Consider the following 121,203-nt stretch of genomic DNA (forward strand, 5'->3'; position numbering starts at 1 on the left):
GACGGATACATACATAGAGGTGTAGACGGGTGGATGGAAGGACAGACAGATGCATACATAGAGGTGTAGACAGGTGGATGGACAGACAGATACATACATAGAGGTGTAGACAGGTGGATGGATGGATGGATGGATGCCCATAAGAACAGAAAGACTGAAGAAGAGAAAGGGGAAGCTGTGTGATGTCAGCAGATTTCTGAAAGGTGGCAGGCGCATGGAGGAAAGCGGATTGCTTTAGCACAGTGGTGGAAGCTGCACCTGGAAGAGGAAGGGACTGTGAGGAAAGCGCTGCCCTTGGAAGCCTGAGCCCCTGCAGGGTGGTGGGCTGAGCTGCAGAGCTGGAGGAAGGCGTCGGGGTGAAGTCCACACACAGTGTGCTGAGATCCCTGGCTCCCACCTGTGCCTCAAGTGGCCCAGTGACTGTAGACACCATCCATGGGAGTCAGACAAAGGGCATTTTTAAGAAGGCAAAATGAAAAAGAAAGTCAAGTCGCTCGGTCGTGTCTGACTCTTTGTGACCCCATGGACTGCAGCCCACCAGGCTCCTCCATCCATGGAATTACCCAGGCCAGAATACTGGAGTGGGTTGCCATTTCCTTCTCCAGGGGATCTTCCCGACCCAGGGATTGAACCCAGGTCTCCTGAATTGCAGGCAGATTCTTTACCATCTGAGCCACCAGGGACGAGAATAAGAAAACAACAGGTGGGGAAGGTCATAAAATTAAAACATCAGTTCTACGTTTTGACTAACAGGAAGTCCGAAAAGAAAAAAGACAGAAATGGAGGAGAGCAAAATTTTCAAAGAAAACAAAAAAGAATACTTTTCAGAGCTGAAGGACAGGGATTCTTTGAGAGCAAAGCTGTTGAGTGTACACCCTTTGAGTAAAAAAGAAAAACAAAACAGCCACATGAAGGCTATAGTGTGACTTCCGGAACTTCATGGGGAAAACATCCTAAAATGTTCCAACACAGCACAGCAGGCTACACTCAGAGCTTGAGTAATCACACAGGTGTCACAATAGCAGTGCTGACAGAGAGAAGCTAGTGGAGGGAAGCTTGGAAAGTATTGATGGAAAAAGCGATCACAGTCTAGACTTCTGTACCCAGACGGTTAGTTAAAGGTGAAGAGAGACACTTGTAGGAATGCAGGGATGCAAGTAACTTCCAGGTCACTGTTTCCTAGGGAGCCACCAGAGGGTGCGCTCCAGCAAAATGAGGGGGAAACCCAGAAGGAGCAGACATCCTCCCTAGACAGCGTGGAGGGAGAACCCAGGCCAGAGAAGCAGCCACGCCAGTTGGAGCAAGGGCACAGAACAGTCTGGAAATGAGGCCTCCAAATGGGGAAGAAATAGAACTGATAGCTTATGGTGAACGATGTCGGATTCGTGGTCTCCGAAGAAGATTTACCTTTGGGGCCAGGAACCAGGCGTGATCACTCAAGAGCTTTTGTGTAGCAGTCTTATTATAAAAGTAAGAAAAGGGACAGAAGGAAGCTTCTAACATAAACATCAGAAGGGGGACAGAGAGTGCTCCCCTCGCTAGTGTTGGCAAGGGAGCTATATACATTTTTAGTTAGTTACTACAGTGAATCGAGAGAATGTCTCAAGGTTGTGAAAATTTTACCACACCCACTCCCACAATTTACATTTTAGGAGAACAGGATTAGAACTTAACAATAGAAAGATCTTACCAGACCCACCTCTTTCAGAATCTTCCCGTTTATGGTGATCCACACAGTAAAAGGCTTTGGCATAGTCAATAAAGCAGAAATAGATGTTTTTCTGGAACTCTCTTGCTTTTTCCATGATCCAGTGAATGTTGGCAATTTGACCTCTGGCTCCTCTGCCTTTTCTAAAACCAGCTTGAACTTCTGGAAGTTCACAGTTCATGCATTGCTGAAGCCTGGCTTGGAGAATTTTGAGGATTACTTTACTAGCGTGTGAGATGAGTGCAATTGTGCGGTAGTTTGAGCATTCTTTGGCATTGCCTTTCTTTGGGATTGGAATGAAAACTGACCTTTTCCAGTCCTGTGGAAAATTCTGAAAGAGATGGGAATACCAGACCACCTGACCTGCCTCTTGAGAAACCTATATGCAGCTCAGGAAGCAACAGTTAGAACTGGACATGGAACAACAGACTGGTTCCAAATAGGAAAAGGAGTACATCAAGGCTGTATATTGTCACCCTGCTTATTTAACTCATATGCAGAGTACATCATGAGAAATGCTGGGCCGGAAGAAGCACAAGCTGGAATCAAGATTGCTGGGAGAAATATCAATAACCTCAGATATGCAGATGACACCACCCTTATGGCAGAAAGTGAAGAGGAACTTAAAAGCCTCTTGATGAGAGTGAAAAAGTTGGCCTAAAGCTCAACATTCAGAAAACGAAGATCATGGCATCTGGTCCCATCACTTCATGGCAAATAGATGGGGAAACAGTGGAAACAGTGTCAGACTTTACTTTTTTGGGCTCCAAAATCACTGCAGATGGTAATTGCAGCCATGAAATTAAAAGACACTTACTCCTTGGAAGAAAAGTTATGACCAACCTAGATAGCATATTGAAAAGCAGAGACATTACTTTGCCAACAAAGGTCCATCTAGTCAAGGCTATGGTTTTTCCAGTAGTCATGTACAGATGTGAGAGTTGGACTGTGAAGAAGGCTGAGCGCTGAAGAATTGATGCTTTTGAGCTATGGTGTTGGAGAAGACTCTTGAGAGTCCCTTGGAGTGCAAGGGGATCCAACCAGTCCATCCTAAAGATCAGCCCTGGGTGTTCATTGGAAGGACTGACGCTGAAGCTGAAACTCCAATACTTTGGCCACCTCATGTGAAGAGTTGACTCATTGGAAAAGACCCTGATGCTGGGAGGGATTGGGGGCAGGAGGAGAAGGGGACGACAGAGGATGAGATGGCTGGATGGCATCACTGACTCAATGGACATGAGTTTGAGTGAACTCCAGGAGTTGGTGATGGACAGGGAGGCCTGGCGTGCTGCTGAGTGACTGAACTGAGTGACTGGCTGACCGAACCCATTCTCATAATATACATTCTAAGATATCAGGATTAGTCAGAAGGTTTTCAGGAAGGAGAAACTGCCCTCAAGCACAATACATTGTTGTTATATAATCCTTGGTACAGAGTTTAAACTGAGTTGTTTGTGTAATCATGAGTTCCAGACTTAAAGAAAAAACGTTTTATGTGACTAAGGAATGTAGAGGAAAAAAAAAGATGTTTGTCCTTTCCTCCTCCTTGAGAATTTTAGACCCCTTTCTCCTCCTCAGAAACCCCAGACCCCTCTCTCCTTCTTGGGGACCCCGGACTTTATCAACCTGCCTAGGAATTGATTCTCTCAGTTCAGTTCAGTTCAGTCGCTCAGTCGTGTCCAGCTCTTTGCAACCCCATGGACTGCAGCATGTCAGGCCTCCCTGAACTAACATATTAATACTTAGGCACATGGGATATTTACTGATGGGTAGGAGGAAGAGCGGAGAAGGCAATGGCACCCCACTCCAGTCCTCTTGCCTGGAAAATCCCATGGATGGAGGAGCCTGGTGGGCTGCCGTCCATGGGGTCACCAAGAGTCGGACACGACTGAGCGACTTCACTTTCACTTTTCACTTCCATGCATTGGAGACGGAAATGGCAACCCACTCCAGTGTTCTTGCCTGGAGAATCCCAGGGACGGGGGAGCCTGATGGGCTGCTGTCTGTGGGGTCACACAGAGTCGGACATGACTGAAGCGACTTCACAGCAGCAGTGACATAGACTTGATTTAATTACATGATCTCCATTGGGGGCACCAGGAAAGAGAAAGTAAGACACGTGAACGGGAACGCTACGCCTCCATGTCGCATGGTAGGAAATCAAAAGATGCCTGAAGTTGATACGTAAGGAAATCGTATATAAACATGCCTTGCCAATTAGCGTTGGGCGTTAGTGCTTTGGCAGCAGTTTACAAAAGCCTCTCGAGCGCTGTTGCTTCGCGTGTCCTCTCTGGGAATGGAGGGAAAGGACCCCCCACCCCAAGGCTGCCAGGAGACCAGCCCAGAGGTCCTTTCAGACATGGAAACTGAATTCCCTTCTTCATCTCCAGTCACGAGTCAGGAACTAAGTGTCGTCTTTTAAGCTGCTTTTGTCCCAGATCCTTCTAGAACGGAAACAAGGAGAAAAAGAGAGGTGAGCCATGATACCAGCAAAGAAAATCACTGGACCAGGGCGTTACCTCCTAATATTCCCTGCTGCAGGGGCTTTTGGAAAGGATCAAAAGACACAAGTGTTTGTTAGTAAACACGACGTCGTGTTGTCCTGGTTTTGGAGGGTGGGGGAAGGTTGTGTTGGATGTCTGTTTCTTTAGTGGATTCGCGGCCCCCGGAGGCATCCTCGGGAGCAAAGGAAAAAGAGCCGTAAATAAAAATGGATCCCTTTTGTACGAAGAACCACAGGAGGTGCGCCATTTTTTTTTAACACTCCAGGTGTGATCGGAGATGCCGCATCCACACAGGAGAGCGGAGAGTTAATTAAAATTGTTGCTCCTGTTCCCAGAAATGTCTTTCCGTTTGATCAGCGGGCTGGCTTTGGAGTGCTGCGTGAGCGGCCCTCCTCACTGGAGTGTCATGGAAAAGCAGATCAGAGAGCGCCTTCCATCCGACGCCCGCCCGACCCCCTTTCCGAGTGAACGGACTTGAAAGCCGCTTCCCCCGACTGCATGGGGCTCCTGTCGTTTTTAGAAATGTCATCTTCTGACTATTGATAATATGCACACCGGCTTTGGTACAGGTGCCTGTGGAAAACCGCCTGAACCGTTAATTACATCAAGGCCGCCCAGAGGGTTGGGCGTGGCAGGGTCTGGCAGGGTGAGCCCCCTCCCCTCCCCACCCCCACCCCCTTCCCACCCCCAGCCCGTCTGTACTTTCCTTTTCCACCTGAGCCGTGACAGCTGGCTGGCAGCACCTAGGACTGAAGCCTGGGCTGTCTCAGGCAGGCCATGTTCCGCTGTGTTTTCTGTTTGTTTTCCTTTTGGTCTTTATGGTTCTGGACCCTCTGGCTGGCATCCCCCACCTTGAGGGGGAAGGCTGCTGGGTAGGAATCCTGCTGTCTTCCTCTTGAAGATGGTGGAGGAGGAGAAGAGCACAGAGCTAAGCCCGGCTCGGGAGCCCGGTCTGGGCAGGCGGGCCAGGCTGCCCCCCGGGGTGCCCATTGTCCCGCGCGCTGGGCACGGAGGAGAGAACCCGGCCGGCCCGGATGCCGATGAAAGGGCTCCATCCTGCCGCTCGGCTTTGTGAGCACCGCTGGTCCTGGTTGCCATGGCGACTGTCTGATTGTGGCGGGCCTGTCATGGCGCTTGATAAAGTGGGAAGGCTATTCTTGATAGACCCGAGTTATCACAACCTCGCAAAGCCCGAGTGTGGATTTAACATTGTCTCCCTTCTCCTTAAATCCAGAATGCACGGATGGGGGCCCAGGTTCTCAGGGTAAAGCGGCCACAGCAGGCGGGGAGGGCCCTGCCCAGAGCCCGGGATGTACTGGCCAGGCGGGCCTGCCAGGGAGGGCTCCATGTGCCAGGAGTGGAGCAGAAACAGGGTGGGGCCTGCGTGAGGGCTCCAGGGTCCCGGCCAGAATGGGCCCCTCCCGTCCCCCTCCGCGCTTGGTTTTTGCACCTGCCTCCCTCCCTTCCGCCCAGTCCAGCTGCCCCCCCACCATGTCAGTGCAGGGCTGAGCCTTTCAGAGCCCCCTGACCTCTCCGCCCCTCGTGGAGAATGAGGGGAGGGCTCAGCTTCGAGCTAACAGCAGATAGATGCTGGTCACAAAACTGCAGACTCTTTTCTGTCATCAGAAGAAACCTAATCGATTCTCTAGGCAGTCTTTTTCAGACTAAGTTGCATCTCAACTATTAGAAGTGTTCTTTAAAAAACCTCCTGGGTGTGTTTCCCAAGGATATGAAAATGCTAATTAGAAAAGATAGGTGTATCTCAGTGTCCATAGAAGCATGAGTCACAATTGCTAAAGTACAGAAGAAACCCAAGTCAGTAGACATGTGGATTAGAAAGCGTGGTGTATTTGTGTGTGTACACACACACACAGGGCACACTGTGTATATATACACACACAGTGGAATATTACTCAGCCATAGAAAAGGATGAAATGATGCCATTTGCAGCAACACAGATCCTAGGAGGTATTATGCTGATCAGTGAAATAAGTCCGAGGAAGAGAGATACTTTAGGTTTCCATTTATATGTGAAGTGAAAAAAAATAAAATGAATGAACATAGCAAAACAGAAACAGCCTCACAGACGGAGAGGACAAACGAGTGCTTACCAGTGGAGAGAATGAAGGGGATTCAGAGGCACAGCCTATCATGTCTAGAAAAAGACACAGAAATGCAGTGCGCAGCACAGCGGGGAGTGTGTGGTTTATGAGCACTTTATATGGAGTTTCCCTGGTGACTCAGCGGTAAGGAATCTGCCTGCCAATGCAAGAGACAGGTTTGATCCCTGGGTTGGGAAGCTCCCCTGGAGAAGGAAATGGCACCCCAGTCCAGTATTCTTGCTGGGAAATCCCTTGGACAGAGGAGCCTGGCAGGCTGCAGTCAGCGGGTGGCAGAGAGTCAGACACGACTGTGCACCCGTGGCTTATGTGGAGTATAATCTATCAAGCTACTGGATTGCTACGGTGTGCACCTGAGAACAATGGAATATTGCAAGTCGACAGCACTTCAGTGGCTCTCTTCGGCCACACCAGCATGCGGCATCTGAGGTTTCAGCTCCCTGACCAGGGATAGGTGCAGGCTCTGAACCAATAGACTGCCAGGCATGTCCTGGTCCCGTGCAGCATTTCAATTAAGAAAAGAAGAAAAAAAACAGCCCCCTGGGCCCCACCATTTCTAAAAGGAGTTTCTGATTGTGCAGGTCTAGGTGGGTCCCGAGACTCTGTTTGCAACAAGTTCCAGGGTGAGGCTGCTCACGGGCCCGCACGTGGAGAGCCGCTGCCACAGGCCACGACTTCCTGTGTGCAGTGGAGGCTCCCAGGGGACGTGGCTGTGCAGTGGCCACGTCGGGACAGGTGCCCGCGATGGGAGCTCTGGGAGACCCGGGGAAGCAGGCCGGCCTGCCCCTCTTCTGTCTTCCGCCCCCGGTTCTATCCTCAGAAACCCCCTAGCCACGAGCCAGCCCTCTGCCCGGCGCCCGCCCGCTCGCTGTGCGGCTCGTGCTAGGGTCCCCCCGGGAAGGTCCTCCCCTCTCCACCTACCACGGCCCCCAGCCCCTGAGCCCCCAGAAGCCCGCCCTCACCCCGATGGCCCCGGCCCCTTTGTGCTGACCAGCCCTTTGTCCTGGCCCTCCAGGGCCGTCTTGTGTTTGGGGTGCGCACATGTGTGTGTGTGTCTGCATACTCGTGCACCCTGGTGTCTGCGGGACGGGAACCCAGCGGCAGGGCTGAGCCGTCCCTCCCGTCTGCCCCTCCGCGGGCCTGCGGTTGTCCCGGCCACAAGGACTCTGGATGCCTGTCAGGGGGTGCAGGGCCCGGTGGGGTTGCCGTCGGAAGTCACCTGCCTCTCGAGAAAGCAGGGTACGGGCCGGGGGTGGGGGGCCCAGGCAGGGGCCTCACGGTGGGTCCTCTCCCTGTCCATCCACTCCGCGCGTGTGTGCGTGTGTGTGTGTGTGCGTGTGTGTGTCTAGTGTGTTTTCTGTGTGTGTGTGTGGTGTGTTTGTGTGTGTGTGTGTGCGCATGGCTGCTCTGGTTGGATGCAGTGACTTGATTTTTGCTCAGATGTAGTTTAACTCCCACAAGACGCTCTGAAACCCCCTGAGCAGCCATGGTCACAGGCCCTGGGTCTGTCCTGGAGGCAAAGTGACTGTGCTTCTTCTTGAGTGACGCTCACGGAGGCGATTTGTCCAGAAAAGAGTGAAACAAAACAAACACTCAAACCCCTTGCCAATGGCACAGACCCGGGTTGGCGGGGAGACCCCACGATGGCACAGACCTGAATGGGGGAGACCCCACGACGGCACAGACCTGGGCAGGGGTTGGGGAGTTGGGCCCCAGGCTCTTGCAGCATCTTCGGAGCCGGAGTGTGGCCCCCTTCTGCTTTGTTGGGTTGGTGACCTGGTGCTCCCTCCTGGTCCCTGAGACGAGGCGGCCCCAGCCCTGACGACCTTTCTCCCCAGGGTGTGGAGGTGCAGACGGACTACGTGCCCCTGCTGAACTCGCTGGCCGCCTATGGCTGGCAGCTCACCTGTGTGCTGCCGACTCCCGTCGTCAGGACAACCAGGTACCAATAACCAGCTTACCTTACCGAAGCTTGCACTGTCCCGACCAGCTCTTCGTGTGCGTGACTTGTGGAATCCTGTTGGCATCAGCTCTCCACCCGAGGAACAGCAGGCCCAGGATCTCAGAATCTTGACCACCTCTTCCCCAAGCACCCCCTCCCCACATGGGCAGCTCAGCCAGTGACTTGCCGCCCAGCCTGTCACCGGGGCGGAGGGGGCCCAGGTCTCTCATTTGCAAAAGAAACTCAGCATCTAGTGTGTGCCCCAGGCCAGGCAGCCACGTTGTGTACAGTCTCATCTAGTCCTCAGAGCATTCCGCGGGAGGCGGGATTTTTTGTTGTTTGGGGCATTTATTCCAGTCTTACCAACCCTGAAAGGCCTTCTGTCTGTTTTCTGGGCTTGCTGTCAAACTAGTCCTCCTAATTACCTGAGAGGTGGTAAGCATAAATATCATGCTCATTTTATAGATGAAACTGAAGCTCAGGGAGGCTCCGTCACAAACCCGAGGACACACAGCCAGCTGGAGCCTCAGCCTGGGCCCAGGTCCTCACTGGCCACCCATCCCAGGCCAACCAGCACCGCCCCCCCAGCCTCATCCCCAAGACATACTTGGAAGAGCCCCCCACCCCTGGTCCGGTGTTCACCGAGGCCACTTTGTCGTCATTTGGCCAAGATGCCAGCTGTCATTTCACACCACGGGAAGGGGGGTTTTCAGACACGAAGCTGCCTTTCAGGGGTGCCCGCTTCTGTTGGGCCTGTGAGACAGCCCCCCAGAAGCAAAGGTGCGTGCTGTGGGGGGCTTTGTGACCTCTGACCTCTCCATCTTGGGCAGCCCCCTTCCTTCCCTGGGCAGCTGGCCTGGATGCAGTTGGAGGTGGCGGCCTCTGTGGGAGGTCTGACCACCTCCCGCCCGTGTAAGAGGACTCACCCCCACCCCCGCGTGTGTTGCAGGGAGGGGACCGTGTCCACCAAGCAGGTCGTTTTTCTCCAGAGGCCGTGTCTACCTCAGAAGGTCAAGAAGAAGGAATCGAAGGTGAGCAACCTTGCCGCCCTCCTGGGCCTAGCTCCACGGAGCCCAGGGGACCCCTGAGCCCCCCTCGGCAAAATCAGCCACGTCACCTGCAGGTGGGGGCGCTGGGGGCCGTGTGGCCGGCCGCCTCCTGCGAGGATGCTTGGGCGGGCAGGGTTCGCGTTCCCAAGGCTGAAGTGGGGGGCGCGGGGAGGTGGCTGCAGCCGGGGCGGGCGGGGTCGGGGGGTGGTGCCCCCACCCCGCTCCTCTGCGTCTTCATCTCCGTGCGAGCTGGCCGGAGCCCCATCCCTGGAGCCGTAGGAGGTTTGGAGATCCTGGCAGAGAGAACCTGCCAGAACGCCTTCCCCGAAGGGCCCGCCCCTCACGGCTGAGTGGCCGCTGCTGGTGTGGACGCAGGGCAGCGCCCCTGCGGAGCGAGTCCGCAGGCCAGGCCGTGTCCCACCCTCCTGGGATGTCACCCGAACCCTCCTGGAAGCAGTGTACCCCGTGTTTCCCTGAGGCGGAGCCCAGGCCCTCCTCAGTGGCCGCACACCCCCAGGCTTTGCCCAAGAGGGTGCTCCTCCCAGGGGACCCGCAGGGCCAGGTGGCCGTGCCCTGAGGCCAGCTCGCTGTCCCTGTGACGGGCACGGCCAGGCCGTGGGGCAGAGCCCGCTGGACGCGCCCACCCTTCCCCTGGCACCGCCCCCCGGGGCTCCTCGCGTGCTGGGGATGGGGGCAGTGAACAGGTTGGGGCCGCCCCTCCGCAGCCAGCACGGCGGGGGGCGGTGCGCGCTGGTAGGAGGGACCCGAGGGGCCGCCGGGGTTCTGGGGCGCGCTGTGCCGTCACCGAGGGAAGCGCCGGTGGAAACCTGGGCGACGGGGTTCAGCATGGGGCGCAGGGCCGCTGTACGAAGGTCCAGCAGGGAGGGTCCGGAGGGCGGCGGCCGGCTCTGCCCGGTGCCCGGCCGGGAGGACCGCCCGACGCGGCCGGCTGCGCGCCCTCAGGCAGCCCGCGCCCTCCCGGTGGCTCGCTCAGCCCTGCGCCTCGCGGGCTCGGCTGGCAGTGGGCGCTGCCCTCGCTGTGACTTGGGGCGGCCCCCGGAGGGCGGCCTGTACCGGCGCCGGCCCCCGGCCCCGCTCCGAAGCCTGCGGTTCGCCGTCCGGCTCCCGGGAGACCCCGGGCGTCCTCAGCTCGCGGCCCGCTGACACCGGCCGCACCCTCCAGCCCGGGAAGCGCCCTGTTCTCTCTCTGCCCCACCGCGCCCGCCTGGTTTCCCACCCGCTGCCACATTTGGAGCCCTGTGTCTCCCCACTTCCTCTTGCGTAGAGAATCTCCTGCTCCCCGAGACCTAGACGGCCCCCTCCCTACCCCTGAGTCATCTCCGCGCCCTGTGGCTGCTGGTGACCCCGCACCCTTCCGCACCGGGAGGGCCGGCCCTTCCGCCGCCCAGGCTCCCTCCCGCTGGAGCTCACCTGGGGCCTCCATCTCCTCCCCCCACCGCCAGTCTGTCCTGAAGGCATGGCTAGCTTTAGGTCTTGACCCTCTGGAACCCCCTCGCCCATAGTCACCTGCCTGGACTACCCTCATCTACCGATGACAGGCCTCCCTTTCAAGTGTGTTCTCCACTCGGAACCAAAGTGATCGTCTACAAAGAGCTAATGGAGTCGTGCCACCCAGCTGCTTATGCTTCTAAAGCTTTGTGTTTTTCAAGATAAAGGTGGGAGCCTTTCCTGGGGTCCACATGGCTCTGTGGGGTCTTCCCCCTAACCCCCCCCACCCCCGCCCATCTGATGCATCCCAGCCACCCTGGCCTGCACGCTCCCTTGGGTTCCTCGCTGCCACAGGGCCTTTGCTTGGGCTCTTCCTGCACCTGGGATGCTTTCTTCCTTTGTATTTTCTCAGGACAGTGTTCTCTCCCATCAGACCAAGTCAGGCTCTTCTGTGATTCACCAGGAAGAACCACGTTCCTTTCCTCTCTAATAATTTGTGATCAGTAGCTTATCCTCCAGACAAGGCGGTGGCACCCCACTCCAGTACTCTTGCCTGGAAAATCCCATGGACGGAGGAGCCTGCTAGGCTGCAGTCCATGGGGTCGCTAAGGGTCGGACACGACTGAGCGACTTCACTTTCTCTTTTCACCTTCATGCATTGGAGAAGGAAATGGCAACCCACTCCAGTATTCTTGCCTGGGGAATCCCAGGGATGGGGGAGCCTGGTGGGCTGCTGTCTATGGGGTTGCACAGAGTTGGACACGACTGAACTGACTTAGCAGCAGCAGCAGCTTATCCTCCCCAGTAGAATCAAACAGGAACTCTCTGAGATCACACCCTTTCTGTCCGCGCTGCTGTATGCCCAGACCCTGGCTTTCAGTTCAGTTCAGTCGCTCAGTTGTGTCCGGCTCTTTGCGACCCCATGAATCACAGCACTCCAGGCCTCCCTGTCCATCACCAGCTCCCAGAGTTCACTCAAAGTCATGTCCATCAAGTCAGTGATGTCATCCAGCCATCTCATCCTCTGTCGTCCTCTTCTCCTCCTGCCCCCAACCCCTCCCAGCATCAGGGTCTTTTCCAATGAGTCAACTCTTCACATGAGGTGGCCAAAGTACTGGAGTTTCAGCTTTAGCATCATTCCTTCCAGAGAACACTCAGGACTAATCTTTAGAATGGACTGGTTGGATCTCCTTGCAGTCCAAGGGACTCTCAAGAGTCTTCTCCAACACCACAGTTCAAAACCATCAATTCTTCGGTGCTCAGCCTTCTTCACAGTGCAACTCTGACGTCCACACATGACCACTGGAAAAACCATAGCCTGACTAGGTGGACCTTTGTTGGCAGAGTAACACCTCTACTTTTCAATATGCTGTCTAGGTTGGTCATAACTTTCCTTCCAAGGAGTAAGCGTCTTTTAATTTCATGGCTGCAATCACCATCTGCAATGATTTTGGAGCCCCAAAAAATAAAGTCTGACACTGTTTCCACAGTTTCCCCATCTGTTTCCCATTAAGTGATGGGACCGGATGCCATGATCTTAGTTTTCTGAATGTTGAGCTTTAAGCCAACTTTTTCACTCTTCTCTTTCACTTTCATCAAGAGGCTTTTAGTTATTCCTCACTTTCTGCCATAAGGGTAGTGTCATCTGCATATCTGAGTGAGTGAGTGAAGTTGCTCAGTCGTGTCCGACTCTTTGCGACCCCATGAACTGTAGCCTATCAGGCTCCTCCGTCCATGGGATTTTCCAGGCAAGAGTGCTGGAGTAGATTGCCATATCCTTCTCCAGGGGATCTTCCCGACACAGGAATCGAACCTGGGTCTCCTGCATTGCAGGCAGACACTTTACTGTATTGATATTTCTCCCAGCAATCTTGATTCCAGCTTGTGCTTCTTCCAGCCCAGTGTTTCTCCTGATGTACTCTGCATATAAGTTAAATAAGCAGGCTTTTAGTTAGTACTCAGCAAACAGTTGTTGAACCAGCGAATGAACAATCAAACTGCCCGGCCCAGGACATGCGTGGTGTGTCTCACACTGACGTTCAAGGAAAGAGTGCAGAATTCAGATGTCAGGGATGCAGCGTATTTAGTCCTCGTTTAATCAGTCAAGGGGACAAAATTCTCCAAACAGGACTTTCAGCATTTGAAAAAAACCTCTTTGTTCATCTGTGAGTGTGGCTTTCAGAGCAAATATTAACTTCCTTTGAAGGTAAGAGGTGCTTTCTGCGACCCAGGAGACATCTGTCTTCAGCTAAGCTGCCGAAGTGGAGGCAGATACAGACGGGTTTTAAAATGTGTGAATTCAATCCACGAGCCCCGCGGATGTGGAACTCTGGACATGCACGCACTGCTGTAAAGAGGACTCTCCCTTCTCTGCACTTTTTTCTGGCACGGACGGCTAGTCGGGGTTTTCTCGGTTTCCGCGCTGGCTGCACACCCTCACCTCATTCGTGCTCTGGCCTGGGAAGGCCCGTCCGCCCCGCTGCACCTGCAGCGGCTGCTCTCTCATGTTGAGAGACTCGCCTTGGAACCACTCAGGACGTGCCGCGTCCTCCAGCCTGGCGGCCTGCCTCTGGGTATGGATGCCACCGACCTCTGTTCAGAGCCACCCCGCCACAAGCTCTCCCGTCTCGGGGTCGGAAATACACACCACCCACCCTTGGACAGCGCGGGGGTTAATCCGAGTGTAATTCAGAGTGAGCCTCCCGTATCCGAGGTTCCCTGAACCCAAGGGTGGAAGCAACCACTGACCTCGCAGCGCTGTAGTTCTTACTGCTGCGAGCCACCTGCGTTTAAGGGGACCCACGTGGTCCAGGGGCCAATCATCCTTTTGTTGTTCCTTCAAGACTGTGACTGTCCCGAGCACAGCAGTAAGGGGACCTGCGGGTGAGGCTGGTGGTAGAGAAGGCCCTCCCACGGATGCCGGGCTGGGGTTGATGGGGGGCGTGGAGGGTTTGGGGGGAGGCTGTTTCCCGCAGTGAACTGGTGGTGGTCTCAGCTGTGCGTTCTCACACTGTAGCCCGTGAACCTGCAGAATTGGCGTCACCAGGGAGCTTGTGTGAAGTGCCAGCCTCTGTCCCCTCCCCAAGCCCCCTGATCAGAAACCCCGGGATAGGGTGGGGGCCCTGTGTCTGAAGTCGTCCCCCAAGTGATCCTGAACGCCCGCCAAGTCTGAGAGCCAGTGTCTCAGCTGAATAGTTTAGGGCCCCTTTCCAGGCTCACCATGTGGATCTCCATTCAAATTTTATCATTATTGATTTTTTAAAAATAGGCCTGTCAGGGTATGTTCAATATAGATTTTCTTTTTTTTAATCAGACACACCAAATCATCTTTCACGGCAGTTAAATCTGTACTTCCATTAGCTGACCACTTGGTTTCATGCATCAAGCCTTGATCTAGCAGATTCTGTCCTGAGGTCATGAAGTCTGAAAGCTGAGGCACACACAAGCGGGCCAAGCTATTCCAAAGACGCATGGCGTCTCCCCTGGCTTCCAGGATTCCCTTTCTTCCAGAATGTGAGTCTGAAACCTTTTACCCACCAAGAAGGTGCAGACAGAAGATTAGTGTAGAGTCAGAGAAACCTGTGTTTGAACTTCAGCTCTGCTGTTTTCTAGCTGTGTGACCTTGGGAGAGTTACTTCACATCTCTGAACCAGTACATGCTCATCATAAAATGGTGCCAACAGTTCCTAGTGAGAGCGCTGCTTTGGGGATTCAGGGGAAGGGAAACCTTGTCACAGTGTGGGACACTCAGAACATTTAGCTTTTAGATTCTAGAGACCCTGAGTTTCAGCCACAGCTACTTCCCTGCTTCCTGAGAGTGCTCCCTGCAAAGGAGCAGGGGGAAGGGGAAGATTCCAGGCACAGCCTCCAGGTGACCCGGCTGCGGCCCCCAGCTGTGGTGGGCTGGGGACCCCCAGGAGCTTGGGGAGTCGGTGACATTACCATCCTCCATCTAAGGACAGAGAGAATGGTGCCGTCCTCGAAGGCGTTTGGCTTGGCAGAGTTTTCCAAAGGACAGAAAAACGGGTTGGAGTCATTCCCATCCAGCTTGCCGTGGACAGTCCCAAATCCCCCTCTGCCCAGCAGCCTAGGTGGGGCCTGGAGAGAGGGGAGCGGAGCGCCCCCCCACAGGCCTGGCCCGGCTGTGTCCTCAGTTGTGTTGTATCAGGAGGGTGGTGCAGCGTGATCCTCTGCAGGAATCCAGACCCGGCCAGGTGTACAGGGAACCACACGTCTGCTGTTCATTTAGCAAGAGCAGCCTCTGCAAGGACATGGGGTTCACATTAGAGACTCGCCAGGGTCTGCCGCAGCTAAGAGATCCTGCGTGCCGCGGCAGAGACCCGGCACAGCCAGATAAATGCATGAATAATTTAAGACAAAAAGAAAAGAGCCAGGGTCTGGGGTGGACTCTGGCCCAGGGGGACGGGCACGGTCAGGTGCACCAGCCACCTGTGGGGGACACTGGGAGTGGGCCAGCGGGCCCCCCGCAGCCCACTGCAGGTGAGTGGGTCCCCAGCTCACCACTGCAGGGTGAGTGGGTCCCCAACCCACCACCCACTGGGGGCTGAGTGGGTCCCCGGGGGTGACTCACCCCTCTGCGGGGTCGCCAGGGCTGTGCACCCAGCCCCAGGGCGAGGGCAGCTCTTCTGGAGATTACTCCCTTGCCTAAGGACAGACAGCTACCAAATGCCAGAACCGGGGTCTGAACCAGGGTCTTAGCCAGCACGCTACCTGTGGGGCTGTGTTGTCTTATTTGGGGCCTTTCAGCCTAAGCAGTCTCACCAGTTTTGTTTTGACAAAAGCACAACTTCCTCCAACATCTCTTGGAGCTGACTGGCTCTCAGCTTGCTGTATAGGCCAGCTTAACTGGCCTTTTTGGAAAACCACGCAGAATGAGGAGAGTCTTATTTGGAGACACCCATTAAAAAAAAAACTCTTCCGTGTGGGCTGGAAGTAAAACGCAGCCGCACTCGAGGCAGCTGTGGTGAACGAGGACCGCCTGGTACCCAGGAGCCGTGCAGGGTCAGTCCGTGCTGAGGTCAGAGGTCCTGGTCCCGCATGGTGGTCCTGGGGCCCCAAGATGCCTGCTGCAGTCTCAGCTGAAGTGGGCACCTTCAGGGTGGGATCTGGGGGACCACTCCAGCTGCAGAGGGGGTCCATTGTTGAAAGCTCGTGGCTTGGGTGGGAGGAACTCAAAACTACCCCCCAACCTGAGGCCAGTCTGTCAGTCACTGTACGAGAGAAACCCCCAAAAGGAGTGTCTGGGGGAACCCCAGCCAATATTGTCAGTGAACTCGGTTGGGATTTGCAGGGCTGGCAGGTGGGGAGGACCAGATAAATGTTAAATCCTAACCTCAGATCTTGGTGGCTCAGATGGTAAAGAATTTGCCTGCAATGCAGGAGACCCAGGTTCGATCCCTGGGTTGAGAAGATCCCCTGGCAAAGCGAATGGCAACCTGCTCCAGTCTTCTTGCCTGGAGAATCCCATGGACCAAGGAGCCTGGCGGGCTACAGTCCGTGGAGTTGCAGAGTTGGACACGACTGAGCGCCTAACACACACAACCTCAGCATACACACTTCACTGCTTTTCCTCTCCGTTGATGGAATATCCAGATTTGCTGGTCTTGTTCAAAAGGGGGTCAGCGCACTCACCCCAGGATGTGTTCCGTCTCAGAGCCCTGAGTGCCTCCAGGCAGATGTCTTATTTGGGTAGGAAGACCTCTCCTGCTGAGAACGCCACAGAGGTGTTATACGCAGCACATTTTTGCTTCTTTCTGGCAAAGCACCCAGATATATCTGCAACGTGGTAGAGCCTTAGGAAATGGTTTTCCCTGGATGGTACAGCTGCCGGCGTGTTGCCTCACCAGAAGTCACTCAGACGGAAGGCTGCCTTCTCTTTCAGTCGCAGAAGGGCTTAGCTCCAAGTCCATATTTGGTGACACCAGTGTCTGCGCCCCCTGGTTCCCTTCCACGGAAAACCCGGGTCTCCAGCGGGGCCTCCGGGGCTGGCCCGTCCCCAGGACCCTGTGGCTGCGGCGCCCGCGGGCAGAGCCTGCGGAGAGGACACTGCCCCCACACCCTGCTGGCGGAGCTCTGGGGCGCGGGGAAGGCCGCAGTCCCTGCTAAGCCGTTTGCAGAGCGCGTGCCTCTCTTATGAACACAGGGACCCACGTCTCCGCCTTCTTTTTTTCGCTGCCTCTCACGCCTCTGTGTCTGCCCCAGCGCCTGCGCCCGGATGTATCCCGAGTGCACAGGTTCCCAAACCACCTCCTTCCATAGCGGCTCCTGTTGTCAGCAGCTCAGCAGGACTTGGACGTTTTCCTCCTCTTTTCTCCCCAGATTAATCTCTTTCTGGAGCTTGGCCAGACCTGATGTGGGGATGCGCCCGCGCCTCCTCGCTAAGCCCAGGGTGTTTTGACTCTTAAAATTAGAGGACCGGCTTCCCCCGACCCGCAGGGCAGCCAGCTTGGCCGGCGCTGCGTCCTCCCATTCAGCCGTCTCCCAAAAGGGCGCTGAGCATCCTCTCTGCGCCAGGCTCCCTGCTGTATCCCGGGGATGCCGGAGCCAAGGACCGGTGGCGGCCCTGACGCTCTGAACGGACATCCAGCGTCAGTCGCGGTGAGCACACTGGTACATCACGTGCTGGACGCAGCGCTAAGCCTGTCACGTGGATTATCGCACCATCGAATGGGCGTGCACACCTTCTATGGCAGCGCTTGGCTCACTGCGGCTCGGGCCAAAAGGGGCCGGCACACTGCCTGACTTTGCAGATAAAGTTTTATTGGAACACGGTGACGCCCGTTTATATATTATTACCTGGACTGCTTTTGCGCTACAATAGCAGAGTCAAGCGGAGAAGGCAATGGCACCCCACTCCAGTACTCTTGCCTGGAGAACCGATGGACGGAGGAGCCTGGTGGGCTGCAGTCCATGGGGTCGGGAAGAGTCGGACACGGCTGAGCGACTTCACTTTCGCTTTTCGCTTTCATGCATTGGAGAAGGAAATGGCAACCCACTCCAGTGTTCTTGCCTGGAGAATCCCAGGGACAGGGGAGCCTGGGGGGCTGCCGTCTATGGGGTCGCACAGAGTCGGACACGACTGAAGTGACTTAGCAGCAGCAGTGTCGAGAGGCCGCAACAGAGAGCACGTGGCCAGAAGAACCTAAAGTCGTTCTCTGACGCTGCACAGATAGAGTTGCCACCCCGATTTAAGTTAGAGAAGCTCCTCCCATTGCAGAGATCAGAACGCTGGCCGAGCTGGGTGGACTCTGCATGGGGCGGCGCCCCTCCGCGGCGTCCCTGTGAGCCCGTCCTTGTCCCGCTCTGACACTGACTGTGCCCTTGGTCCTGTCCGCTCCGTGGACTCCCTTGCCCACAGGGGAGCGCAGCCTGGGGCTCCCTGGGAAGCGGCAGCTGGGATGGGTTTGGATGAGGTTTCAGGGAGAGTGCCATGGGAACGCCGGTGAGGGAGGGGGCATGGATGAGGGACGTGCTGGGCTCCGACTCGGCGACAGCAGTGGCCTCACCAGTGCTGGGGGGACCAGGAGAATGGGCTGTTGTCCCCACAAGGCCTGGCCAGTCCCAGAAGGGAGTGAAGGCTTTGGGGGGGCTCTCTAGCAGAGCGGGGCATGGCTGGCGGGGCCTGCCAGTCCTGCAGTGGGACCTGAGTGCCCGGGTTCTGACCCGGGTGATACCCTCAGGAAGAGCAGGCCCGTATGCGCTCACCCCTCGTGGTTCTCCAGATGACAGGATTTCAGCACCTCCCCTCCCAGGCCTTTGGTGTGGGGCCCTCTACCCAGAAATTCACCCCAGAGTGCACGCTGTGGCAGGAACTGCAGGCCCCAGGGGGCGCGAGGTTTGGGCTGTGGTTGTGAACGCAGAGCACGTGTCCAGGGACGCTCCAGGTCACGGAAGCTGCGTGTATTTATCTCCCGTCTCCCCCGATCTCCAGTTTCAGTGGCGACTCTCCCGAGACGAGATGCGTAACAGGGCGACGAGGAAATCCAGAGGGAAACTCCGTGCCAGGAGCAAGCGGCAAGCCGAAGAAAGCGAGAAGAACCCAGAAGACCAGCTTCCCAGAGCGGGAGACGCAGAGGGCCGTGTGCCCGGGCAGGAGGACTGGGCCTCCGCCGAGGGCGCGGTCCCCAGCCAGGGGGAGGGCCCTGCAGAGAAGCCGCTTCCGGACGGCCGGCCGTGTGTGGAGGGCGAGGCTGTGCAGAATGGCCCCTCGGGCCCCAGCCCGGCCCCGGCGGGGGGCAGCGCGGGGCTCCCCGACCCCGAGCCTGGAGAGGATGTGGGTGCAGGGGCTTCCGCCGGGGTGGCTCCGGGGCCCGCGGCAGCTGAGCGCCCTTGAGCCTCACTGCGCGGGCGGGCTGGGGGCTTGTGCGCCCTGGCGTGGCGCGTTGCCTTTGGCTTGGCTTGACCCCTCCTGGTGAGCTTAATGAGTCCTCCAAGGAGGGCCAGTCCCCGGCAGTGTTGGTTTCTGCACACCTTTTTGAATTGTGTTCTGGGCCCCAGTGCTAAAACCCACGAGGGCGGGTCGCTCCTAGACCTCGGGGCTGGGAGTCCAGCACCGACCCTACCGCTCCTGGGAGGGGCTGAGCCACCCAGGGCCTGTGCCCACCCAGGGCCTCCAGGGGGCCCTCAGGCTAAACCCCAGGGCAAGCCTGGCTGCCAGTCAAGGCGGACGTGGTCGTCGCCCCCACCCCCGCCCCAGACGCGGAGGCCTAGCCCCTGCTGTCGCTGCAGCTGCTGGGTGTGTGTAACATGCCCTCGAGCCCGCCCCCTGCTTTTCTCTAGCCCCTGGACCCTGCTGCTGTGGCGAAAAACACATCGGGAGGGGAGGTGCCCCACCTCCTGGCTTTTCTCCAAGTGTTCCCATAGATACTGGGGACCTGGAAACGCAGAGGGAATTCTGTGCGTGCACCCACTTCCGCAGAATGTCCGAGAAAGTAGTCTGTGTCAGTATTACTGCCAAAAAAAAAAACCATTTAAGGTTTTGTATTCAGCACATCCTAGGAACACCTTCTTTCTGTTATTTCAGGGCCAACTGACTGGTGGGGAGCCTCTGTTGTGTGTTACTTTAATCAGTGTGTCCTTGGCCAAGTCGCTTCCCACGTGTGTTATGACGTGTTTATGTCGTCCAGAAAATACTGTGGAGGCTTTAAGTAGATGCAGCTGCAAAGCCTGGAGAGAGTGCCGGCCGCCGTGACCAGCAGCCTGTCTCTCCTCTTTCTTGTTTAGTTACTTAAAGCAATAAATCGCTTACGAGTTCAGTGTATCGCGAGCAGGAGTCTTTCTTCACGTCACACTGAAGAGTCACCGCCTGGGGTCTGGGCACCCCGACCCTGGTCCCGTTCCTGTTTCTTGAGTCCCTTTAACACCTGGCACCAGCAGGAGGAGCCAGCTGAGCTCGCTCTGCTTTCCTGTCATTTGTACAAAGAAGATGAAAGCGGAATTCAGGTGCCACCAGGTAGGTCGGGCCACTCCCATCGCCCCAGGGTGGGGGAGACAGTACCTTTTTAAAACGAAAAGCCCCGCCCACATCGATTACTAAGCATGCCTCCAGTCTTTTTAAGTAAAGTATTCAGTGTGCAAATAATTTATCTGTGTGCAGATAAATTTTTGTTTTTATGTATCTTTTCATCTGTGTGCAAATTTACTAAAAACACATTTTAAACATATTTTAATAGGACAGAATTAAAAACCCTAACACAGTCACATGGCAAATTTTCCTTTTATGAGCAAACTTCCCAGCCTAAGCCCCAGAGCTCATGAGAAGGGATGAAGACTGTTCAAAGAGAAGATAGTCTTTTTTGCAGTTATACACACACACACACACACACACACACACACACACGCGCGCGCACATAATCAGATTCTTTTCTTTTATAGGTTATTACAAAGTACTGAGGAGAGCTCCCTGTGCTATACAGCAGATCCTTGTTGGTTATCTGTTTTGTATATAGTGGAGTGTATACGTTAATCCCAAACTCCTAATTTATACTGTTTCATAGGAAAGTTCATTTGTATCATTTTTTTAAGATTCCACATATAAGCGGTATCATATGATACTTGTTTTCCTCTGACTTACTTAACTTACTATGCCAGTCTCTAGGTCCCATCCATGTTGCTGTGAATGGCATTATTTCATTCTTTTTTATGGCTGAGTAATATTCCATTGTATATATGTACCACATCTTCTTTATCCATTTATCTGTCAGTGGACATTTAGGTTGCTTCCATCTTGGCTATTATAAATAGTGCTGGAGTGAACACTTGGGTGAGTGAGTGAGTGAAGTTGCTCAGGCGTGTCCGACTCTTTGCGACCCCGTGGACTGTAGCCCACCAGGCTCCTCCCTCCATGGGATTCTCCAGGCAAGAGTACTGGAGTGGGGTGCCATTTCCTTCTCCAGGGGTTCTTCCCGACCCAGGGATCGAACCCAGGTCTCCCGCATTGCAGGCAGACGCTTTAATCTCTGAGCCCACCGGGGCACGTATCATTCTGAATTTGGCTTTCTCTGGATATGTGCCCAGGAGTGGAACTGCAGGATTGTACGGTAGCTCTGTTTTTAGCTTTTTAAGGGACCGCCATACTGTTCTCTACTGCGGTTACACCAGTTTACATTCCCACCAACGGTGTAGACTGGTTCTGTTTTCTCCACACCATTTCTGGCATTTATTATTTGTATACTTTTCATGATGGCCACTCTGACAAGTTGAGGTGATACCTCATTGTAGTTTTGATTTGCATTTCTCTAATAATCAGCAATGTTGAGCATTTTTTCATGTGCCTCTTGACCATCTTTATGTCTTTTTTGGAGAATTATCTATTTAGGGCTTCAAGCTTTTTTTTTTTTTTAAACTGGACTGTTTGGGTTTTTTTTTTTTTTTTTTTAATTTAGCTGTGTGTATATTTGGAAATCAACCTCTTATTGGTAGCATCATTTGCAAGTATCTTCTCCCATTCTGGAGGTTTTCTTTTTGTTTTACTTATAGTTTCCTTTGCTGTGCAAAGCTTTTACATTAGGTCTCATTTCTTTATTTTTATCTGTCTCTGACTAGGAGATAGACCCCAAAAGGTCTTGCTGTGATTTCTGTCAGTGTCCAGCCTATTTTCCTCTAGTTTTATATTAGTATCTAGCTTTACAGTTAGGTCTTTAATCCGTTTTGAGTTTGCTTCTGTGTATGGTGTTAGAGAATGTTCTAATTTTCATTCTTTTAAACATAGCTGCCCGATTTTCCCAGCACCACTTGTTGACGAGCTTGTCTTTTCTACACTGTATATTCTTGCCTCCTTCCACACAGATTAATTGACCGAGGTGTGTGGATTTATTTCTGTCCCATCCCATTGATACTGCTTTTGTGCCAGTACCACACTGTTTTGATGGCTGTAGCTTTGCAGTATAGTCTGAGGTCAGAGAGCCCGGTCTGCTCTTCTCTCTCAAGATCGCTTTGACTGTACAGAGTGAAAGAATACGTGTAGAAGCTTCCATACAAATTTTAAAATGTTTTCTTCTAGTACTGTGAAAAATGCCATAGGTAATTTGACAGGAATTGCACCGAATCTGGAGACTGCCTTGGGTAGTGTGGTCATTTGGACAGTTTTCATCCTTCCAATCCAAGAGCACATTTTTCACCTGTTGCATCTTCAGTTTCTTTCATCGGCACCTTATCGTTTTCCACGTACAGGTCTTTTGCCTCCTTATGTAGGTTTATTTCTAGGTATTTTATTAAGATCATTCTTAAAAGATAGTTTTAAAGAAGATTTTTTTTAAGTTATTTTCAAATGACATTTTCCACACTGATACTCATAAATACCTACACAGTATTTTGATTTAGTAAGAATATTACCTCTCTTAGCTCGTATCTTAGAGGATCACAACTCTTGAAAAATAAGCTCCCAAAGTAGCAGGCTGGGGCAAAAGCCACACACGTTCTTACAGCTCTGAGAGGCACAGGATACCGGCTGCATCCTTAGGTGGGTGCCTTGCATCACAGAGCGGGGTATGTTTTCGATGATTAAGTTATATCTGTGTGGGCAGAATTTGTTGTGGAAAGACAGTAACAGGTGAATGCAGCTAGTCTGAATTCCTCGGGCATGCAGCCCCAGCACAGGGAGCGAGGAGGGCTTGTTTGGCGGGCTGCTGCGCACTCCCACCGCCTTCTGGTCTACCTCGGGCGGGGCCCGGACTGGCTGCACCTCGGTCACTGGGGGAGCTTAAAAAACTCAGGATGTCCCTGGAGGTCCGGTGGTTGACTCTGTGATCCTGATGCAGGGGGCGTGGGTTCAGCCCCTGATTGGGGAACTGAGATCCCACAAGTTGTACAGCCAAAAAAAAAAGATCTCTGACACCTGGGTCCCACCCCACAGACTGGGGGGTTGCCCCTGGGGAGTGGCCAGGGCTTGGGATTTGCAAACCGCCCCCCACCCCACCCCTGCAAATTCTCTGGTGCAGCTGAGGGTGAGACATGTGGCCACAGGGTGGCCGGGAGCTGACTCCCAGCTTGTTCCTTGTGAAATGAGACATTTATGATGAAAGGCGAATAAACCCCTAAACCCCACTCCCTCCCTCCTGTACATGCCTGGTAAATATGGGGATTTCTGGAGGGAATTTTACATTGCCAAGGTTGCCAGTGAGGGACAAGGCCATCTTTGGCATTGCCAAGGCCCCGGGACCAGTGAAAGTTGCAGGATTTGGCGAGAGGCTTGTGTGCGTGGAGATCAGCCTCTAGGGCTGCAGCTGTCAGCAGGCCTGGAAGGAGCGGGGTGTTTCACTGGCTGCAGCTGTCAGCAGGCCTGGAAGGAGCGGGGTGTTTCACTGGCTGCAGCTGTCAGCAGGCCTGGAAGGAGCGGGGTGTTTCGAGGTGACCGAGTGATGGAGGTGGGGAACCAAGTGTCACGGGTCCTGTCGTCTCCACTGTGCGGCCTGGCGGGCTGTTCCTGACACAGAGCCATCTCACCCCAACAGAAGCTCTGTGACGACGCTGATAGTCTTGAGTATTTGTTGCTGACTAGTCACTCAGTTCAGAGAAGGCAATGGCACCCCACTCCAGTTCTCTTGCCTGGAAAATCTCATGGACGGAGGAGCCTGGAAGGCTGTAGTCCATGGGGTTGCTGAGGGGTCAGACACGACTGAGCGACTTCACTTCCACTTTTCACTTTCATGCATTGGAGAAGGAAATGGCAGCCCACTCCAGTGTTCTTGCCTGGAGAATCCCAGGGATGGGAGAGCCTGGTGGGCTGCCATCTATGGGGTTGCACAGAGTCGGACATGACTGAAGTGACTAAGCAGTAGCAGCAGTCACTCAGTTGTGTCCAACTCGGTGACCTCATGAATGTAGCCCGCCAGGCTCCTCTGTCCATGGGGTTTCCCAGGCAAGAACACTGGCGTGGGCTGCCATTTCCTCCTCCAGTGTATTTGTTAGTGGTCTGTAAGTAACCAGACAGTGACCATCAGCCCAGTCGTTGAGTTTTTTCAAACCTCTAAATGGATTATACTTAAGAAGTCACGCTCGAGGGGACTGCCTTTGAGAGGACATCAGGAGGAGACATTCTAATTCATTTCTTGTGAAGCATGTTTGATCAGTAATCTAAACATATTAATCACAGCCCCGCTAAACCACAAATCATCCTAGTTGAGGATGAGCTCTCAAAGGGAACAGTGGGACGTTACTGGCAGGAACATGTTGTTGCGAAGCTCACCGCCCACACCCAGCGCAGGGCGGTCGTGCTGGGCTCACCCGAGCAGGCTGAGAGCCGCAGTCAGGGTTAAAGTTGACCTTGTGAGAGGGCTGGGGAGGGGTCGAGGAGGGGGCTGGGGTCACAGGCGGCCTGGAAGCACCCCCACGGAGAGGCTGGCACCGCGTGGGGAGTCTGGGTTTCCCGTACCTGCTTCCAGAGTGATGGCATCCCGTCAGATCAATGACAGGACCCGCCAAGCTGTAGACCGGCTTCTGCGGTGGTGTCCTCACAGGTTTCTGTTGCTAAACATCACGTCTGCAGCCAGACCACAGCGAACGGTCCCTGAGCTGCGGGCCCGGCGCCCGGCGGGTGCTGGCTGTCCCCAGCCCTGCATGACCAGCCCCTGTGCGTTCACCCGGGCCTGAGGGCTCAGACCACTCACTTTTCTGGACTTAAGGCTTTAACTCCTGTGTTGGGTGCTGGGGGGACAGAGCCAACCCCTGCTCCCCTGGACCTCACGGCACACCCCGAATGGCTGCACAGGGGTGGTAACTGCTAACGTGGGCCGCAGAGCTTGGTAGGCGTGAAGGCGAGCGCTGGACAGGGCTGTGGAAAAGGTGAGCCCTGAGGCCGGGTGAGTGGTCCAGAGGGAGGCAGTGTGCCTGGTGGTCCAGACGAGGGGCACAGATGCTGGGGCTGCGTTGCTGGATAGAAGCCTGACAGCCCCTTCCCAGGCGTGGGGTCTGGGTAATGCAGGTATATGCCAGCTGTGAGGATGAAATGGATACATGCAGAGCTCTTGAAGAATGGCTGGCACACAGCAGGTGCTGCATAAACCTCAGCGAGGAGGAGGAAGCTGGGAGCGGGCTCTGGAGATTTCGCAGCTGCCCGGAGAATGAATAGGCGCTGAGACTACCCGTCACACCACAAACAAGAATACTGTCTCTTTTTCATTTTTTTTTAAAAATGTGGACCATTTTTAAAGTCTTTATTGAACTCGTTACAAGTTACTTCTGTTCTCTGTTTTGACTGTTCTGGCTGCAAGGCACGTGGGAGCCCGGATCCCCCAAGGATCAATGCACCCCGGCGTCGGGAGGGCAAGTTTTACCCAGTGGAGCACCAGGAAGCAGCACGAACACTGTCCTACTCAGACATGTCCTCAGAGGAGTCAGTACTGCCCTCGTCGAGGACTTCCCTAGAACCTCTCTCGCGGGTTCGTTTCCAGGATTTGAACCACTCGTTCAGCATTATTCCACAAAGTCACTAAAATGCAAGTCTCGATCCTTTCCTTAAGACCCAGGGAATATGGCTTTTTAACTTCTGGGGAGAGAGTCAGGATGTTTCAGCGAGTCAGAGAGGCAGTTGGCGGGAAAGGTGAGGCATGTGTTTGTACGACTGTTTACCCTGGGTCAGGGGGCAGAGCCTACATTCTGCCCCTAAATGATTCAACAGGGATGCTGGCAATTACAGCCACGCTGGCCACTGCGTCTCAGAAATGGGGCAAAGGGATTCGTTCAATCCAGAGACAGTTTAAAACACAGACCCCATGTTGGCTGACTGGTGGAAGATGCTTCTCATCCCACAACTAATGCAGTAAAACCTACGCTGCCGCTGCTGCCGCTGCGTCGCTTCAGTCGTGTCCGACCCTGTGCGACCCCACAGACGGCAGCCCACCAGGCTCCCCCGTCCCTGGGAGTCTCCAGGCAAGAACGCTGGAGTGGGCTGCCATTTCCTTCTCCAGTGCAGGAAAGTGAAAAGTGAAAGTGAAGTCGCTCAGTCGTGTCCGACTCTTCCCGACCCCATGGACTGCAGCCCACCAGGCTCCTCCACCCATGGGATTTTCCAGGCCAGAGTACTGGAGTGGGGTGCCTTTGCCTTCTCCAAAAAACCTACACATCTGTAGTTAAACGTGCTGCTCACTAGTCATTAAACCCAATATGGCTTTGGATTTTTCTGCTGTCTCTAAACAATATAAAAGTCTCAGTGATGGTAAGGAACAGCCTTCACTTATCAGGGTGAATATTAAAACACTCCTTGTAATGGAGCCCTGGGTCTGAGACTCTTCAGTCCTGTACCTCCCCTGTCATGGATTCTTCAGCAAAAACAAGGAAATCATCCTGGAAGGAAGGACAACCAGCAAGCTTGCCAGTTCCTGGATCCAGAAATTGCCCAATTTTGCTGTCTACACCCTCCCTTCCTTGAAGCTGGGGAACTATCGATTCAGCCCTGTCTCTGTGCAGCCCAAAGCTGGGGAACTATCGATTCAGCCCTGTCTCCGTGCAGCCCCCCTGAAGCCCCAGCAGGCAAATGCCTGTCAGTCTTCTCTCTTATTAATGGGGATTCCACCGTTTCTCTTGAGCCCCAACTCCAGAATTTAATCAGTGGCAGAGTACAAGAGTCCTCTACATCAAACCAAACTTCTCCCTTGCTTCAGTCCAAGGCGATTCCGTCTTAGGCTGGAGATGCAAACCACAGTCACAGTGACAATCAGTCAAATGCCTGAGGACAGTTAAGACAGCCTTTGGTCATCACTCATCAGAATGGCCAACCGCAGCTCCCCGGGGTCCCCAAGGCCCGCTTTCCGTCATGAAACCGAGGGACGGTAAAGCGGAAAGGGATTTCAGTTGACAGTCCTACCTGCTTGACGGATGACGGCAGGTCCAGAGATGGGCGCGCCGTGCAGGTCTCCGGACGCCTGGCACCGCGGTCCTGCCACCAGACCATGCTCTCTCTGTGCTCCTGCTCTCTAGGCCCCTGACAACAGAGACGCTAGTGGGATTTAGAAACCTCGCCCAGCTGAGTGCTCTGCGATGGGGTATTCAGGTTAGTTGAGTCTCTCTCGGAAGGCAGGGAAGAGCGGGCTTCCCTGGTGGCCCAGCGCTTAGGGCTCCAGGCTTCAAACGCAGGGGCGAGTGCTCCACCCCTGATCGGGGAACTAGGATCCCGCAGGCCGCCGAAACTCGAAACAACCAGAAGCGAAGAAGACGGAGGAGAGCCCACCCTGTGGTGGTGGGAGAGGTTTGGGAACAAGGCCAGGGTGGAGTCTGTGCAGAGGAAAGTCCTCCTCGGACAGGAGGGGAAGAAGGCAGAGTCCCAGACGCCTGGCCTTGTTGCTCCAACCGGGTGGACCCAGGCAGGACCTGTAACTACCGACCATCACCTGCCTCAGAGGGAAAACGGGCCACTTCCTTCACACGGCCTGTTGCACGGAAACATTGTCATTTAATGAGACAAACGCCTAGCACTCGTCAAACGCCAAGTACTTCTGTGAAAGTCGCTCGGTCGTGTCCAACTCTTTGCAACCCCATGGACTAAACAGTGCATGCAGTTCTCAGGCCAGAACACTGGAGTGGGAGCCTTTCCCTCTGCAGGGGGTCTGCCCAACCCAGGGATCGAACCCAGGGCTCCCACACTGCAGGCAGATTCTTTACCTGCTGAGCCACCAGGGATGCCCATCTCCAGTGGATCTTCCTGACCCAGGGATTGAACTGGGGTCTTCTGCAAGGCAGGCGAATTCTTTACCAGTTGAGCCACAAACTCCCACCAAAACCCAGACCACCAGAGAATTCAGGGTATCCCCAGAGTTACTATTCCTGAAGAAGATGAAACAGATGCGGTAAGAAGGCAGAATAAAGCTAGAGTAATGAAAACAGTGTGGTTTCAAAGCAGCAAGAAATCAGCAGACTTGGGAATCAGAGCAGGGAGGGGATTTAAGTATGTGATAAAGGAGGAATTTCAAAGCGGGGGGAAAGCGTGGAATATCTGATGAATGGTGTCGAGCAACTGGAGCGCTATATGGAAAAAGTCAGACAAAATCAATTCCCAGTGGATTAAAAACCTGCAGAAGTATCAGAAGAAAGTATATCCATGAAAACCAAGGGAGGGGTTCCCAGGTGGCTCAACAGCAAAGAATCCGCCTGCCTTGCAGGAGACCCGGGCTTGATCCCTAGACCGGGAAGATGGCACATGCCGCAGAGCAGCTACGCCTGTGGACCACACCTTGAGCCTGTGCTCTGGAGCCTGGGAGCCAGACCCACTGAAGCCCAGTCACCCAGAGCTCATGTCTCACAAGAGAAGTCACTGCGTGAAAAGCCTGCACGCTGTGAGTAAAGAGCCCCTGCTCGCCACAACTAGGAAAAAGCCCACGCAGCAAGGAAGGCCCAGCAGGCCCAAGCATAAATAAATAATAAACTTGAAAGAAAAAAAAGGGGGCAAGACTGACATACTTTATTACAGATACATTTAAAATTCTGGTATACATTATAAAAAACGGAATTCAGAGACAAGCAGTAGACTGGGAAAAGATATTTCCAATATATATAAGAAAGGATTAGCACTCATTCTATTTTATAAGGAGTTACAAATCAGATATCAAGATGTATAGAAAATGTGAACACACCATTCTCCAAAGAAAAGAAGAGAAATGGCTAAAACACTTAAAGGAGTAAAAACGTTAGAGAGCAATCAGAAAATAAGTTTTTTTTGTTAAAGGCAACTTTCACCCAACTGACTAGGAAAAACCTTATAAAGAATTAGAATATCTAGTATTAGCCAGAGGTAGGGAGATGGGTACTTTCATACTCCATCACTATAAATCGACTAGGCATTTTACAAAGCAGTTTGACAATACCAGTCAGTTTTTGATTTAGAAATGACAATCCTAGCGGTTGTAGTTTGTGCACAAAAATTATATGAAAAAGTGTATACACTGCAAACTGTTTGTAATAGCCCCAGACTGGGAACAATCTAGATGTAGGTCATAAGGACGTGGTAAAGTACATTCTGATACATTCGGATATATTTTGGAGTGTGTTAATGACATCTACAAGCCCAGATATTCATGTGTACTCCATGTTATTATACCATCAACTCTCTAGAAGGGTACCCAGCAAGGTTTTTACACAGAAGTTCATTCCGGGTGAGTAGCATGGGGTGGGGAATGACTTCAGCTTTTCACTTTACATACCTTCGTATTATTAGATATTTTCTAATCATACTGATGAGGTAATTATAAAGAACAAAGAAATGGACAGAATCTTGGTACACTCAAGCACAGCAAAAGGGGACACAGGGGTGGGATGGAAGAGACCAGCTCAGGCTAAATGGGCCCCACAGTGTATGGAAGAGCTTGGACAGACTGTATCAAGACTGCTGCTCAACATCCAGGATGGTTCTCAGTTCCTAAGCGCAAAGCATTTGAAAATCCATGCTTTGATCTGACGGTGGTCAGGAGATACCTTTAAAGGTCATCACTATGCTTGCGTCATATGTGCATATTAAGAAGGAGTAAGATTAAAAGACAAGACAGCTCACTGTTTCTCTCAAATGAGAGCAGTATACTTCTTTGGCTTTCATTGAAAATAAAGTGAAACAGTAGCTCTCAGGTTGAATTATCTGGATAGGATCATCTGCAATACCCAGGAATGAAGGAAATTGCTGTTTTCCATTCAGAAAGTTAAAAAAAAAAATCAGGCGAAGGCTGGATGCTGTTTGAAAATCACCATGTGAGTTCACACACTGGTACCTGCACGTGTACCTGCCTGCTTGCAGCTCTGCGTCCCATGGGAACAGTTCTCCTGAGCATGTCGCCAGAGTGGGCCAAACCTTCCCCACTGCCCCTTCCCACTGCCCCATCACCACAATCCACAGCTTCCCTCAATCAGATACGAGTTGCCAAAAAAGAAATTTCCCCCAAAGCATTTCTGCTTTAAATCATAAAAAAAAAAGTTTCCCAAAGTATTTAACTTGTTCCTCAAGATAATTCTATCTTACATTTTCCTATCTTAAATTTCTAGCACAGTGACAGCACACAGTAGACGCTCAGAAAACAACAGCTAAGTTATCACCCTCTAGAAAAAGGCCAACTGGAGGCCCGCTAAGTGGTTCTTTCAGAGGTTTTCATAGATTAGGCTGTTACCTCCCTCATCTTAAAAAAAACAAAACAAAACCCAACTGTGGTTTGGTTAAAAGCATTGTACCAATTTAACTGTGCTATTGGTCCTTAGTTTTGATAAGTAGACCATGGTTGTAAACATGCTGCCACTCAGGGAAGCTGGGTAAAGGGTATATAGGAACCCTGTACTATCTTTGTAACTCTTCTATAAATCTAAAATTATTTCAAATAAAGTTAAAAAAACAAATATTAAGAAATGAGTAAAATCACATGCTCTTGGGTTGGAAGAAATAATATTGTTAAAAACACTATACTATCCAAAGCAATAAATAGCTTTGATGCGATTCCTACCAAATCGCCCATAGCATTTTTTACAGAACTTGGACAAGTCATCCTAAAATTTACATGGAACCATAAAAGACCCAAAACTGCCAAAGCAACACTGAAGAAAATGAACAAAGCTGAAGGCATAACCCCCTCGGACTCCAGACAATACTACAAAGCAACAGTAATCAAAATGACGTGATATCGGCACAGAAACAGAACGAAGACCAGAAACAAACACACATACCTGTGCTCCGTGAATCTTGGATAAAGGAGGCGAGAATAGACAATGGGAAAAAGTCTCCTCAGCAAGTGCAAATCAACAGTTAGAGCACACACCCTCACACCATATTCAGAAATAAACTCAAATAAACTCAGAATAAATAAAATGCTTAAAGAATTAAATATAAAACATGACACTGTAAAACTCCTACAAGAACACAGGCAAGACCTTCTCTGACATAAATCGTACCACTGTTTTCTTAGGTCCGTCCCAAGGCAACAGAAATAAAGGCACAAATAAACAAATGGGACCCAAAAACTTATAAGCTTTTGCACAGCAAAGGAAACCAGAAACAAAACGAAAAGATAATCTGTGGAATGAGAGAAAATATCTGCAAATGATGCGGCCAACAAGGGCTTAATTTCCAAAATATACAAACAGCTCAGACCAAATGACCAAACGACAATCAGAAAATGAGCAGAAGACTCAGACATTTCTCCAGAAAAATACAGGCCAACAAGCACACGGAAAGACGCGCATTGTCGCTAATTATCAGAGAAAGGCAAGTCAAAACAACAGTGAGGGGCTGTCTCACGCTGGTCAAAATGGCTGAAGTCTGCAGATAATAAATGCTGGAGGTGTGGAGAAAACGGAGCCCTCCTACACTGTTGGTGGGAATGTAAACCAGTGCAGCCGCTGTGGAGAACAGTACAGAGGTTTCTCAAAAAACTAAGACTAGATCTACCACATGACCCAGCAAGCCCACTCCTGGGCATAGACCCAGAGAAAAGCATAATTCAGAAAGACACACGCATCCCAGTGCTCACTGCAGCACTGTTTACAATAGTCAAGACAGGGAAACAGCCTGAGTGTCCATCAACAGATGAATGGATACAGAAGGTGCCGTGTATATAGACAGAATGGAATATTACTCATTCATTAAAAAAAGTAAGTCAGAAAGAGAAAGACAAATACCACATATCACTTACATGTGGAATATAAAATACTACACACACAAACATACCTGTGAACAGAGACAGACTCATAAAGATCAAACTTGCAGTTCCAGGCGGGTGGGGCAGGGCGGGGGACAGACGGGGAGTTTGGGGTGAGCAGGTACAAACTCATGTATAGGATGGATAAACAACAAGGTCCTACTGGACAGCACAGGGAATTGTACTCAATATCCCATGATAACCCATAATGGAAAAGAGGGTGAAAGAATGTGCAGATGTGCAGCCAAATCACTTTGCTGTACAGCAAAAATAAAGACATCGTAAATCGGCCGTCAGTTCAGTTCAGTCGCTCAGTCGGGTCCGACTCTTTGCAACCCCATGGGCAATCACTACACTCCAAAAAACTTTTGTGAGTAAAATAAAATAAAATAAAAAAGGAGCTCTTTTGACCCTATTTCCTTTTCCAGCTACCATCCTATCTTTTTCCTTCCCTTAACAGTAAAATTCTTTGCAATTACAATCACACTCACTCACTATAATTTGTATTTCCCTCTTAACATCCCTCTTATCACAACCACTGGTGACCTTCCAGTTGCTGCGTCAATCGCTGCTCATTGGAACCTCGCTCTCCTGTTACTTCAAGCACAATACAGCTGACCGGCCCGTCCTGCCTGAAGCCCTTTCCTCATGGGGGGCTCTGACACCACTCTCTTCTCGTCTATTCAAGCACTTTCTGCAGCTCTAGAAGTGCCAAACCTCATCCACCCTCCACAGCTTACTGAGGGCAACTCAGCCCAGGCAGCCCCAGACAAGCTGAACACTCAAAATCTGAGCACAGTGGATGCAAACAGTCAAATATACAAAAAGCCAAGAGTTCACAGGGAGACACAGGAAACCTCGTCACTTCGGAGGCTGCTTGGACACCAACTCATAGTAGGTTAGCTGGTAAACAAAGGGAAAGAATCAAGCGCTGATCCTGCCCTTCCAATCCAGACTCGTTCCAGGGCAGAGTCAATGAGAGAAAGTTTTCCTTAGAAGAATCACGGGCGATAAATGCAGGCAAGATGATAGAAATGGGCAATCAGTCCTTATTGAAATAGCGCACAGTGATCAGCAGCTACTAAGATAATCTGGGTGAAAGGCTGATAGAGAACTTTATATTGGGGGAAATCGGGTGACAAAAGCTGAACCCGCTGACCAATCTTAAAAACACCGAAAGCGGGACAGACGTTAGGTGCCACCTCAGGGTGCAACAGAAATGCGAACCACCACTTACGATGTAGTCTTCCAAAAGAAAAATCTCGAGTCTGACTCTAAATAAGCTCCAGATCTACTTACCAGTTTATGCGACGTACAGAGCATAGAGGGGCCATATGCAACCACACCGAGGGCACCGCGGGCGGGTTCACAACGTGGGAGAGGCCGCAGGACGACCCGGCTTCTTCAACAAGGTGTCTGGGTACATGTGTGGGGAGGGCGCAGGGGGCTGTGGATTGAAGCACACTCACAAGAGGTACCAACAGAACTGCGAGCTGTGGACTTCGCGTGATGCGGGGAGAACGACGTGGGGACGTCACAGATGACGGTAAGGGGTCGTTACTTGTGCTGCATGAGGAAAGCTGAGTGGTCATGGTGAGGCGATATGGCTGTTACAGAATTACAGGTATCATTTCTAGGGTTTGCTTCAAAATACCCCTGAAACATCAAAACCCAAGAAGTGGAGGACAGACAAAAAGAGATAGCAGCATGCGGTAATCAATGACGTTGGCGATGGACGTGTAAGAGTGAATTCCTGTCTTCTCTACTTTCCTGTATCTGCCATGTCCTTCTCCAGGGCATCTTTGCAACCCAGGGATCAAGCTCACCTCTCCTGCATGGGGGGCGGGACGGCGGATTCTTTACCACGGAGGCACTAGGGAAGCCCAGCGAAGGGCGGGTGATGCCAGTGTGTGCGTGGTAGTCGCTCGGCTGTGGCCCCAGGGACGGCAGCTCGCCAGGCTCTGCTGCCTGTGGGATTCTCCAGGCAAGAATAGCGAAGCGGGTGGCCACTGCCTTCTCCAGGTGTAGCTAATAAATATTAAAAAAACAAAAACAAAAACAAAGGCCAGTTCATCAGCTCTGGGAAGGCCCTTTCACCCATGGACGAAGTATCTGCTAAGTGCCTATCGCCCGCTCAGGACAGCGCTGTCCGAGGCAGAGCCCTCCTCACGGCAGGCTCCAGGCTCCAGGCTCCAGGCTCCAGGCCGGCAGACGAACCCGGGCGGCCGGCCTCACACATCCCGAGCAGGAAAGGGGAACGCGGAGCCACGCCGCCCTCCCGCTCCCGCCCTGCCCTGCCCTGCCCTGCCCTGCCCAGCCCTCCCCGGGCACCTTCACCCTCGGCCCGTGAACCGCCCCGCGCGGGAGGTGGCGCTCTTCTGTCTCACATGCGGGCGCAAGTCTGTGCCCAGACGTGGGTAATTACGAACCAGGGCATCGCGCAGGTCACCCGCCAGCGCGGGGCGAGGCTGAGCCATGAACCCAAGCGGTCGGCTCAGGGCTCCCCAGCTGCCGTTCTCAGCCGCCACACCAGCAGTCCCAAGGCGCCCAGGCTGGGCTTCCCCGAGACAGCTAGGAGATCCCAGAGGGATCCTGACCGGCCTGGCGGGCAAGGGCAAATGGATATCCTTGAGCAGCGGACCAGAAGCACCGTTCCCTGATCATCGCCAGAAAGGACAGAGCTGGAAGGAGCCGCCGTCCAGGCAAAGGTCACAACGTGGCCCCTCCGGGGTTTACAGGCGGTGAGCGAGCAGCTGGTGAGTGAACTCAGGCCGGGAGGCAGGGAGGCCGGGAGGCCGGGAGTCCGGGAGTCCGGGAGTCCGGGCCCTTCCGGGAGGAGGCGAACGTTCCCGCCCATGCTTTCCTTAAGCCGCGTGCAGCGCTGGATCTTGCGTGAGAACTGGGCTTTCTTGAGCTAAGGACCATACGGCACAAGGTCTTACTCATGGAAATGCTTTTCTTAGGCTCTATGTTAACGACTGTAATTGTAACGAATCTTGCCGGGGACGTGTTTCTCAAGACTTGTCCCCCTGATGACACAGCAAGTCTGCCTCCCCCCGAGAGGTTGCCCAGAACCCGTTCTCCCTGTCTGGTCTCTGGCCGGTTATCTCACGATGTCTGCCTTGAGGGAGGGTCTGGGGGAGCTCTTAGGACCTCGAGGTATTCTTTTTTTCTATTCTCAGCCTTCAGCTGAGAAGTATCCAATGCTCTGCCTAAAACAGTGGGGGTGGGTACTCTTTCTGCCCCCGTCTGATGTCCAGGTCGGAAGCTTTATCTGTCACTTTCACTTCCAATGAACACCTACCCAAGGCTGTCATGAATGAGATGGCCTTTGGTCCCAGAGGTGAGTCCTCTCTGGAGACCACAGATTCGGCGCCGTGGCTCCCTGTAAGCTGTCGCGGACAGCGTGCCGGGCAGAGTTGGGTGCCCCCGGGCGGGAGGCCCTTGTTCTCTGACAGCACAGAGCCTGCCCCAGGCCGCGATGACAGAAAGGCCCGGGGCGCCCCCTGCACAAGCATCTCCTCTGGAGGGCCGCCTAGGCCTGGGGCCGAGCACGCAGCCCCCATCCCCACCCCTCCCCTCACCCGCTCCTCGGCCTCCTGAGTGCGCGGCCCCCAGGCCCAGCCCTCGCCTGGATACCCCGGGGCCTCCAGACGCAGGGCTCGAAGGAGCCAGAGCCCCCCGTGCGCCCGTCACCTCTCAGCAGTGCCGACCGCTGCCCTGAACGGACTCCGATGTCCCCATCAGGTCACGGGGCCCCCTTTGCTCCTCAGTTCAGCTCAGTCGCTCAGTCATGTCCGACTTTTCGACCCCATGAACTGCAGCACGGCAGGCCTCCCTGTCCATCACCAACTCCTGGAGCTTGGCTCAAACTCATGTCCATTGAGTTGGTGATGCCATCCAACCATCTCATCCTCTGTTGTCCCCTTCTCCTGCCTTCAATCCCTCCCAGCATCAGGGTTTTTTCAAATGAGTCAGCTCTTTGCATCAGGTGGCCAAAGTATTGGAGCTTCAGCTTCAGCATCAGTCCTTCCAATGAATATTCAGGGCTGATCTCCTTTAGAATGGACTGGTTGGACCTCCTTACAGTCCAAGGGACTCTCAAGAGTCTTCTCCAACACCACAGTTCAAAAGCATCAATTCTTCGGCGCTCAGCTTTCTTTATAGTCCAACTCTCACATCCATACATGACTACTGGAAAAATCATAGCTTTGACTACAAGGACCTTTGTTAGCAAAGTAATATGTCTGCTTTTTAATATGCTGTCTAGGTTAGTCATAACTTTTCTTCCAAGGAGTGTCTTTTTATTTCATGGCTGCAGTTGCCATCTACAGTGATTTTGGAGCCCCCTCAAAATAAAGTCTCTCACTGTTTCCACTGTTTCTCCTCCTATTTGCCATGAAGCAATGGGACTGGATGCCATGATCTTAGTTCTCTGAATGTTGAGCTTTAAGCCAACTTTTTCACTCTCCTCTTTCACTTTCATCAAGAGGCTCTTCAGTTCTCTGCTCCTAGTGAAGTCAAATCTGGGATTGAAATAGCTGACCAATGATCTCTGCTTAAAACATAACAAAATTCAAAATGTCCTAGTCGAGGCTAGCGCGGTGATGCCAGCCGTCACGGGGCCCCACAGATGGAAGATGCATTTACGCCCTGGAGCCCCCGAGACCTGCCCCGGAGAGGAGAAAGGGCCCCTGCCCTCTCCTCCGCTGCGGACTGAACTCTCCATGGTCCCTGCAACTCCACGCTGGTCTGCCTCTCTTGCCAGACCCCACGCACATCATGAGGTTCTCTAAGAAGCCAGCCGCGGTCCCTGTCACAGAAAGGAGGGCCTGGCCTAAGCCTGGGGACATTTCTCAGGCTTTAAAATCTGCACAAGTTAAAGAGTCCAGTCTTCTTCCCAGCTGTTCCACCAGAGGGGCCTCGGACAAGGCTCTCAACTCTCCCCACCCGCTCTGGGGACCGCCTCCTGACCCCAGGCTTAGCAGGCGCTTAAATGGTAGCTGCTCTCTTTCAGCCACTCAACAGCTGTGGTGCCAGGAACAACCCTGGCCAAAGAATGAAATACGAGGCAGAGCAGCAGGTCTTGGAATCAGCTCTGCACCCCCTGATCAATCCTGAGCACACTTCTACAGCCCATCAAGCTCAGCCACTGAGGGCAGAATCACAGAGAGCGCAGCACTCATTGTCACCTTGGTCCTGAAAGAGAAGCCGCCTCCCACGTGGAGCGCGGAGACAGACAGCCAAGACAGGGGCCTCAGAAAAGGTTTCATCTGAGAAGAAACTCACAGTCAGGATACATACTTAGGATATTCATTAACAGAAACAAATAAGCTGGATGTTCAATACCCTAAAGCAGTTTTCCTAACAGCTTTCTATTTCCAAACCCAACTTTTAACGGTCTGAAGAAACGAGGCTGCAGGCCACAAGAAGGAAAACTAAGACATTAAACAGAAACCATTTCAAATGAAATTACATTTACGTTTATTCAACAAAAGATACATAGGTGGCTGTCAAATAATTTAAGAGCCTGCATTTCATACACAAAACCGTGGTTTCATATGGTTGAAGGATGTGTCTTTTTTCCCTTAAAAGGAGAGAAAATATGTATTGATCAATTCAAGGTACACCATGAGATAATCAGTTATTTATAAGAGAAAGTCAACGCAGTAAAAATAAGTTTAATAAATGAAGTTTTTGCAACAAGCTTATCATTTAACTGTCAGCTGATTTTACTTGTTTCTCCAACTGGGCAGAGTCCACAGCCTTAAAAAGAGAGTGGGCAGAGGAAAATCACGGGCCGCACCACGGAGCATCCTGTGTGCCAGCCTTGCAGACCTCGTGTGCCTCCTTGTCCCGGCCCCACCTGCCCCTACCACCACTTCTCAAAGCAGATGTGTTCTCTGGGGACACGGCTGCTCTCCAGCTCCTTGGAGAAGAAGTCTGTCATGGGAGGTGGACCACAAATGTAGAACAAGGTCTCTTTCGAAATGTGATCTCTTATCTCCTTCTGCGTTATTCTTCCTTCTGCCGAAAACACAGAATAAACACCAAGTTGAGCCAGATGTGTTTGAACTGAAAAGAGGAAGCACTGCCCACAACTTGGCAACAGTTGTTTTCAATAACTGGGCCCAGAGGTTGCGCCCCGAGTCATCCACGCACTGGCTCCTGCGGGTGTCCAGGTCGGACCCCAGCCGAGAGCGTGTCTCCAGGCTTCCTGAAGCCACAGTGAGCAACGCGGGCAGCCGGTCACCACGCACTCTCCAGACAGGGCCGGGCAGCGTGCTGGTCTTTGGGACAGATTCAAAACTGCCTTCAGCAAAGTAACTAAACTGCTTTCTGAGAAATCCTTCCAGGAGGGGAAACCACGAGAAATTTAAATGACTATTAATGGCAAATGGAACTGATTCAGTCAAAGCCGGAGGATAAATTCTCTGTATGCATATTACAGCAATGACGCAAAGGTCCCCTAAAAAAATGCAGAAAATAAAATTTTAATATAGGCAGCAGGAGATCTGTATATAATAAGTGAACCCAACTAATCTCTCCTTATGTTTCCATGATGAATCATCTCTTAATCCCCCAGGTAGTGACATTCCCAGCCAGCAAATCCCAACAATAAAGCATTTACACTCAACCAACTGGTACATCTACATGGTAGCGGCATGGAGGCAGTCAAAATACCTTTTAGGAGACTCACCCGTGATGTATGGTCTGAGGTCTGCAGTGATTTGTGTAGCCTGTTTTGTAACATGCAAACTGCAGGCAATCTTCTCAGGAAATTCATTTACTAGATCGAGGATATTCTTCTGGAATGTCAAACGTATTTGGTCACACAACAATTTTAAAAAATCAAAACAGATGTGCACCCCCCCCTCCCGCTCCGCCCAGACGCCAAAGCTCCACTGCCAATTCTGCACACGTCCGCGCTCGGCTCTCCACTTAGAGAGGCATTGTTTGCAGCCGGGCAGGCCAGAGCAATCTGAGTGCTGGGGGGAGGGGGGGGGTTATTTGCCTTTAATTGAAATCTGAATATGCTAACAAGCATATTACTAACTCTCCAGGAGTTTTTGCTTTTTTCTTCTCTCTCAGGCATGGGCAATTAAGCAGCAGTTTCCCTGACCACAGTCGTGTCTTTTAGCTATTTCTCTTCTTTTGTCCATCCTTGCAGCTGCAAAGCTCCCAGAGCGACGGCCTTCTGTCAGATGGACTTAGCTCCTGCAGACGCAGCCGATGGGGATTTCACATACGAGCTGGGTCACACCTACTCCTTGGGCACCCACACCCACTCGCAGGCCTCTTGACTCTCTGGGGAGCCCCAGAGGCAGGCTGAATTTTCTGCTCACCCACCTCCAGACTCAAGCCCACCAGACCTGCCCTCTTCTGTCACTGCACTGGGAGCCTCCTTAGCACTAGCTTTTTTAATAGTTCTGGGCAGGACAGGATGTGTTGGTTAATTCTCACTTGAATACGGCTCAGCCTTTCCAGCCTCTGGTTTGAACTGTTGGAGAAAAGACCGAATGGAAAGAAGAAAGGCCCGTGTACAAGCCTGCTCACACCCAGCTAAACAAGATGCACTCTGCTCCCTACCTTGAAGAGGAGCTCACTGGTGTCTTTCGCGCTGTAGAGCAGTCTGACTGCCCCCATCTCATACCCCCGTCCCTTGCTTGCCCGCTCTCTGAGGAGGTCGGCCGCGTGCCGCAGGATGGAAAGCAGGGGGTTAATCCCGACGCCTCCCGCGATCAACACGAGGTTTCTGGAGGCGTCCGCGGGCTGCGGGTCAAAGAAGAACTCCCCCCCGACTCTCACAGCCACCTCGGAGTCCAGGGTGCACTGTGGGGGACAGAGAAGAGCCTTCAGTCCTCTGTGGCAAAGGCCTTATACCAAATACTGACCCGTAGTAAGGCCCTGGCGCGCCTATCAGTTTCTAGGCCCATCTTCACTCACACAGTGGCTGCAGGGCTGTGAACTGATCCCACTCGCCCATCACCCAGGCTGTTGCGCGTCCGCCTTCATGACGCAGGCGGCACAGCCACGCCGGATGGAGACAAGGAGGCCTACCTCAGGGACTCAGCCACGTGCTGACTTTCTGGGTGATGAACTAGCTGGCTTGTGCAGAGAGGCCCTGGGCCCAGGGGACAGCCTGGAAGCAGGAGGTGAGGACCATTCCCACCGCTGCAGGCAAAGGGGCTACTCCCGGGTGAGGACATTTACACCAGGGTGACCATCAGAGCTGCATGCGCTGGCTCTCCAGGGGGGCCACACTGCCCCAAGGGGGACATTCTGGAGGGTGTAACCGTGATCTGAGGGACCTAGCTGGCATTTAGAGGGCGGGGCCCGAGATGCCGGATGTGAACTCAGGGGGGTCCCAAAGCTGCTCCTACTAAGCAGACAGCTAAACCTGCAGGAGTTCCGTGGGCCAGTTTCTGCGGGTAGTTTGATGCCAGCCATCTGGGGGGCATTTACACCACAGGAATCAGCAGATACAACAAAGGAGGACTTTTTAAAGTCAGAGAGCCGGTCTGACAGCACACTGATCTGCAACGCACATAGGCTGCCCTGCATGAAGTCTTTCTGAACGACCCACGGGACGTTCATGGAGGTGAAACCAGTTCGCAAGGATCTGAGACTAGACCCTAACTCATTTTATAAAAAAAATGAAAGGAGTATTTGCATGGATCTAATGTCACCTGAATTTTCCAGAATGTTACAACCATGTAGACTGTGTGGTGTTGCGTCCAGAACTTTACCAAGCATGTTCACTGTTCTAGAAAACCAGATCCGAGAGAGCAGCACGCATGGGTGGTCCTGTCGCCAGGCGACAGCGGGGCTCCATCTGCATTTGCAGACGGGCATTCACACGCAGAGATCCTATGCCCCAGGAGCAGAAGCCTGACCGACTGCCTCAGGCTACCTTCTAGTTTCCTGGGCTTCCCTGGTGGCTCAGCTGCTGAAGAATCCCCCTGCAATGCAGGAGACCTGGGTTCAATCCCTGGGCTGGGAAGATCCCCTGGAGAAGGGAAAGGCTGCCCACTCCAGTGTTCTGGCCTGGAGAGTCCCATGGAGTGTATAGTCCATGGGGTCGCAAAGAGTCAGACAGGACTGAGCAACTTTCACGGCACTCACCCTTTCTATGCTGAAGCACAGTCTGACTATGGATCACTTTCCTTTGCTTCTCCTTTGTATTATACTTTGTACTATAGACAGCATATTAAAAAGCAGAGACATTACTTTGCCAACAAAGGTCCGTCTAGTTAAGGCTATGGTTTTTCCAGTGGTCATGTATGGATGTGAGAGCTGGACTGTGAAGAAAGCTGAGCACCGAAGAATTGATGCTTTTGAGCTGTGGTGTTGGAGAAGACTCTTGAGAGTCCCTTGGACTGCAAGGAAAGCCAAGCAGTCCATCCTAAAGGAGGTCAGTCCTGGATGTTCTTTGGAAGGACCGATGTTGAAGCTGAAACTCCAGTATTTTGGCCACCTCATGTGAGGAGCTGACTCATTGGAAAAGACCCTGATGCTGGGAGGGATTGGGGGCAGGAGGAGAAGGGAACGACAGAGGATGAGATGGCTGGATGGCATCACTGACTCGATGGATGTGAGTCTGAGTGAACTCCGGGAGTTGGTGATGGACAGGGAGGCCTGGTGTGCTGCGATTCATGGGGTCACAAAGAGACACGACTGAGCGACTGAACTGAACTATTTTAAATATAGAGGAGATTTTTACATGAAGGATGGTAAGTGAGTTTTCATTTTTGACAGAAGAAAATAGCTGCAAGGGCACATTCCATTCAGTTCAGTTCAGTCGCTCGGTCGTGTCCGACTCTTTGCAACCCCACGAATCGCAGCACGCCAGGCCTCCCTGTCCATCACCAACCTCCGGAGTTCACTCAGACTCACGTCCATCGAGTCAGTGATGGCATAACTAAAACCTAGGAACTGCGACACTGGCTACCACGTGCTTTTAAAATGCTCCTTCCTTACAAGTCTCAAAAACAGAAATCTGCAGAGGCTCGACCTGATGCCGACAGGGGAGTCAATCCCTGTCTAACCCCCTCCCCTTCTTGCTTTGCCTATTTATTTCTCTATCTGTCAGAATCGAGGAGTAAAAGAGGCTAAGAAACAGGAGAAGACACTTTACCCAACGGTCACCTGCAGCGTGCTTAGTGATGACAACAAGCAAAGCCTTTAGGTTATCGTTTTTAGAAACCAGAGTATTTTCAACCCTAAAGTTGGCAAGAAAATGTGCCCCAGGGAAAGATAATCCTCAAGAAGCCTGTCGTTTCTTTAGTGACAAGCTGATCTTCAGGAGATCCATCTCCTAATTTGCAGCATCTGGAAAGAATCAAAAGCCATCTTTGTCTTTTGTTGATCGATAAAAACCGCCAGGGTAGCAGGAACATGAGATTTAAAAGCACTGTAGAGTATAAAACACAAGCACGTAAAGGGACATTACCTTCAATTACATGGCAATGTATCTAATTTGGGTATAGATTTTCTACTTGTGAAATAAACAACTTTTTCACAGCAACTGGAGCCCAGCACACAATAGCTGTCTAGAACCCTTTACCCTGCCAGGAGCTTGAGCCAAAGTAGATAGAATAAAGGAAGACGTTCACGGCACTTTATTCCACGTCCCGGCAGAGCAGCTTGCTGCCACCCAGACATTCACGTGCCTCTACTGTCCACTCTAATAGCTTAATAAGACAAATCCTCAGGAGGAAAACAGCCACGTGAGAACGGTTCCAAGAAAAACCTGACTTCATAAAGGCTGCCTGCAACTCCCACTGGGCAGAGCGGAGCAGGCTCCACAATTAGGATGTGCATTCAAGCAATGCCACGTGGAGATTCTCTACAGCCTCTTAGAGTAAGTTCCTTCATTGAAACGTCAATGAGCCATGAAACCAAGCAGGGAGCTATGGACCAGGACCAGGTTCAGGTCACGTGGGTGGCTGGAGGCGGCGCATGGCACTACGGGCCCGGGTGGCTGAGCTCCTTTTAACAGAGCTCGGGGCCCAGGGCGCCCCTGCCGCTCCCGCCCCCAGGGTGTGTGTTATCAGCTCAGGATACATTCTGGAGATAGCAATAGGGGAAAATCCACAGAGAATCTAAAAAGCAATGAGGTGGCCAAGGCCACACCAAATGAAGGACACAGAAGGTTGCAGGGAAAAAATGTGACAAGATACAGTTACAATGGAAACACTAAGGCAAGCAGCTGGAGATGTGTCTAAATGACACACTGTGCCGTGTAAAACCTAAGAATATATTTTTTATGCTGCTGTAGGTTTAGAAATCTTTTAGATTTTAAAATTATCTTCCAGTAACAGTTTCGCTTTTCTTTTTGTTACACAGTTTGATGGATTTTAACACAAACATAGAGAAGTGCAACCACCACCAAAACCAAGACACTGAACAGTCCCGTTAGCACCCCCAAACTCCACTTTGCTATCCCTTTCTGCTCCCACCCTTCCCCGCTCTACCCACCGAGCACTGATCCGTTTTATTGCTGTATTTCTGTTTTCCAGACTGTAGCATAAATGAGACTGGCTTCTTTCACGCAACACAGCGCCCCTGAGAGTCACCTACGTTGCTGTGTGCATCAACAGCTGATCTGTTTTTACTGCTGAATAACAAAGACAGGCAGACCTGGGAAATACTGCAGACATGGTTCCAGACCACTGCCATGAAGTACTGAAACCAAGAGTGCTTGCTTGAGCATGTTCAGCCATGTCGGACTCTTTGTGACCTCATGGACTGTAGCCCGCCAGGCTCCCCTGTCCATGGAATTTTCCCAGCAAGAATACTGGAGTGGGTTACCATTCCCTTCTCCAGGGGATCCTCCCGACTCAGGGGTCAAACCTGCGTCTCCTGCACTGGCAGCCAGGTTCCTTATCGCTAGGCCATGTGGTAGATCACAGCTACTGTGCCGTTTCCCAGTGAGTATAAAAGTTATGCTTATACTATACTTTAGTCTTTTAAGTGTGCCATAGCATTATTTCTTAAAAAAAAGTACATAGGTTAATTTAAAAATATTTTATACTATTAATACTAAGCTATAGCAATCAAAATAGGTTTGTACTGGCATAGACAGAGCAAAGGAAAAGGTCAGTAAGCCCAGAAATAAATCCACACTTATGGCCAATTAATCGATGACAAAGGAAGCAAAAATACACAGTGGAGAAAAGACAGACTCTTGACTGAAGTGGTACTGGGAAAACTGGACAGCTGTATGTAAAAGGATGAAATAAGAACATTCTCTAACACCATACAGAAAAATAAAACCTCAAAATGGATTAAATACCTAAATGCTAAGACCAGATACTGTAAAACTAGAGGAAAATATAGACTACTCTTTGACAGAAATCACAGCAATATTTCTTGGATCTATCTCCTAGAGTAATGGAAATAAAAAACGAAAATAAAAAAATAGGACCTAATTAAGCTTAAGAGCTTTCCTTTGCATAGCAAAGGAAAACATAAAAAGACTACAGGAAAACATTTGCAAATACTGCTACCAACAAGGGTTTAATTTCCAAAATATACAAACAGCTCATACAGCTTAATATAAAAAAGGAAAAAAAAAATTAAAACATGGGCAGAAGACCTAAACAGACATTTCTCCAAAGAAGACAGACAGATGGCCTACAGGCACAGGAAAAGACGCTCCATAGCACGGATTACTGGAGAAATGCGAATCAAAAAACAATGAGGAACCACCTCACCTCACTCCCATCAGAATGACCATCATCAAAAAGTCTACAAATAAGAAATACTAAAGAGGGTGTTGGTGGGAATATAAACTGATACAGCCACTATGGAGAATAGTATGGAAGGCCCTTAAAAAACTAAGACCAGCGCTCCCATAACCCTGCAACCCCAGTCCTGGGCACATTTAGAGAAAAACTCTAATTTGGAAAGATACAGGCGCTGATGTTCACAGCAGCAGTATTCACAGTCGCCAAGACACAGGAACAACCAAACTGTCCCTCAACAGATGAAGGGATAAAGACGAGGCGCTACACGAATGCGACCGAGTACCAGTCAGCCTCAAGAGAGAATGAAACGTGCCGGGTGCAGCTTTAGGGGTGGACTTGGAGAGCGTCACAGTAAGCGAGGTGAGCCAGAGAGAGAGAGACAAATATCACGTACCACATACGAAGTCCAAAAGAGGAGGCAAGAAATGTATTTACGAAACAGAAACAGACTCTCAGACATAAGAACAAACGTAACCCAAGGGGCAAGCAGGGGAGAGAGAAATGGGGAGTCTGGGATTAGCATCCATGCGCTACTATGACCAAGAGAGTGAACACCAGGGACCTACGACACGGCGCAGGGACCTACGTTCAGCACCTGGTAATAGCCGACGATGGAAAGGAGTCTGAGAAAGAATGCACACGCACTCAGGAATAGCTGAGTCACTGCCGCACATCTGAAACCCATACAATGTTGTAGATCACATTCATAAAAAAGTTTCTTCATAGAAAACCTTATAAAACCTAAAAAAATGCTAACAACCATCTAACAGCGTGGGGTTGCCACAGACATTCAATTATCAGTGCAGTTCAGTCGCTCAGTCGTGTCCGACTCTTAGCGACCCCGTGAACCGCAGCACGCCAGGCCTCCCTGCCCATCACCAACTCCTGGAGTTCACTCAAACCCGTGTCCATCAAGTCAGTGATGCCATCCAGCCGCCTCATCCTCTGGCATCCCCAAGAACACAATCATCCGTAAAGTGTAGTGAAGTGGAACGCAGCACGGCGCGGTCTGCCTGTGCGCCGTATGAATGCTTCGCAGCTCCTGACCCACTCGCCTGCTGAGGGGCCTTCGCATTGTTTCCAGGTTTCGAGGACTATGAATAGAACCGCTATAAGCACTCATGTTCAGATTTCTGTGTGAACAATTCTTTTGTTTCTCTAGAATGAACACCCAGGAGTCACACTGCCAGGTGTTACGGTCAAGTGTGTCCTGGTTCCACACGAACCTGCAGAGACGTTCCCCAGGACGGCTGCAGCCCCTGCGGTCCTGCTGGCACTATAAGCAACATGAAGGTTCCAGCTGCTCCACGTCCCTGGCACCACTTGCCATGGTAGACACTTTAAACCGTAGGCGTTCTAACAGGCCTGCAGACGTAGCCCACCAGGTGTGGTTTTAACCTGCGTTTCCCTAATGATGAATGATGTGGACTGTCATTTCACTGCTTATCTGTCATCCTTATATCCTTTTAGGAAAGTGTTCAATCCTTTGTCCATTTAAAAATCAGGTTTGTTTTCTTTTTGCTGCCTTTTGAGTTCTTTATACATTTTGGATGCAAGTCCTTTGTTGGATATCTAATTTGCAACCACTTTCTCCTAGGCTGTGGCTTATTTTTAAATTTCTGTTAATAGTGTATTTTGCAGAAAAAAAATTTTTAGTTTTGATTAAATTCTATATATAAATCTTTCCTTTTGTGGATCTTGCTTTCTGTGTCATGTCTAAGAACTATCTGCCTGCCCTGCTGTTCAGAGTATTTCCTATGTCTTCTAAACCTTATAGTTTTACATTTTGGACCTTAGACCTACAACATATTTTAATTTTGAATATAAAGTGTGAGATCTAGGTCAGGGTTCTCTGTTTTATTTTTGCATATGGACAGACAACTACTCAGCACCGTTTGTTGAAAAGGTCCCTGCTTCTCTGTTGAGTTTCTTTAGCACCTTTGTCAAAGTTCAAAAGGATGTACGTGTCAGTCTGTTTCTGAATGCTTTAATTTGTCCCTTTGATCTCTATGCCTACTCCTTCACCAATACCACACTGCATTGATTATTGTAGCCTTATTTTAATCTTAAATTTGAGCAATATGATTCCTCACACTTTAGGCTTCTTTTTCAAAACTGCTTTTGCCATCCTAGTTTCTTTTCTCTTCCATATAAATTTCAAAATCAGTTTGTCTGTATCTACAATATTTACAATACAGCACACTCTGTTTTGTGTCCCCAGGTGGCTTAGTGGTAAAGAATTCGCCTGCTAATGCAGGATATCCGGGTTCAGTCCCTGGGTCAGGAACATCCCCTGGAGGAGGAAATGGCAACCTACTCCAGTACTCTAGCCTAGAAAATCCCAGGACAGGGGAGCCTGGTGGGTGGGCTACACCCCATGGGGTCGCATAGAGTCAGACAAGATTTAAGGACTGAGCAGGCACACACCCATTCTCCTTTCTAGTAAAGAGGAGAAGAAAGTGCCTGGGATGGGCTGGAGATTGTTGGTAAGTGAAGAAGGCACACCCTAGAAATGAAGGGGATGGCAGTAAAAAAAAAAAGACAAGGATCAAAAATCAAGAAGACAAATCCTTCCTGAGCTCACTCTTTGTTATCAGAATTCTAGCAGGTAGTGAGGAGCATCAGAGGGCTGTGCTGAGTCCCACGGTGAACCACGAGTTATTAGCAAAAAACGTGGACTCCATCTCAGACTCATGAGTGAAGAGCTTTCCAGAGACTGAAATAGAGAGGCGACCGCACCACGGGGTTAGCAGAGTTCAGGTCTGGGCAGGACAAGTGTGTAATCAGAGATTGTTTCCCCCCCAAATAATGAGAGAACGGGAGCTTAATTCCCTTCACTTAGGACAGTGAGGACAAAATAATCTGATTAATAGAATCACCACTGACAAGACACCCAGAGAGCCCATTTTCAACAACTTACATATACAGTAAAATGCCTTAATTCTGTAGAAGGATCCCACTGAATACTGCCTGGTGACCCAGAAGGAGTTTCCCGACCCCAGGGTGTCTCTGCATCACCCTTCAGTGCACCAACGTGACCCTGCTTCTTGGGGACCTCCTTGGGGGCCCCGGGTTAAGACCCCACCCTCCACTGCGTCGGGTGCAGGTTCTGTCCCTGGTTGGGGAGCTGGGACCCCACACGCCATGTGGCACGGCCAAAAAGTAAAAAATAAACAAATATGCTGCTCCTGTACCCCTTCTGGAATCTGAGTTCTGGACGGAAGGGAGCTCTCTGAGCGTGTACCCTTTGCACCCAAGCCTAGGTTCCTTAGGTGGATTAAGTGAGCTGAATTTTGCGAGAGGCAGAGAGCCCAGATCTCCAAGTTTAACCAGAGGTTTGCTCACCTGATTGTGGATCCAGAGAGCAGGAGGGTGGTTTGTCTGTTTCACTGCCAGCTCTATCATTCTCTCTTGCTCCAGCAGCCTAGGGCTGGAGCATATTGAGAACCCACCAACCACAGAGACTCCTGGGATAAAAAAATCAACCCTAAAAGGAAAGGCAGATAAATTGACTATCATTAATGCAATTTTTAAAGTGCAAGGTAAACACAACCAACAAAATTTTAGCTAGAATGACTAAGAAAAAAGGAGAAAAATATAATTACTAAAATCAAGAATGAAAGATGGGACATTATCACCAAGTTCACCAAAAAAAAAATTATAAAGGAATTCTATGAATAACTGTAAGACAAAAAAAAAAGGCTAACTCAGATGAAATAGATGCATTCCTAGAAAAACACAAACTACCAAACTGGACTCTAGAAGAAACAGAAAATCTGAACAGATCCATAATAAATGGACTGAATTAGTATAATTTAAAAATTTCCCATAAGGGTAAGTCCAGATGGCAGCAGAGGTGAACTCTGTTAAACATTTGAAGAAGAATTAATGCTTATCTTTCACAAATACTTCCCCCCAAAACAGAAAAAAACACTTTCCACTTCACTCTACCATGTCAGTATTATTCTAATACTTAAAGCCAGACAAAGATATCACTAAACTACAGATCAACATCCCTTATGAATACAGATGCAAAATTCTCAGGAATATTGGTTCAACATATGAAAATCATCAATGACTTAAACCACTGAACACAATGAAGGACAAAATCCATGTGATCATCTCAACAGATGCAAAACCGGCATTCGACAAAATTCAATACCCTTACATAATAAATACACTCAACAAACCAGGAATAAATGGTAATTTCCTCAGCCTGATAAAGATAACTACAAAATATCTAATCATATTTAACCCTGAAAGGCTGAAAATTCCCCACCTGAGAAGAGAAACAAGACAAAGATGTCTGCTCTGACCAATTCTACTCAACACTGTACCAGACATTCTAGCCAAGGCAATTAAGCAAGAAAATGAAATAAGAAGCATCCAGATTAAAGAGTAAGAAGTTGCAGATGACATAACACTATATCTAGAAAATCCTAATGAATTTACTATAAATATATGAGAACTAATAAACAACTTCAAATAAAGTTGCAGAATATAAAATAAATAATAAAAACCAACTGTATTTCTACTCATTAGCAATGAACAATCTAAATGTAAAGTTAAGAAAAAGTCCTATTTATAGTAAAGTAATAAAATAATTGGGAATAAACTTCGCAAAAGAAGTGTAAGACTTATACACTAAAAACTACATTATTGAAAAAAATCAAAGAGACCTAAATAAACAGAAAGAAGATCTAACTAAGCAGAAAGGCTTCTTATATTCATGGACTGGAAGACTTAATATTATTAAGATGGCAATAGTTCCCAAATTGATCTACAGATTTAATACAATGCCTATCAAACCCTAGCTGGTTTTTTTGATAAATTGATAATAAAACTGATACGAAATTCAAGGAGCCTAGAATCATCAAAATAATCTTTAAAAAGAAGAATAAATTTGGAGGATTCACACCTTCTGGTTTGAAAATTGTTTTAAGTCACAGCAATGACGACACTGTGGTACTGGTGTTAGGACAGGCAGGTATCGAAGGCAAAAGACCGAACCAAAAAATAAACTTAGTTTTATGGTCAACTGATTTTCAACAAGGCTACCAACACAATTTAATGCAAAAGAAGAGTCTTTTCAGTAAGTGGTGATGCTTTTATAATAATCTATAAAGGAAAAAGAATCTGAAAAAGAATAAACACACACACACACACATAACTGAATCACTGTGCTGTCCACCAGAAACTAATACAACACTGAAAATCAACTATACTTCAGTTAAAAAAATAAAGTGCTAGGACAAGTGAATAGTAACTGGAAAAGAATATAGTTGGACTTCTACCTTATACCATATACAAACATTAACTCTGATTAGATCACAGACCTAAATATAAACATTAAAATTATAAACCCAGACTTACACAGGAGTGACTCTTCACGGCCAGTTACTTAGAAATGACACTAAAACACAAAAGTCAAAGAGAAACTGGAGAAACTCGACTGCATAAAATGAAAACTTCTGTGCCGCACAGAAGTACACACCATCAGGACAGTTAAAAGATGACCCTTGGAATGGGAGAAAATATTTCTGCATCATGTATCTAACAAGTAATTTATATACAGAATATAGTAATAAAAAGAAGATTCAAAACATGGGTAAAGGGGGCTTCCCTGGTGGCTTGGTGGAAAAGGACCTGCCTTGCCAGTGCAGGAGACGCTGGTCTGGGAAGACCCCACAGGCCAAGGAGCAACTAAGCCTGCGTGTCTCGACTTCGGGCCCGCGCTCCGGGGCCTGGGAGCCAAGCTCCTGAGCCACACGCCTGGAGCCTGCGCTCCACAAGCAGAGAAGCCTCAGCAATGAGAACCACACGCACCACACCTGGGAGCACCTGCTCCCCAGAACGAGCGAGCAGGCCACACAGCAACAGAGACCCAGCACAGACACATAAACAATAAAACCACATTTCAAAAGTGGGCCAAGGACTTTACAGACATTTCTCCAAAGACACATAAATGGGTAGTAAGTACATGAAAAATCGCTCAACCTCAGTTGTCATTAGTTAGTTAGTTAAGTCGCTCATCCGTGTCCGACTCTGCGACCCCGTGGACTGCAGCCTGCCAGGCTCCGGTGCCCATGGGATTTTCCAGGCAAGAGTACTGGAGTGGGGCACCCTTGCCTTCTCCAGGAGATCTTCCCGACCCAGGGATTGAATCCGGGTCTCCCGCACTATAGACAGAGGCTTTACCGTCTGAGGCACCAGGGAAGTCAGAGAACTGACCGAAGTGAAGGAAGCCGGTCACAAAAAAAGACCACACACTACGTCATTCCACTGACACAGAATGTCCCGACCAGGAAGATCCATGAAAGACAGAAACCAGAAGAGCGGGTGCCTACGGGTGAGGGTGGGGAGTGAATGATATTCAGGGCCGAGTTTCTTTCTGGGATCATGAGAATGTGCTGAAAGCTGACTGGCTGATCACCACACAATTCTACAATATACTATGAATTCAATTCTGTGAATATACTGGAAATCACTGCACTGTATCTTTTAAATGGGTGGATTTTATGATACGTTTATCTTGATAAAAGAGTTTCCTAAATGTGAAAAAGAAATCAACAAAACTCTCTTGCTGGCATTGAACAGGCTGATGCAGCCTCCTAAATTCTGACAGTCTCACGTTGCCTTCTTCGCTTCTAAGCACTCTCCTGGAGTGGAGAACTCTTGTGAGTTTCAAGCCATCAATAATTGCACGCCACAAACTTTTTTGGGGTGAGGGTTCTAGGAAATGCAATACATCTAGTCACATACCAAGGAAAGAGAAATTTACTACCAACTGAGACCACAGAAAATTCCCATCCCCACGTCCAGGAAACTCATGTATCCATTAGAGCTGCTCCTCAGCCATTGAAGGACAGACAGTATAATTTAAAATAGGCAACAGTCTCATCCCCTGCGCTCGGGAGAGAAAAGCACTTGATGTCCTCTCCTGATCTGATCTATGGCCTTAGAAGCTGTTCTCTTCTCAACTCTGGCCTTAGGTACCTGGTCATTTTTTAGTCTTAGAAAACAAGTTCTGGGCAGGAAGTGCTCCAGAAAAGGTCCCCAGGTTTTTTTCTGCCTGTATTTACTTCCTTCTTTCCCATGAATAATTCCCCTTCCATTTCAGACAAGATACAAATTTTAAAAGACGACAGTTAGCACTAACACCATTGCTGTATGCTTTCAGAGAAGAGGGGAATGGCATTTCCAGCGTCCGTGTTTAAAAAAACTAATCTCTGAGCTACTTTTGCTGCTTTATTTCCTAAACTATAGCACCCTCTGCTGCTTGATGCTGATAGAGACCTTTTTCTCCAGCACCTGAGGGGGAATCCCTCTTCTCTAGCAACTCTGGAAACCCTCCACCTTTAGGGAAAAGGACTCCTTCATGAAATGCTACAGAAGAACCGCATCTGAATAGGCTTAAGAAAATATCACAATACATATTTAGTAAAACATCTTTCCAAGAAAGAGTAAGTTTTAGAGACACACACACACACACTCACGCACACACCGTTAAAAATGCTGTCCTTCACAGTGAGTACATGAAGAGCAGAGGGAAAGGGCCTCGTCGCAGCGAAGCACGCGTGTCCGCGTCTACCGTGGCACAGGCAGCCCCGTCCCGCCCCAGGGCCCAGCACACAGCGGGCACACGGGCCGCAGCCGAGGGACCCTGCGTCACCCTGAGATCACCACTCTCAGCCGCCCGACTCGGCACACGACAGACAGCCCGTCTGCCAGCCATGTACAGGCACGGAGGCTGGTGCTGGCAGTAAAGACACAAGTCTGTCTTGGTTCCTGCCCCACAAACCTCCCTCATGGGAGGAAGATTAACTGATGGCTCAGCAGGCAAAGAATCTGCCTGAAATAAAGGGGACACAGAAGACCCCTTGGGTCTGACCCAATCCCTGGGTCAGGGAGATCCCCTGGAGGAGGAAATGGCAACCCACTCCAGTATTCTTGCCCGGAGAATGCCATGGACAGGGGAGCCGGGTACGGCACAGTTCAGAGAGTCGCAGAGTCAGACATAACTGGCCACTAGCATGAAAGAATCCGCTTGGGAGAGAGAAGGCAGCGTCACCTGAGATGCGGAATCCGCTTGGGAGAGAGAAGGCAGCGTCACCTGAGATGCGTCTGGAAGCGCTCGTGCGTAGCGCAGACACCTGCGTAGCTCCAACATGTGACCCTGATGTTATCAGGGAAACAGAAAGCTACCACATTTATTTTTTAAAAATTCTGCTGGGGGTGGGTGGGACATGCGGAGGGGAGGAGAGGGGAGGAAAAAGAAAGAAGTTAATTCCACCAGGGATGGAGGCATCAGGAAAGACTTCACAGAGGAGTCCCGAAAGGCAGTGCTCATCAGACAGGCTGTGGAGGAGGACACCATCTGCAGAGACTCCCAGGAGCGCGGCACCGCCCCACGTGGGCCTGAGTCGGGGCTGTGGCGCCGCCGTGCTCACGTCTGCAGTGCAGCTGGCAGGCGGCGGAGAGCCCTAGCTCTCTAACTTGGCTCCTCTCACCTCCTTACCCCGAGCACTTTCAAGCGTGAAGTCCTGTTCTCTCATATGAAGTCAGAGACACAGCTTGCCCCACTCAGAAACGCGTCGCCTGCTCCCCGGTGCATTCTGCACACAGCCCGGGCGTGCAGCGGGCACCGGCGGCGTGCGCCTGCCCACTCCTCACAGGCCGGCTGCTCTTCCCGCAGCAGCCTCGGTGCACAGGAGGCTGGCGAGGAGCTCAGCCTGTCCCCGGGACCCCACGGACACGCCTCACAGAGGACCTCACCAGCACGCATGCTCTCTGACGGCCTGAGCAAAGCACTGGCTACAACAGACACCCAAAACAAACGCATAAACACCAGGCACTGTGCCAAATGCCTCCCATATCCTCCAACACCGAAGTGTTACTCTTTTCTCTTCAAGAACATGGAAACCGAAGCCCAGAGCAAAAAGGAAGCCACCCACCTTGCAGAGCAGAAGGTGGGAAGGCAGAGCGGCAGGTGGAAGGCAGAGCGGCAGGTGGAAGGCAGAGCGGCAGGTGGAAGGCAGAGCGGCAGGTGGGAAGGCAGAGCGGCAGGTAGAAGGGCAGGGTGGCAGGTGGAAGGCAGAGCGGCAGGTGGGAAGGCAGAGCGGCAGGTGGGAAGGCAGAGCGGCAGGTAGAAGGGCAGGGTGGCAGGTGGAAGGGCAGAGCAGCAAACTGGGACGCGTGACACAGACCCCGGGATGGACCCGCCCATAGCACCAGCACCCAGGGGCACTGAACTTGGCAGCCCCGGGCACTCACGGGCAAGGGGAGACTGTTGGGGCCATGCCCAGCTCCATCCTTGCCCTCTAAGTCAGGGGAGCTCCAATCAAGGTCCAGAGCAGGACTCCCCAGGGAGCTGTGTGCTAAGCCGTGAGCTCCTGGTGGGAGAAGCCCGGAAGGTTCAGCCCTGCTCGTGCGGGCAACTGGTCTGAAGGAGTTCTCCCTTTCTCTCTGGACAGGACGGCGTGAGATCTGAGAGCTGTCTCCCAGTACAGGAACCCCAGCAGCCAACAGCCCCGGAGGACCACCACTGGTCTAGGCTGGGAGTGTCCACCCGCGGGTCAGGGCCCAAGGCCGCAGAGCGTGCACTCGCGCGCTCAGAGGCGGCTCCGCACCTCCCCCCGGAGCCTGGCAGAAGGCGGGCCCACCGGCCCAGAGTCCCGGGACGAGGGGTCACGGCTCCAGCGGCTCTCTCTCCGACCACCCCAACCCCGCGAGCGCACGGCAGCTCCCTCCTCTCTCCCCCCGAGTGCCACGTGCGGTGACAGGCGAGCCAACCATCTAAGAGAGACTGCGAGCAAGCCACCCACCTCGGTAACCACCAAGTCACACGGCTGAAGAGCTCACAGCGTCCAGAGCCTGTTAAGGCAGCAGCCTTCTCAAGAAGACGGTCGACGCCAGGGACGAGGGACCGACTCGCCTGGCAGGGAAACACGGGCCAGCGGGAGCCGACCCCGCCCCACCGCCCTCTGTCCGGCATGCACTGAGCCAGCGTCGCGCGGACAGGGCTACCAGAGCCATCCAGTGACGCGGTGTCCACGGCGCCACCCTGGGGAGTCTTCCGCTGAGGCTCAGGGGGAGACCCTATTTCTGTGCATATCGCTAGGAAATGACGACGTTTTCTTACCATCCTCGCACACACACCGCGGGGGCAGCAGGATAACCAAGGCACAGCTTTCTCTAATCGGGACACCGGGGTCAGAGTAGGCACCATTCCAAGCAGAAGGCACACAAATACGAACGCCTCCCCGAGGGAAAGTGGAAAGGCAGATCCTTATAACTGAAGTTTGCACTTTTCAACGCAATAACTGCTAAACTAGTTTTGAAGGGTAAAAACGTTGCCAACCCCCCTCGAAACAGCCCAAATGCACTTAATATGTATCACTGAACATGTGCAAAGATTGCAGTAAATTGCTTCACAAGCGCAAATTATTGCAATCAGCATCTTGTTTTCTGGTTCTAAATTCAAAGCAAACTATTAACACAAGCCTGCTAACTCTTGCTATTATCACACATCCTCCTCCTAACAAAACCACATTTCCAGATGGACTGCCAAAATTAGTCAAGTGGTTCCTAAGAAAGACGACCAAGATTGACATGCCAGAAACTCATTTAGAAATGAAAGCTGGATTTAAATAAAGGAAACAGACACCCAAACACACCTTTCCTAAGGAAACACGGGTTGTGTTCTTTACTACCCAACTTCCACAGCCGCTCAGTGAGGCCCCTCGGAGGAACACTGGGACAGCTGGGCTGCTCCCCTGTCAGCATACTGACCAGCCCTCGGCCATGAGCACGATGCAGGCTGGGTCTAATGCAGGGGGAGGGTCCTGCTAACAAATTCAGCAAAAGCTATTTCAACTCCACCCAGACAAGGCGTGAAGACTGCAGAATTCAGGAGAGAGGGTGGGCACCTCTGTGACAAGCCTGGTTACCATAGTCAGTTTCAGACTTCTGCGTTTACTAGGCGTTTGACATGAAGGCTGATATTTTAGAAACGTATCCACCCCCAGCAACACACAGGTGAAGCAGAGGGGCGACTGCAGTGCACTCTATCGGCAGCCAGGCCTGCGGGGCAGAACTAACTGTCAGAGTTGTCAGGCCCAGACTGCGACTCGCAGCTCTGTCTCCCTCTGGACACTCAAGGCAGCAACGTTCATCTACGGCTGAGAGGCTCCGGGGCTCAGAACCAAGGTGGGCCCTGAGGCTAGGAAAGGAATTAGGTTCTCCATGCCAGGAAAAGGCTCAGACTGAAGGGAGACACCCTAGAATTCCTCTTCCCCGGTATCAACAGAAGTCACAGAAGTCCTTCCGAGAAGGAAAAAGAAGCTCTGGTGTCTGATGGCACCTTGACCACACATGCTAAAAAAACAGAAGAGCCACTTACCACTGGCCGGCCTTAAAAGAAAAGTCTTTATCAGCAACGAGCAGGCGGAGCCTCTTCACCGACGGTGACTCGCTGGCTACTCCACACACCCTGGCTGCCGAAACAACCTGGAACCAAAAGATGATGCTGCCTGAGGTTCCGTTCAGTTCAGTTCAGTTACAGTCGTGTCCGACTCTTTGCGACCCCATGAATCGCAGCACGCCAGGCCTCCCTGTCCATCACCAACTCCCAGAGTTCACTCAGACTCGCATCCATAGGGGTGCTCAACTCAGAAACAAACTGGCTTTCTAGTAACTCCATTTTTTTTTTTTAACTCTATAAAGATGTGGTTTTCAAAAATTGTAAAACAAGGTAAAGCATACTTTGCTTCAGAATTCTGCCTACCACCAGATGAACAAACTTCAATTATTTGGGGAGACTTGCTATCATACTCACTGAATTTTATTCTGCGTATAAAAACTGTCTCTTGAGGGGACTGTTTAACAAGCGTGTATTTGCTGAGTGTGCAGCGCGTGCCAGCACCGGGCTGGGCGCTCTGGAAACAGCGGTCCCCACCACCCCTGTCCCCGCCAGCCCCGTGAGGCCCTGCCTGCAGCCTGACTGCTCTGGAGCAAACACGCTAATGAGAGCCACGGTCAGCCGCAAGCCTGTGTTTGTCCTGAGCCTGCCCAAGTCCAAGTCACGCTGACTTCAGAAATGAAAAGCAAACACTTAGAAACTTTGTGTTCAGCAATTTCGAAGAGTAAACTGTCTCTGTTGGCTCTGACAACAGACAACAAACTGGGCGTGTGCTCCCTGTGTCTCTGTTTCCTTCATTTATCTCTTCCAGTTCATTTTTATTGTATTTTACAAGATACAAACAGTTCACAACCTTCAAACAGCAACGAAAACAGCCTTTTGCTACAGGTCGCTAGAGAAGCACTGATTTAAATGACGTGTCTGATTTTCAGAAAATTCTAAAAAGGCCTGAGTCAGGCCCTCTTCAGTTCAGTGTCATCCACGCCCCACATTCCTCAAGCTCCACATGGTTCTACTTCCGACATTCCTTGTTTCTTCCTCCTCCCAGAGCTGGGACTTCTTCACAACAGGAGAGAGAAGACAGTAAGACTCCCCACCTCCTACTGCTCTGGACTCCACTTCTGGCAGCAAATCCCACCAGCAGCAGGCGTTCAAATACAGCCTTTCTGCCTGTGTTACCTTCTCAGCTCCACCAGGGGGCGCCCCGGGGCTCAGTCAAGGTCAGGGGGCCTCCCTTCCTAATGGGAGTTTCAGTTCAGTCGCTCCATCGTGTTCGACTCTTTGCAACCCCATGGACCGCAGCACGCCAGCCCTCCCTGTCCATCACCAACTCCCAGAGTCCACCCAAACTCATGTCCGTCCAGTTGGTGATGCCATCCAACCATCTCATCCTGTCGTCCTCTTCTCTTCCCGTCTTCAATCTTTCCCAGCATCAGGGTCTTTTCCAATGAGTCTGCTCTTCGCATCAGGTGGCCAAAGTATTGGAGTTTCAGCTTCAACATGAGTCCTTCCAACGAATGTGACCTCATCCAGCCCCTTTTCTCCAGTAGGACCAAGTCTAGTCAAATGAGCAGTGGGAGACAACTCCTAAAATTCCACAGGAAAGTTCTCCAGATGCTGGTGGTCTCCCCGACCGCAAAGCACCTCTGAAAAGGTGCTGGCTTTCTCGTGCTCCTGTAAAACCCCCGCCACTGAGGACCTTTCTCAGCGTTCTCACCAGCCCTCTCTCCTGTCCCTGAGAGCAAGTCAGGTTGGCTCTGCCCGCGCCTCTGTGATCCCAGCCCCACCCACCCTGCCTGGAAGGCCACCTCACTCAGCTCCCACCAGCCTTCCCCCACGTCCAGCCTGCGCCTCAGACCCTCCAACTGATCAGACACGATGCCCGATGCTAGCGGCCCCTCCTCAACAACTCAGCCGACAAGAGGAAGCAGCAGAGGATGGCTGTTTGCAGCCAGGGCCCCACAGCCACAGTGCAGCTGCCGCAGCCTGGCTCCACCATGGGCCAGCCGTGTGAGCCTGGGCACACGTGTGAACCCGGCCCCTCAGCTCGGTGACAAGAACAGCGTTCGCCCCTCACAGAGCTGGCGGGAGGGGCGCCTCATGCAAAGCCTGTGTGAGCAGCACTGCTGCCCCTGAGGAAGTGCTCAGCAAGCGTCGCCTGTAGCTTCCTACATTAATGAATGGTAACGAGGCCACCAGTGTGCATCAGCCATTACCAGGCAATCCTACACTCGATCCGTGCACCACCGCACAGGTCACACCATCACAGCCGCCACAGGGCCTGAAGGCCGAGCACCCAAACCCAGGGGGCGGTTCTCACGGGCAGCCCGGTGGCCTTGGAACCACAGTCTCCACGTTATTTTGCTTAGAACCAACTTAAAAGCCATACTGTCTTTATTTTGGAAATCCAGCCTTTAACCCCAGAATCTACTAATACTCTTCTCTCCAACAAAACCTTCCCTGCCCCCATGACGCCCTCGGTGCCCATGGTCACCTGGCTGCTGCCCTCCTGTGACTTCCCCCAGGGCTGGGGGGCATCTTCTCCAACAACCAAACTCAACGCCCCGCCTCAGTTCTCAGTCTCCCTGATCTCTCTGAATCGGACGCTTCCGACTTCCTCTGCACGTCCCGAGGCCTCCCCCTTGCCTGGGACATGGGACCCGGAACTCCCCCGCCCCCCCTGCCTCCCTGACCTGGTCCCCCTGCCCCTTCTCTGCTCCTCCTCCCATTCCTCAGCAGGAGCCTCAGCCCTGCTCGCTCTCCGCCTCCAGGCCAAGGCCCTCAAGCACTCCCAAAGCTACTGTCCCTTCACCCCGACGCGGCACTCCTTTTCTGCCAACTACCAGCTCACAGCTACAATCTCCGTGACGACAGCCAGCACCTGAGGGGCACCCAGCGCAGGAGCACTCTGGGTTCCGAGGCAGACGCTTAATGCACATTAATTCACGCAGCTAATACGGACAACCACATTCCACCCCAAGAGACAGGACTATTACCCTCCATTCTGCAGAAGAGCAAACAGAAAGGGTCGGTGATGTGCTCGGGCATGGCTGAGCCCAGAGTCACACCCAGGTCTGCCTGGCCCTTGGCCGCCTGAGAGCTCTGTCCCGAAGGCAAAGTCACTGACACGCACGACTAAACCCACCACGCTCCTTCCTTCCACAACCCTTCTGGAGCCTGGAGCCTGGCCCCAGCGGGGCTGAGGTGGAGAAGGCTGTGCCTCACTCAGGGGCCCTGCCAAAGCAGCTGCCTCCCGCAGCTGGGGCTTCCGTTCTGGGTCCACCCGGGACTCAGCATGTCAAACCCACATTGGGCACAGGCACACAGCCTGGCTCGTCCTGGAGCCAGCTCCGTGAGCTCCCCCCGCGCCTTCTCCCCCGGCTCACCCACCACCACCCTGAGCCAGGAATCCCACTCTTCTCGCCTAAACTTCTGTCGTTTCTGCCTGTCTATCCTTCTTAGCATGTTTTATGTAAATGGAAATATTCATGAATGTATCTTTTCCACACACAGACCACAAGCCTCCTGCAGGTAGGAGGAGACAGAACCGACATCTAGACCAACTCCCAACCTTAAGCACAGGGCTAAATGCACAGTTCAGAGTCAGTAAATATTTGCAGAATGGATCAAAACTCTAACTCAAAGTGATCTAAAGCTGGTTTCTAAAACAAAGGTTAGTAGAAATTCTGGAGCTTTTTATGGTCAAAACAGAAAGAAGGAAGGAGGTGGGCGACCATTAAAGAAAGCCTGGCCTAGTTCATATTCAAAACATAGAAGAGGACGGGGAAGACGGGGATTTTTTCAGTGGGACAGGACTCTTCGTTTGCCACACGCTCTAAACATCTTTTTACAGAGACAAGTAACAACGATCATCAGAGGACTCTCCATTACATTACTAATCTCAATTTTTTTTTAGGTTTACAAAAAAGAAACATTTGTCTTCATTATTTTCTTTCACTATAATAATCTGTGAAAACACAGCCAAGAGCTCGATTATTTCACCTGTAACAGTTTAATGGGCTTCTGTCAGATTCATTAAAATCTAGGTAAGTGCAGGCTTTAAACACATCCCAAAGAGTCACCTGGTGGCAGGGAAGTGACATTCATGTCATGGGCCGAGAGGGGTGGGGGGTGGTGGCGTGGAGGCGCAGAGAACCTGAGCTGAAACACAAGCTTGCTAGGTCAGCAAACGCCAGACCATGTAAAATACCATCAACAACAGTTTGCCAAAGTCCAAATAAAGAATTCAATGAAGAAGGGAAAGAAGTTACACCTCCTATTGGAAAGGTCCACTTTTCATTTGGATAGCCTTCATGAAAATGTCCCCAGATGCTTTTTGCCTACTTATATTACTATAAAAGGCAACATTCCTGTGGCGATTAGTCTAAATAATCTGGGCAAAAATGCAAACTACCTTGCACAATCCCTGATAAACACGTCTCCCTCTTAACATTTTATTTTCTCAATACAAATACTGTTCACTATAAACAGATTCCTGGTGACGTAGAGTGAAAAACACTAGCAAAATATTTTTGAAGGCCACATCACTTTTATTCTGAAAACGATTTCATGTAATTAAGATCTGTAATCATGGCTCTGGTTATATGCTATTCTTTCTCTACTTTTAGTGAAAAGGGAAAATGTGATGGAGAAACTATATATTTTAACATTTGTACTTGTTCTCATACTCAATGAACCAGAAGATTACGCAACTGAAACCTCCACCAGCCACGGCCTAAGTTAAAACACGTGGCAGGAAATGAAGTTTCCCATGAAATAACTCTTCTACTGTTCAGCAAAAGAACGATACAGTTGCTAGCTCTCAGTAGCACACAGTTTTCATGCTTTGACGGAGTCAGCACCTGCAAGGAAATGCCATCCTACTGACTGAAAGGTTCTGTGGATGGTATTTTGAGGTTCCTGCTGCTACATAAGTCTCTGCAGGAAACGGGCCTTTCTCTGGGAAACCCGGCTGCCTTCCCCCGTCCACGCCCATTCATTCTTTTGCTGTCTTAAAAAGTGAGACCCAGCTAGGCCTGGAGACAACCTGAGACAAAAACAATCGGGGCACAGAGCGTTTCAGGGCTTAAGGAACATTCAGTCCTTGTCAAGGATAGCGTGTCATCTTACACATAAGGGCACCAAGGCCCAGAGACGTGATTTCAACTGAGGCCGGGGCCTCATGAGTAGGAATCTGAGGATAAGAGGCGGGTTTTGCGGAAGTTAATCACTGGCAAGCGAAGAGCGCCCACTCTGCCACCTGCAGGACCTCTTCAGTGCTGAGCCGCCAGCGCCGCGGCCTGCTGTGAGCACGCACTCGCCTGCTCCTCGCGAAGACTCGGCCGCCCACCCGGACCGAGTCTGCTCTCCCCCGCAAGCCTCCCCTCTCAGGCAGCACCCTCTTCTCCCTCGTCTCCATGACAACACACGCGCACAGGAGGAGACCGCCAGCAAACGCCCACACTCAGAGCTCACCAGGCACTGCATGCACAGCGATTGACTCAACTGTCACAACAGCCCCAAGGAGCTCGCATCACTACCACCCCCACTTTGCACGCGAGAAAACTGAGGTCCCAGAGCTGCTAAGCGGCAAAGCTGAGACCTGAATCCAGGCACTTGACTCCTGTGCTCTGCTTCTTTTCAAAATACAACACACAAAACAAGCCTCTCCCTTCATCGAGCTGTTACCCCATGTCTCTGCTCCCATCCACATAAAAAACTGAAGCACGGTCTACGGTCCTGGCTCCACTTTCTTATTTCCCACTCGACTCCCCGCCACAGCCTGGCAAGCGTGCACACTCAGCGATGCACAGAAGGTGTTCACTCCGGCCGCCCGCCACCCACTGCACGACGCCCAGCGCTGGCCACTCGGCATCCACGTGGCTGCCGCGCCCTCCAGGAAGCGCTCTTCCCGCCGGCTCCACCCACACCTGCTCATCACCCTCCCGCCGCGTTTCCTCCACTGGCCCGTCCTCTTCCGCTTGACCGCTCGACCGCCTGACCGCTAGATGTGGGCGCATCCCAGGCGGAGTCCCGCAAGCCCATCCCCTCCTCTCCACGAGGCTTACACTGGTCATCTCCAGCCGCGAACTCCAATCTCACACATTCAACTGCCGACTTCAGTTTCCATTTCAAACATAATCCGACACAGAACGCTTTTCTCTCTCAACGTTTCTCTTTTTCACTATGGAAAACTTCAAGCACATACAAAACCAGTAAAAACAGCATAATAATCTCCATGTAGATTCAATGGCTGACTTGAGCTGACAAAGCTCATGACTGATCTCATCTCACCTGTAACTCCATCCACCTTCCACCTCCCACCCCAGGTCATCCCCAAACAGAGCCCCTTATTCCCTCCTCCAAACTTGTTCTAACAAGTATGTGCCACCATCATCATCTTCCCCGATTATCCAAACACCAAAGCTGGAAGTCTCTGGCTCTCCCGCCCTCCTCTCTCTATATGTGCACCCCCACCCACCTGTGAATCCCATCAGCCCCACCCCAATCCCCACCGCCCTGCTCTAAGCCACCATCATCTCTTCCAGGACAGTCATGTCTGACTCTTTGCAACCCCATGGACTGCAGCCAGCCAGGTTCCTCTGTCCATGGAATTCCCAAGCAAGAATACTGGAGGGGGTTGCCATTTCCTTCTCCAGAAGACATTCCAGACCCAGGGATTGAACCTGGGTCTCCTGCATTGCAGGCAGATTCCTTACCATCTGAACCATCAAGGAAGCCCCCCAGTAGGCTCCAACTCGGTGTCAAAGCACAACAAAAGCAAAACAAAACCTCTGCAGGCCAGAAGAGAGTGGCATGATACACAATATTTAAAGTGATGACAGGGGAAAACCCACAACCAAGAATACCCAGCAAGGCTCTCCTTTAGATCTGACGGAGAAATCAAAAGCTCTACAGATAAGCAAAAGCTAAGAGAATTCAGCACCACCAGACTGGCTTTACAACAAATACTAAAGGAACTTCTCTAAGTGGAAAAGGAAAGGCCACAACTAAAAACAAGAAAATGATGGAATGGGAAGGCTCACTGGAAAAGACAAACATACAGTAAAGGGAGGAAAAGCCCACACACAAATGTGACCTCAAAACCAGTAATCATGAGAAGAGGAGAGTACAAGTACATGGTATTTGAAACGCACTTGTAATTAAGAGACCAGCAACTTAAAACAATCATATATATACACATACAGACTGCTGTATCAAAACCCGATAACCGCAACTGAACAATCTATAATAGATATACACACAAAAAAGAAAAAGGAATCCAAACACAACATTAAAGATAGTCATCGTATCACAGAAGAACAAAAGAGCAGCAAAGAAAAAAATATCTACAAGAACAGATCAAAAACAATGAACAAAATGGCAACACCGTAAGTCTCCAACATATGAACCTTCAAGTTGTTAGCTTTCAAACATGCAACATGCATTCACATGTCCAGTCACCTGAGTTCACGTCTCTGTAAAAGTTACCTGTAAAAGCTGGATGCCTAGGTTACCTGTGTTGGACGTACAAACTGGACTCATGAATGCACTCCCAGAATGCCATTCGTTCACATGTGGGAGACTGACTGGAAGAACATATATAAACGATAATTCTCTCATATGTAAGTGAATTAAATGCTTGAACCAAAAGACACAGACTGGCCAAATGGATACAAAAACAAGACCCATAAATATGCTGTCTACAAGAGACCCAATTCAGACCTAGTGACACACACAGAATGAAAGCGTGGGGATGGAAAGAGAGATTCTGTGCAAGTGGAAATCCAAAGAAAGCTGGAGTAACAATACTCGGATCAGACAAAGTGGACTTTAAAATAAAGACTGTTAGAAGAGATAAAGAAGGACACTCTGATCTTTGATCAAAGTGTGTCCACTTTGAAGGACAAAATGATCAAAGAATCAATCCAAGAAGAAGATGTAACAATTGTAAACATGTGTGCCCAGCACACCTCCATATATAAGGCAAATGTTAACAAAAAGTGAGAATTGATAATAATAGTTACATCAATGAACAGATCATCCAGACAGAATAAAAGAACACAGACCTTAAATGGCACATTAGATTAGATGGACTTCAGTGGTATTTATAGAGCATTCCATCTGAAAGTAGCAAGGTTCAAATGTACATGGAACACTCTCCAGGACAGCTCACATGCAAGGCCACAAAGCAAGCCTCAGTAAATTTAAGAGAACTGAAATCATATCAAGTAATTTTTCCTACCACAACATTATGAGATTAGAAATCAATTACAAGGAAAAAAACTGCAAAAGAACATAAACATGTGGAGACTAAACAATAAGCTACTAAACAACCAATGAATCACTGAAGATATCAAAGAGATTAAAAAATACCTAAGAAGAAATGAAATGAAAACACAGCCATCCAAAATCTGTGGGATGCAGCAAAAGCAGGTCTAAGAGATGAGCTTATAGCAAAACAAGCCTAGCTGAGGGGTCAGAACCCACAGAGAACCTAACCTGACATCTGAAGATGAGCTTAGAGCACTAGAAGCTTACCTGAGGAATCAGAAGACTCACAAATAATCTAACCTTACATCTAAAGCAACTAGAGAAAGAGGTCTGACAAAACCCAAAGTTAGTAGAAAGAAAGAAGTCATAAAGATTGGTGCAGAAATGAAATAGAGACAAAGAAAATACAAAAATCAATAAAACTAAAAGCTGATTTCCTGAAAAGATAAACAAAATTGATAAACCTTTAGCAAAACTCATCAAGAAAAAAAGGGAGAGGACCTAAATCAATAAAATTAGAAATGTAAAAGAAGTTACTACTGACATCACAGAAATACAAAGGACCATAAGAGACTACTACAAAAAAACTATATGCCAATAAAATGGACAACCTGGAAGAAATGGACAAATTCTTAGAAAGGTATAATTTCCCAAAAGTGAACTAGGAAGAGAGAGAAAATATGAACAAACCAATTACAAGCACTGAAATTGAAACTGTGATTTTAAAAGTCCCAACAAAGAAAACTCCAGGACCAGATGGCTTCACAGGCGAATTCTACCAAATACTTAGAGAAGAGTTAACACCAATCCTTCTGAAACTATTCCAAAATAATTGCAAAGGAAGAAATACTTCCAACCTCATTCTATAAGGCCACCATCCCCCTGATTTCAAAACTAGACACAACTACCACAAAAAGAAGAAAATTACAGACCAACATCCCTGACTGGGATGAAAAAAAATTTTTGCATAGATGCAAAAATTCTCAACAAAATACTAGCAAACTGAATCCCACAATGCACTAAAAGAATCGCACACCACGGCCGAGTGGGGCTCATCCCAAGGACGCAAGAGTCTTTAACACATCATCGACAAGAGGCGCACCAATACGTCTTTTGTTACCCGAATGTTATTGACCACTGTGTTTCAATATTCACTTACATAACAAATCACTGGCTACAAGCATCAATTTCTGCAAAAACCCTTGATCAATGTTTTAATATCCACTAATCAATCAGTGTGACATACCACATTAACAAATTGGAGAATAAAAACCATAGGACCATTTCAATAAGTGCAGAAAAAGCTTTTGATAAAATTAAACATCCATTTATGATAAAAACTCTCCAGAAAGTGGGCTTACAGGGAACCCACCTCAACATAATAAAGGTGACATATGACAAACCCACAACTAACGTCATACTCAACAGTGAAAAGCTGAAAGCATTTCCTCTAAACTTGGTGACAACACAAAGAGGCCCACTCTCGCCACTTTCATTCAACATACTTTTGGAGGTCCCAGTCACTGCAATCAGAGAGGGAAAAAAAGGGACGGGGGTCCACATTGGAAAAGAAGTAAAACTGTTGCTGTCTGCCGATGACATTACACGACACACAGAAAACCCTAAAGATGCGAGCAGAGAACTGCCAGAGTTCAGCAGTGAATTAAGTCAGGTTGTAGATACAAAATTAATACAAGAAATCTGCTGCATTCCTATACACTAACAGTCAAAGATCAGAAAGAGAAAGGAAACAACCACAGTCACGTTCACGTCAAGAAGAATAAAACCCCGAGGAATAAACCTACCTGAGGAGACAGAGGCCTTGTGCTCAGAAAACTACGAGACGCTGACGAAACAAACCAAAGATAAAGACACACCCTGTTCCCGGGCTGGAAAGATCAGTGCTGTCAAAATGACTAACCAATACAATCTACAGATTCAGTGCAATCCCTATCAAATTATCAAAGGCACTTTCCACAGAACTAGAACAAAAAAATGTTTTAATTTGTATGGAAACACAAAAGACCCTGAAGAGCCAAAACAATCTTGAGGAAGTAAAGTATAGCTGGAGAAATCAGACTCATGATTTCAGACTATACTACAAAGTTACAGTCATCAAGAGTAGGGTACTGGCATAAAAAAAACATATAAATCAACAGAACAGGATTGAAAGCCCCAAAATAAACCCATGGATCTATAGTCAATTAATCTATGATGGAGGCAAAAATACATATGGAGAAAAGATGGTCTCTTCAATAAGTGGTGCTTGAAAAACTGGACAGCTACATGTAAAAAAATTAAATTAAAATGTTCCCTAAGACCACACACAAAAATAAACTCAAAATGAATCAGAGACTTAAAAGTAAGACTGGACACTATAAAACTCCTAGAGGAAAATATATGCAGGACACTCTTTGACATAAATTATAGCAGTATCTTATTGGATCCATCTCCTAGAGTAATAGAAATAAAAACAAAAATGAACAAATGTGGGCTAATTAAACTTAAAAGCTTTTGAAAAGCAAAGGAAACCATAAACAAAATGAAAAGACAACCTATAGAATGGGAGAAAAAATGTGTAAACAATGCAACCAACAAAGGATTAATCCCCAAAATATACAAACAGACTATACAGCTCAAATCGAAAATCAAACCACCCAATCAAAAACTGGGCAGGAGATCTAAACAGACACTGCTCCAAAGAAGATATACAGATGGCCAACAAACATATGGAAAGATGCTCAACAACGCCCATTATTAGAGAAATGCAGATCAGAACTACGAGGGACTTCTCTGGTGGTCCAAAGGGAATCTGCCTTTCAATGCAAGGGACACAGGTTTGATCCCTGGCCATGCAACCCAATGGCTACAGCAGTCAAGACATGGCAGCAACCTAAATGTCCATCGACAGGTGAATGGACAAAGAAGATCTGGTACATATATAATACGTGTGTGTGTGTGTGTGTGTGTGTGTGTAATAGAATATTACTCAGCCATAAAAAAGAATGAAAAATGCCATTTAAAGCAACATGGATGGACCTAGAGACTATCATATGAACTGAAGCCCGAGAGAAAAAGACACATAGCATATGGTATCAGTTATATGTGGAATCTAAACAAATGATACAAATGAACTTATTTACAAAACAGAAAGACTCAAGAAATAGAAAATACTCATGGTTACCAAGGGGAGAGGGGCAGGAATAAGTTAGGAGTTAGGGATTAAGATATACACACTACTATATATAAAACAGATAATCAACAAGGACCTACTGTAGAGCACAGGGAACTATACTCAACATTTTGTTAATAACTTATGAGTGAAGAATCTGAAAAGACACACACATATATAAGTGTGTATGTATATAACTGAATCACTGTGCTGTATACCAGAAATTAACGTAATACTGTCAATCAATTATACTTTGATAAAAATAAACTTAGTTTTTAAAAAAAGAAAGGGAGGGAGGGAGAAAAAGGATCAGTGCATTAGAATTGATCAGCTGCACAGAATCAGCTGCTTCTGACCACTGAGAATCTGAGATGAGGAACCTTATCTATCGTTTTCAACACTGCAACCCCAGGACCTAGCCTGCTGCTGCTGCTGCTGCTAAGTCGCTTCAGTCGTGTCCGACTCTGTGCGACCCCATAGACAGCAGCCCACCAGACTTCCCCGTCCCTGGGATTCTCCAGGCAAGAACACTGGAGTGGGTTGCCATTTCCTTCTCCAATGCATGGAAGTGAAAAGTGAAAGGGAAGTCGCTCAGTCGTGTCCGACTCTTAGCGACCCCATGGACTGCAGCCCACCAGGCTCCTCCATCCATGGGATTTTCCAGGCAAGAGTACTGGAGTGGGGTGCCTAGCGTCTGGTATATTTCTCAAAGTAAAACATAAGGATTAGTGAGTTTACAATTCTTTCATTACCAGAATCTCCCAGTAATTGATGAAAAGTCTTGCTCAGAGGGCCAGCCCTGTATAGAGGGCCAAGCAGGGAGTGACTCCTGGGGTGAAAGCTTAGTCTTGCGTGAATAATCCTTACTGCATTGCAGTATCTCTCCTCTTATCTCCTTGACATCTCTAAGGTTACCCAGACTGCTTACACTGGATCCTTAAGAGGAAAAAGCGTGAACCCGAGTTCAGAGCTCAGCTCCCTGCATCAGCAGGACTCTACAGGCCCCAGGTAAGAGGTATTACCGTCACGGGATGGCCATTCAGGGAATCCTGCAGAGGGAACCCTGGGAGTACAGAAAGGACGCTCCTGGCGGGGTGAGGGCCCCGTTCTGGACGCAGGGTCCCGGGGACCAGGAATCAGACGTGGGGCTTCCCTCTGGCTCCAGGCTCTGCCCCCTGTGCTGAAGAGGCAGGGGCCAAGCTACCCTTAGGCTGCCTCCCAGGCTGCAGCTGCCGGAAATGACACGTGGGGAGTTCTGTGAAGTGCTCTCACCAAATGGCAGGGCCAGCAGATGAGGTAACGAGGACGTGATCCGGCCAGGCCTGAGGAGCCGGTGCTGCCCACGTGCCCAAGTTGAGGGCCTGCTCTACGGCGGGGGGCTGCCCTCTGGGGGTGTGGGCGAGGCCCTGGTCACCTCAGACGGTGGGGATCACCTCACACCGCGGAGGTCACGGCTCCCGACGCCCCCAGGCTTTACCCAGCCCCCTGCCCCCAGCTTCTGCTCTCCTTCTTCTGTGTGGAGGAGTGGAGAGGAGAGGAGGGGCCGCTGGAAAAAAATCCGCCCCACCTCCCCGAAAGCGATGCCACAGCTGGAACTGCCCCACAATTCTCTGACTTCCGCGCGTTAAAACTCTCAGCTGTTCAATCACACTAACGGAGCTTACACTGACTTTCTGTCAAGTTTTCTTCAACTTGGCTCAAAATAACCTCTCACCAGTCTCAATAGTTTTGTCCTGGCAAATTCTGAAATGCTACTCTAATTGAAGAGTTGGCAAACTACAAACAAACCACGGGCCAGATCCGGGTGTGCTGGTAAACGCCGCCTCACTGGAAAGCAGCCCCAGCGACGTGCGCGCATGCTGCCCAGGGCCATCCTCACACGACAAAGGCGGGGTTCTGCGGCTGTAACCAAGACAGCCCGGCCCTGGAAGCCTGAAACACTCACTGTCGGGCCCTTTAAGGAAGGCTGCCTAACTCAGCTCTAATTCTACCTGCCTCAAAATGCAACAGAAAAAAGGACAGTCCGAGCTGCTACAGAAACTGCTTTTTCTTCAAAACTGGCAAGGTTTCACTTTTCAAAAAAGAATTCTAACAAATATCACATTTACAGAACCAGCACTTTTGTGTGTTGAACAAACCAAAAAAAGTATTTTCAGATTTATCATCAGTGGGAAAAGCATATTTTCTTACACATCCATAAATCTATTATGCTGAAATACTTTTACACAGACTCTTCAAAAACACACAGGCTTAAAGCTGAATTCACAAATATACCACTCTTGGTCCCAAAGCAATTTTCTGAAAGTAGAATAAGCTTGAAAAGTGGAGCCTAAATAATGCTCTCTTATATTAAATTCTATTATTAACACTAAAAATTAAACTGTAACAACAATACAATTTCTGACCATGTTTATAGAAGTGGATAATCCTTCTTTATATAAAATACATAGTTTTTTAACCATTAGTTTAAAAATACCTATAAAACTAAGCTAAACACAATCCAAGTATTTGAAGAATCATTCAAAAGAAAAATCAAATATCTCATTATGTTTTTAAAAGAAAATGGGGTTACTCATGGAGGCAGAGGGTGAGGATCCTTTATTTCCCAGCCCGTGACACCCCTTCAGGTTGGTGGATTAGCCCTTCCATGGTCTGAACATGGAGGAAAAAGTCTGTACACGGGAAGGTAACGAGAGCTCATCCACCTTCCTTTCCCAGATGTTAGTGCCTTCTCCCTTTGGATGAAATAAGAAGTTGTTCTAAAGTAGGGATAAGAACAAGGGCTTTGAGACATGGTGCCAAAAAAGAAAGAAAAGGCAAGCTACTCATAAAATTTAGGCTCTAACGGAAGATCTCTTCCTAAAATAGCACCCTAAACCTTATGCCTGTGAGGCCAGTTCCCTCCATTGCTACAACACTCCCTTCATCAGAAACAAATCCATCCATTCTGAGTTTAAAGGGAATGACTGGAGTATTTGGCTATCATCTTTTCAAATCAGTTGTCCCAAGTCACATTTGGAGAAGTTCTGGAGAGAAACATAACAAACCTGCCCGGACTGTCCCTCAAAGGGATTCAAGCTCATCTAAAGCCCTTGTGGTAAGCTGGGCTTAACCGTGTGCAGACTGTAAGCTAGGAGAACCTGCCCTGGCCCGAGATACAAACCTCCTGCCGAACGACATCTGCAGTTCTCTCCAAGTGATCAGGTCTCCTTTTGGATTTCATTACACTTTAATAGAAAGTAAAATTAGGTTATTAAGTATTATCCTCCTAAAACTTAATTACAGTATTAATTATCGTGACTATCCAGTACCTGTGACTGGAAAGGAACGCCATCCAGTACACAATGTAACTGGCTGTCCAGGACACAACATAACATTATGGATCCCAGAGAACAGCCCTGGAAATCTATACACTAACTAAAGCTTGCGACCCCCTGGCAGCAGCACAGTCAGGAAGGACGCTACGCCCTGCCTCCCACTGTGCTCCGCAGGTCCGGGCTCTCTGAACACCCGCCTCAAACGACACTGAAGGTGAGCACTCACCTGCTCCGCGTGAGGTGGCGCAAAGCGCTGGGCGTTGATCTCAGCAGAGCCGCCTGAGTGCAGATGGTGCCCAGAGGGCCTCGCAGCAGCCTGGGGATCGCGACCACCATGGCGCTTCCTGGGAGACAGCAAACTCAAAGTCACAACATTCCAAGAAAAAGGAGGGAAACATCAGACTGTCTTAGGGGCCAGTGAAGAAGAGTTTGGATTTTTGCTGCTGATATTATGAGCTGATCTAACAGCAAAACGATTAAAGACCTAACTTCACCCTGACAACACTGTGGCTGCTATTGGAAGTTGGGTCCTCTGATCCCCACAACACATGCACACGTATCGGTGACCATCGGTGCTGGCAAATATTCCCGTCCTCCATTAGCTTCCAAAGTCTCTGACCGAGCTTGGGGCACTGATCTTACACTATCACAGAAGAGGACAGCAGATTCTGTAACTGCCTAGTAACTATATTCCGCCCAGAGCACCACATAAGTCTGCAATATTTCTTATGAGATAAAGAGAAAAGGGCAGACAAATTTTCTGAGGTTCACAGCAATGAGAATAAACAGACTCCAACCACAAGCAGTAACAGAAATGAGTAACACAAATACCTCAGTAAATGAAAAGAATGACAGAGAAGACTCAAAAAAGCACCTACACAAAGCACCTAGTCTACGAGTCCAGTCATACAAAGTACAAAAGCAGGAAGAAACCAATCTGTGGAGCTGGAAGTCAAATCAGCAGTCACCCATGGCGAGGTGACAGTAACAAAGTTGTTTCTTAATCTGAATGTTGATTATATGGGTATTTTCATTTTGGAAAAAATTCCTCAAACACAAGAGGAGTTTCAGAGCAGTCAAAATACTTCAGAAGGTACCATAATGATGGATACGTGTCATCATACATTTGTCCACATCCACAGAACACACAACATCAAGAGTGAGCCGTGCTGTTAGACTTGGGATGACTCCCCGAGTCAGCACAGGTTCACCGGTTACAGGTCGGTGATTAAAGGCCCCACTCTGGCGGGGGCTGTGGACGGTGGGGAGGCTGTGCGTGTGGGGGGAGGGAGTGGAAGGGAAACTCTCTACTTGCCCTCAATCTTGCGGTGAACCTAAAACTGCTCTCCCAAAATTTTGTCTTAAAAATTCAACCAAGCAGTCTTCTTAGGATTTATGTACTTCCATTTACATGTCAAATTTCAATAACAAGTTTAAAGAAAAAAAAAAAAACACAAAGATTAACACATCAAATTCTAAAAACTACCGCCTATCAGGAAAACCACTGATTGGGAGTCAGATGATATATTTTTTTTGCTTCCTATCACTCTGTGTTTTCTCTGCTAATTCTTAAATCTTTCTTTGCTTAAAGGGCTTCCCAGGTGGTGCTAGTGGTGAAGAACCCTTTCGCCAATGCAGGAGACATAAAAGACATGGGTTCGATCGCTGGGCTGGGAAGATCCCCTGGGGAAAGGCAGACAACCCATTCCAGCACTCTTGCCTAGAGAAGCCCAAGGACAGAGGCGTCTAACCCTACAGTCCATGGGGTCGCAAAGAGTCGGACATGACTGAAGCGACTTAGCACGCAAGCACACTGCTTAGGATGGCCACTTTTAACAAGTTATATTGCCATATATATCTGTCCTTTCCTATCTTAGTTGGCTTCAGAATAAACGAAAATGTATGTGGACACTATTTCCTGAGCTCTTTGGGAGGTACTGTATAAATGAACTGTAACAAATACAATGTTAGAAAATATTCAAGTGAAGTCTACATTCCTGCTCCAAGGGAAGTGTGCCACATTCCTACACCACACTCATTAATTTAGCCCTTCATTTGACAAACATTTACTAAGAGTCCATCATGTGGCAGAGCCCTGGGGCCACACGAACAAAACGAATACCTTAGGGAGCTTGAAGATATTTTAGACGATACAGACCTGAAACAAAACTAAATAAATTGAGAGGTGACAATTATCATATGAAATTCGTTCAGTTACAACCAAATCATATTAAAAAACCACTGCTTTCTAACTAGCCTTCAGATAAAAGATCTATTTCTTGCCATTGTGGATAAACATGCTACTTGCTATTTTTCTGTCTAGTAAAATGAAAGAAGTGAAAGGCCTCTTTCCACCTCACATAAAACGTAGTTCCTCTCCTCTGAATGTGCTAAACCAAAAATGGTATATTAAAGAAGGCAGAACTTACTTCAGAGGCCCATGAGAGTTTAGGAGCCGTTAAGTGTACAGCTGGCTGGCTGGCTGGCTGACATGCAATATTCTGGTCCTGGAATCACACTGAGACCTTCGGCACACAGACGGGCTGGAACAGAAACGGCACCATCCACTGAACTCTCACCAAGTTCCTGCAACGGCAGAGACAACATGTAAGAACAACGTTTGAGAAGCTGTTCAAAAGCACTACCATCTCCGGACTTCCCTGGTGGCACAGCGGATGGGAGTCCCCCGGCCAATGCAGGGGCATGGGTTCAATCCCTGGTCCAGGAAGACTCCACACGCTTAGGAGCGACTCAGCCCGTGCGCCTAGAAACCTGTGCTCCTAGAGCCGATGCAATGAGAAGCGTGTGCACAAGCCCCGCTCACCACAACCAGAGAAAACCCCTGAGCCGCAAACAAGACCCTGCACAGCCAAAAATAAATAGATAATCAAACTTATTTAAAAAAAGAAAGGAAACTACTCCTGTCTCTTAGCGGTAAAAGCAAAGGCTCATTGTAACAGGCAAGCATCACCTCACAGCCAAGCTACTCTCAGTGGCGACCCCCTTCCATCCACTCCTCATGTTCCCACTTTTCTTGTCTGTTTCTCTTGCTGTTTCTCTCTTTCATCTTTCTTCTTGTTTCATTGCTGAGCCATGTCTGACTCTGTTGCGACCCCATGTCCTACCGCCTGCCAGGCTCCTCTGTCCATGGGATTTCCTAGGCAAGAATACTAGAGTGCGTTGCCATGCCCTCCTCCAGGGCATCTTCCCGACCCAGGGATCAAACCCGCGTCTCCTGTATTGCAGGGGGATTCTTTACTGCTGAGCCACCAGGGACGCCCACTCATCTTTCTTGAACCGTCTGTATCTCCTGCTGCTTAGGGTCTCCACCCCATGAACAACCAGACCAGGGACTGGGCTGATAACAGGTCCGTGTCATTTGGGCCCGAACTCCCTGACAAAATTTAACTGATGTGCAGGCGAATACGGACACACTGCTCGGCTCAGTGTTCTGGGCATCTATTGCTGCAATAAGCTGCCCTCATCTAAGACACATCTTTTAGTGATTATGCTGTTTGGTCTACTGCTCAGCTTCAACTAGAAAACCAAGAAAACTTAATTTTTAAAAGCTGTTCTCTTTAAAATTCTAAAATCTTTGTTTTTTTAACAACAGCAATAACCATGACCAAGAGTGCCACCTACTGGTAAATAAAGGGTATTTTATCAAACTGTGTTCAAAGCGCCTTCTAAAGCAATAAAGTATTTAAAGAAAAAAACCTATCCATATTTTGAAACACATCCAGTGGCTTTATATAGTCAATGAAAGTATTAACTAACTACAGAAAATTAACATATACTAAGTAATTTACTACTAGAGCTCATCAATGAATTTGGTAAAGTCCCAAGATGCAAAATTAATACACAGAAATCTGTTGCATTCCGATACACTAACAATGAAAGATCAGAAAGAGAAAGTAAGAAAAGAACTGCAATTACCATATGTCAAAAAGAATAAAATACTTAGGAGTAAACCTGCCTTAGCAGATAAAAGACCTATATTCTGAAAACCACAGGAAGCTGATGAAAGAAATCAAAGAGGACACAAACAAATGGAAAGATAGACCATGTTCTTGGGTTAGAAGGATCAATACTGTCAAAATGACTGTATTACCCAAGGCAACCTACAGATTCAATGCAATCTCTATCAAGTTACCAATGGAATTTTTCACAGAACTAGAACCAAAAAAAAAAAAGTTTTAATTTGTATGGAAACACAAAAAACCCTGAAGAGCCAAACAATCTTGAGAAAGAAATGCAGGGCTGAAGGAGTCAGGCTCCGTGACTTCGGACTATACTACAAAGCCACAGTCGTCAAAAGAGCAGGGTACTGGCATAAAAACAGACACACAGATCGATGGAACAGGATACAAAGCCCAGAAACAAACCCAGGCACCTATGGTCAATTAATCGATGACAGAGGCAAGAATACACAATGGAGAAAAGACAGTCTCTTCAGTAAGTGGTGCTGGGAAAACTGGACAGCTACATGTAAAAGAATGAAATTAGAACACTTCCTCACACCACACAAAAATAAACTCAAAATGAATTAGAGACCTAAATGTGAGACTGGACATTATCAAAATCCTAGAGGAAAACGCAGACAGCACTCTCTCAGACAGAAACTGCAGAAAGATTTTTTAAAATCTGTCTCCTAGAGTAATAAAAATAAAAACAAAAATAAACAAATGGGACCTAATTAAACTTAAAAGCTTTTGCAAAGCAAAAGAAACCATAAACCAAATAAAAAGACAATCTACAGAATGGGAGAAAATATTTTGCAAACAATGTGACTGACCCACAAAGGCTTAATCTCCAAAATACACAAACAGCTCTACGTAAAAAAAATAACCCAATCAAAAAATGGGCAAAAGATTAAACAGACATTTCCCCAAAGACACACAGACAGCTAAAAAGGCACATGAAAAGATGCTCAACATCACAAATTATTAGAGAAATGCAAATCAAAACTACAATGAGGTATAACCTCACACAAGTGAGAATGGCCATCAACAAAAAGTCTACAAATACTAAACGCTAAAGAGCATGTGCAGAAAAAGGAACCATTCTACACGGTAGGTGGGAATGCAGATCGGTACAGCCTCTATGGAGAAGAGCATGGAGGCTCCTTAAGAAACTAAAAACAGAGCTATCATTGACCCTTCAACCCCACTGGACATGCACCTGGAGAAAATCACAACCGAAAACACACAGGCACTGCAATGCTCACTGGAGCACCATCCACAGCAGCCAAGACACGGGAGCGACCTACACAACCACTGACAGGTGAGATGGACAAAAACGAGGATAAAATACACAATGGAACATCACTCAGCCATAGCAAAGAGTGAAATAATGCTATCCGCAGCAACAAAGATGGACCTAGAGGCTAGCAGACTAGGTGAAGTCAGACAGAGAAAGACAATCGTACGGTATCACCTACACACGGACCTAAAATGATACAGATGAACTTATCGAGGAAGCAGAAACAGACTCACAGACACAGAAAACAGACTTACGGCTACCAAAGAGGAATGGGGGCATACGTTAGGAGCTCGGGATTAACATATACACACTGCTAAATGTAAAACAGGTAACCAGTGAGGACTTCCTGTTAACACAGGAACCACACTCAGGATTACGTAAAAACCTGTAAGGGAAGAGAGTCTGATACATACACATGTATGTATGATATACCTGAATCACTGTGCTCACCTGAAACTAAGGGACACTGTACATCAACCAGACTTCAGGAAGGGCTTCGCAGGTGGCCTGCCAATGCAGAAGGCACAAGAGATGCAGGTTTGATCCCCTGGGGTAGGAAATGGCACCCCACTCCAGTACTGTTGCCTGGAAAACTCCATGGACAGAGGCGCCTGCAGACTACAATCCAGGAGGTTGCAGAGAGCAGGACACAGCTGAGCATGCAGGCACTCGTACTTCAATTAAAAACAATTAACACATTCAGAAAACAGGAAGTGAACAATACGGGACGAAAAGGAAAACACCTATCCATATCCTGAAATGGGTCCAATGGTCTTATTCATTCAATGTAAACATTAATTAACTATAGATAATTAACATAGATTAAGTAATTTTCAAAACCATACAAAAAAGAACATTCCATCAACGTTTGTATCCTCATTTGGCCCTTACCTCACCAAAAAGTTATTTCTGAAACAGAGAAAAATATCATAAATACTGCTGCTGCTACTGCTAAGTTGCTTCAGTAGTGTTCGACTCTGTGCGACCCCACAGTTGGCAGTCCACCAGGCTCCCCCGTCCCTGGGATTCTCCAGGCAAGAACACTGGAGTGGGCTGCCATTTCCTTCTCCAATGGGTGAAAGTGAAAAGTGAAAGTGAAGTCGCTCAGTCGTGTCCGACTCTTCTCGACCTCATGGGCAGCCCACCAGGCTCCTCCGTCCATGGGATTCTCCAGGCAAGAGTACTGGAGTGGGCATATAGCCATTTAAGCAGTCCTACAAGCAACAGATTAAATTTAAGATTTAAAATGAACTATACTAGTTTCTGTTCAACAAGTACATTCAAATCATTTAACAATTACTGGAGTATCCAGCACTATTTTAGGTTGCGGAGACACAACAAAGAACCAGACACAAGGCCTTTGCCATTACATGAAGCTTTTATTGCAATGTCTACAGCAGCTAATAAACATAATTAAAAGACACAGATTACAGTAAGTGTGCAAAGGAAATAAGAGTGAAGGAGGCTGGGGAATATCAGGAAAGGTCTCTCTCAAGAGGAGTCTGAGCTGAGACCTGAACGATGAGGGTAAGTGCAGAGGCAAGAAGCAGAGGCCCCGCCACAGAAACGAGGCTGGTGTGTGAGACAGAGCACAGCCAGTGCGACTGTAGGGCAGAGAGTCGGGCGTGATGGACGAGCCCCAGCGCGGAGACAGAGCCAGGCCACGGCCGCCCATGGCCAGGGGGCAGGCCTTCTTCCAAAGGCAAAGGGAGGCGACTGGAGGGCTTGAACAAACCAGGGGAGGGGCGTGATCTCACTCACTAAAGGGCCACTCCGACTGCCTTGCAAAGCACCGACTGAAGCAGGCAGTTCAGTTAGAAGGTGCCTGGCTAAGCTCAGACAGAATAAAACCAATACAGAAACACATGAAGACGGACTAGATTTTGGAGCTAGAGCCCTATCACTTGCTGAGACAGGATGACGTGTGAACAGGTAGTGAGAAAAAGAAAAAAAAACCAAGAATGCCTCAAAGAGCAGGGAGGCACAGAAAGAAACTCAGAGGTGGCACGGCACTTGCCGATTTAGAACCCCAGGTGCCAGTGAGGAAGCACAGGCTCTCAGCATTCGGAAAGGGGCCCCAAGTGAAACACAAGTTACTGCAGAGTGTTGCAGTCAGAACCAGCAGAACCGGGCTCAGATCTGACTCCTTTCTGGCTTTCAACCTTGGGCCAGTCACCTCTTCCCCTTTTTAAATGAAATGCCAAGACTACCTCACTGGGTTGCTGAAAGGGGTACATGTCTGGGGAAATACCTGGCATGCAGGAGGATCACTAAAAATCAACCCCAATCTAGAGAGGCAGTGGGTTATGTGCCCAAAAAACAACTGCCCAGCCTGATCTACAACAACATTCATAAAACACAGCTGCTATGACGTAAGTATGACCTAGTTCTAAATTCAATCTCATGCTAAGAATTTTGTTCACTGTTGTTTTCCAAATCAGCAGCATTACGATTTTTAAAAAATTATTTTTAAACCATAAATTTGTGGTCTCAAATGACCGTATAGCTACTATTAAACTTGTTTTTGTCTTACTCTCTGAGTCCAAAGATATCTCATTATGAAATGTGTCCACTCTTTTCTAGGAATAAGTGTAGTTCAGTAGTCACTGTTACGTTCTATTCGAAAACGTTGGGTGGCGTAAAATAATGCATCACGGGTTTTGCTACAGTTTTACTTTCTTCAGCACAGTATGCTCTCCAACTGACAGGTAAGCAGACCCACCTCTGGCCAAACAAGGGATGTGGCAACAGATGGCAGGATGAAAGCAGTACGAAAGGCCAAGGAGACCCCCAAATCAGGTCTCAAGGGAACCAGCACCACTCTAGAGGAAAATCTGAGCCCTCTGTAGACTGCCAGAGCTGCCTGTTTAACCCAGCTCTGCTTCAAGCAGCATCAGATCACAGATGGCGCTGAAGGTCACAAAGACCCAGTTTCTGGGCTCAGCCAGGCCCGAGTTCTCACCATAGCTTACTGCCATTCACCAGCTTGGCCCTTTTAGGCAAGTTTCTAAACCTAAGCCTCTAACCCTCAGGTTTCCCAATGTTGAAAATGGGAGTGATGCCTATACCTCATTGTTTTAATAACATGATGCACGTAAACACCAGTTGGTACAGGATGTGGCACACAGTGTCAACTACGATTAATAAAGTGGCTCATTCACTTTTCTTTTCCTATTTGAAGTAATACATACTCAAAGAAAAGTTGGAAAATTAAAAAGAAATTATAAAGAAAAATTACCCAACAACTCCTGTAACTTTTAGGATTACTAACTTCAGATTTCAAAATTCCTCAGCAAATTGTTTTTGACAGACCCAAACTGCTTCCTAAAAAGTCTACCAATTTATACTTCCATGAATCAAATATGCACCCATTTCCAGACCTTCAAAAACAACTCACCTTTATTCTGGAGGTACTTATGCTCAGAAGTACTAAAGAACCAAAAAGATTCCCAACCTCAAAACAATCACTGGGACTACAATTCTGACACTAACAACTGTCTTCCGTCCTCCTCTCTCCAAGAGGCTACCTGGGAAAATCCCTGTGTCTACAAAGTCTTCCCCTGTGGCTCAGCTGGTAAAGAATCCGCCCGCACTGCAGGAGACCTGGGTTCGATCCCTGGTTTGGGAAGATCCCTTGGAGAAGGGAAAGGCCACCCACTCCAGTATTCTGGCCTGGAGAATAGTCCATGGGGTCACAAAGAGTTGGACATGCGTGAGTGACTTTCACTTCACTCACAAAGACACAGAGAGCAACCTCTGAGCTACATAGGCTTTACCAAAAGGGCTTTTCTGCTCCTCTGCTCAAAGCAGAATCAGTCCAGTTAACCCGCAATGAGTTTAACAAACACTTTCGAACTGCTGGTTAGATCGCCAATTAAGGAAAACAGAATGTGTGTGATGCCTCTGCAATATTCTATAAACCCTTTTAATGTAACTTCCAAATTTTCTCCCAAAGACTCCTTTGCCATTAGGTTTTCAAGCTTTAAAAGAGTTAAACCAGCTGGGACTTCAGCACACACAAAATTAATTCATGCAAACGTTTGTGTATGCATAAATAAGCATAGGGAAGTGGACATTTGTAGCATGCATATGTATTATGTTAACATAAATTAAATATGGTACATGTAATTGCTGAACCACGTAAAACTCGCAATTTCCACGCAAAAGTAAAATGTTAGACCTGAAAGGAATCTTGTAAATCATCCCTAATCCAACTCTTTTTCAGTCAGAAGAGGAAATAAGGCCAAAGAATGTAAATATCGAGATCCAAACAGTCATCTCCTGAGCCCAGATCTGCTTCTCAATAGGGCTTTTCCCCACTGCCTTCCTACTCTGCCAAAATTTGAATAAATGCTTAGGAATAGAGCAAAACTCCCATGAAACCCCACTTTGCCAACACAAGATGTATCACCTTTTATCTGCATTTCCCTGTAACGTATATCAAGGCCTCATGGTATTTTAATAACTCTGCGTGCTGATTCCATTTCTCTTTCAAAGAAGAAACTGTGGTTCGGTTCAGTTCAGTCGCTCAATCGTGTCCGACTCTGCGACCCCACGCACGCCAGGCCTCCCTGTCCATCACCAACTCCCGGAGCTGTGGTTCAACACTAGTTATGTCACTCGTTCCTAGGCTTTGGGGACAGCCAGGCTCTTCATTTCCCAGGTGTGCGATCTGGGCCAAGACACCTGACTCTCCGTATCTCCGTTTAAAGACTACTAACACGGAATGAATGACACCTAGGTTCCCAGCACTGGTGGAAGAATGATACTGAGCGTCAACCCCGCCTAACAGAGCTCGCTTAGTCCTTTCGCCCCCACACCTCACGGGCCTCTGAAGAGAAGCTGGGCTGAGGGAGAGGCCGGGCTGTACCTGGACAGCCGAGCGCGGCCCGATCACAAGCCACGCGCTGCTCGGAGCTCAAAGTCACTCGGTGAATCAAGACCTCTGAGGAGCTTTCCGTCCCTCACCCCGGAGAGGTCAAGGGGGCTGAGCAGTTTCCGCCGCCGCCTCTTACCCCGCAAAGCGCTTTCCGCCAGCGGCGCCAAGGGCAGGGCTGACACTACCTAGGCCGACCGGGGCCTCCTACGGAGTCTGCTTAAGGCCTCAGGCCCACGGACGTGAGACACGGGACAGCACGCCTCACTCAGGAGTCTCCACGCCACGGCCGCCGCCGAGCCGAGCCGACCCGACCCAGCCGCTCGCGTAGCGCCAAGCTCCGCCCCGGCGCCGGGGAGCCCTTCCGGCGTCCTCGAAGTGACGCACAGCCGCGCGAGCGAAACCCACATTCCATTGGTTGCTGTTGCCCAATGGGCGGAGCGACGCTCGACCGACCCCCCGAGCCGCGCGCTCTATCTGCCCGTGTCTCCGCCCCCTAGAGCCTCCATCTCCATGGTGACCGCTGCCCGGTCACCCCTTTGGCCTCACGCCCGGAGTTGCGTCATTGTCTCTGAGCCGGAAGCGGGGCTCCGTGGGCCGGAAGCGGGGCTCCGTGGGCCGGAAGCGGGGCTCCGTGCGCCGGTGCTCTGTGCAGACGCCCGTGAGGGCGGGCACCAGCTAAGTTGGCCCGGGGCCCCGGCCTGCGTCGAACGGCGAAGTTGACAGACCTGCGCCGGTTCCAGTGACGATGGCGGTATTTCACGACGAGGTGGAGATCGAGGACTTCCAATACGACGAGGACTCGGAGACCTACTTCTACCCCTGCCCGTGTGGGGATAACTTCTGCATCACCAAGGTAACGGGAGGCTCCTCGGAGCGGGCGCGCGTTCGCTCTGCCGAGTTCCTGCCGCGGACCCGCGCGGCTAAGAGTTATCCGCTTCCTTTTTTCATCCCTTTCTGAATTCTCCCAGAGTCGGTACTTTGCGCCGTCTGTAGTTCTGGCCTTCAGTCAAGCCTGAGGAGAGCGGGGAGGGGGTGGATGGCAGCGAGTACCAATCTTCTCGCCGACCCCCGCCACTCAAGCTTCCCCTCCCTAGGATGCTTTTTGGAGGAAGGAGTGTGCTTTTGTCTTCCGAGGTGGGGGTGGGTTTTTAGACGACTGAACCATGACTCGCCCTCCTGGGTGTTTTTCCCCCAAGTGACGCTTCCAGGGAAGAATGGGGCTGGCGTTTCTCTCGGGAGGTGCTTTTGGTCCTCACGTGCCTTGTGGGTTTGTCCAGTGGTCATGTTTGGATGTGAGAGTTGGACTGTAAAGAAAGCTGAGCGCCGAAGAATTGATGCTTTTGAACTGAGGTATTGGAGAAGACTCTTGAGAGTCCCTTGGACTGCAAGGAGATCCAACCAGTCCATCCTAAGGGAGATAGTCCTGAATATTCATTGGAAGGACTATGAATAGTCCAATACCTTGGCCACCTGATCTGAAGAACTGACTTCTTGGAAAAGACTCTGATGCTGGGAAAGATGGAAGGCGGGAGGAGAAGGGGACAACAGAGGATGAGATGGTTGGATGGCATCACTGACTCGATGGACATGAGTTTGAGTAAGCTCCAGGAGTTGGTGTTGGACAGGGAGGTCTGGCGTGCTTCGATCCATGTGGTCACAAAGAGTCAGACACGACTGAACTGAACTGAACTGAACTGCCTTATGGGTAGGCCAGCCTCCAAGGAGCTTGCCCACAGAAGTGAGAGGGTTGGGGAGGAGGAGATCACCAAGGGAAGGCTGCGCTGACCATATGGTGTTTAATTTTATTTATAGGAGGATTTGGAAAATGGGGAAGACGTAGCAACGTGCCCTAGCTGCTCTCTCATTATAAAGGTGATTTATGACAAGGTAAGGAGTCAGGTTCTAAAATGGGTGAGGGGGCAGAGGGTTGCAGGAACCTTGAGCAGTCTGCCTGTGATATGTAAGTGCAGGAGATTGTTTTCTAATGGTGTGTTAGGAAAATGCTATGTTTTTTAAACGAATTTTAAAGAGCTATTCATGCTGCTGCTGCTAAGTCAGTTCAGTCGTGTCCGAATCTGTGCGACCCCCTAGACGGCAGCCCACCAGGCTCCCCTGTCCCTGGGATTCTCCAGGCAAGAACACTGGAGTGGGTTGCCATTTCCTTCTCCAATGCATGAAAGTGAAAAGCGAAAGTGAAGTTGCTCAGTCGTATCCGACTCTTCGGGACCCCATGGACTGCAGCCTACCAGGCTCCTCCATCCATGGGATTTTCCAGGCAGGAGTACTAGAGTGGGGTGCCATTGCCTTCTCTGCAAAATGTCTCTACACATTGCCAAATGTCCCCAAAGATAAAAGTAACACCTCCTTTCCACCACCCATTGAGAACCCTGTGTTAGAGCAAGAAGGCTGTTTTACGGAGGTTGAGAACATGGAGCCTCATGTTGATGGTGGACCATAAGTTCCAAAGAGCATGATGAGAGGGTTCCAGGTGCTGGGCAGGAGTCAGAGATTGACAGGGACAGAATAAGGCTGATCCTTAACAGGGATCAGACTACAGGAGATGAGGAGTAACCTGGGAGGTAGAGGTTTCCTGGGATGGCTGGCATAAGCCAGGATAAATCATCAGAGGTTGAACTTCATTTACAAAGTAGCTAATTTGCAGATTATCTGTGTTGGGAAACATAAAGAGCTACCCACTTTAGCTGGAAGAAGTAATTTGAAGAGAACAGGTATTTGAGCGACCAAATATTGACGTGGAGAAGTAGTAGTGCACGTAGTAATTAATTCAGAACCTTAAGAGATGTAACATGTGTTTCATAAATGTGATTTCTGAGAAGTGGGAGCTCTGTCGTGAAGATGGACATGTTTGTTTATAAGGTAAGGTGTGTGCGTGCTGCGCCACTTTAGTCGTGTCTTCCTGTGTGACCATGTGGGCTGCAGCCCGCCGGGCTCCTCTGTCCATGGGAGTCTCCAGCCAAGAATGCTGGAGTGGGTTGCCATGCCCTCCTCCAGAGGGTCTTCCAGACCCAGGATCAAATCCGCGTATCATACCTCTCCTGCATTGCCAGGTGGGCTCTTTACCTCCAGCGCCACCTAAGACAGTAATATGGTGCATCAAATATGAATTTGGGTCTAAAAACGGGGCAAGATCGTGTTTCTGGTGCTGACTTTGACCAAGGATGAAGTCAGAGAGCAAAGGAAAACCTTAACAGAGCAAGACTGACTGTGTAACAAGGTGAAATCTCACTATTGGTGCACCTGTAACACAGACACTCGGTGAGTAATGTGATTTCTTGTTCTGTCTTAGGATCAGTTCACATGTGGAGAGACAGTCCCAGCCCCTTCCACCAGCAAAGAACTGGTTAAATGCTGAAGAAGACTTTTAGGTTCTAGAACCTGAACTTGGGGAATGAGGCAAGCTGGAAAAGTCGAATGCGGAGTCACTGGCTTCTTCACGGGGACAATCATTTTGTGGTTTGCTGTTCATGAGAGTCTGGATTCTTTCCATCGGGTGCCAAGTTCATCTCCAATTGAAGAAGCAAGTCCACCACATGACATACCTGGATTTTGTGCTTAAAACCTTGAATTGGAAGTGTTTCCATCCAAACATAAAAGAAGATAATTTCAAATCAGTGCTTTTTTCCCGTAGTTTTATTTTTATATCTTTACACTATTACTTCATTATCTGACAACAGCATCATCTACCTCAAAGCATTAGGTTTCTTTAACTTAAAAAGATTTTTATTTTAGTCACTTATGAAGATTTTTAAAATCAGCCCTTTCTATGCAATTTGACGTCAGCTTTGCTGTTGTAAACTGAAGGAAGTCAGTTGTCTCTAGTCCGTTGGGACTGTGCCTTCTACGCCCTCACCACGCTGACCTTCATCAGATTTGTGTTCCATTAAATGTGCCATTTCATTATGCTTCATATACTGGGTCCTGGTGGTGGTGCAAAGAAAACATACTGAGCTCACAAAGTTAGTGAGTTAAGAAGAAAAGTCAAAAAACAAAACAGTCAAAGGATATGGACTTTCCTTATCAATATTCTGCGTTTTCCTTGAAAATCAGGACATGATAAAAAACAGCAAAAGGAAGTGGAACTGGTAACAGAATGAGAAGAGAAAACTATGACTACTTAGTTATTTAATTAAATGCTTGAGTGGCTTTGCGAGATTGGTGCAACTAATATTTCTGTATCTGGGTTCCTGTGTGTGTATTTGTTTTTTGATAAGGCTCATGAAATTTTACTCTAGACGGGTTAACGTCAAGTCTTCATGGCTGGCGGCCATGCTTTCAGCACTACCACCAAATCAAGTCACTAGTCTTAAAAGGTAAAGCTTTGATAACAGCCCTTGTATTTACTAAGTATGAACTTGAAAATGAGATGCCTGTTCTAATTAAATATGCCCCTGAGGGCATAGATGTGCTGCGCTTAGTTGCTAAGTCGTGTCCGACTCTTTCTGACCCCATGGACTGCAGCCTGCCAGACCTGTCTGTCCATGGGGATTCTCCAGGCAGGAATACTGGAGTGGGTTGCCATTCCCTTCTCCAGGGGATCTTCCCAACCTAGGGATTGAACCCAGGTCTCCCGTATTGCAGGCAGATTCTTTACTAACTGAGCCACCAGGAAAGCCCAAGGGCATGTATAGTAAGCCTTTATAAGCTGCAACCACACATACATTCACTCTTGCAGAGAATTATTGCCCTGGAGAAAAAAATACAAAGATAGGCCATTGGTCTTCCTTTGCCACAGCCGTGAGAGTAGCAAGAAATAGAATCACTTGCGTGGAAATTCCAAATTTCCCTTTATGTACACACCTTTGTTGTGTGTACATAAAATTAACTGATGTCTGGTGGGTTGTTGTGGAATTGGCTCCTGCAATTAACGAGAAAAATAGCTTGCCAGAATGTGAGCATTTTATTACTAACTGAGAAATATTTTGTACACTCATTGGGGGTGTAAATTAAAACAGGCCAGTGGCCTTTTTTCTCCTGCCAATAGCATAGCTATGTGAAGCCATTAGACTGAGAAGTAAATCACCAAAAATTGTATACCAAAACTGCTTGGTACGTTATAAGAAGTGTACGGCATGTTCTTGATGTGTTGAGAAATTACTGTCGGGGTCACTGACACCCCAGAAGTCATCCACAGTTGCTTTGAAACCAGTGGTGGCTCAAGGGAACAGAGCAGGGTGTGTGCTAACTGGTGGGAATGAGTTGCAAAGAGAAAAAGACTGTCCCACACTCAGATCTGATGGTTTTGTAGATACCGATAACCGATGATGAATTTCAAATAAGAACAGACATCTTTAATGTCACCTCTGCTGTGAGCATAAGAGCAGGAAGAAAAGGTGCCCAAGTCCAAACGTCCCAGGAGACATTGAAGGCACTGGTGATCTGCGATACTCAAGAATGTGATCACCGGCATGATTTCATCCCCAAAAGCAGCTGAGTCACTACATCTGGTAACCACAAAGAAGACATCAGGATTTAATCCTCTGTTAAGCAGAAGGTAAAACCACGGTCTTGCAGATGTGACTAGGGTTCTGTGGTGTCCCTTGCTTGGCTTCACAGACATTTCAGAGCCCCTCTGAGGACTAATTTGTAATCCAGCTCCGTGACCTGCCAGCTTTGTAATCTTCGGCAAGACCAGTGGGTTCCTCATCTCTTAAAATCAGGAGACTGAATCGGGATTTCTAAATTCAGTACTGTAATTTCAGGCTTTGTAGTTTGCAGGAGCTGGAACGTAATTGAAACCTTTCTAAACTAAACACTAAAGATGAGTTACAGAGAAAGACACTCCATTCTTCAGTAACTCCACATCAGAGGCTTCTGCAGATACTTCACTATACACATTCAGAAACCCTTTTTTGGAAAGCCCCCAACATTTTTGATAACTGTATGTACTAATTTATTACCAGTTTAAACTGTATTAGTATGCTGAATAAAGTTGCATTATTCACATCCATTTGTTTTCATGTGATTTTTCCTCCCCTAAATACCAGCATTATGTATTTAAATATTGTAATGTGATTATATATGAGATGGAAAATCTTTAACCTGCTTTGGGACTTGGAGGTGGCTTTCTGTTGTGGACGGTACAGTTTTTAAATAGGAAAAAAATTGCCATGATTACCACAGGTGGGCTACATGGGTATTGGTTCCGGATTTTTAATAGTTATCTGGGAAAAAATAAGCTTCGGATTAAGTGGCGGTAAGGCAGATATAATTGACATTCTTAGGTGAGTGATTCAGTTTCTTGATGGGAAGGAAGGTTGCTGCTTAAGACATGGTAGTTCTTACAGTGGTTTAAGAGCCCAGCTCTGGTCAGGACATGGGTTGAATCTCAGTTTCTCCACTGTGATCTTGGACAGGTTTCTTAATCTTTGTGTATCTCTATGTCCTACTCTGTGAAATATAGGCCATAATGGTGCCTTTTCCCCAGGGTTGCTCTGTGGGGGCAACAGACCCACATTCAGCAAGGGTCTATGGAATGCTTGCCACTAAGTGAAGAAGGCAGGTAGGTTTCTGTCATCATGGAGCTTACCTGCAACAAGAGAGGAAATAAGAGAACAGGCTGTGTTTAGGGCCCAGGTGATGTGATAGAGGTGCCTTTCTAAAGGGCAGACTGAAGGCATCTCAGTCTGGCACCTTTTCTGAGACCTGAAGGATAAGAATGAAACAGTCTCGTAAAAATGACTGCATTAGCTGATGATAGCATTCAGTACTGCCCATTGTATGTGCAAAAACAAAAAGGTTACCTATTCTGATGCAAAAGGAATTCATTGTTTTGAGCACTGACAACATTATATGAAACATGAGAAGTATTGAACACCCTCCACATTTACTGATCTCTGGTGTGGGTTTTGACAAGCCCTCAATGTGGTGCTGATGCAGCTGAAGCTTGAGAACCACTGGTTGAGCACTGGGGTTCAAACCCAGCGGCTCACTGGAATCACCTGAGGAGCTTTTGAAGCTGCTGCCCCACTGATCTGTGTTCCTGTTCTGTGCCAGTACCGTACTGTTTTGATGACTGTAGCTTTGTAGTATAGTCTGAGGTCAGGGAGGTTGATTCTTCCAGCTCCATTTTTCTTAAGATTGCTCTGGCTGTTCGGGGTCTTTAGTGTTTCCCTGAGAAATCTGTATGCAGGTCAAGAAGCAACAGTTAGAACTGGACATAGAACAGACTGGTTCCAAGTTGGGAAAGGAGTACCTCAAGACTGTATATTGTCACGCTGCTTATTTAACTTATATGCAGAGTACATCATGTGAAATGCTGGGCTGGATGAAGCACAAGCTGAAATCAAGATTGCCAGGAGAAATATCAATAACCTCAGATATGCAGATGACACCACCCTTACGGCAGAAAGCGAAGAGGAACTAAAGAGCCTCTTGATAAAAGTGAAAGAGAAGAGTGAAAAAGCTGGCTTAAAGCTCAACATTCAAAAGACAAAGATCATGGCATCATGGGGAAACAATGCAAACAGTGACAGATTTTATTTTGGGGGGCTCCAAAATCACTGCAGATGGTGACTGCAGCCATGAAATTACGAGATGCTTGCTCCTTGGAAGAAAAGCTATGACAAACCTAGACAGCATATTAAAAAGCAGAGACATTACTGACAAAGGCCTATCTAGTCAAGACTATGGTTTTTCCAGTAGTCATGTATGGATGTGAGAGTTGGACTGTGAAGAAAGCTGAGCATCAAAGAATGATGCTTTTGAACTATGCTGTTGGAGAAGACTCTTGAGAGTCCCTTGGACTGCAAGGAGATCCAACCAGTCCATTCTGAAGGAGATCAACCCTGGGATTTCTTTGGAAGGACTGATGCTGAAGCTGAGACTCCAATACTTTGGCCACCTGATGTGAAGAACTGACTCATTGGAAAAGACCCTGATGCTGGGAAAGATTGAAGGCAGGAGGAGAAGGAGATGACAGAGGATGAAGTGGTTGGATGGCATCACCAACTCAATGGACATGAGTTTGAGCAAGCTCCGGAAGTTGGTGATGGACAGAGAAGCCTGGCGTGCTGCAGTCCATGGGGTGGCAAACAATTGGAGATGACAGAGCAACTGAACTGAACTGAACTGTTTCCATACATTTTGTGAATTTTTTTGTTCTAGTTCTGTGAAAAATGCCATTGGTAATTTGATAGGAATTGTGATTGCTTTGGGTATTATAGTCATTTAGACAATTTGAGTCTTTGAAGACAGCCTCTTCAATAAGTGGTGCTGGGAAAACTGGACAGCTATGTGTCAAAGAGTGAAATTAGAACACTTCCTAACACCATACATAGAACTAAATTCAAAGTGGATTAAAGGCTTAAATGTAAGGCCAGAAACTATAAAGTTCTTAGAGGAAAACATAGACAGTATACTCTGACATAAATCACAGCAAGATTCTGACCCACCTCCTAGATTAATAGGAATAAAAACAAAAATGGGACCTAATAAAACACTTTTGCACAGAAAACTATAAACAAGATGAAAAGACAACTCTCAGAATGGAAGAAAATAACTGCAAATGCAACAACTGACAAGGGATTAACCTTCAAAATATATAAGCAGCTCATACAGCTCAATATCGGAAAAACAACCCAATCAAAAAATGGGCAGAAGACCTAAACAGACATTTCTCCAAAGAAGACATACAGCTGGCTAATAAACACACGAAACGATGCTCAACATCTCTAATTATTCAGTTCAGTCCCTCAGTTGTGTATGACTCTTTGCGACCCCATGGACTGCAGCACGCCAGGCCTCCCTGTCCATCACCAACTCCCGGAATTTACTCAAACTCATGTCCATCGAGTCGGTGATGCCATCCAGCCATCTCATCCTCTGTCATCCCCTTCTCCTCCTGCTTTCAATCTTTCCCAGCATCAGGGTCTTTTCCAATGAGTCAACTCTTTGCATGAGGTGGCCAAAGTATTGGAGTTTCAGCTTTAGCATCAGTCCTTCCAATGAACACCCAGGACTGATCTCCTTTAGAATGGACTGGTTGGATCTCCTTGCAGTCCAAGGGACTCTCATTATTAGAGAAATGCAAATCAGAACTACAATAAGGCCTCTTCACACCATTTAGAATGGCCATCATCAAAGAAAATCTGTAATCAATAAATGCTGGAGAGGATGTGGGGAAAAGAGAACTCTCCTGCTTTGTTGGTAGGAATGTAAACTGATGGAGCCATTATGGAGAACAGTGTGGAGGTTCCTTTAAAAACTAGGAATAAATCTACCACATGACCCAGCAATCCCACTACTGGGCATATACCTAGAGAAAACCACAATTCTAAAAGACACATGCACCCCAATGTTCACTGCAACACTATTTACAATAGCCAGGACATGGAAGGAACCTTGATGTCCACTGGCAGATGAACAGATAAGGAAGATGTGGTACATATTTATAATGAAGTATTACTCGGCCCTGCTGTGGACAAATTAGGGCAGGGAGGAGAGGGTAGGATGAACTGAGAAAGTAGTGTTGACATATATCCACTATCGTGTGTAAAATAGACAATGTTGACTTAAAAAGGAGTTACAACCTAGAAGTTGAGAGTTACGTTTTATTTGGTGGTCATTCTTAGGACTTCAAGCCTGGGAGACAGCATCGCAAGTTACACTGAGAGAACTGAGGAGGCAGGCGGAGGAGTCAGTTTATATCTCAGTTTGGCAGCAAAGGGGGCAGGTATTCTGGACATTAGAGATTATTGATAATTAAGGAAAACCAGATACCTGAAACTCAGGAATTTAGCGCTCGTCTAGGTATGGGAAGATGCAAGCAGTGATCTCAGTGATTCAGTGATCTCACTGACGTCACTCCTTTCTTATGCGTCTCAGCTGTCTACGGCCAGCATCCTGCTTCTTGCTTTTTCCCATCCTTGGTCCTCGCTTACCGCAGGGAGTGGCGGCAGCCGACAGCTGCTGGATCGCAGGCATTGTTCTCCCTTTTGGGTGCCCCTTGGACTCAGAAATTTACGTTTGGAGGCCTGAAATCGCAATGATGTGACATCCTTGTTTACTGATATGGCAGGGAATACTCCATTTCACAGTAGCTGTGGAAAGCTGGTAAATAACACAGGGAGCCCAACCTGTCGCTCTGTGATGACCCAGAGGGTGGGATGTGGGGAGGGGATATGAATATATATAATTATGACTGATTCTCTTTGGTGTACAGCAGAAACCAACACAACATTATAAAGCAATTTTCCTGCACTTAAAAAAAAAGAAGATAAAACTGCTGCTCAAGAGAGGCTGATTTACTTGGTCTAGGTGCAATTTGAACATCAGGGTTTGTAGAGTCTCCCTGGTGATTCTAACGTGCCAGCCACACTGTGAACCACCAGACTCAGCTGGAAAAGAGAATTCACAATCACAAAGTAAGAAGGATTCCGTTTTTTTCAATGGTCACGACTTGTTTGCATGTGGAACAGGCATGTGGGCTCGCTCGGCCACCTGCTTTTATGTCCAGGCATGCAATACGCCTTAACAAATGCCTGCAGAGCCCATGCTGGGCTAATGACCCCAGTAGGAGAGCCTCAGTCTGGGCGGGCTCTGAGCTGTGCCCCAGGCTTAAACAATCACATTTTCCCAGCACACACTTGGACAGCTAATTGCACACCTACAGAAGTGACAGCTGCTGCAGGTGTAAGTAATTAGGATTCCTTTAATCCATTTGAGGGTGCCTGCTATCCCCTTCTTCCTACAGAGCAAATTGTTCATGATTATATATTTGACTGGGAAACAATTTTTCAAATTATTCCTCTTTAAGGGTTTAAAACAAAGGACACATGAAAAAAATCACAGTTAAAAATACTGTCCCCTAGCTCACAGCATGCTTAAAATGCAGGAGGGATACATCCAAGGAAGGCAGCCACCTCGGTCTGGCAAATGAAGGGTATTTGATGGGGAAGGGGTTCCATACAAAGTGACTCCCAAATGGAGTGAATGTCTAGTAAGGGATGGGGTATCCTAGTAAGCGGCCCTGAGCCCAGACACCGCTTCAGGGGGTCAACATTTGGGACTGCGACAGGCAAGCAGGACCCAGTCCCCAGGCAGAGATTTGAGGCCATACTTCATTCTTTGTTCTTGGACAGGGCCAAAGTTTGTCCATTTGGGCAGTGATTAATGCCAAGACTGAGGGTGTGGAAGAGGGAAAACACACTCTTAATAGGCAGCTCCTGTGTTCCAGGCTGTTTCCATGAAAGTGGGACAGGGTACCCAGAGTCACCCCAGAGAGCAGTGGGTCCTGGTCTACAATCCCAAATGCCAAAGCCTGGACTATTACTGGACCCAGCAGGACTCTGAGCCACCAAACGGTGATGATGAAAGAGTCAAGCAGCGTGGAGGGGGCTCCGAACCGTGTAAGGAGATTAAGTGAGATGATGCACACAGCAGGGAGCACGGTGTCTGCACACAGTAAGGGCTCAGTAAACAGCGTTTAATTGTGCGTATTTCTTGCTGCATCAGAAATGACCCAGGACCACGGTTTGAAAAACTTGCCTGAATTCCAAGCCAGGACCACAGGGAACCCAGCCATGACGTGTCAGGGTTCGATCCGGAGAAGCGGAAGAGCCATGAGTGGTAGAGAATGGGGGGTTTGTTAGAGGATCAGGCAGGCTTCACGTGACTGCAGGAGTGAGAAGGAGGCATCAAGCCTGTCATCTTGTGCCTGGTGTTGAGACGAAAGCCACCTACAGGTCAGCCCAACACGTAGGTGAGGAGAGAAAAGCTTGGTGTGAAGAAGACAAAATACAAACAGAGGTGTAACTGTCTCCTCATTGCCAACCTGGGCACCGTGGGTGATTTTCGAGGGAGACTGGCGCCGTTCCCCAGGGAGCTGTGCAAGTAGTTAGCCCAGAGCACGGCAAGCGGGTAGATGGGAACAGTGTTTGTGGGCATTCACTGTTGCAGGGGCCCTGCTCCAACCTTCTGAGAGTAAAAACACGTCTGCCATTTGCCTTCTTGCTCCCTTTTCTTGTCCACATGACTGGTGGAAACTTAGTTCCCCAGCCAGGGATTGAACCCAGGTCCCAGCCATAAGAGAGCTTAGTCCTAACCACTGGGCTGCCAGGAGGTCAATGTTCACCCAGGACTATACAGAGAAGGGAGTTCTGGGAAATGTAGTCCCAGGTCAGTCACCATACTCAAGGTTGGGGAAGCCAAGGCAGGGATGGGCCACTTGTTTTGTTGTTAAGCAGGTAAACTGATCCTAGCATGATGTCATTTAGATTACACTGTGATGTTGATTTCATCATCCCCGTTTTAACTGAAATACTAGGTCGTCAGCCTCTTTTGCTGGCCAGACATCAGACAACAGTCCCGTAGGATTAATTTTTGCTACACTTATGTTGTGAGATGAGCTACACTTTGGCCGTGATTTCTGTATTCAAATTTAAAGCAACTTCACCCTAGTATTAAATAATCAGTTCAGTTGTGTCTGACTCTTTGCAACCCCATGGACTGCAGCACACCAGGCCTCCCTGTCCATCACCAACTCCTGGAGTTTACTCAAACTCATGTCCATTGAGTCGGTGATGCCATCCAACCATCTCATCCTCTGTCGTCCCCTTCTCCTCCTGCTTTCAATCTTTCCCAGCATCAGGGTCTTTTCAATTGAGTCAGCTCTTTGCATCAGGTGGCCAAAGTATTGGAGTCTCAGCTTCAGCATCAGTCCTTCCAATGAATGTTCAGGACTGATTTCCTTTAGGATGGACTGGTTGGATCTCCTTGCTGTCCAAGGGACTCTCAAGAGTCTTCTCCAGCACCACAGTTCAAAAGCACCAATTTAGGTTAATATTTTCAAAGTCTGCTCTATATAGTCACATGAAGGTAGGTATGCTAAGTCGCTTCAGTCATGTCTGACTCTGTGCGACCCCATAGACTGCAGCCCACTAGGATCCTTTGTCTCTGGGATTCTCCAGGCAAGAATACTGGAGTGGGTTGCCATTTCCTTCTCCAATGCCTGAAAGTGAAAATCGAAAGTGAAGTCGCTCAGTTGTGCCTGACTTTTAGCAACCCCATGGACTGCAGCCTACCAGGCTCCTCTGTCCATGGGATTTTCCAGGCAAGAGTACTGGAGTGGGGTGCCGTTGCCTTCTCCGGAAGGTAGGTATACATGAGCTCTAATTATAGAGAGAAATGGGATATAGGGTCACGCAGAAATCTAATACCCCTGGGAATCTTACTGGTGTGTCGTTTCCTGGTTGCCGGAATTGGGGGTGACCCATTTTGAGTGTCTTTATTGCAATGGATTCCCTGATACATTTCAGTGGCGCCCAACAGTTTCTTATCCAGGCTGTTTAAAATCGGGTGAGAAGCTGACATGTCACATCTGATATGGTCTGAAACCTTGAACCTGGACCTTGAACAGAACCTGCCAGCTATTGTTTATATATTCCTGGCAAAATATGGCCTACTTATGACTTGTCCATCTGGCTTGGCAAAGCACTCGTCATACCATGCTGAGGTCTAGAGAAAAAAATCTGTGAAGTTAGACATGAAAAAGGACTTTCTGCTTGTAAAATGTTAAGGTTATTAGTACTCAGCCACCATAAAGATGCTGTAAGCACTTTTGTTTATGAATTGGGCCAAATCTCTGTGCCAAGGGTGGATTTAAAAAAAATAATTATATTACAGAGAAAGTTTAAGAATAGAATGGAAATGCTTTTCAAATGTGACAAATACGTGTTGGCAGTTATTATAAATGATTGGAAGCTTTGTTCTCTTTGCCGAACACACCCTTTCCTCCTCAGAAATTCTGAGGCATTAAGCACGGTATGGGAATAATGAGGCAGAAGAGTCCTGATCTCAGCCAGATGGCTTCTGTTCTCCTGGCTGTCACACGTGTTCCTCCCCATCTGTGGGCTCCGTGGGGCAGGGCCCTGGGCAAAGCGTCCAAGGACGGTGTTGGTCACCTGTCCTGGCCTCAGTCTCTCTGCTGTAACGCGAGAGTGGGGGTTGAAGGATTTCAGAGATCTGTCAGCTCTGTTCTGCTGTGACTTTGATAAGGTGACTATTCTCAGACTCCGATGAAGTTGTTCTGGCAACCTGAAGGGGCCACCTGGAGGTGACTGCCATGCCCTGGGCTGGGAGGGGGCACACACAGAGAGCAGGGCAGGGGACAGCCTGTCAAGAGTGACCCTGAGTGACAGTCATCAGGGCCTGTGGAAGAACCAGAGCCCCATGGGATACAGGTGTGGGCAGCCCAGGCCCCGCCTGCTGCTGCTGCTGCTAAGTCACTCCAGTCATGTCCGACTCTGTGTGACTCCATAGATGGCAGCCTACCAAGGTCCTCCGTCCATGGGATTTTCCAGGCAAGAACACTGGAGTGGGTTGCCATTTCCTTCTCCAATGCATGAAAGTGAAAAGTGAAAGTGAAGTCACTTAGCGGTGTCTGACTCTTAGCTACCCCACGGACTGCAGCCCACTAGGCTCCTCTGTCTGAGATTTTCCAGGCGAAAACACTGGAGTGGGGTGCCATCGCCTCAGGTGCACCAAAACCTTCCTGGCCCCGTGTCCTCTCTCCAAATGAGCAGTCTAACACATGCGAATGCCACCTGCAGGCCCTTCAGCCCAGGTCTGCAGCAGATGTGGCCCACTAGGTCCTGGCCACCTGATGCAAAGAACCGACTCATTGGAAAAGACCCTGATTCCAGGAAAGATTGAAGTGGGAGGAGAAAGGGACGACAGAAGATGAGGTGGTTGGATGGCATCACCGACGCGATGGACATGAGTTTGAACAAACTCTGGGAGTTGGTGATGGACAGGGAGGCCTGGCGTGCTGCGGTTCATGGGGTCATAAAGAGTGGGGCACGACTGAGCGACTGAACTGAACTGAGTTACTGGCCTTAACATCTCAAGACACACTTAGCACAGCCTTTGCATTCCAGATCCGCCCTGTCCAACACGGCAGAAACTAGCCACATGAGGCTTTTAAAATCTACATTGAAGCTGAGATGAAATAAAATTACGAAGTCAGTTCCTCAGCCATACTACATATTTCAAGTACTCATGTACACATGCTTCTGTGGCTCGCAGCATATTGGGCAGTCCAAGATAAGGGCATTTTCATCATCACAGGAATTCCAGAATTTGCCAGAATGTATACTAAAGAAGCAGGAAACGCCTCTCCCAACTTCCTCTTCTTCTTCTATGCCCTTTCTCTTTTTGCTTCCCTTAGAATATCCTAGCTATACATTCTTACAGGGTGAAAAGATGAGACGTGATATTAAAGACGTAGGTTCAAGCCTCAGCTTCCTCACATCAAGTTTATGAGAGCTATCAACATAGTCTGTTTCTGTGTCAATAAAATGAGGATAATTAACCACCTCCCTGGGTTGAGAAAATCAGACGGGATGATAAACAGGAAGTTGTTGATAAGCCCTATGCACTGTACAGATTCTCACCAGTTCAGTTCAGTTGCTCAGTCGTGTCCAACTCTTTGCAACCCTACGGACTGCGGCACACCAGGCCTCCCTGTCCATAACCAACTCCCGGAGTTTAGTCAAACTCGTTGAGTCGGTGATGCCATCCAACCATCTCATCCTCTGTCTTCCCCTTCTCCTCCTGCCCTCAGTCTTTCCCAGCATCAGGGTCTTTCCCAGTGAGTCGCTCTTCGCGTCGGGTGGCCACACTGTTGGAGTCTCAGCTTCAGCATCGGTCCTTCCAGCCCTTCAGCATCCGCCCTGGTCTGTAAGAGTTCCCGGTTCCTGGGCGTCCGCCTGTTCCAGTCCGGCCACCAGGTGGCGCAGGTTCCCCTCTCAGCGCCGCGGCGAGAGGGCCCCTCCTACCTTGAGTCCTTTGTTGCACGGTGACCTTGGGAGAGCCGGTTTCGCCTCCTGCAAACCCGGAACCGTGAAAATCACCTCGCAGGGCAGCTGTGAGGTTAAACAAGATGACACAGGCTAAGTGCCTTGCACGAGTCAAGCGTGCAGTGGACGCTGTTTCCTCCCTGCCTTTCTCTTTCCTCTTTTCACTCCTATTCACGCTTATCAGCCCCTGCTTCTGTGCTGTGGGTCATACAGACTTTGTCCCCAAGGTCCCTGCATGTAGCAGTGTCTCACACTGTCACCTACACACACACACACACACACACACACCCCTGTATATTACTGAAATAAAAGACATGGCCTCCCTCTCCCCCAACCTCGCCCAGTTCCTAAATCACCCAAAATTTCCTCCTGTTCAGATGCATTTCAGTATGACAAGCCACATTCTAAAGAGCTAAAAATAATGGTAAAAGGTGTAGCAATTGTAGAAGAGTATTAACTATGTGTTCAGAACCTGCTGTTCCCCGCTGAGCTCCACTGTAGAGGATTATACAGGCAAGATAAGATGTTGCTCCATAAAACTAACTCCAAATCCTTCTCGAAACAGGTGTGAGGTTTTCCCCAGAGGAGGGGCAGTGACGCTGGCCCAGGACATCTCCTCAGGACAGCCTCGGGCCTGCAGGCCAGTGAGCCCTGAGTGCAGGGTTACAGGGCGGTAAGGAGAGGTGGATGGAGCCGGACTGGGTGGAGGAGGGACACAGCCCCCTTCTGGACTGAGGCAGCATTCCCAGCCCCACACCGCAGAGAGAGCAGCGGCTGTCCAAGGCTGGGGGCTAGGTGAGTCCCTCCTTAGCCCCGCCCGAACCTTCCTCCTGTATGCCACCTCCTCTCTTTCCCGTCCTCTCCTCCTTCTATTTAATGCTTCACTCATTCATTCGTTCAATGATTATCTTCATTCATTCATTCAATGTTATGTACGAATTCTTGGGCTTCCCTGGTGGCTCAGCTGGTAAAGAATCCACCCTCAATACAGGAGACCTGGGTTCGATCCCTGGGCTGGGAAGATCCCCAGGAGAAGGGAAAGGCTACCCACTCCAGTGTTCTGGCCTGGAGAATTCCATGGACAGTCCATGGGGTCGCAAAGAGTCGGGCATGACTGAGCGACATTCACTTGCACTTTTCAACCATATACCAATTGCAAATACATTTTAGGCCCTTGAGTCAATCAGTGAGCAACAATGACAAAGATTCTTTCTGGAACTTACAGACACTCATTCACGTTACAATACTTATATACACACTTGTCTTCTTCGGGGCCACCTGAGCTGCTGGGACTTCCCTGGCTCAGACAGTAACAAATCTTCCCGCAGTGCAGGAGACCCGACTTGGATCCCTGTGTTGGGAAGATCCCCTGGAGAAGGAAATGGCAACCCACTCCAGTATTCTTGCCTGGAGAATCCCGTGGACAGAGGAGCCTGGAGGTCTATAGTCCACGGGGTCACAAAGAGTCAGACGTGACTGAGCGGCTTGGGGCCCTCTGCCTCCCGGTATGAAAAGGCCAGCATCATGGCTTGCTCTCTGAGGCCCAGCCACGCGGCCGCCATTCCGAAGGGCTGGGTGGGCAATCCTTCCTTCAGTTACACAAGACGCTCTGCTATTTCCCTACGAGTCTCCCGGCCTCTGAGGCACTAAGGTTGTGGCATTTGCATTTCTGCCGCCTGTCACCTAAAGGTTCTGCCAGAAAGGCAGAGCCCGTGAAGGAAACTCGTTGCTTATGTTAGGATGCGGGGCCAGCCCTGGGGCCTACTTGGCATCTTTGTAGCAACCTGGGCCAGTCCTTCCACATAAAGGGAGGCTGCGCTCCTTGTGGTTTGGCTCGGCGTCCCCCGAGAGCGGAGCCTGAGGCAAGGATTAGGTGCAGGTGTTGACGTGAGAGGTGAACCCCAGAAGCAGGGGCGTGTGAGTGAGGAAGTGAGGATGGGGAAGGAGGGGTGAGTATAAGGGCGCCTTCCCAGCTGCTGCTTGGTTCCGCAGGCCCTTCTGGGAAGAGTACAAGATGCCTCCATTCAGAATCTCCTCCCTGAGAGACGGAGGCTGGGGCCCCTCCACTGGGTCCTCCCCTCAGTGACGAGAGCTTGCCCTGGAGCGCTCACTCTTAGGGGCGCTTGCTCCCTGGCTCTGTGGACTGCTCTGCCTTCAGAGAAGACCCCCGGGGCAGAGAAGAGCCTCAGCACGGGGCCGAGGGAAGCAGAGCCACACGGTCCTTGACCCTGGTCAACACAGAGCCTGTGCACAAGCTCTGCTTCCCAAACTGGTCTACGGGCTCCGAACCCCGTTTTAGGCTCTCCTGTGGCCGGTTGCAGCCGGCAGCCAAGCCTACAGCCCGCGGAGCGCCTGTCACTCTCCTTCCTGACAGCCTGGCCCCGTTTAGCTGTGGATTTGGGGGCCCAGGCTGTCATCTTAGCGGTCACCATCATGCTCTGTCACCCTGAGATGGGGGGCGGGAGGCAGGTGGGTGAGCCCTGTCGGTTCTCTCACTGTTGGCATCACTGCTGGGTTCAACCACAAGCACCCGGGCCGCGAGTCAGTGAGGACGCGGAGAGAATCCGCTCAGATGTCTGCGGCCACGCTCGGAAAGAGCTCTTCGCGAGGCAGAAGAGGCTCTTCCTCCGTGCCTGTGCTGTGCTCCTCTTCTCCGTGAGCTGATTGCCGTCTGCAGTCACACAGCTGGGCTAATGGGGGGACACCGGCCACCCCTACGGGGGCACAGAGCCTGTGTCACGTCAGACCTGAGGAGAGAAACCCACGGGACCTGGTCTGGCATCACCACCAGTCTGCAGAGCCCCCTCCCTTCTCGGACACCAACATCAGACAGGGCCGCTCTGGGCCTGTGATGGAGCACGACGGAAGCAGGGTCACGCTGTTGCCCGCTTGCGCTTGGACAAAGCAGGAACTCTGGGTGGACCTCAGAATGAGCAGAGCGCCCCTCTCCTGGCGAACAGGAGCGGTGCTCCCTCCACCCATGATGGCTTTAGCCCTGCTCAGCGCCTCCCCTCACCTTGTATAAAAACACGAGATCCCAGTCATAACATGGCTCCGTTTCCTGACCGCCTCCAGCCCAGAGCAAAATCGGGTTCCCGGTACCCTTTCCAAAGGCTCCTTGCTCCCGCTTGGCTTCCCAAGCCCCTCTGTGCCCTCCTGCTGGGACCCCCACGGTGCCTCTGGGGTGCGATCCCCCTGGCTGCAGTGAGTCCCACTTGCACGATGGCAGGTGTGTGCCAGGTGGTGGCGTCCGGCTGGGGAGAGAGAGAGGCCAGTTCTGACCTGCTGCCCCGCGGGAGCTCCTGGTGACCTTCATCAGCTGCAGAGATGCTCCTGGGAGCACTGTGCCAGACACTGGCACTCTGCACCCCCTCCCGGGGGCAGACAAAGAGGGCATTGGATTGGCTCCTGCTGCAGACATTTTGGTGCCCAGTGTAGCATCCCTGGCTGTGCCCGGGTTTCAGCCCTAGGGCACCTTGCCACGCAGGCTCAGACTCATCTTGCACAGCGTGACAGTTGAGCTCAGCCCTCTCTGCTTTCCTGCCCGGGGGCCTTCTCTGAAGCTTGGAAGCTCTCTGCCCTCACAGCCTATAAGGTGCCCGAAGAGAGCTGACACCCCCAGGGGCCACGTCAACCAGGAAGAGAGGAGCTCTCATGGAAAAAGTTCCCAGCCTCCGCCCTGCCATGGATGCTTCTGGAATGTCCACTTCCTGCGGGCGTCACAGAGGAGGAACAACCAAGCCCTTTGCTCACGACACCCTTCCACTGGCTTTTCCTCTCTCTCTGCCCCACTCTCCTGACTCGCTGACTCCTGTTTCCTGGGGTCACTTCTTTTTTTTTTTTCCTGTTTATTTATTTTACTTTACAATATTGTATTGGTTTTGCCATACACTGACTTGAATCCGCCATGGTGTACATGTGTTCCCCATTAAAGAAGGCTCCCACATCCATGGCCTCATTCCCATCTGCTGTTAGGTTGCCCCACGCTAGCCTGCCTCCCCAGGACCCGCCCAGTGCTAGCTCCTGCCTGCAGAGTTTCCGAGGCACAGTGTGGCCTGGGGGTGTCTCCACTCCCGGCTCCAATCACAATCCCCAAGCTCCTGGTCACAGAGGGTGGGCCAGGGGCAGGTGCATCCCTTGGCCAATTTAACCAGAGTGACCCTCAGAGCTCTTGCTCTGGGACGTGAACTCCGGCTCTGCCACTGGGCTTGTTGGGACGGTGCTTTACAGATCACGAACTCTGGCTCTGCCACTGGGCTTTACTGATGAGTGCTTACTCCTCCCTTTGAAGGGTGGGGTCTGTTTGCCCTCCTCTTCAATGTGGGTTGCTCTGTGATTGCTCTGAGCAAGGAGAATGATGAAAGGGGTGTGTATGAGTTCCAGGTCAGGCTTTTAAGAAGACCAGCAGCTTCTGTGTTGGTCCACTGAGCCACAGGGTAAGAGACCAGACTGCCCTGCTGCAGGGACCTCTCCCAGGAGAGGTGAGGGTCCAGCTGAACAGCCTGCTGGACACCCTGGCCAAGGGGCTGGGTATGTGAGTGCAGCTTTTTTCAACCCTCCAGACTAGACCAGGCACCATCTGACTACCACCCAGCAGCACCAGTTGTTGCCACATGAAGCAAAGGACTTGCCTAGTTGAGCCATGCCCAAACTCATAATCCATGAAACTGCAAGTTATAACAAAGTAACTGTTTTAGTCCATCAATTAAGGGATAATTTATTATGCAGCAAGAGTTGTTGCAGCCACAAGTTGGGGTGTCTAAAGCCAGCAAGTAGCCATCCTGGGGACCAGGAAATCAGACCAAGTAATGGATCTGGTGATCCTTTTGAATCCTGGATCAAGCTTGACCTGAAGCTGTTCCAGGTTTGCAGTTACATGAGTCTACTCTTTCCCTCTTTTGCCAATTAGGGTTAGAGCTTCTGCTTATTAACCAAAGAATCCTAAATAATCCAGCACCCAGTTTTTTTTAAGCTATGAAGAATATAAAGTTTAGTTTTGTTCTGGCGTCGGCAATGGTTGAAGGGCAGTTACTTGATAAGGCTATATGTCTCAAGAGCATGAGAATCCTGATTCTGGCTACCTGTTAGAAACACTGAGAGGTCTTTTAAAAATACAGATGCCTAGGCCCATCTGGTCGGTAGCACCGACCTTGGGGAAAAAAAATAAAAATTCAAGTGAAAAATCGAGGTTCTGAGGGGACTTGGGGGCAGATGCAGAGATTCTGAAGCTTTCCTGGAGGAGCCAGAGGGAAACTTCCACCATGCCCCTCCCCACCATCTCAGAGGTTGGCCACGCCCAGCTTGAGGTGGGACGGAGCTGGGGTAAAGCAAAAGAATGCTGGGCCAGCCCAGGTGGAGGTGAGAAGCCCAGCGGCTGTGGGGTGAGTGAGGACAGAGGATGTCCCAAACATCCCGCGTGGGGCCGCTGACGGCGGGAGGAAGTATTTCCTGCCCCTGGGAATATCCCGGAAGTAATAATGGAAACAGGATCCGCCCACCAAGTCTCCTGTTTCCCAGAGAGGCTCAGGGAGAAGCACTGTTTCCAGATCCCGAGTTCAGAAGTTCAGGCTCAGAGACACCTTCGCCGTGTTAATGAAGATTCAGAAGTCACTCGTGTAGACCAACGAGTCGATGCCCACTTGGTCTCTGACGCCTCTATATACTGTGCCAGCCCTGCAAACTCAGACTCCGCCCGGGGAGGCGCCCTGCACTCACGGGATAGGCCCCCTACTTATCCCTGAGGCGCTAAAATAAAAACGCGTTTGAGTTTGGGAACTGTATGCAAGGCTGCTCCGCTTATTCTGCTACTGCGTAAGAACCGCGCGGCCCCCCGCCCCCCCGCATGGGGACTCCACTGCTCCATGCTTAACCAGAGTCCTCAGTGTGTCTTCATCTCCCTGGTTTGGTCCGGGACCCCACAGACTCGGGGTAGAAGGCCAGGTCTTCCATGTGAGCTTGGAGGGCTTACTTCTCGTCCTTTGCACTGTTACTTCCGGCTCATCATTTCCGGGCTTTGAAGCGTTTCTCCCTTAGTGTCCTTATTTAAAGGGATGAATCGCACACAGCCTGCTTCTATAGTCAGCACACTGACTTGCCTGATTCCTGTGCCTTTATGCACTTTTTATTTTTTAAAGATGATACTCCTTTGGCAAAGTTTGATTCCAAAGAACTAGACTTGTGAATTCTTAAAAAAAAAAAAAATTGTTTTAGTTTATTTAGGATTTTTGCCTCCTAGAGTCTGGAAGACTAAAACGTAATCAGAACAACATCTTCTTAATATATACATATATTTTTGGCCACACCGCACAGCATGTGGGAGTTCTCAGATCAGGGGTTGAACCTATGCCCCCTGCAGTCAAAGGGTGGAGTCTTAACCACCGGCCCACCAGGGAAGCTCCCAAAGTCTTCTTAAATCTGACCTCAAATAAGAGCTCTTAAATTGGAGTTGTGTAACTTTTTCTTTGCATTCACTCTGCTTGACTCAAGGTACACACACAAACACGCTATCACTTCCCTTAAAATTCAACAAGTGTGTGTTATGTGTCTAACAAGAGTCAGATACTGTGTTAGGGACTCTAGGTAAAAATATGGGCAAAACTCTAGACTAGTGGAGGAGACATGTGTTTGATCATTTCAGTACAGAGTGGACCATGTTCAGGCAGAGCCACGAACCCAGCCCCCCAGAAGAGGGGTGCTTAGCCCAGCCCTGGGGCTGGGGGAGGACTCTGGGGAGATGCTACATGAACTGTCAGGCGTGATAGATAAGAACAAGCTGATGGGAGGAGAAAAGGGAACTCTTAAAAAAAATTATTTTATTGAAGTATAGTTGATTTACAATGTTGTAATTTCTATTATACAGCAAAGTGATTTAGTTATACATGTGTATATGTTCTTTCCCATTATGGTTTATCACGGGTATCAAACATAGTTCCCTGTGCTCTACAGCAGGACCTTGTTGTTATTCATTCTATATATAATACTTTACCTCTGCTAATCCCAAAGTCCCTAATTCTCCCTCCCCTTCCTCTTCCCCCAGTAGGGAACAAATGATGCTTGTTCTCTAAGACTGTGAGTCTATTTGTTTTGCAAATAAGTTCATTTGTATCATTATTTTTTTAGATTCAGTATGTAAGCAGTATCCATATGATATTTGTCCTTCTCTGACTTACTTCACTCCATATGACGATATCTGGGTTCACCCATGTTGCTGCAAATAGCTTTGTTCGTTCTTTTTTATGGCTGAGTAATATTCCACTGTGGTCTGCACGTGCGTGCCTTCTTTGCACCCTCATCTGTTGATGGACATGTCAGTTGCTCCCGTGTCTTGGCCATTGTTCACAGAGCTGCCGTGAACACTGGGGTGCACACGTCCTTTCAGATCACGTTTCTCTCTGGGTGTACGCCCAGGAGCAGGATTGCAGGATCAGATGGCAGCCCTATTTTTAGCTTTTTAAGGAACTTCCATACTGTTCTCCACAGTGGCCACACCAATTTGTATTCCCACCAACAGTGTAGGAGGGTTCCCTTCTCTCTACACCCTTTCCAGCATTTATTGTTTATAAATTTTTTGATGATGACCATTCCAACTGGTGTGAGGTGGTATCCCAATGTAGTTTTGATTTGCATTTCTCTTATAATGAATGAACTTCCCTGGTGGCTCAGACAGTAAAGTGTCTGCCTACAATGCAGGAGACCTGGGTTCAATCCCTGGGTTGGGAAGATCCCCTGGAGAAGGAAATGGCAACCCACCCCAGTACTCTTGCCTGGAAAATCCCATGGCTGGAGGATCCTGGTAGGCTACAGTCCATGGGGTTGCAAAGAGTTGGACGTGACTGAGTGACTTCGCTTTCTTTACTTTCTATAATTAATGATGCTGAAAATCTTTTCGTATGCCTATTAGCCATCTGCATGTCTTATTTGGAGAAAAGTCTATTTAGGTCCTCTGCCTATTTTTTGAGTGGCTTGTTTATTTTTATATTACACCACATGAGCTGTTTGTATATTTTGGAAACATCCCTTGTCGGTCACATCATTTGTAAACATTTTCTCCCAATCTGTGGGTTGATTTTTGGTTTTGTTTATACTTTCCTTTGCTGTGTAAAAACTTTTGATTTTAATTAGGTCTCATTTGTTTATTTTTGTTTTTATTTCCATTACTCTGGGAGGTGGAATGAAGATACGGCTGCCACTCTGGTTTCCTCTGATAGTTTTAGTGTCCAGGCTTACATTTGGGGCTCTAATGCATTTTGAGTTCATTTTTGTGTATGGTGTTGAAGAGTGTTCTAATGTCCTTTTTTTACATGTGGCTGTCCAGTTTTCCCAGCACCATCTATTGAAGAGACTGTCTTTCCTCTGGTGTATAGTCTTATCTCCTTTGTTGTAAATTAATTCGCCATAGGTGTGTGGGTTTGTTTCTGGGCTTTCTGTCCTATTCCATTGATCTATATGTCTGTTTTTGTACCAGTGCCGTACTCTTTTGATGACTATAGCTATGTATGATAGTTTGCAGTCAGGGAATCTTATTCTTCCAGCTCCATTTTTCTTTCTCAAAATTGCTTTCTCTGTTTGGGATCTTTTGTGTCTTCATACAAATCTTAAGACTTTTTTGTTCTGGTTCTGTGAAAAATGCTGTTGGTAATTTGATTGCATAGAATCTGTAGATTGCTTTGGGTATTTTGACAATATTCATTCTTCCGATCCAAAACATGGTGTATCTTTCCATCTGTTTGTGTCCTCTTCAATTTCTTTCATCAGCGTCCTATAGTTTTTAGTTTTTTGAGGAAGGGGCTGCAACAACCTACATTCCTGCTGACAATGTAGGAGGGTTCCCTAGAAAAGAACATTCTTGGTAAAGGGAACAGCTTAGCAAAAGCAGGTACAAAAGAAAGAGCGTTGTATTAGGGACTATGTGTTGGAGACAGTGGGATGAGGGGCAGCCAGCGAGTCCAGAGGCTAAAGCCCAGGCTAGGAAGGAGGTTGTAGGCACGCTATGTTGGGGGTCCATGGTATTACTCTGAAAATAATGGGGGAGCCATAGAGGGGATTCCATCAAGGGAAGCATTTTAGCGAGATCACTTGAACTGTAGGAAAGATTGAAGGTGCTTGAATGAATTAATCTGAGGTTCAAGGGAGGAGTAGAGGCTGGAGAAACACCTGGGAATTATTTGAATATAGGTGAATTATTACATCACACATAGGTATTTGAAGGGTCACTGGATGCTTGGCCTGTTGCTGTGGCAATTTTGGAAAAAATAATTATTTACCAATGTAAGTCTATTTTGTGTCCCACTTGGCAAGTGTACTTAAGAAGTCTGTTCATTTACTTTCCTGGAATTGTTTTTGAAATAGCTCTGCCTTCCCAGAAACCAGAGAGTACATATCCAAACCCATCTGAGTCTGCGCTGACATAATAGGCAGTGAAAACGATGTTTTGCAATTTTCTGATTCATGGATGGCTCATCAAGGCCATGCAAGCTTAGCTTCCCCAAAACACAGACGAGGACCTAGCCGTGTCCTTGGTACATGACAGAGATTCAAGAAATACTTGGTTCTTTTTAATTTGGAAAGTGACCTGAAGTGTCTAGAATTCACTCTGGAAAGAGCAATGTAATCTGGGATGCGAACAGCAAACTTATCATTCAGAAGCTCAAGCCCAGCCTTTGAAACTCGTCAGAGCACACAAAGGTTTTCACTTTGCCAGCTCAATCCTCGTGGGTGTCAGCAGATGCCACACCTTCTGGTTAATCACTGGGCAAAGAAGACGAGGATTAGGACCAAAGGGCTAGAGGATTTTGTCTTAAGCACTTGCCTTATGAGAAAGCCTTGAGGAAACCCAGAGGCCCCTTGACAACTGCCTTGTAATGAGTTCTGCCGTTCATGAGGAGCAGATGAGTTAGGAGGCTGAAACTGTTGTTTTAAATAAAATCCCCCAAACCAATTCCTATATCACACACAAAACAGGAGGAAAGTCATTGTAAATCCCAAGGGACATTCCCCTCCTCATGTTCAGAAGCTGTACTTACTTCCTGTTTATGTTTCATTTAGAAAGCAAATGGAAACTTGCCTCTCAGAGAGTAAAGGGAAAGAGTTTCACGGGCCGGTGCTCAGGGCCACAGTGTTTTCCAGAAGGTGTGTGAGAAAAGAGATCAAACACCTTGGCCTCTCAGCTTGTCTGAGCAGCCCTCAGGGGTGGGGGGCAGGACCTACATGGCAGGCACTTCACACTGGGAGGTGGGGGCAGAGCTGGTTGGACAACACCCAGGAGTTGTGAGCACAGCGAGCTGTAGGTCTTGGACTCAGGGTCCTGTGGTTTTCCTTTCATAATGATAAAGAGCAAGAGCAGAGCCCAGTCTTGCCTGAGAGAGGCGCTGGCTCAGCGGCAGACACAGGCCCTGCCCCAGTCAACCTCCCGTCTTCTTGCCGGCAGAGCCTCGGGGAGCTCTGAGCGGCAGGGTGCCCAGCCCTCTCCTCTTTGTGAGGGACTTGCTGTGACTGTAGGTTTCCCTGGTGGCTCAGAGGTTAAAGTGTCTGCCTGGAATGCAGGAGACCCAGGTTCAATCCCTGGGTCGGGAAGATCCCCTGGACAAGGAAATGGCAACCTACTCCAAATCCCATGGAGGGAGGGTAGGCTACAGTCCATGGGGTCGAAAAGAGCTGGACACGACTGAGCAACTTCACTTTCACTTTCACTTCCGTGACTGTGTGACTCAGCTCTGGCCAGCGAGGCAGAGGGAAGTCTACTGACGGGGAGTGGGGGGCAGGTCAGGGGAAGAGCTCTCTCAACACAAAGATGTTGGAGGGGAGCATCCTTCTGTAACCCCTCTGCCTTCCTACCTGGGATGCGGGTGCAAGGACATCATGGTAGGTGTTGGGATGGATGTCCTGTAACTATGAAGGGATGGATGCCACGTGCAGAGCAGAGATGGGGTCAGGTGCTTTGAGCTGTCCGTGTGTGGGGGGAGAAGGCGTCCCCAGGCTGTTTATCAGGAACCAGCCTTGGGCATGTGGGCACCAGCTCTCAAAGGGTATGACGGGCTGGCAGCTTTGAATGTAGATTGCACCAGCCAAGATGTACCCCTGGATCTGGCCTTTCAACACACTCTGTGAGGCCGTGTTGGCTCAGGAGCACAAGGAGGGAGGCTGATTGGCCTCGTACAGCCTGGCCGGGAGCCCTGCTATTGGGAGACGCTTTGCTTGGCTTGACTCTGGCTTGTATGCTGAAGTCTGGCTGAATGGGCTGCCAAGGATCAGAGCTTATGTAAACACACAGAGGCCATGGTTCTTGCTCCACACAGGAGCTCATAGCTGATCGTCCTCACTTCCCAGTTGCAAGGGAATCGTGTTGGGGGAAGGCAGGGAGGGTGTGCATCGTCCTTTGTGAGTGTCTTCACTACCGTAACCTAGAACACGTCAGATTTCATCTGCTCCTGCAGTTGAATCCCATTGGCTTGGCTGAGATGCTGAGACGTACTCTGCTCCTTAGCACCCTCCCTTCCTTGTTGATGCTGCCTGTGGTCTCATTTAGGAAGCTGGCCCTGCCCGACCGTCAACAGGGAAGGCGAGAGGCATCTATGCATCCGAGGAAAGGCAGCTGACAGCTACAGTGTCAATATTTTATATTTTGATTAAAAAAAAATGAGTCATTTGTTTATTTCTATTTCATTCTAAAAAGGATTAGAATCTGTTTACAGTTAGATCCCGTTTTTTCCCCTTGTGTGTTTTCTTTCCTTTTTGGTTATTTATAATGTAAAAACACCCTATTTTTAAACTTTCCACCTTTAGTCACAGTTTCTTTGGGAACGGTTTTCTGTTTTTAAAGGATCATTTGTCTCCTTCTGCAGCTGGAAGGAGGTGGTAAACAAGGCCTGTGAGCCACATCGGCCCCATCACCTGTTTTTGTAAATAAAGTTTTATTGGAACACAGGGACGCGCATCTGTTATTGACCCTGCCTGCTTTTGTGCTACAAGGGCATAGTTGTAGTCAGAGCAGAGACCCTGTGGCTGCAAAGTCAAAAATATTTACTATCTAGCCCTCTGTAGAAAAAGAATAAATACTAAATATAATTTAAAACGTTAAGTTATAATTTTAAAATGCCATCTGGCCCAAGTGTGTTTATTCTGATCGGCACTGTGCGGTGATGTGTGGCTAGAATTGGTGTCTGTTCTCTGTACCTGTGTCGCCCTGATGCCAGAGGCCCAGCCTTTCTGGATCTGTCTGGCCTGCAGAGGCTGCTCTTCCTGGGCTCTGTCCAAGACAGGGGCTCAGCTCAGTTCCTTGGTTCCCATCCTCCAGCATAGGACACAGTCAGTGCGGAAGGCTTGGCTGAAAGTTTAGGGTGACAGAAATAAAGTTTTAGACTGAGGACTGGACACCATTCTGAAAATCCCTCTGGTAACCCTTCCTGACCCCACTAGGAATATGTTTTTGACCATCTTGCTCTTTAGATGGAGAAGGCAATGGCACCCCACTCCAGTACTCTTGCCTGGAAAATCCCATAGACGGAGGAGCCTGGTAGGCTGCAGTCCATGGGGTCGCTAAGAGTCAGACACGACTGAGCAACTTCACTTTCACTTTTCACTTTCATGCATTGGAGAAGGAAATGGCAACCCACTCCAGTGTTCTTGCCTGGAGAATCCCAGGGACAGTGGAGCCTGATAGGCTGCCGTCTATGGGGTCGCACAGAGTCGGACACGACTGAAGCGACTTAGCAGCAGCAGCAGCTCTTTAGATGTTCATGATATTGTTTGACCCTTCTCTTCCACTTTCTTCTGGAGAGCTATCATGCTCTCTACTCCTAACTTACAGGGGATACCTGGTATCTACTAATGCTGGTATGTACCAGTTACTGAAAAATAACTGGAATATGAGAGGGAAATTTTCTGTGTTGCAGGGGAACTTTGCTTCCCTAGGCTTCAGGTTTCCACAAGGAGGGGCATCAATTAGTGGAACACGAGTGGCCTCTCTCTGCTTCTCACTCATTAGTCCTCAAGGAGAAAGGACATCTAATATTTTCGATAAGCTTGGGGTGAGGACTGACCACATGCCCCTTCCTCAGTCTCTTTCTCTTGGGACACAGCTTCCTGGAAGCCCATAGGCTGGTCTTGCAGTTTGGAGAGATAATTTCAGTCCAAGGGAGTAGGAGTCTTTGGCGCATGGGATGGGAGTATTATAAATAAGCAAAGAATGGAATTTGATGAACAAACCAACTCTTGTAGGTAGAAACTTTTAGTGGACAGGCCATACATTCTAGGGCGGATTTCCCTATTAGGAGACAAGGAGATAAGGATTTGAGGGCAAGTAATTTGTCTGGAAGGTGAGCTTAGGAAGTTGAGGTGTGAGGAAAGGATTGCAGGCAATCAAGCCATTTTTCATTTGGGTGCTCAGAGCTTAACCCCACAGTAAACTTGTAGAATGGTGTAGAATCTGCACCTCAGAGCTGTCCTGCTGGAGAGATGGGGGAGCTGAGGTATTTATACTCCAAGTCTCATCAGTCGCTGATTGAGGATTGCTCCTGGTGGCAGGGAGCGGGGGTGACTTCCTAGGTGCATCGGGCCTTCCCCACATCAGAAAGCAACCTTTTCATCTTTGAATAAAACCCACAGGCAAAGAAGGCGGTGCTAGTGGTAAAGAAAAGTGAAGTCACTCAGTCATACCTGACTCTTTGCGACCCCGTGGACTGTAGCCCACCAGACTCCTCCGTCCATGGGATTCTCCAGGCAAGAGTACTGGAATGGGTTGCCATTTCCTTCTCCAGGGGATCTTCCTGACCCAGGGATTGAACCTGGGTCTCCTGCATTAAAGGCAAATGCTTTAACCTCTGTGCCCCCAGGGAAGCCCTGGTGGTAAAGAACCCGCCAATGCAGGAGAAGTAAGAGATGCGGGTTTGATCCCTGGGTTGGGAAGGTCCCCTGGAGGAGGAAATGGCAACTCACTGCAGTATTCTTGCCTGGAGAATCCCATGGACGGAGGAGCCTGGTGGGCTACAGTCCATGGGGTTTCAAAGAGCTAGACACGGCTGAAGTGACTGAGCACTCATAGGGAAACCCTCAGGCCGCTGCTCACTCCCTGAGGCTGAAAGGCTGGAGGGAGGAGGGTGGGGTGTGGAAGGGTGAGTTTGGCATCTCTTTCTTAGTTAACTGTGTATTGACTTTACTGTGGGACTTAGGATTCAGAGAATCTAATTTGGGGCTTTCTCAGGATTTGTTTTCTGATCATAGAATCTCACGGTTGGCTGTTAGTTATGGCTCTTTTCCAAGGCCGCAGGTCCTGGATCATCTCCAAAAGACTCCTACGGCTCAGTGGTAAAGAATCCTCCCGCCAATGCAGGAGACACAGGAAGCGCAAGTTCGATCCCTGGGTCGGGAAGATCCCCTGGCAGAGGGCATGGCAACCCCCTCCAGCATTCTTTCCTGGAGGATCCCATGGACAGGGGAGCCTGATGGGCTATGGTCCATGGGGAGGCACAGAGTTGGACACGACTGAGCTCACACGCACACACAGAGGCTCACCATAATTCTCTCCACCGCTGCCTGCCTGCCAGGGCCCCCGCTGCCTCCTCGAGACAGGGCCCTCCGCCAGCACTTCCAGCAGCAGCTGTGGCAGCCTATCGTCCTCTGTCCACAGACAATGGTATTTCTGCGCCTTCACACCATGGGTTCTCCCAGGAGAGGAGATGAGGCTGAGAACAGCTGAAAAGCTGAGCGATAAACTGGTTTGTCCACTGCTCATAGATTCTTTGGAGAAGGCAGTGGCACCCCACTCCAGTACTCTTGCCTGGAAAATCCCATGGACGGAGGAGCCTGGTAGGCTACAGTCCATGGGGTCGCTAAGAGGCGGAGGCAACTGAGTGACGTCACTATCACTTTCGTAGAGTCTTACCTTGTCTCTTATGTCTCTCCCAGGGAGACTAATTTCTTAGTCTCAGTGGAAAATCATTGGTGAATGTGCTGACTGACCCAATTAGGTCAAGTGTCCTCCTGCCATCAGTCGGGGGTGGACTCCTGTAGAGGCAGCAGGTGGCTCCCAGTGTGGCCACGTGGCTAAACTTGGGGAACGTGTGGGGTGGGCGACCCAACAGCCGCCCGCCTCCCCCATAACAGACACTTCTCCACCCCCTGAGCAGGGTCACAGGTGCCTCTGCACTAGTCATGGCTTGAAAACAGCTTTCCAGGCTCTTCTGGGCCTTAAGTGAAGCATTAAGCATCGCCACCCTTGGCCACTTCCTAGAGGAGAAGGGTCAACAGTGCCATCAAGAAGGCCGCCCAGTGAAGTAAAGGTGCCCCACCCGCTGGTCACATTTTACTGTAAAGTTACGAAGCTTTTGTAAGTCCAAGCTGCAGTAGAATTGGCCCTGTCATCTTCATTTAGCGTTTGTCAAGGGTTCTGGAATATCACTTGACTGTGAGTTAGCTGTATGGTTCAGAAATTTTCAACTCCTCTAAGGGCAGAAAGTGAAGAGGAACGTTAGAGCCTCTTGATGAGGGTGAAAGAGGGGAGTGAAAAAGCTGGCTTGAAACTCAACAATAAAAGAAGCTAGGATCGTGGCTTCCAGTCCCATCACTTTATGGCAAATGGAAGGGGTAAAAGTGGAAGTGATGTCAGACTTTATTTTCTTGGGCTCCAAAATCACTGCAAATGGTGAGTGCAGCCATGAAATTAAAAGATGCTTGCTCCTTGAAAAAAGAACTATGACAAGCCTAGACAGCGTATTAAGAAGCAGAGACATTACTTTCCCAACAAGATCTGTACAGTCAAAGCTATGGTTTTCCTAGTAATCATGTACAAATATGAGGGATGGGCCATAAAGAAGGCTGGGCACCAAAGAACTGATGCTTTTGAACTGTGGTGCTGGAGAAGACTCTTGAGAGTCCCTTGGACTGCAAGGAGATCCAACCAGTCTGTCCTGGAAGAAATCAGTCCTGAATATTCATTGGAAGGACTGATGCTGAAGCTGAAGCTCCAGTACTTTGGCCACCTGATGTGAAGAGCTGACTCATTGGAAAAGACCCCAATGCAGGGAAAGATTGAAGGCAGGAGGAGAAGGGGATGACAGAGGATGAAGTGGTTGGATAGCATCACTGACTCGATGGACATGAGTTTGAGCAAGCTCTGGGAGATAGTGGAGGACAGAGGGGCCTGGTGTGCTGCAGTCCATGGGGTCACAAAGAGTTGGACACGATTTAGCAGCTGAACAACAACAATAACAATTTTCAAACATGATGCTGATCTGTTTGGGCTGAGCTTGTAAACTATCACTGGGAGTGAAGTAACCACGCCGACTCTGTTCTTAACCCAGAAAGAGTCAGGTCACCTGCTTTGATGTCATGAGAGCATAGCTTATTGGTATAACATAGAGACTTTGGTGATGAGAAAATATCAACATCCCAGACCTGTGCAAAGGTCTACCACATCAGCAAAGATCCTCACAATATTAAACCCATGCTAAGGACACACTTCCCTATTTAAAGAGCACGTTTCACAGAAGAGGAGGTTGAAACTGCAGAAACATTGACGTAAAGTGAAGTTGCTCAGTTGTGTCCGACTCTTTGCAGCCCTGTGGATGCAGCCCTCCAGGCTCCTCCATACATAGGATTTTCCAGGCAAGAGTTTTAGAGTGGGTTGCCATTTCCTTCTCCAGGGGATCCTCCTGACCCAGGGATGGAACCTGGGTCTTCCACGTTGTAGGCAGATGCTTTACCATCTGAGCCACCAGGAGATTGCAGAAACATTGGAGATTGGAATATAATTAAGACAGAAATAGCAGAGGGTTCTAGAATCCTGGAAATATCACCTCCTTGGTTATTGTGCTCAACATAATATGCACAAATCCAAGTGTCTGAAGAATCAGGGCAGGACGTGTAGGCGCTCTGGGCTTTGGCCCAACAAGCTGCATTTCTAACAGATCCTTTACAGAACAAGCATAAACAGCATCCACAATATGGAGGGCTGTGCCCATCAAGCAGCCCACGCAGTGTCCAGGTTTAGTGACTGGTCACAGGTCGTTTGGTGCCCAAGAAGGCTCCCCTTGAGGTGAGCACGATAAAGTGACCTCCAATGATGTCAAATTCTGGCATAGTGACTGACACACGATCAGCTCTGGCCTGGGGGACTTTCTGATGTTCTTGGGAGTTGTGATTCTAAGTTGGCCAGTGGGATTAATGCATTGAGACCAAAGAGGAAATAGATCAGGGCCCCTCTAGGGATGACATCTGCTTTCGTTGTGAAATAGCACAAAGAGTGTTGGACTCTAACATTGTTGGCTGAAAACTCTCTGTTCCCACAGCGGGACAGCCTCAGGATATTAGGAGAATTTGTGTTGAACATAAACAAGTCTGAAAGAAGACGATGGTGGCTGAATCTCTTCTTTCCATGGGATGATGAATCTGCCTAGATCATTGCTTACTAATGATGGTGAATTCAGTCTTAAAACCCAAACAATAAAGTCTTACAACATTCAGATGGATGAGTGAAACTCTTGGGAATCAAATCTTCTGACTGCCAGGTTTCTCCACTTTTAAATTGATCACTGTAGATAAAATCAGAACTGAGTCTATAGAGGAGAGGATTTGAATACTATTACTCTATGATGAGGAGAAGGTTGAATTTCTTTGAGAATTAAGTAGAGGCATCTGTTTTGTTTAAATTAAGGGTCTTTAAGAACCAGCCAGGGACTGAGTTGACAGCCATTTCTGTAATAAAGTAATAAATCATGGGGATGGTTAAGGAAGCAAGAAACACCACATTCTTACTTTGTTCAACCAATTAAGCAATAAGCCATCTGGGTCCTTTTGTAAATTACCGTCAAGTACAACTTATACAATTCAATTCAGCCTTTCATTTAATTATATTAATTTATTCCATCAACTTTAAATACCAAACAATGCCAATACCAATGTTCATTTTTTAAAACAGAAGTCTAGTTTAGCTTTTATTTTTTAATGATTAACACCCTTCCCGAGGTTGTCATCTGAGAATTTTTAGCTCTGTCTCAGCCTCAGGATATAGGAGAATTTGTGTTGAACATAAACAAGTCTGAAAGAAGATGGTGGCTGAATCTCTTCTTTCCATGGGATGATGAATCTGTCTAGATCAGTGCTATCCAATAGGCCTGTTTTCATGATAGAATGTGCTATTATTTGTACTCTCCCACACAGTGGCTCTTGAGTCCTTGAAATGTGGCCAGTACTACTGAGGAACTGAGCCTAAATTTTCTTTAATTTTAATGAATTTATGTATAGATAGCCACATGTGGCCAGTGGCTCTTTGCCCAAGTCTAGAGTGTATTCTGAGGAAGGAAAAATACAGCATGCCATTAACTTCAACAGGTGGAGAAGAGATGCATAGTTATGATGGATATTTTTTGGAAGCCCTCACTTCCTGCTCAGTGTTTGTTACCTGAAACTCAGTGTTTGTTATCTGAAACTCAGTGTTTGTTATCTGAAACTCAGTGTTTGTTATCTGTATCCCGAGACAGCCCAGAGGAGATGAGCCTCTTTGAGGGGAGTTCTCTGGCCATGTGAAGAGGGAGCTCCATCTGGAAGAGAAATGGGCACCATTTCTTCTTAATCGCAGAACCAACCCCACTCAACAACCCTTAAGTCCCATCTAGAAGGGCCAAGTCACAGCATGAGAGACATCCGGCTTTCGCCAGCATGGACTCTGCCCTGAGGAAGATGTGTTCTTCCTATGGCTGAATGTTCAGATGTGGGCCCCTTTGGGGGTAGCCAGACATTTCCTGGGGGCTCAGACCCAGCCCTTTCAACGTCATGGACATCAACACCCCACTCTAGTTCCTCTCAAAGGAATTTTTACTCAGATGCTGGCATTTCCCTCCCAGGGAGATTTGCCTCTTTGCAAAAGTTGCTTGTTCTGATCCAGTCAACGCAAACTTGGTAACAGAACATCAGGAGTTTCTCAACTGTACACACTTCTTTTTAGTGGGAGTGTTCAGTCTAAGCTGACCCAACACCAATGACTATAGAGAAGTGTATTGCATGAGAATCTGATTATAGTTAATCAAGCCAGAGAACAGTGAGGGCAAGGGTGAATGGAGGTAGAAAGTCCCGAGAACATTCTCATTAACATGAAAACATCTTATTCCAGGTCTACTGACTCTTTGCAGCTGCTAGGCTGAGCTGAAAACTGGGCAGAAGCCTCTGTAACCCTGTTTTGTCTGAGTAGCTTGCTTCCTTCATCTGAGCTATGGTTCAACCAATGAACATGAAATTTGTCTTCATAAACTTATTCAAGTTTTGGATGTCAGAACTTTGTACCTTCTTCACTCTTTAATTTTTACGGTTGTCAACACAGACAGTCCAAGGTAAGGCAGTTTAGAATAAACTGATCAGTAGGAATTTTGTATCCTGAAGATGTTGCCAGGCCTCTTTCCTTTGTTGTTGCTCAGTCGTGTCCAACTCTGTACGACCTCATGGACTGCAGCCTGCCAGGCTCCCCTGGCCATGGAATTTTCCAGGCAAGAATACTGGAGTGGGTTGCTATTTCCTTCTCCAGGGGATCTTCCTGACCCAGGGATGGAACCCAGGTCTCCTGCATGGCAGGTGGGTCCTTTACTGCTGAGCCACCAGAGAAGCCCCTTCTTTCCTCAGTCAGAGATAAAAGGAATTGTATACTGCTCAGTTGGGGGTAAAAAAAAAAAACCAAGAATCTTCTGTACCATGCTATGATCATCTACCAGTGATGAAGGCAATGAGACAATGGGTCCATATTTTTTGTCTAAAACAGACAGTGGCCTGTGAAAGAAAGGCAGGAAGAAAAGACTTTCCGTATTCATTCATGGAGCTGCGTCTCTGCTCTTGCCACCGCACACACCTCAAGGGCCTGCTGCATGAAAGGCACGCGCTCCTGCAGTTCGCTTGGGCTGGACTGCGATGGCCACGCTTCTGTGTTCCTTCTGAGGGTGGCGTTCACCGTTCACCCCCGGTGCTGACGTTGTCAAATCGCCACAGCTGGCTGGCTTTTCCATCACACTCACGCAAATACAGATCTTTATTGTTTTCCTGCACCAGAGCTTCCATGCATTTCCCAGAGAGAATGTGAACAATCATTCCATTCTGAAAGGAGAGAAGAAAAGGAAAAAAAAATAAAGAAACAAAGAAAATCAGTCGGACCCTCACAATCAGTCAGCAGAGAAAGAAGTACCGAAAATTTGTGCTAGTCATTAAGAGAATGATAAAAGTGTTGTCAACTGGCCTGATAGGGAATGGGAGTATTTTGGCTACTTTGTAATATAATTTATGTAGCCCTAAGTTTCCCAGGTGGCTCAGTGGTAAAGAATCCACCTGCCAAGCAGCAAACACAGGTTGGTTCCCTGGGTCAGGAAGATGCCCTGGAGAAGGACATGGCAACCCAGTTCAGTGTCCTTGCCTGGGAAATCCCATGGACGGAGGAGCCTGGTGGGCTACGGTCCATAGGGCTGCAAAAGAGTCAGACACAACTTTGCAACTAAACAATGACAACAACAATATGTAACATAAAACTTCCCAAGTGTGAAATGTATTCTTGTTAAGTAGATTCACATTGTGATGAGACAGATCTCCAGAACGTTTTCTTCTTCCAAAACAGAAACTCAATACCCATTAAATGACAGCTTCCCTTTCCCTGCTTCCTCTTGGGCTAGGTAACTACCATTCTGTTTTCTGTTTGTATGAATCTGACTTCTCCATACACCTCATATTAAGTGTAATCATATAGTATTTGCCTTTTTGTGACCGGCTTATTTCACTTAGAATAATGTCTTCAAGTTTCATCCATGTTGAAACAAAAGACAGGATTTCCTTCTCCCTTAAGATGCAATAATATTCCATTGTATGTACATAGCATATTTTGTATATTTATTCATCAATCATTGGATTCTTGGGTTGCTTCCGCCTCTGCCTCTTGACTATTGTGAATAGTGTTGCTATGAACAGTACTTCATTTCTTTTTATGACTGGATGAGAATACTTTTTTAAAGTCTTACTTTTTAATGCCTGAAAGATGCTGGGTATATCTTAGTCACTAATCTTTCACACATTATGCTTAAATGCTGTTTCTAAATCTATTTTATCCATAGGCCTTGCTTAGAATGACCCTTTACATTCATAAAGGGCCTTAACTTGGTTTCCAAGAATTCTTTGAGCATGTGTGGGCCCCCTGAGCCTTGGGTTCACTTGTCGCCAGAGCCCCAAGAGCTTCGTTCTCAACATTTCTCGTGAGTTCAGCTTAAGTCTTAGACTAAATGATTTTCCTCTTTCACAGCCTGCTCTAAGAGCAGTAATGTATGGAGTTCTGATTAGTTATTTAACCTCCCTTATTTCCAAGCAAAAGGGGAAGATAAGACATTTTTAAAAGATGTGTGTATTAATTTGTTTTTTCGTGTACTTACACCCTAGCTCACGTCAGAAGGGATTTGAGGTGAAGGAAAAACGACTAGCCAGTTGTTAATACTGTCTCCTTCCAACCCTTAATCTGCTCACTCTGCCTAAATACTTACGCTCCTCCTATTTCCTCTTTATTGGATGCTGACCTCTGGAAAGGAGCTAGAGCCTCTTTCTGGGGTAACGGGAATTAAAGTCTTATGAACATGATGAAATGCTCAGCACGAAATTAGCAAAGGAAGAAAGTACGATCTGCACCACCATCTATGTGATTGTGGAACAGGAGGTGGGCCTTTCCTCTGCTCCTAAAAGCACACCACCAGCAGGGTTTGGCAGCGTCTGTAACGCGCCCCACAGTCCTACTCGAGGCCTAAAGCTGATAAACTTTACAGCTAGGGGGTCTCCTCTTTCCAGTGCATGAAGACTGAGCGACACAGAGACCTGGGAAATTAGCACCTTTCTGGATGCCGGCGGATAACTCGGCTGCAAGGTCGGCTTCACCGCCCCCCCGAGGCCTTAGTGCCAAGCTACTAAGTTCAGCTCAGGGACACAGGCTTGTGGGGTAACACTTGACCTCTCGGAAGAGCCAGACACGTGCCCGCCAGAGGCCCCGTGAGCTCCTCCTGGGTGGGTCACTCACCTCCTGGTGGTCCCAGCGCTGCTGGTGGATGGCAGGGCCCCCCTCGGTGCAGTTCTGGAGAATCACCTGCTCTCGCCTGACGTCAAAGCACAGGTGCCCTGGGCCGCCGTAGCGGATGGCGCTCCGGCCCGTGTGCTCCAGGCGCTGGGACAGGGGAACGGCCGTTAGCACTGCTAGAAGGAGACCCTGTCCAAAGCTGGATGAGGGGAGGAGAGCTCACCGCAACAGGGCCGAGGTCTGGGGGCAAGCTTCAGATTCCGCCCGAGTCAGCAAGGCCCCGTCTCATAGTCAGGTCCACAGATACCATGCTGGACTAGCCCTGACCTCTGACACCACTTCACTCCAGTTACCGTGCCACTCACCTTTATACATCCTGACAGTCTCCTCCCTTATTCTATTTACTGCAACATAGGCGAAGCCATCGGGCTTCCCGCATAGCTTAGCTGGTAAAGAATCCGCCTGCAATGCAGAAGATCCCGGTTCAATTCCCAGCTTGGGAAGATCCGCTGGAGAAGGGAAAGGCTACCCACTCCAGTCTTCTGGCCTGGAGAATTCCATGGACTGCATAGTCCACAGGGTCGCCACGAGCCAGACAGGACTGAGAAACTCTCACTTTCCCTTTCAGGTGAAGCCAGGAAGGATGCCCTGTGTTTTGTGACGGTCCCTGGAGATTTCTCTTTGCTATGAACTTAGTTCCTTATACATAAAAGAGTGTGTTCCTTCTTATTCTTAATACAGCATATGGTGGATTCAGCTTAGCTAGTTCACAGTTTTTCTGGATACAGAAGTGGTTGCTAATCCCCACCTCCCCACCAAGAATCTTGGTGGTGGTTTAGTCACTAAGTTGTGTCTGATTCTTGAGACCCCAGGGACTGGGAACCTACCAGGCTCCTCTGTCCATGGGATTCTCCAGGCAAGAATACTGGAGTGGGTAGCCATTTCCTTCTCCAGGGGACTCTTCCCAGGAATTGAACCCAGGACTCCTGCACTGCGGGCAGATTCTTTACCGACTGAGCTACAAGGGAAGCCCAAGAATCTTAACTCCAAAACCTAACATTCCTCTTGCATGAGGGAGACCATTATCCCTACTTGCAGATGAGGAAACCAAGACTCAGAGAGGTTAAGAAGCCTGCCTGACATCACACAGCCATAAGGTGAGGCGCTTCCACCGTCATAAGGCCTCCTCACCTACTGCTTTCTCTCTGTCCTCTGGGCCAGGAGTGAGTGCCCATTGGTGTGTTCTAGAACACTGCTAGACAGTAAAACCAGAAGGGGACAAAGGGATCCTGATTGCCTGCTTCCCGACAAGTCCTGCAGGCGCAGGGCCTTCGCCTGGGGTCCCAGAGCCTCGCTGGTCCTGCCTGCAGGGCTGGACCCTCCAAAGCGTTTTCTTCTTTTGGCCCCAGGCTCTCGGGGCTTATCTGACTCGTTCCACCAGTATCTCCAGGAACTCACACTTTGTTGTTCGCTTTTAATAGAGGCCTTTGGGGTAGAAGAGCTTAATGCAACAGCCCCATCACAGACTAAAAGCAGAGACTTGGGGGCGGGTCAGACTTTCTAGGTTATCATCCAAGCTGTGAAAAGAAGTGAACCCACCAACCCTTGGCCAGAGTCACAGGGGCGCCCCATTACCTGGGCAAGTATTTGTGTGATGGGAATTTGAAGAGAAGAAACGCCCTCACACGATAAGCCAGGAGCCCACAGGATGCTGGAAGCACCCTCCGCCTCTAACCTCCCCTCACTCGTTGAGGGTCCCCTAGTCCGTCCTGCCGGCCGCGTGCGCCCACGTGCAGGACCTCAGGGTCAAGGAGACCCTCCCCCTGCGGGAGAGAGCCTGCCGGTGGTGTTCATCATCCCCCTTTGGCCACCCCTCGGGACATAAGCTGGAGAAGGAAATGGCAGCCCACTCTAGGACTCTTGCCTAGAGAATCCCAGGGACAGAGGAGCCTGGGGGGCTGCTGCCCACGGGGTCACAGAGTCAGACACAACTGAGCAACTTGGCAGCCGCAGCAGCAGGAGCAAGTCACAAGCTTCTGTTGTCCTGGGGCGGCCCGCCCTTCCGGCTACCCCGGGGTCCAGCCCCGCTGCAGAGGGAGCCCCCAGGAAGGATGGTCTCCAGCGGACCCGCCCCAGCAGAGCTGTTCCCCTCCCTTCCCCAGGGGCGTTTCCACCCTCTGCCTCCCTTCTGACTGTGGAGTGCAAGCCCTTCTCCCCGAGGAAGGAGTTTCACAGACCACATGCTCTGAGTGAAGCCGCTGCTCTGAGGCCTGCAGCCAGCTGGGTGACCTCTCCTCCGGCAAGTGGGGCGGGGGCTGCTGAGGCCACGAGGCTGTCTGCCCAAATCCAGCCCTTTCTCCCACCACACACACACACACACACACACACACACACACACACACACACACAC

General features: G+C 49.1%; 4 protein-coding genes and 1 non-coding gene across 11 annotated transcripts in view; 3 read left to right on the plus strand and 2 right to left on the minus strand.

Annotated features, from left to right (window-relative positions):
• RFTN1 (raftlin, lipid raft linker 1) overlaps nucleotides 1-20,052 on the plus strand; it is a 227,996-nt gene extending 207,944 nt beyond the window's left edge. The window contains exons 8-10 of the mRNA XM_040263565.1: nucleotides 8,171-8,274; nucleotides 9,224-9,305; nucleotides 18,724-20,052. Of these exons, the coding sequence (XP_040119499.1) occupies nucleotides 8,171-8,274; nucleotides 9,224-9,305; nucleotides 18,724-19,125 (588 nt within the window). The 3' untranslated portion in view covers nucleotides 19,126-20,052. The remainder of the gene's footprint in view (nucleotides 1-8,170; nucleotides 8,275-9,223; nucleotides 9,306-18,723) is intronic.
• A 17,299-nt stretch (nucleotides 20,053-37,351) lies between these two features.
• On the minus strand, nucleotides 37,352-81,546 carry OXNAD1 (oxidoreductase NAD binding domain containing 1). 5 transcript variants are annotated; one of them, XM_040263574.1, is made up of 9 exons: nucleotides 80,908-81,546; nucleotides 73,255-73,411; nucleotides 71,052-71,169; nucleotides 70,672-70,735; nucleotides 56,045-56,151; nucleotides 47,989-48,130; nucleotides 39,482-39,724; nucleotides 38,592-38,700; nucleotides 37,352-37,918 (listed from the first exon to the last, which is right to left on the minus strand). In XM_040263574.1, the coding sequence occupies exons 3-9, from the start codon at nucleotides 71,159-71,161 to the stop codon at nucleotides 37,764-37,766; spliced, it is 930 nt and encodes a 309-aa protein (XP_040119508.1). In that variant the 5' UTR covers nucleotides 71,162-71,169; nucleotides 73,255-73,411; nucleotides 80,908-81,546; the 3' UTR covers nucleotides 37,352-37,763. The 5 variants fall into 5 exon arrangements, with proteins under 5 accessions (XP_040119508.1, XP_040119527.1, XP_040119516.1 ...); XM_040263593.1 differs by having other exon boundaries at nucleotides 80,958-81,305; XM_040263582.1 differs by having other exon boundaries at nucleotides 80,499-81,299.
• Nucleotides 81,547-81,552: 6 nt separating this feature from the next.
• On the plus strand, nucleotides 81,553-86,934 carry DPH3 (diphthamide biosynthesis 3). 2 transcript variants are annotated; one of them, XM_040263620.1, is made up of 3 exons: nucleotides 81,553-81,819; nucleotides 82,779-82,853; nucleotides 84,274-86,934. In XM_040263620.1, exons 1-3 carry the CDS (start codon nucleotides 81,712-81,714, stop codon nucleotides 84,337-84,339), a joined length of 249 nt encoding a protein of 82 aa, XP_040119554.1. In that variant the 5' UTR covers nucleotides 81,553-81,711; the 3' UTR covers nucleotides 84,340-86,934. The 2 variants fall into 2 exon arrangements, with proteins under 2 accessions (XP_040119554.1, XP_040119562.1); XM_040263628.1 differs by lacking the exon at nucleotides 82,779-82,853 and having other exon boundaries at nucleotides 81,560-81,819.
• Nucleotides 86,935-107,281: 20,347 nt separating this feature from the next.
• On the plus strand, nucleotides 107,282-107,353 carry TRNAS-GGA. Its single transcript has one exon. It is a non-coding gene; the product is annotated as a tRNA-Ser (tRNA).
• A 7,247-nt stretch (nucleotides 107,354-114,600) lies between these two features.
• The window catches only part of GALNT15 (polypeptide N-acetylgalactosaminyltransferase 15), a 44,039-nt gene continuing 37,436 nt past the window's right edge, over nucleotides 114,601-121,203 (minus strand). The window contains exons 9-10 of one of the 2 annotated variants that reach the window (XM_040263643.1): nucleotides 118,797-118,940; nucleotides 114,601-116,851 (exon numbers count right to left, since the gene is read on the minus strand). In XM_040263643.1, the coding sequence (XP_040119577.1) occupies nucleotides 116,705-116,851; nucleotides 118,797-118,940 (291 nt within the window). In that variant the 3' untranslated portion in view covers nucleotides 114,601-116,704. The remainder of the gene's footprint in view (nucleotides 116,852-118,796; nucleotides 118,941-121,203) is intronic. The other variant, XM_040263653.1, reaches the window with a different exon arrangement.

Source organism: Oryx dammah, unplaced genomic scaffold (assembly GCF_014754425.2).
Source record: "Oryx dammah isolate SB20612 unplaced genomic scaffold, SCBI_Odam_1.1 HiC_scaffold_2, whole genome shotgun sequence".
Taxonomy (NCBI): Eukaryota; Metazoa; Chordata; class Mammalia; order Artiodactyla; family Bovidae; genus Oryx; species Oryx dammah.

Coding starts and splice junctions, on each gene's coding strand:
- OXNAD1 (XM_040263574.1), bottom strand. CDS start 71,161: ATGGTGGTCGCGATCCCCAGGCTGCTGCGAGGCCCTCTGGGCACCATC. Junction 48,131..56,044: donor TCTTTTAAGGCCGGCCAGTG/GTAAGTGGCTCT, acceptor CTTTCCTTTTAG/GGTTGATTTTTTTATCCCAG. Junction 39,725..47,988: donor CTCTCTGGATCCACAATCAG/GTGAGCAAACCT, acceptor TGTCCCCCACAG/TGCACCCTGGACTCCGAGGT.
- DPH3 (XM_040263620.1), top strand. CDS start 81,712: ATGGCGGTATTTCACGACGAGGTGGAGATCGAGGACTTCCAATACGAC. Junction 81,820..82,778: donor ATAACTTCTGCATCACCAAG/GTAACGGGAGGC, acceptor TTTTATTTATAG/GAGGATTTGGAAAATGGGGA. Junction 82,854..84,273: donor TAAAGGTGATTTATGACAAG/GTAAGGAGTCAG, acceptor GTTCTGTCTTAG/GATCAGTTCACATGTGGAGA.